The 144,179-nt window shown below is 41.4% G+C and overlaps 2 protein-coding genes across 3 annotated transcripts; both read right to left on the reverse strand.

Moving 5' to 3' along the window:
• Positions 1 to 30,538: 30,538 nt before the first annotated feature.
• EFHC2 (EF-hand domain containing 2) lies at positions 30,539 to 86,118 on the reverse strand. Of its 2 annotated transcripts, none has more exons than XM_056500583.1 (15): positions 86,027 to 86,118; positions 78,343 to 78,528; positions 73,899 to 74,049; positions 67,812 to 68,035; positions 64,585 to 64,839; positions 62,936 to 63,046; positions 62,468 to 62,606; positions 54,599 to 54,764; positions 53,435 to 53,577; positions 49,209 to 49,405; positions 45,666 to 45,799; positions 41,270 to 41,467; positions 40,589 to 40,681; positions 32,631 to 32,736; positions 30,539 to 31,034 (listed from the first exon to the last, which is right to left on the reverse strand). In XM_056500583.1, the coding sequence occupies exons 1-15, from the start codon at positions 86,066 to 86,068 to the stop codon at positions 30,939 to 30,941; spliced, it is 2,241 nt and encodes a 746-aa protein (XP_056356558.1). In that variant the 5' UTR covers positions 86,069 to 86,118; the 3' UTR covers positions 30,539 to 30,938. The 2 variants fall into 2 exon arrangements, with proteins under 2 accessions (XP_056356558.1, XP_056356566.1); XM_056500591.1 differs by lacking the exon at positions 86,027 to 86,118 and adding an exon at positions 84,481 to 84,535.
• Positions 86,119 to 111,841: 25,723 nt separating this feature from the next.
• FUNDC1 (FUN14 domain containing 1) lies at positions 111,842 to 123,781 on the reverse strand. Its single transcript, XM_056506528.1, has 5 exons — positions 123,690 to 123,781; positions 121,808 to 121,964; positions 119,989 to 120,064; positions 114,017 to 114,145; positions 111,842 to 112,478 (listed from the first exon to the last, which is right to left on the reverse strand). The coding sequence occupies exons 1-5, from the start codon at positions 123,718 to 123,720 to the stop codon at positions 112,401 to 112,403; spliced, it is 471 nt and encodes a 156-aa protein (XP_056362503.1). The 5' UTR covers positions 123,721 to 123,781; the 3' UTR covers positions 111,842 to 112,400.
• Between the last annotated feature and the right edge of the window lie 20,398 nt (positions 123,782 to 144,179).

The following is a 144,179-nucleotide window of genomic DNA, read 5'->3' on the forward strand; positions in this document are numbered from 1 at the left end:
TGTGGCTCTGAATTTACTGTCTCTCAGACCAAATATCCCACTTGGGCTACTAGTAAATTCAACGGGAAACATGTCAGATGTGTTGGATGGAAAATTTGCTATATTAGTGGTAAATGTAGGCGAGTTTAATCCTGGTTTTATGACAGTCTGCAGCAAAGCTGTTGCTGGCTTCTGAAGGGCCAAGTTTTCATTCATTGTGTTTTTTCTAATTAATAGTCGGACAGTGTCACTCACACAGGAATCTTTTCATCCTTATTCCTCTCCTAGGAAAAGTCCTACATCCCCAAAATGCCATACAGCTGGCCAGAGACAGGAAATTTGTGTTCTATTTCTTTGGACAAGGCGAAAAAAAAAAAAAAAAATTTATTGCCTCAGAATTGTGCCAGCTGCCCCAGGGTGGCAGAAGAAAAAAATCATATTGTTACCCAACACAGCAAGCCCTGCTTTGAAATGATACAGCAAGACATAGTGGCTTCTTGGAGCAGAACTGCACGTTATCATTTAGCTGGATGAATGCATGACACAGAAAAGTTGTTCCTGATTAAAAACAAATATCCAGCATGGCAAGAAAATGAGTAAGGATAAACAGTGATTAAGTGTGATATGTCTGAAGGCTTCCCACAGTATAAAAGCCATATGTGGGAGGCAAGAACCTAAAATTAAACTCCTAACAGTGTGAGTTAAGGTTTTTGAAAGAGGCACCTGACACAATCCAAGGGGGAAACTTTGAGTAATTGGCTCATCGAGGGTGGTTCTCACCATTTTCCCATGATCTGCACCTTCCTCCTTCCCCTGTGCTCATCCAAGCAGGGAAACACCATCCAGGGGTCAGCCCAGACACGCTGCCTTACTCATCCCTCCAGCCCTGCTCATCCAGAGGAGTTCCTGTGCACAGCTGAGGTGGAGAAGCAGCTGTGGGCAGCCCTGGCTCAGCCCTCCAGGGCTAAATGGGAGCCTGGGAGGCTGAAAGTGGCACAAATGCTAAAATCAAATCATCCCATTGCAGCCCAACCAGCTAAAGCCCTGCATCACCAGCTCCAGTAAGGGAGGAGGAGACACTGACTAATTGCAGCAAGCAATTCCTTGGGACAGCAATTAACACAGGCCCTTCCTTGCAAACAGGGAGCTGGGGGCTGTCTCTGGGGTGGGGGTGTTCCCTCAGTGCCCTTGAACACAAAGCCAGAGAAGCCTCTTCTCACTTGAGGCTGCCACTTTTTATTCCCTTGGTGCTGCTGCAGGTTTGGGTTCCACAAAGAGCCTGTGATGCCAACAGGAATCTCATCTGGCTTTCCTGGCTCCTGGTGCTCTCAAGGACAGGCAGAATTCTCAGGTTATTGGGAATGCAGTGTCTCCCAAGGCTTCAGGACAAACTGCACTGGCACTCACACCATGCTGTGAGGTAGCTGCACAATAAGGGTTCATGCACCTGGACCAAACTCAATTACTGCAAGTTGCTTTAGCTTGTTAGACACTCAGTATTCTGGTGTCTTCCCCATTAGTCTTCATTGTAGACCAAATCAACCACATCTCCTTTCTCCACTAAGGAAGAAAGACACCTGGTACAGTGATGTTGGATCCCAGAAATCTGGGGGTTTTTCTGTGCTTTCTGGCACTGACCCCCAGGAGAACACTGCTTCTGACCTGAGGCCTTGGAGAAGCTTCCAAATTTGAGTGATGGAGTTAAAGTCACAGGTGTAGTTAAATAAAAGTACATGCTTCCACGTGGTGAAGGGTTTTAAATTCAAGATTTTTATAATATAGTAATAGGTATGGGACAAGATGGAGGATTTTGGGTGCTGTCTCTTTCAGTGCTCATCTTCCTTCTTCATGGTTTCAGGCAGTAGTTTTTGGTTAGTGCTGCACTGCAGGTCACAGGAGTTTGGTTATTGGGTCAAGAGTATAAATAATACAGGTGTTAATTATCTGTTGGACTGTTCAGCTTTAAGAGACCTTGTAAGTAACTGGATTCACCTCCACTTTGCTCAGTTTTAGCTGGTGGCTAGAAGTGTTGCAGAATTCTCTGTACTTTAGATAAAATTTAATAAACAACCAAGCATGAACACCAGAAAATTCATCTCCTTCATGTTTTTAATCCTGGCTCTGAGTGAAGACAGAAGAAACTTCAGACAAGCCACTAATAAGTGGTGCAAATACCACCTTTACACAGTCAGGCTGCATTTGTTAGTGACTGGGAAATCCTGAGGTTTCAGGCCACAAAGCAGCCTGGAGGCTTTTCCTGAAGGCTCTTCCCCTCCCTCTGGACATGTTCAAGGAGGGAGACTGAAATCACTTCCATGAGCCCCTTTGCTGTGACCATGGCAGCAATTCCAGCTCAGGAAGAGCACAAGGAGCCTGCACATAGCATGTGTTGCAAAATAAAAGTCTAAATTTATTCTACTGGGAGAAAGTGGAGACACAAACCCTGAGGGGGCCACTATGGCTCCCAGAATATGAACAAAACTTGCCAAGTTTTTGTTACTGACCCCTTTACCAGTTAAAAGCTTTTCTCTCTCTGGTGGGAGAGGCTGTACCTAGTCAGGGTGCAGCACACTCAGAACACCCCTGGCTCTGTTTTGGCAGCCCCAGGGCCCAGCTGTGGTGCCTGGAAGGATCCTGCACAGCCCTGGGAATGGCAGGTCCACACCCTGCCCCAGGATCAGCTGCTGCAGCCTGCTCCATAAGGAAATGCAGTGACTGGAGTTGATATTGAAGCTATCACCCATCCCTAGCAGGCATGAAATTAATGAGTTATTGGGAGGGAGAGCCTTCCCTCTTCTCTGCCTCTGGAGGAGCTGTCTGCATCCAGCTCTACACTGCTCCAAGATGAAGTCATTTTGGCTTCCTGAGTTTTAGCTATTTGAGATAACAAACTCAAATTCCTTAGTCATCCTCAGGCCAAACTGTCTTTATGTTATGGCTTCATTTTCCCTCTGACCTGTGCTCTTGGATTAGCAGGACACAGAAGCTGCTCCCACACGAGGCAAGTTTCCTGAATGAGATGCTGAGGAAGGGCAAGAGGTGAAATTCAAGCATTATCAGTAAAATTTCCATGCAGTGCCCACATAACTGTTAACAGGAGAACTTAATTATTGTAAAGTACAACCAAATAAACAGATAGAAAAGCGTGCTGGGGTTTGCATTGCTGCTCACAGGCTGCCCTCTCTCAGTCATATCTGTTTATTGAGGCTGGGCACAGCAAGGGATTAAGGGAAAGATCTTCCAAAAATGTAACTGTTACTAGAAACCCAGAGCCTTAGCATGCTACAAAATCCAAAATGATCATGTTGTTTTTGCCATCTATGTTGCACATAAAATTTGTTTAGACAGGTGAGTGCACCTTTCTTTGAGTTACATCACAGCTATAGCTGGGTAAGAGATATGGTCACTAGAAATCTGATTTTTTGAGCTGCACTTCCTTAGGCAGAGAGCAGAAGTGTGAAACAATGAAACACACAACCAAGGCATTGTAAGTATCTACTATTCAATGTGGCCTGCTCTAGGCCAGGAGTAAGAAATATTTTTGAAAAGTTTTCCAGAAAATATTGTTGATTAATGAGTGTTTTCAAAATAATGAGCTCTAGAGGAAATGTATTAAAAAGGAAAAAAAATTAAATTTATCAGATTAATCTTTGCTACAAATTATTAACACAGCTTTTTCAATTAGCAGCAAAGGACTGTATGAGCTACTTTCCTGTAATTGTCCTGTAATTGCTTCTTGGATTCCAAGTTGTATAAAGAATCTTTCTCTTTGAGCTTAAAAGAATCTTCCATCAAAAAGACAAGAATTGGATTTGAGTTGGCTTGCCTTAGGATGATTAATTTCCATCTACTTCACTCAGCTTAGTCACAGTGGTCAGCCAAAATTTGGGACCCAGAAAACTGTAAAATTAAATAGATATTAAATCCAGTTGACTTATTGAAGGTATCTGTTTATTTAAAAAATTAGGCATGAATTAAAAAAACACCAAAACTATAAAGACCTGTTCTCCTGAAGGCAGAAATAATCAACATCAGGATTGGAGATCTTTGTGGGTACCTCTCACAACATTTCTGGAAAGCAGCTGTTCACAAAGTGCTTGGTCAGAGCTGTGTTACCTTTCCATCATCATCATCATCATCATCATCATCATCATGTCTCCTTCCATAGTAGTCTCTGTTTCCAATGTCACTTCTCCCCAAAAGGCCCATCTATCCATGAGGTTTACATTCTTGAGCTACTTGTGATTCCTCTGAGTGTCATAATTGATACATCATGCATCCTAAAGGAATTATATCACCTGAAATGTGCTTCCTGTTCCTCAAAAAAAAATTTTCCAGAATTAGCTTTATGGAGATACAGTAAAGGTTTAACTCAGATAAATTGAATTTGCTCAGATTTGTGTTGGCCATACAAACATGTACCAAACTCTTCATGAGTGTGTGCACAAGTCTATTTTTATATATGTATGTATATATATGTATATATGTATGTATATTCCCAAAACCAATGCACATACATGTCTTTATGATCACACAGGACTTATTTCCCTAGAGTTACACCCTTATACCCCAAACAGTTGAGTCTGACACTGTTTTATCTACTATTCTGCCATCAGACAGAAGCTTGCAGATATTAAAAAACTTCCATCCCTATAAAAGAGGAAACTGATGAGTCCTGGGCAGATTAGGGCACCCACACCTGGTGAGGAAGATGAGGGTTTGTGGGGTTGCTGCTGACAACTCAGTGTGTTTGGCAAGACAAGGGGGAGAGATCATACACACAGGTGCTCCAAAACAAGAACATTAACAAACCCTGAAAGAGAAAATTCTGCTTCTTTTTCAGGTGAAACCATCTCTTATCTCTATGATTTTAATAAAAACTATCCTCTGAGGATGATCCTTCTATTTCCCAGTCTCCTGCTATGAGCTAGATCTAAGATTTTATGAGCAGCTAATATAGTCTAGGATGGAAAATGCCCATATTCCTCACTTTCCCACCATTTCTTTTCTCTGTCCTAAGGAATCAGAGCAAGGACAAATCCCACTGAGCCAAATCCTCTGGTATAGGAAGAATGTTTGCCACCAGGCCATGCTTTGGAATGACAAATATGCAAGAATTAGCATCTATAACTCTCTATAAACATTGGGGTTAATCTCCAGGGTTTACAAGACTCTTTAAATGCGTTTTAATAGGACAATATGTTTTAGGAAGGACCCATCCAACACTTCACATATCAGCAAAGTTTACAAGAAGGTAAACTGAGCTGGGGTAGCAGTTCAGTTGTACAGCCAGGGCCCTAAGGAGAATGCCAAAGTCAAAGTAATAAATTGATTTGCAAGTCTAATGCCTTCCCAAATTGCTGAAGAGCATTTCAAATCTGGCAGGACACTTGGAAGGGAGGAGCTGTGGGAATTCCATTGTTGTCTCTCAAACTCCAAAATGTAAGAGGATCAGATCACATTTTCAGCACACAGTGATGAGCTGGCTCAGACCTGCTCTCTGCCCACCTCCCCCAGCTTGGGCAGGACTCTCTCCTGGGACAGTCCTGTTGAGGGGACCAGCACTGCCCACAGAGTTTGGGGCTGTTGAGAATAAACAATAATGGTTAATTAAAACTGAAGGCTCTGCTCTGTGTGGGCACCTCTTACAGGGAAGGAGAGCTGACATCCCTGACAGACCTGCCATTCTCCACTGATAACATAAAAGTTTCCTTGAAGCTTCCTAAAACCAGGTGAGATGAATCCTGCCCTGGGTTTATTTGCACCCTGAGTACCTACTTGCTTTGGGTAGATTCCACCTGAATCTACCTGAGCTAGCCATGAACCCCAAGTGGATTTATTCTAGAAAATTATTCTTAAGATGACTGGGCTCAGCCTCAGCACTACTATCCCACTTTTGTATGTACAAAATGCAGAATAAGCATTTGCTAATAGATGACCAATTTTCAAGTTGTGTTATTCTTTCTCTGTTTTTCATCCAACACTGACTATCAACAAGGAACTTGAGAATTTTAAGAAGTGATACATTCCCATTAAATGAACATGAAAACCAGCCAGATAATCCTAATAAATAGGATCAATGAGACACTCAGAGAAGAATGACTTCATGTTTCCCTTCTTTATCCTAATTATTGCAGAACATTGGCCTAACCTAGACTATTTTTCTACATCTTTGTAAAGACCTGAGGGCACTTTTTGGAGGGAGCCAGCCAATATTTTAGCTGTGTATTGTTTCTGTTTATCACTTGGGTGAACTTGCAATAAAAGGATGATTGCTTCATTATAATAATTCAATCTGCACTGAGACAGGCTGTCTCCTGTGTTACGTGAGAAACAGCTAGAAACTTTATCTCATGAGCAAAATCACCACTGGCCATTTTAAAATACCAAGAGCAGCTGTCATGACATTGTGGTTTGGCTGGTTTTGTTCTCTGGTGCAGGGGCTGTGGTGGGATGGGGAGCCTGTCTCAGGGACTGACTTCACTGCAGCAGAGGGGTGGCAAGCAAGAGAAGATCCAACCACTCATTTAGCATCAAATCAGAAAGTCCAGCAAAAAAACAATCTGTAATTGCTCACAGAATGAATTTGGAACTCCTTTAGAAACATAAGTTTGACTTGGTCACCATGGCTGAAATCTGGCAGGAAGATTCCCATGGCTGGAATGTTTCAATCAATCTTTATTGGGAATTTCAGGAGGATCAGCTGAGCACCATCTGAGGAGGACTTGCACTGTTGGTGAGAAGGATTTTGGCTTGCTTCCAGATTTCTAGCAACTTGGGAACATTCTGGAGTGGGTTCTCTGATGTCTAGTCAGCTGAGAACCTGTACTAAAGACCTAAGTCCAGAGAAGTCACTAATCAAAAAATTTGAGTAAATTGCTGTGTAATGATTGTGAATTACAGGCTGTAAACTATAGAATCGAGGTAAGAGAAGGACAAATGTACACATCTATGGTCAGCAGGAGTTTTAAAAGTATGTTAGCTACAAATGGGATCACTAGAAATGTACCAGACTGCTTCTAATTGAACAAAGTCTTTTGGCTAAAACTGCCAATAATAAACCCAAAGCAGTAAAAATGATGAGTAAATATTTCCCACTTCTGTTTGGGAAAAAGCCAGATAATGCACTGCATCTTATGTAAGAAAAACAAGCCTTTCTTTTATAACAATGCTTTCTAAACTTGGAAATTTTTAATTGGCAGTTCCTGAATAATTTGCAACCAAAAGGGAAAGATATTCACTGAACCCCTGCTGCTGATTTTGAATAGGTCTTGGAACACTAGAGAAGTTACAGATGTGAAGCAAAGATAAAGTTGTGCCAGCACTTAAACACAGTAACTAGGATGATGTGAATAAATATAGACTTGTCAGCCTGACACCAATCTGAACAAAATAATAGAATGGTTATTTGGGAATTCTCTTAAGAATTACAGGGGGAAAATAAAATTACATTGAAATTATCCTGAGCTTATCAAAAACAGACCCTATCAAAATATTTTACAATGTTGGAACATGAACATGTTTAATCAGTGAAGGTGATAGAGCTGATATAAATGATACTGTTGGACTATTTCACCAACTGGACTATTTCACCTCAGATAAAACTGCCTTTGGGAAATTGTCCAATTTCACAAGCAGAGTTTGTGGCTCATCACTGTTTAACTGTTCCCTGCTGATGGCAAAGAAGAGAGAGACTGGGGGACTGGTGAATGGCAGAGCCCATTTGCTCCTTAACTGTGGCACAGCACAATCAGGGAGAGCAAAGCAGGCCAGGCTTTCCAAGTGAGGAGATTGGTGATTCTGCAGAGAAGAAAGTCAGACAAACTTCAGCTCAGGGTCTGAAGGGGCCAAGACAGCTTTTGGCTGTGCAAAGCAGGGCCCACCATGGAGCAGGTATCTGCTGTTTCACAGTGGTGTGATGGCTCCTACGGTTGTTTTGGTGCTCAGAAAAAAAAAAAAAAGGAGGAGATTCAGATGAAAAACACACTAATTTGATTAAAGATAGGAAAACATGCCTTATTCTGAGGGATTCAAGAGCTCAATTTATGTGACACGTCCAAAGGAGGGCTCAGGGATGACATGGTGCTAATGAGTTACGGCTGCACAGGCAGCAGAACTTGCCCAAAGACAAAGTCCTTCACTTCTTGGACAAAGGTTTAACAAATCTCATGGTCTGATGAGGGATAGATTCATTCTAATGGAAATAATGCATTGTTCTTCAGAGGGGAAAATAATTAACTGCCAGAAGTACATGCCAGTGCTTGTTATTAATCAGTTCCTAATAAAGCCTGGAGTATTCCCTAAATTAAAACAAACAAACAACAACAATTTTTAAAAGGTACTCTAAAACATTGATACTGGGAATTTAAAGCTGACTTTGATGTAGGTCCCATGGGCTGCATTACAATAAGGATCATTCAAGAAGTCCCTAAGGTCCTTTCTAACCCCCCAAAAATCTGAGAAAATAGAGTGGCAATGGTGACACACACATTGTTTCAGTGAGCCTTTCAACCATCAAACTGTCTCTCACTGAGACAACTGGGAAGAAAGACCCTGTTCTACAACTTAAGAGTGCTCAAACATTCCCAAAGTTACTCTTTGCTTTTACCAGATGGATGCTCTTACAGACAAACAAAATGAAATGTCTTAGCTAGTGCAACCATGTTTAGTCAGTTAAGCTTTTCAGCAGTTGTTCTTTTAATTTTATCTTGACCATACAGAAATTTCCCCAAGGCAGAGGACTTAATAGGTCTTTCAAACCAGTGAACATTTAGCAGCAAGGAAGGCTGAGGTTCAAAACCATTCATCCCATTTCTTCAAATGCCTCAGCTCCTTTTGTGGCCTTGTAGGACTTCTTGCCCACTGATTTTAGGAAGAAGCTGGACATGTATTTGTGCTTAAAAATCAATCTGAGTTTGAGAGGAAGCACCTCTGTGAGCAGATCTGCTGCACTTGGTGGGGAAGTTTCCATTTCCAAGACTTGTTCTTTTATTTCTCATGGCCTCGCAGCCCATCAATTTGACCAAGTCTAAAGTTCTAAATCACAACTCAAGCAAAATCTTTGTGGTTTTCCCCTTATTCCCATTAAAAATCTGTGTAACTACCAAGTTTTCCATGGCTTTTGCCCAAAACCACAACCTGCTGCAAATTCATTGAAAAATAATTCCAACCTTAACCCAGATTAATAACGCTTCCAATTAGGAAAGCCAAGTTTTGCAGTTTAGCAGATTAAAATTTGTCAGGTTTCGTGTCTCTTTGGGAACATTGTGTTCCACTCAAACCACAATCTGACAAGAAATTATTACTGTCAAACTACAGCTATTTTTAAAAAAATCCACCTTTGCATTTTGTAAGCTCCACACTTTGGAGTTCAGTTCTGCAGTTTAATTTTGTCCTGTTGCATAAATATGGGAGGAACCTGCTTCTAGATCCAGAAGGGTTTCCAAGTCATAGCCCTACCCAGATTGGGGTATTTGGACCCATATGCTCTTATTTGGATCCTCTGCTAATCTTTTCCTTAAAATGGAGGGTGTGATCATATCATCTGCAAGTGTTTCAAGCTGACATGTTTTCAGCCATTAGCCTCCCTTCAGCTGAAAATCATTGCTCCTTGACTGAAGGGTAACTCCTAGCCACAGATTCCCACCAGTGCAATGGGAAACAGGTTTTTGCTGGCCACCCCAAGGATGAGGAAGAGATGAGAAGGGTGAACACACACAGATATGCTAATTCAAGTATTTGTGATCATGTTGCATACCCCCTACATTTTTCCAAGGTTGTTTCTTTGCCCCTGGCCTCTGCATTTTTCTCCCTAGGTATGATATTTGGAGACAGAAGCACAGGCTGATGATGACTGAAACCACACTCCCCTGAACAGGATGGCCCTTGCATTTTCTAGACCAAAGCACTCTCTGGCACTCTGCTGAAAAAAAGATTTATGGTTTTTAATCTCCTCATAAGACATGACTGAAATATGCTATCATATATAGGGCAGGAATTAATCTTGAATTTTTCTTTTTTTTTTCTTAATTCATGTGTCAGAAGAATGCCATTTCAATTATTTATTAAGAAAATTATGTTTTTCAAGGTAAATGCATTATTTCATTATCTGCTTTCAATTAGCTGGGAATTCACTATGTTCAGCCAAATGTCCATTCATCAACAAATTCCAGATTCCTGGCAGTCTGAGCAAATTCCCAATTTTCTTCTTTTATGGGTACAATAAGTGAAGATATTCATGCCTCACGCTAAATTATGGCTGGGGTTAGACTACCCTGGAGGGAGGAGAAAACAACTGTGGAAGGTCTTGAAATATATTAATAGATGTTTTTACTGAAGTAGAGCTACAATATTTCATAATATTTTTTTCTTCAGGTGCTTTGTTATTGTTAACTCGACGCCCTCTTGCCCTTCTTTGTAGGCAACAGTGATCTGAGCTGGTCACCCTCCAACATGTGTACAGTGGGCTCATGTGGACACCTCTGGCAGCTGGGACAGGCACCAAACCAAGGGAAAATACATCTTGCACCACTGCAACTCATGTCCAGTTAGAGAATTCCCATTTTCAGTGCAAGGCTGTGCTGAGTATCTCCAGCAGTGTCCCAGGCTGCTCCAGGGCCACGTGGACACCCTGGAGCATCAAGGCAGGAGTGAGCAGGAGGAAGGACAGCATCCAACATGTGCCTGGACAGAACAGGGTCTGCCTTGGGAATGCTGCAGTGCTGCTGCTCCTTTGTCCTCCTGCAGAACAGGGCCACTGAGCTGGGTGCCAGCTCACTGCTGGCACAGCCCCATGCCCGTGGAGCCCCTGCCCAGCTCCTCACCCAGCACAGGCTGTGCTGTGGAGCTGCTTCCATCCCAGCCAGATCCCTCCCCAGGCAGCTGCTCACAGGGAGAAGAGAGCCCCACTCTCCAGAGTGGGAGCTGGGCTTCTGGCAGAGGGGCTCTTTCACTCCCCAAGGGAGCATGAGCACTTTTTAAAATGCTCCATGCCCAAAGGCACTTTTACTACCTGCTTGCAGTTGGCACTTCACCCTGCCCTGAATCAAAGCCCTTTAGGAGGAGTTTCTTGGGGAAAGCAGGAGAAAGGCTCCCTCCCTGCCAGCTGTTGGGATGGAAGGCAGCCAGAAATGTTACCCCAGCCTCTGTGTATGCCCACAGCACTCTGAGCTCAGTTACTCCAGGCACTGCTTGGAGCAGCATTTCTCTGTACAGTGTGAGTGTACAGCTCATGGGGAGAGGAGTTGGATGATCTCACTGTCCCTTCTCTCTCTTTTTGTTGTGGAACTGCTGTCTCCTCTGGTTTCTTCAGCTGTTGTCAAAAATGCTGTGTCCTGTCACCTCCTACAGGTCATACAAAGGCACCTGGGTTTTCTGCTGCCTTTCTGTTTCCCAGCTCAGCCACCACTGACCCTCAAGTTATATTTGCTTGGTCACCTCCTCTTCCCTCCTTTTCACTCACAGTGGATATTTTCTGCTCCTTTTGTTCTCTCTTTCCAATGATTTGGGGTCTGCAGTGCTTTGCTTACACTGTGAGAGGAGTTTTCAGCCTTTCTCATCATATTCAGGTGTTTGTAGGCATCTCCCTCTCTGAGACAGGGTTCTCCTGTGCACTGTATTTTTCATCACGTGAATGAAGAAACAGAACCCTGCTCTGCCTCTCATTCCCCAGGTTGTGCAGAACCATCCTCACGTGGGCTGATGCCTTTCCCACCAGATGTAGGAGAGGCAGGAAAACAGGAGTTTTTCTCTTGTGTGATTTGTGTGCACCTCAGGCATTGCTCTCCAGCAGGATTAGGCTGAGTTTTGGGGTTAAAGCTGTGCCATCCTCACTTCTCAGGGATGAAGTGCTGAGAGTCACCTCACCACACAGCAGCTCTGCCAGTGGTGAGGGCTCTCCTCAGGCAAAACCATCACCATCCCCTCAACATCTGCCTAATGTCCTATAGCCCAGGCAACTGAACCCATGTGTTTATTTTACTGGTGGAATACACCTGCAACTTGAATATTGTATGATAAGCAGATGTTCACTTCTATAAATTGAGCAGCACACGAAGATTTATGGACCCCTGAGGTTCAGATTTAGTGAGTGGGAGCCAAGGTCACAACTGGACCTTCAGATTCAATAAATCTTGACATTACTGGAGCACTGGGGGAGGGGAGGAAAGCATCATTATAGACTTATAACAATTTTTAAAGTATGCCAGTGATGATCTGCAAAGCAGATGGAAGTCAGGCTGATTTTGATACGTTACACTGACCCTGCCAGGTAAGAGATGAAATAAATCAGGGTCTGATTTGGAGTCACATATGGAATACAGGAGTGGGAATGATAATAATAAACCCCTGTTTGCTTGGGAAGCAGAGGGGAAAAATGCTCCGTTAAAAAGAACAAATGTTTTGTTTTCATGCTCTACAAAGGATACTATTGGTAACATTAGTGGTGAATTTATTCTAATTAGTAATTCAATGACAAATCTGTGCTGTGTTTTCCTTTCATGCAGTGCACTAATGAAAACCACTGGTTAAATTCTGATAAAAATGAAGTCCTGGATGAGCAGAGTAGGTACCTCCTGGTGGACACCCCAAGGATGTCTCCCAGCCCAGGAGGCAGAGTCAGTGATTCAGAGGGCTGGCAAAGGAAATAGACTGCCAGAAGTTATTCAGACTTTAATGTCACTTCAGACTAGGAATTGTGAAAGTTAGGGAGAGTGAGAGGCAACAAGGAAGGTTTTGAATGGGCACCAAAACGTCCTGACATGGGTGTGTTATGAACACCTTTCTAGGGGCAACTCAGAAGCCATTCTCTTGTGATAGCTGCAGTAAAATGGTGCTAAGGGTCTAAATAGAAATGGATAAAGCCTGAAATACTGGAGGCAGCCTGAACTGACCCCTGCCAGCCCAGAGCCCAGCCTGGGCTGTGAAGCTGTCCAGAGGAGTTGCACAAGTTTGTCAACTCCAGACTCCACAGCAGACCCAGTTAGGTTAGGACAGTAAAAGCTGTCACATGTGTGACCAGCTGCAGATACAAACAAGAGAAAATAAACACCAAAATGTCATACTCATTTTTTCCTCTCACTGTGGTAGCTGTGCATGTGAAAAACTCCCCCAAATTTAAGTATGTGGAAGCAGAGCTGTCTGAAGCAGAAGCAGCCAGGAAGATGTAGCATTTGATGGCTTCTGTGGCAACTAAAATTTTTGAGCCATAGTGAAGTTGTCACTAATGGCCAGGTGAGTGTGGGCTATAACCCGTCTGCCAATTATAGTACAGATAGCTCAGGAACTATGACAGGCTGAAGCAGCTTAAGATTTTTAAAGTGCTTCCACAAGGATGGTCCAGATGTCCATGAACAAATTCCTTCATGCCCTCCTGAAAGGAAATCCAGTGTGGAAAGTTGGATTCAGGCAGGGGAGGTCAGTGTATTGCCCTTTTTAGCTCTCATTCTGGATCAATCCTCTCACTTCTGGGCACAAGGCTCATTTGACTCTCACACCCCTGCATGCCAGACATGGGTGTATTTTGCTTTGGAGGGCGTAGTGAAGCTCATGATTTGTCCAGGCTTGGAAAAGGCTGCTCTCACAACCTGGTGTGCAACAACCCTTCTGCCAACTGGTCTTGCATGATCAGTGATGTTTTCTCTGCACCCAGCTCCCAAGTGATGGGATGGAGGCACAGGGACTGATTTCCTGCCCCAGTGCCACCCAGCAGTCCCCTGCAGTGATCCCAGTCACCACCTCCCCATGCCTGGGGAATTTTTCCCAGTGACCACAATATCCAGGGTCATTAAGGAAAAGTATTTCTGTGGTTTTTCCACTGCCTTGTGAAAGTGCCAGACAAGCAAGGCAATCAGGTAGTGTTTACATTATCTGGTGTTTGTTCTTGTGTCTTTAAACACTGACTCCAAAATAATTCTGTTTTCCATACCAAACAAGCACATTGTGGCCTCTTTGCTGGTGAGACACAGGTGGTGGATTTCTCCTCCTTGGAAGTTGCAAAAGACAACTCTGGTAGCTGCAACATTTTTTAAATGAGTCCTTGATGTTCATAATGAAAAATTCACTTAGGTGGATCAATACTCAGCTTTATTGTTGTCCTGTATCAGACCAGGCTGCAGGTAACATGTTTATCCCCAGAGGATTCCTAACCCCATTTCCCAATGCTGAAAAAGGCGTTAAAAATAAAAGTAATGTCTCACTGTAAGGAAGGCTTTCCCAACAGCTGTATCCTTCAAAGGCTTTGGCCTTTTCTTTCCCCTTACCCTCTCCCTAGGTAGCCCTCTGGGACCACGGTTATGTGGGATGCCAACTGCTCACTATTCATCACAGCCCCGTTCTCCAAGGGCCCATTGACTCTCAATAATTTATCACTTGATGCTTTGTGTGCTGCTGCAGAAATAAATCAGTTGTGGGAGCACCAGATGCTCCCGCATCCCATCCCGCTGTGTTCATTTATTAAAAGGGGTTTTCTCCGCCCAGCCGGGGGGTGCAGGGATCTCCTCCACGAGGAGCAGTGAGGATGGGGGTTCAGGTCTGCTGAGCCAAGTGCAGAGAGTGTTGAGAGACAGAGACTTCAGCGTGGAAGCTGCACTTGGAAAGCCTGGCAGGGTGAGCAGGCGGTCGGCTTTCCAAGCAGAGCTCACTGGGACTGCGCTCCAAGAAAAATACATTTAGTCCTTAAGCGTGTATTTTTCCTTCTGGGCTCACGGTCCCTTTTTGTTTCTTGGACTAGGTCTTGCACCCGGATACAGCAAGTAAATATCAAGCCATAAATCACAAACTCGATGCTTGCTTTTCTTTCTTCAAGGTTGTATAATATAATGGAAAAGATCAAGCAAATGCAGAGCTATTTTACACTGCACATGCAGAGTGCAAAAGGCCCTGGGTCTCTTCCAATGACCCTGCAAGAATCATAGGCCTCCTGCTAACACAAAGATCTGTTTTTCTGAGGCATCACACAAATCCTCTCATGGATTGAAGAGTTTCTCCTGTTCTTGTTTTCTTTAATGTTCTTGCAATACAGTTAATTTAACATATAATGACCCGTCATTCAAACCTTCTGCACATATATATTATGGTTGTTTCATCAAACGTGTCTCTGGCAGAACAGGAAACACAGATTTTCTACATTCTCTCCCAGAGTCCTGAAGGCATGTCAACAGCTTTTTGGTACTTATCACCTTTGGTCATTTCTCATCTCCCCTTCAGAGGGGGAGGACCATGCCTGCTAGCACAGCCTTGCCTCTGACACTGGAGAACCAGGCTGACCCCACCTGGAAGATGGAAGAGTGCTGGGACTTCTTGAAGTTCTGGGAGTCCTTGAAATCCAGCCTTGCCAAGGTTGCACATCGTGTTCCAGCACTCCCTCATGCAGCAGGGCCTGAAATCACACCACTGTTGCTCTTCCAAAATCATCTTCCAGGAACCTGCAAGGGGAAGAGCCAAACCAATAAGGCATGGTTCATCCTACCCTCCAAAACACTGTTCAGGATAATTCCTCCTCTCCAGCACAGTGCCCACCACCCAGGAAAGGTGTAATGGAATGGGAGCATTGCCAGTTCTGCTGATGCATTGGCAGCCTCTCTGCTCATCTCTGAGCATGTAAAAATGGGATTTTAGAGGATCTAAATGACAACTAGTTTTTGTGGTGACAGCAAGAAAACTTCCCAGTTTAAAGTCACTTCCACATTTCCACAGGGACTTCATAACTTTTACAGGAACAAGCTGGCAGGTGGGTTGTAAACCCCCATTTCTGCTTCCTTTCTCTCCTCCTCCTCAGAAGTTTCCATTTGCACTGACATTTTCCCAAACTTCTAAGCTAGGGAAAGATATCCAGCGAACATAATGCTAGCCTGAAGAGGTAAAGCTTGCCAATGCTATGAGAAAGCATAAGCAAGAGATTATAATGGGAAATGTTGGGCAATCCTGTCTTTACTGAAGGCAAAATCCCCCACAGGGCCTGCCACCAAGATTAGTTCCAGATTTCCTTAGGTTCCTGTGACATGCACAGGGCCTGTCCCAGCACTGCTTAAGTGCTGTTCAGTCTAATGCTCTCCTTCAAACCTCTCCACCCTAGCACCAAGATCATTATTCTGAGGAGATTTTTCCTGAAATCTTCACGAGACAGCATTGGGAAATGCTGGTTAGTCAGTAAGAGCATTGTTTATCCTCCTGGTAAAACACAGTTTCTGCTAAACCAGAGCCCTTTTCTCCTTGAAGATAAGCAAATGTTAGTGAAATGACTGTAAATCATGAGATTTCTGGTTAAGGTTGCAGCAAAACTCCATTTGCATCTTTGCTCTGTTTTCTCTCATTTACAGTCTTCTTCAAATGTCTTCTTTGGCACTGAAAACATTTGTCTCAACCTAAAAGTGAACTTTGGAGAGGGGGAGTCTGAATAAAACCCCTACAGCTGTTTTTGAGTTATCCAGGAAGAAAAAAAATGCACATTTCCCAGTATAAACATTGTCTTGGTTTTATTTTGGGGCTTTTTGTTGTTTTGTTTTTTAAGTTCAAGGAGAACATTCCGTTTATTTAGAGTTAGACTATTTTATTTTATTTTATTCAGAAATCAGCACAGCACATCTGTACTTCTTGGTGAGACAGAGGGACACAAGAGCTGCTCTGTGAAGTCAGAACAAGGGTTGGTCCAGCCCTGGGTCCTGTTTCTGCCCATGGCTGGTAGCAGATGCTCAGAGCACAGCAAAGAGGAAACAGGTCTGGTGCCCCAGGACCTTTCCTGGTGTTCCTGCTGTGCTCCCACTCCATAGTCACTGGGATTCCTGAGTTGGAGCTGGAATGCTGAGTGTGACAGTCACCAACAGCCTGGTCCTCTCTGACTGTCTCATTTGGAGCCTCTCTGCCTCCTTGGCCTTTGCAGAATCTTGTGAGGCCACCAGCACAAGGCAGCTATGATGTGAAATCAGCAAATCCTCACCCTCTTCTTAAACCTGGTCATGTCCTTGGGGGACTCTTTGTTCTTACACTACAAGAAACACTGAATAGGCTTTTTTTTCCCTGCACAGGCCTTTTTCATAAGCTGTTCCATCACCCCTCTGTGCAAGCTTGGTCACAGCCTCCTTGTTCTTGTTTTAATTCTCTCTCTACCTCTGGCTCCCCCGTATCCATTTTAGGGTGGCTGAAGCATGGTGTGGCTTGGGCTTATGATTCATATGACAGCTTCCTCTCTTACTAGTATCCAGTACTTCATTTTACCATTTTTTCCTTCCATTGCTGCATATCAGAGCTCTCAGAGAATTTTCCATCAGTATTCCAAATCCTTTGCTAAAAGGCAGCAGAGTGCAGTGGTCATTTTATCACTTCCCCTCTGTTTCATTGCTTTGCTTTTCCCAGCCCTGGCTTTCTGCTGGCATTTGATCTCCCAGTCACTCAGCTGGGAGGGAGTGAGTGAGATCCTCCTGCAATTCCTTGCTGTTGGCAGCTCAGAAGAGTTCTGCACCATCCACAAATGTGATTAACTCACTGCTTATCCCATCCTACAGACATTTGATTAACCCATTGGAGGACACTGCACAGATCTACTGTTTTCCAGACTGGAGCAGCTCCATGAGAGAACTTCAGTCCTTTTTCACCCACAGTTTGGCTCCCCAATGTGCCTGGGGCAAAGTGCTATTTTTGGAAAGCTGGATGTGCTTTATCAGTGATGCCTTGTGTGATGCTGAGGCACATCCTCACTGACCTCTGCAAAGCCTGCCAGCAGATTTGGAAAGCCTGGATCTCCCCAATAAAAGCAACATTTCTTTCTTCCCACCACCTCTCTCATGCACACAGGATCCATCCATGTCTGCCAGTTCTAATATGTGACAGAATTTTAAATTCCCTGACTGGTAGAGAAGGTCAGCACATTGGTTTGAAGTTTTTAGGTTCATTCTTGAATTATTTCTAGTTATAGTTAATGCATCTGGAATAAAATGTTCAAATGTGAGGTTTTATTAATAATTAAAAGGACAACAAATATTCACTGTAGACAAGTTCATTTATCTGTGCTAATTTTCCTGTTAAAATTGCAGCTTCTTCCATGAACTGGGCCAAAGTATATCCACAATTAAAATACTTTAAAAGTTTTCTTTTTTTTCCTTAAATAAAGCATTGATTTGCGTGGAAAATATTCCCCTGCAAACTCCAATTTTCTATTGACAATTTTCACTCCTATGACCTCTCATGGGTCAAACACAACACAAGACACCAACTGAACATCCAGACATTGTCAAATTGTTTGGCATCTGCAATTAATGCTGTGATCTGAGTTCATAATTAGAGCCCTCCTACATTGGGAAATGCACTAGTGTTGTCTTGCCTCTAAAATTTCAGATATATTGGTGCAGTGGTTGATGCCCCAAGGCTGTCATTGTCCAAGGGACATTTGGACAATGCCCTTAACAACATCATTTAACTTTTGGTCAGCCCTGAAGTGGTCAGAGGATTTTTGTATGTCCCTTCCAACTGAAATTATTCCAGTCTAGTCCAGTCTAGTCTAGTCTAAATCAGACCTTTCCCTGTGCACACTCAATTCCTGGAATTATTGTTTATATTTATTTATATTTTAGCATATTTTCCTCAGACTGATTATTCCCTGCTTTACAAACTAGAAATTTTCATACTTTAAAATGTGGTCAGATATATAAGATTGGGTAAAAACATGAAAGTTTATATTTGATGTGTCTGTGTGTCCTGTATACCCGAGCACATGTGTGAGTATGCAAAATATTCCATGAGCTTTCATGCAGACATTGGAGAGGATAAATGTACAAACAAATGCATATGTACAGGAGTTGTGGTTTGGGGTTTTTTTCTTGAACACTGCTAAATAAAACCCAAATATGTAAAAGTTACCTATAGCAGCAAAGTGTTTAATCATGAACTCAACTAGGAATATGTGAGACTGCCTGTGAAATTAATACAATCTATCTGCTTCCTTGAAAATAAGTTCCCAGTTAAATATTTTGCCCACCCAGGGCTTCAGTGAGTATCACCATGGTACCACCCAGGTAAATAAAAGCAGATTAATGGAGGAATTGTAGGTGCTTTCCCCTCGCTCCCTCAAAATTGGCAGCACCACTGCACTGTGCAATCCCACCAGATAACACATCAGGGCTGTGCAGCTTTGCCTCTAGCCTTGAGTCAGTTCAGGGCTCTGTTTGTCTCTGGGTAATGTTAAATTTAGGGCCTGAGTTTGAGGACTACTCTTCTTCACCTCTCAGCTCTCCCAGCTGCAATATATCACTGGCAGGCCAGCCCCCAACCCATGGGGGGGTGTCCCATGTGACACACACTAATTTATAAATGAGAATGATATCTGAATGCATCACATTTCAGTGAAGAAAAACAAACCTTATGGACTCTTTTAAGGCTGTGATAAATTATAATGTGCACGATACAAATATTTATCTTGCACCCTTATTACAAGTATTTCCTTTCTGCTGGTTAATTTAATTAAGAGGTGCCCCTTTGGATTAAAACTTTGTAAGATGGATATATTTTTCTCCAAGCCATAATTCATTTTGAATGAAGAGGGGAAAACTCATAGCTCCTGAACTTATTAATAATGATGTGAATTCAGATGCATTCCTGGCCTCCTTGAACACTTACGTATGCTACAGGATAGCTGGGAGGAGAAACAAGAGGGATTATTTTTGTTTTCCTGAGGAGGACCTGATCCCAGAAACACTGTTGAACATGTATGATGAGGAGTTAGTCACAATGATTTCTTTGGCAAGGGAGAAAGAAGCAGAAACAAAAACAACACTGACCCAACTTTCCATCAGAGCGGGGGTGGGGGATGAGAGAGCTGGTAGGGGATCATTCTTCTCCCAAAGCCCAGGATCCCACCTCACCCCAAAAAAGCCTCCCTGGCCTTGGCAGCCTGTGGCTGTGCAGGATACCAAGGACAGGAGCAGAAGTGGGCAAGCCTGCCAGGAGCAGCTCGTGGCCCAGAGTTTGTCAGTCACCCTCCTGCATGGCCCTGGGCATCCTCCTCGTGTCCCCTCTCTGCACATCATCACCCAGTGCAGGACACTGGGCTGGGAAGACAAAACCACAGAAGAGCTCAGCTGGTCCTGGGGAAGAGCATCCTGCCTCTGAAGACATTACCTGAGCTGTAATCCAAAAAGAAAAAGGTGAAGACCTGGAGAAGGAGCTGTTCAGGGCTCCAGAGGGTCAGGGTTTTGCCTTGGTGTGCTGACCTCAGATGTGCCACCTCATCCCACAGCTCAGGATCCCTTCCTGGCTTTTGTTGGATGTACTTGCAGGGCAGTGCCTGGATCACAACCAAACTCCTGCAGTGTCTGTGCAGAGACAACGAGGCTCAGGGAGCAGCTTTGCTGACAAACAGGCATTACAGGGGGGTTATGACAAAAACTGTGGCTGTTTTTCCAAAATCTCTGTTTTGCCTCTGCTCACAAAGCAATTCCTAGAACTGTCCATTAGAAAATTAGTCCCCAGCTCAGTCCCCACAGAGGGATGAGTGATTTTGTGCCTGATTATCTCTTCCAGGTAGAGTTTAGAACATACAAATGTTTGGGAAATGCACCTGTTTTGAGAGGCCTCTTCTTCCACAAAGGTTTGTGTTTACAACATCCATCACCACCTCTGTGACATCTGATAAGGAGTGATTTTAATAACTTAAAGTAGACTAATTGAAAAAGGCTTGTCATTTCCTCTCCTCTTTAGAGGAGAATTTTCTGATCAGTTTTGGGTATTGTGTCAATAAATCCTGTCACATTTCCTTTCATTACAGAGCCCACCAATACACTGTTAGCAGACTCATTAACAAGACAAGGGCCATCACTGTCAGAAGAAAAGGCTACTGAAATGTAAATACAAAGTCTAGCCAAACATCTCACTCATATAAGCTTGAACTTGACTCATTGCTGCAGGCATGGTTGGAGGGGTTTCTCAACACGTTATTCAAATTCATGTTGAAGCTGTTTTGCTTCCCACACCCCTCCAGCACCTGCAGAAACCTCTCTGCTGACCTTGAGACCCTTGGTGAGATTCAAGGCAGAGTGTTTGGTCAATGCCAGCTCTTACATCAGTGACTGGCACCCCTTCATGGCTCCCACGTCCCACTTTTAAAAGAATAATTACAGCAATGCTGTGAGTTGAATGACAAAACCCAAAGAAAAATGAACTTGAAGATGTTTCCCTAGCAACTGTGTGCAGCAGTGTTTCCACCAGGCCAACATTACAGCATCATACTCACAAACTGAAAAAAAAGCCAGACTGAAATCTTTACCATTTGAATAGCAAGTGCAGCCTGGCAGAGACAGAGCCTTCCTTGGCCACACCAGCCAGTGCCCAACTCATAATGTGGCTTTCACCTTATGTTGGAAACTACTCTGGATAAGGAACACAAACAGCTGTGAACAGAAGTTCAAGGAGCACAGCAACCTCATGAAAATTTAAAAAAAACCAAACTTCATTTCAGTGTTGCTAAAATAATTGTTGATTGTCTCTGTCACTCTCCATTCCTGATCCTTCTCACCACTACATCAGTGCAATTCCAGCTCATGCTGTGTAATGAGTCACCTTTGGCCATCTGACTTTCTTGAAGCAGTGGCCATGAGTTCCCAGAGGGTGATCCAAGGCTTACTCACCCTACTGTAATCATCCCTGTGCAGCCAGTCCTTCCCAGTCCTTCTTTCTCATCACTCCTAAAACCAGCTCTTGGAAACAACACGTCCTGCTGCATCCCACCCTTGCTTTCCTGGCAGACACACAGGTCCCCATTTTCCCTGCATCACCATGGCAGATACAGTGAGTGATGCAAGCAGGAGGAGGGAAGAGGCAACAATCCCATTACTATCCTAATAAACCCACCTCTCGTCTGTTTATGACCATCATATTAACTGATGTAGCCCAGAACAAGGCAAACTTTTTATGCTGAATCTTGCATTATTACCTTTCAGAAAGACAGTGACCATTTCTCTCTAGGAGGGTTTGAACATTTAGGCACACAGATGAAAGGTTGCTATGATATCACACTTAAAAATCTATTTGCAATGGTACATTATTTATTAGTTATATTCTTGAGATAAATGCAACATTATACTGTATCATCCTGAAAATTATTTTTGTTCACCTGTGCTGAAAATCTGCTGCTCCATCAAATTGGAGTCCAGCTTTTGGACCTTAAACATTCTGAAAATGCTCCCCAGACACAGGCCAACTGATTGCTTTCTTTAGTTGATGCATGCTCAACATCACTAACGTGTATTAAATTAGCAGCATTAAATCCAAAAAATGTCTCTTGCACTATGATTTATAGCTTATCTCCTGCAAGAGGAGAGGCCTTTGGCACACTGAGCCAGAGATGCCTCAAATGCCACCAGTGGTACAATTTTATAAAAAGATTATGTGGGGAAGGAAGTGTTCATCAGAATCCACACTTCAGTGGATGCTCTTCCCCCCGCTTGCTGGGTGTTAATGCTCATGCCATTTGTGCTTTCAATAGCTCTCCATGTGCCACCAGTGCCATGTGCCAGGAGAAGCTCAGCCTGGGGCTTTGCAGGGCAGGGCTCAACAGGCCCAGAGCATCTGAAAACCTCAGCTGATGAAGCAGGAGGAAGACTGTGCACTCACCCTTACCCCCAAGAAAGGCAGTGTTGCCTCTTACCCAGGTAAAGGGGGAGGTTTGTGCCACTGAGAGAAGCAGCCCAGGAGGGAAAGGAATGATCAAAAAGATGAAACATCTCCTTGAGGAGGAGGCAATCCTACAATTGCAGGACTTGCTTTGGGAAAACAGTTCCCCCTTGGCTCCTGAGCTGCACACAGGGACCTGAGCAGCCCATGAGACCCACAGTCACCTGCAGACTTCAAATGTCAAGCTTCCAACCCTGCTCCTTCATGGCTTTTCAGAGGACAGGCTGGAGCTGGAGGAGCTCTTGGTCCAGTTATGGCTTAGGCATTTATGTCCTTTGGAGCCAACCACTAGTTTGGTTAAGGGGATGAGTGCACCTGTAACAAACCCACACCTAAGAATCTGTAATACTGAATTTTGAGTGGGATCTGCCAGGATCTGACCCTGGGACCTGGCTGTTGCAGCTGAAGCATGTGGCTATCCTGAGACAAGTCAGGGATTTTGTGTGCAAGGGTAGGAATGCAGCAAAGCAATCGCCCTTTCCCAGGGAGTAAAGGCAAACTCTGTTCCCACAGGAAACTCTGTTTCCCCATTTCACAGAAATCGATGGTGAAACTGTGGGGGCCTCAGGAGTGACAGCTCAGGTCCTTCATGATTGTTTGCCTTCAAAAAGGAATTTTGCTTCATTAGGATGCTGAGTCTTTCTAATTCACATATTTGATTTGCTTCGGGTCTTGTGTTGTCTTCATTCCCTGACAACAGGGAATCAAAAGGAGCCAACAGGGAATCAAAAGGGGCCAACAGGGAGAGTCAAAAGGGGCATCTTTGAACCTGCTGTGAGGCTGTGAAACTTTAGTGGAGAATGTTACTCGTGGGGTGAGAGGAAGTGGCAGGCACATTCCCGATGGAGTGCCCTCCCTGTTTGATACCATTGTTATGGAAACTTGAAACTTCAGGAAGGCCAGTGCAATGGAAATGCCAGGAAGCCTAAGAGAGACCATTTTCTCACTCCTTTCCAGGCCTCTGCTGAACAAAATGTCTGAGTTTCTGCCTTGTGTGAGCTTTCCTGGGCTCCTGAAAGCCGAACTCCCTCGCAGGCGTGAAGGTCAGGGATCCAGCAGCAGCGAGGTGACAGACACGAATCCCAGCAGCCACTTGAGATGCTTACTCTGGAAACAAACTCACAACAAAAGTGGCAAGAACAGAAGACTTGATGCAATGGCAAAACAGATGAAAACTGTGTGTTCCATCCCAGGGTGAGTTACCTGCTGGGAGAGGGAGTGCAGGAGCAGTGGCTCCATGTGCTGCTCCAGCTTTTCACAACCACTTGAACCCAGATGGTGAGTGAGGAAAAAAAACTTCCTGCATTTAGATGAACTTGAGCAATATGATTTTAACAACACAGGAAGAAATATCCTTCAGCAGCAAAGCAAGACACCAGATAGAGGTGGTTCCTTGCACAAGGATTTGCTAAGCAGAACAGTATCTTACCATACTGCAAAATGAAGTTCTTTTGGACAAGTAAATGTGCTCTTTTTTTTGAAAATAGTTAAATTACTCACCACCCCCAGCCCCAAATGGAAAGAGGCTTGAGCTACAAAAGCTCTGCTTGTATTAATGTCCAGGATGCACTTCCCTAAAAGTCATTTAGCTGACAAAAAAAATGCCAGCAGCAGAGAACTCAAAAGCTGTGAACTCTAGGCACTTCAGTGAGGATTTTCCTTTAAAACAATAATAAATGTAATAACAATAATAATAGAAAAGTACACTGAAACCCAACTCTAGAGAAGATTTTGTTCCTATTCCTCTCAAGGGAGAGGCAGGGTGAGGATACCACCAGGCTTTCACATGCAATCCCTTCATATAAATGATTTCCAATGGGAGCTCCTGCCCTTGCCTGTAGACAAAAGCAGAATGCATCACTGTTGCCAGACCACCTGGGACATGGGGAGGAGAGAAAATTTCCAGATGGGTTTTAAGACAATTCATTTATATTTATATAGCCAAAATAAATGTTGGTTGTTTTTTTTTCTTCTGCGATAGCAATTTCCCTTTACTCTATCCAGACCACCAAGAGAAGAGGGAGGCACAGAATTTCTATTGCATTAATAGTTCTAGTGTTTACAGTTTGGGCTTTTATGAACTTGGGGGAGCTGTTTATTGAGTCATAAACTCTACTAATGGGAATATTATCTCTAAATTATAGAAGTACTATAGTATTTGGGTTAGTTAAAAGAAAGGTTCAAAACAGTTACACACTTACAGTTTATCTCAATTACCAACATGATCCCATAATGGGAATTTAATTGCTAATTGCTAGCTTATATTGTAGAAGAACTGCAATAACAACACACAATATATAGCCTATAAATATGTCCAGACAGTTCTATATCACCTCCTTTCACTGCTACCTTTTAATATGGAGGGGGGTTATTACAGTGATTTAATTCCTAAATGACTCAAATTAGGGAATTCTCTTTGTTAGGAAAGCATTTCCAGCAGCGCTTTGTGTGACAGATTTTAGCAAGCTGCCTGCAGACACTTGGGTGGCTTAGAACAAACAGGACAGCCTTATGTATACACTTAAATACTTTGCTAGATCAGATTCTCAGAGAGCTCTAACAAAAGAAATCATAGTTCCATTTAAGTCAACCCAGATATTCCTGTTTACCCAGCTGGAGTGAAGTTTGAGCACGACTCACCAGGCAGAGTCAAGCTCAAGCACAGTCAGGTCCAGCTGATAAACACAGCGCTGAATCTGCTCATCCTGAGCTCCAGAATATCCCAGGAGAGGGATCCTGTGCACGTTCAGCACGGACTCCTGATCTCATGGACTTGTGGTCTCATGGACTCTGCCCATTCCACCCAGCTCAGCCCAGACTATCCACAGCTGGCCCATCCTACACATCAGCCTGTCCTGGTTTGAAGGACAGGTGTCTGCTAAGAAAGGCAGAAGACTCTCTTTGAAATGGAGAATGTAAACCCCCTCCTCCAAATTATCATAATTTTGAAATTAAGGAGCTCTCAGGCAAAGATATGGGAATTAGGAACAGTTCTTTACTAGGAAAAATTGAAATAGAAATACAGTATTACAAAGAACAAACCCAAAATGCTGACAGAGTCAGAATACAACCTGACACCCTGTCAGTCAGTCAGGGTGTTGGAAGCAGTCCCATTCAATGGTGGCTGCATCCTCCTGCAGTGGCAGATGTGGTTCAGCTGGAGCAGTGCTCCTGTAGAAGGTGCAGTTTCCTCTGAAGGTCCAGGGATGATGTGGGAAGGTCCAGTTTTCCTCTGGGATCCAGTGGAAAAAACTGCTTTGCTGTTCCAAATCTCAGTTTTTATCTAGGTAAGAAATGTTTGGCTCCTCCCCCTGGCTGGAGCATCTCCCAGTGGGATGATGGAATTTTATCAGTCACACAGTGGGACTCAATGGCCATTAACAGATGATATCTTCCTGGAGGAAGGATGAGCTGTGGAAAAGATAAACATGATTGCCCCATCTGGTTTTAACAGATGGACCCATTAGCAGAGGATATGTCCCACAAAGGTAAGAATCACTGCCCAGCCCAGCTTCAACAGATGGTGACAGAATACACATTTCTGGTCACATCCTGTGTTGCAACCCAAGACACAGCCGCAGCCTCCACAAGCTAGGTCACCCTGCTTGGCCTCAGAGCTCCTCTCTGGACCAAAGCCAGTGGTCCCCCCGGGTGGCACTCCTCTCCCCCAGCAGAAATGCCAACATCTACATTAACTGGTTGTTTCCAATCCCTTCAGTTGGTGCAGAAGGATTGGCAGGGATATCAGGCATCCTCTAAATATTCCTGTGGACTGGTCACTCCCTAGAGGTGCTGATAACATTTCCATCAGCAGTAAGGGATCCAGAGAGCAAGTGCAGCTGCAGACACCTGCAGTGCTGACATCTAAGAGCAGGGGACGTGTGCATGACCCAGAGACATTCTAATTTGGAGGTGGTCTTTTCCCACCTGCAGCACAACACCTCTGCAAAGGGTCTTCCTCTCATCGTCCAAGGCAATGCCATCCCGGGATTTGCTTTGGGAATGGGAGCTCTCTCAAGTGCTGTCAGGTGATACAGTGAATTTTGTGCTGTTACAGATCATCCCACCATGCTGCTTGCCAGGGATCTGCATCAGATTTCGGGTAGGTTTGTGAATCAGCTCCTTTACTTCTCTTTGTTCGTAGTTCTAAATATGAAACTATCCTGATGAAAGGGGAGAGCAGAGAGGACAGATGGCTGGGGTGAAGGGCAGATGAGGATAGCTCGTTCATTTGTGTGTAATACATACCAGAAGAAACTTCCAAATGATTCAGAAATGACCACAGAAATGTGCAGAGGAAGAGTTCATTTAATCAATCCATAACCTTAATATATTATAGCTATATTAACTTCCTAATCTTGGGTTATGCTTCCTAGTTTTAAACTTTACATTGGAGACTGGCACGGACATGGACCTTCCCCCACTCCTCTCTCTGGCTTCTTTGACCATTGCCCAAATCAGGAGTGTTGCTTTTCAGTGGGTCTGAGTTACTTCCCCAAACAAACTACAAGAAGAAATTGATTTAGAGCAAACTGTAACTTTAAAAAAAAGTCTTCTTTCCAGATAGTTTTCTCTCAAGTGTTATCTATACTGTCCTCTAAAACCTAAAAATAATTTTAAAAATCTGACTGAGCTCAGATTGTGGTACTTTTTCCCTCCTGATACTGTAAATTCTTCACAAACAAGCCACTGTTCTGTCTTTCTCATTGTACTGCAGCTTGATGGTTAAACAGCCTTGAAGAAATTCACACACAACAATAGCTCATTTACATAGGGTACAGGACATTATTGCTTAAAGAACTAATGTTTCCCTCCATGACACTGAACTATAAAATGGTAAAAACTGGAAAATTCTTCTGTTAGTTCTATGTCTCAAAGCACAGGAATATTTAAAAGGGCCCAGAAAGCACACACCTGGTGAATTGCCTCTAATGATACATGGACTGCTGTTCTCTGAATGCAGTCAAGTAACTGAAAACATCCAGTATTTTGATTATTGTAGAATTAGGATCCCTGCAGCTTTCCCACAGCAAGTTTTCTATTGGGAGGCAGTAATGTCCCCTGGGCTAAAAGGACAAAACAAAGAGAGCAGACACAAGAGCCAACTGAGCCCAAACTTTTTCCATGAAGTAGGATGAACTCACACCAGCACATGAGGAACAAATGCAGGACGACTTTCATCCTTTCATTTATGCAGATGAACATCTATCTGCCTCATGTTTGTGCAAATGGCTCTGCCTGGAAAAATGCAGTAGCTGAAGAAGTCTTCATCACCTGTATAATGAAGAAAATGTTGCCTGGTGAGGAACACCCATGTTTTGCCCACAGCAGATGTCCGTGGCTGCCCATGTCCGAGGGGACAGGTGACAGCCCAGGCACTCTGACCCAACTTGTTTGCAGCCATTTCCTTGCCAGCAGCAGCAGCTATTCCAGAGAACCTGGAGCCTCTTCTTCCCAAATGCCAGGCTGAGGAAGCAGACATTAGCACTGAGCACGCAGCAGAGCCCAGCCGTGGGACGGGAGCCGGTGTGTAACGTGAATCCCTCTGTCCTGCTGGGCAGGCACAGACACTTGTGGAAAGGAGATACCCTTGGCTGCCCTGCAGAGATCCAGAGCTGAGATTAATGCAACTGTGGGGGCTGCCTTCCCCTCTGTGCCAGGCGTGCTTTAAAGCCGTGGCCTCCTGCCATCTTGAAACATAACCCTGTGGTATTGTCTTCATTCAGGCCCCTCATCAGCAATGTGAAAAGAGAGAAGAAGCTGGTGGCAGGATTAGAGGAGAGGTTGAAATATTCTGGGCAGCATATGCTGTAAGTCACATTATACAAAGAGGATTATTGGGCTGCTCATTGGCCAGGGCTTCCCATTCTGGAACACTACTGCCTGTAGAAGAGAAAACCTGGTGAAAAGTGTTTATAGCACGTCGGAGCACAGTGTGTGACACACTGAGCACAGTGACAAGCAATGAAAATATTTTTCAGGCCCCGTCTGCCCTCTCCTAGGAGATTGTTATGTGTTTGTCAGGGTTATGCAAGATGCATGGGAAAAAGGGAGAACCAGAAGTAAGACTAATCATTCAGAATGGTATTATAAACCTCCTAAAATTACCATCATCAGATGAACCCATCTCAACCTTAAAACTGAGTTCCTCTGTCTTGGAAGGCAGTTTGAGACCCTCATTGTTTTAGAAGTGAGAAACCACCTTTTGTTGTCCAGGTTTAATTTATTCATGCCAAATTATACCCATTTTTTCCTTAAGACTACCAATGTTTTTACCTGAACCAGATAATTTTCCTCACCTGGCAACAATGTATTTACAGAGAGAAAGGATATTCATTCAATTTGGGCCTTCATTTTATTACACTAAATAAGTCATGCTCTTTCAGTCATCTTTCTTATCTCCACTCTTTTGGTCACCTTTCTTATCTCCATTCTTTTGGTCACCTTTCCAGCTCTTTTCTGCACTGATCCAGTTTACAGTCCCTTTCTTGACCATGACCAGACAAGACCAGGTCATAACTGAATAGATTTATGCACATGGTTCCATATGAAATTACAAAATATTATATTTCTTGAACTAATTTTTCTTTTAAAAAATGCTTCTTTTGTCTCATACACATAAAGAGAAACAAACTAAAGTGAATTTATCATTTCTAGAAGCTACTTGAGAGGTTCTCAATGTTCAGAGTCCCCTTTCCTTGTAAATCCTCATCTGCACAAGATTTCCACAACTGAAACAAATCCTTCTGAAGTCTTGGTAACACTAAAATGTATGAGGAAAACTGCATTCATTTAGCATCAATCTCAGTCTTGGTGGCATGTTATAAAAACATCCAGCTGTCACCAAATTGGCTTTAAACACAAATTGTTGGTTTGGATCCTGACACTGTCCCTGTGGTCAGATATTCCTTAGTCATATAAGGAACCATTTTCTTCTTTTGGATCAAAGAGCAATTCATGGTCTTGTCTACAGCTTGGAGCAGTTTAGGCTTTTGCCTTTTTCATTTTGAGCCTCTGGGCACACACACTCCTGTCCCATTTTACTGCTACTCCTCCTCAGCAGCAACAACATAATTATGCCTTGTCTGAAGACCCTTTTTTGCTGCAAAAAAGGCAAAGAGCTGTCAAAAGCTTCATATTTTGCAATATGGTACACAAAGAATAACGATGTCATTTAATAAGGATGACATTATCATGCAAAAATGTAGGAAGGTATTTCTATATAGAATTATAAGGGGGATCTCCAAGTTTCCAAAAAATTACTATTGTCTTTCCTTCAGTTTGGGGATTTAGATACCTTGAATTCTCATGTTTCTAAATCAAACAATTCCTCCCCAAAACTGCAATTTCAGATTAAAGAAAAAACAGGGTTCTAAGTCTTTCCAGGCACCAGAAGAGGTGTACTGGCTCACACCTCTTCCCCAGTGGAATCTCATGGATGAATCAGCTCCACCTCAGCTCTTCCATTCTTCAGAGTGGGTAGTTACTCTTTTCACAAAACACAAAAAAAAACCAGATCTAATCATGGCTTTGAGCTTAAAAAGATACAAAAATGCTAACAGGAACTCCATTAAGCCATGGAGAGAGAGAAGTGCATCAATGAATTTTCAAAAGGCAAGAATGCTGCACACTGAAATTGAATTGAAACCCCTTCTCTTTAGACATGTCTCACCCAAGTAACGGGGGGTAGGACTAACCTGAGTCACATCTAAAACAAAAAGCAAGAACTGGCAGCTTCTCTGCTGTGCCTGCAAAAGATTTGCTTGCACTTTGGAAGGCTATAATTATCTCTGATACCAGAGCAGTTTCATAGTGTGCAAAACCCTTGCTGGCATTTCCTCCACAAAATAACCAACTTTGACACGAACAGCACTTGAGCATCACCACGGGGATAGAGCAAAACCACAGACAAGAGCTGAAGAGCAAGGGAGGAAATGTGAATGGAATGGCATTATTGTGCTAATGCAGCCCGACCCAATTTTAAGAGGTCATCCAACAGCGTTTGTTTGCAGAACAAAGCAGGGTCAGTCAGATTTTGCTCTGTTTGACTCAAAGATTTCTCAATACTCGCAAATTCTCCATGAAACTAGACAGAGATTAGAGGATCTACTTTTAATTATGCTTGTATAAGTATGACAGAGTGCTGTTGATTTAGAAAGAGTTCCAAAAACACACAAGTATACATCTCTGTTGGAATAAGAAATGAAATGCAATAAAACCTATATCTGATGTTTTCTGTATCTCTCTAAGTAATCTTCAGAGCCGAAGCACCAATCTTAAATCAGTGCATTGCACAGATGAGATTATTCTTCCTTGCCAAACAGATCATCCAAAAGAGGAGGGTATCTGATCCCAGTCACAGGAGGGGATCGTGGTAGTTGGTTCCAGATATCTTCCCTCTGAAATTAGTAACCCAGAGAATATCTTAATATATATTAATGAAAACAAGAATTATTACAAGCTGGTCAGCATAAGATTGAATGAGCTGCTTCAGTTCCACAGAAAAATCTGTGAAAGATTGGGTCTTTATGTAGCACATCTTCTTAAAATATTACAATATGCTCATACTTATGAATGTTGCAAAATATTTTATTTAAAATATTTTCTAACATTATCCCTTTTGCAGACATTTTAAAATTAAATAATGCCACATTTTCTTTATTAAAATGCTTGTACTTCAAATCCTTGAAGTCATCTGTGTCTCAACATCAAAAATTATACAAAATAATGAGATAAAGAGAAGGAATAAAAAAGAAAGCCAGCTAAACAAGCACAGCTCTGCTGCTGAAATCTATCTGCCAAATACAGGTACTGTAGCCTCAAAATACTGCTATTAATTTGTGGTAAGTCACACACAGAATGATAATTGAATTCTAAAGCTAAACAAGATTTAAAGCTTTTTCTGTCTCTGATTTTTTTCCATTTTGTAGTCACCTCTCTTAAAATATCAAATATTAAATATTAAATTATTACTTAAGCACAGAATTCATCTGTAATAACAAAGAATCCCCCTCAATGAAGCTTAATATACACTATGATCCTCAGGATCACTGTATAAAACACGTGGAAGGGTTTTGATTTTATCTGTAGAAGACAGAAAAATTCTTCACTAAGATAAAGCAAAAATAATCAACCATGTAAAGCAGAGCAAACCAACAGCCCTGGGCCCTCATTAGACACCACTAACAGTCTGAGATGCTACAGAAGAAAGTCTTGGTAAGTCAGGCAGGAGTGAGGAGTCAGGAGCACAGTGCCTGAGGAATACTGGTTTAAACTGTGCCATGAGTGAACTGCAATTTAAAGGAATGCTGTGTTTCTAAACAGTCTGAACACAATTAAACACATTCTGAACAATACACTGGCCAAGCCAGAACAGCAAAATGATGTGTTGGCAGAAGGCCTTTGGATTTATCTGCAACCAAGTATTTAAAATTCAGCATAATTGTCCTTCTATTTTAAAATGTTTCACTCAGCACAAGATGGGAAGATGAGATTAGTCTCTGCAGTTTGTTGATACTGCATTTTTATTTACCCTAAGTAGCAGGCTGAAGATATACAAAGTTGATCCATCAGTTCTTTGCTCTGTGCACGCCTACCAGAGGTGGGTGTGTTATGTACAGGTTTCTGAGGAGTTACACAAAATGCAGATGTGTCAGTGGAGTTTATTTTCTGGTTACCTCAGCAAGTGAACAGATCATTTGACATGTGACAATGTTATTTCTGGGGGAAGCAGTACTCATGACCATTGTGGATGGATAAACACACCTGCTTCCCCTTCTCATTTTCTTTTTTCTTCTATAAAATGTCCCAGAGATGTGATACCTATTAGGCACCTCCTTGTCCCTGTTTGACTTGTCTGCCTCATCCTAAACCTCCCCTATTATACCTATTAAAAATAATTACTTGAAGAAAACAGGTAAAAATACACAAATATGAAAAAAATGTTGTAGTGGGTGTTAAAACAGTCATGTTAAAATTGGAGACACTGGTTTTACCTTGGGTGGCTTCTTTGTCTTCTCAAAAACATGGACTTGATTCTCTCTCCAGTTCAGTGCATGAAGAAACTTTCTATAGTCTACTTGCTTTTGGTTATTTTCAAACCTGAGCAGAATATCCATAAGATGACTCAAGGTTAAAGGGAATTTTTAACAAAAAAATGTCATGTTATCTACAGCACACTAATAATTGCCTTTGGGATAATAATTTTATACTACTTTATTCCCAAACACTGGCAGGAGTGAAAAAACAGTACAAAATGTCAGGAGCTCCTATATTATACATTATTTTCCATATTCTTATACCTTATTATTGTGTCTTATAGTAGAATTCAACTTCTTCAAGTTTTACCTCATTTCAACTATTTTCATGTTAGTTTTGAAGCACTTTGCTCAACTTTTTCCAACACTGATCTCACAGCTTTTGACAAACTTAGAGTTGGGATGACCAGTATATGATTCCTTTGTGTAGAAAAGAAACAGAATTATACAGGAGACCTGTGCTGTGACACAACTGACCTGCTCTATTTTGACTTCTACAATCATCTCCTGAAAATAAGTAATCCTTCAAAAATGTTCTTTGCTCACACCTTGGGATCAATTTGCAATAGACAAACACACAGCTAGCTATCATATCAAATAATAGCCAGATTTTAAAACCATTTTCTAACAGGTTTATTGTAATGAGTTAATTGTACCACTTAATTAGTGGCTTGTCTTTATTTTTATATTTTTTGTCTTTACTTAGAGCCAGGAGACATGTATTTTGTTCGGACCTGGTTGTTTATTAAATATTATTTAAAGTGCAGAGAGTTCTGCAACACTTTTAGCCACCAGCTAAATTGGAGTAAAATGGAGGCAAATTTAGCTAGTTATAAGGTCTTTTAAAGCTAAACAGTTCAATTAAAAGCTAACACCCATATTATTTATACTTTTGACTTAATATCCAAACACTTCTAACCTGCACTGCGAGATTTTCTTTCTAACCAAAAACTATTACCTGAAACCATGAAGAAGGAGGAAGGAGGAAAGAGACAATGCCTAAGAACTTCCATCTTGTCTCATACCTATTACTATATTCTAAAATCCCAAATTCAAAACTCTTTACGATGTGAAATTACACAGCATTCTAACTACACACCTGTGATTTTACCTCTATCACTCAAATTTGGAAGCCTTCTCCAAGGCCTCAAGTCAAAAGCAGTTCTCCTGGGGGTCAGTGTCAGAAAGCACAGAAAGTTCAAAACTCCCAGGCTTCTGGGTTTCAACAGTTTATGGCATTGTTCTTTATTTCTAAGGATAAATGTATCAGTTGTGACTGTCCCCTAAATGCATGAAGATATATATGCTGCCAGCTAAGGTGTACAGGTACATGTGGAAAATGCTATTTTCCTCCTTCAGATTTCTAAAATTCTTACCCTGCATTAATAAGCCCATGGAAACATACTTAGTTTAAGTCACTTCATCCTTCTGCCATTGATTTGCAGAATGATTTGCATTGATTTGCAGAATTTGCAGGATGAAGCAGCTTCAGAAATTAAAGTCCTCAATTCAGCAGGACACTGAGGTGATCCAGGCCCTTGGGAACCACTGTTCTTCCAGTGTCACCAGCCAAATGTTGAAAGATACCTTTGGGCTGAAGCTTGAGAAGAACAGCTGGAATGCTCTGTGATAGATACAGCACTGGCAGCTCCTGAAGGACACCTGTCTCACCCAACACCACCCACCTGCAAAAGGGACCCAGTTTGGGCACAAAAACATAGCCTGGAAGTGTCTGTGCTTCACTGGGGTCCATGGTGAGACACAGACACTCAGCAGGACTCAATATCTCTCATCTGGTGGGAGACACCAGGTTAAACAATTCTGCCCTGCCATCTGGTGAGACAAAAACTACTGCACAGGAAACAAGTATTTCAGAAAATCATTTTGCCTTGTCCTTAATGAAATAGCAGTGCATAAAACACAGGCCTCAAAACCCTTCAGTTACTGCAGAGGGTTTTAACTAAAATTGAGCATGAAGGCACTTTAAGGAAGAATTTACAGCACAAACTTGGAAAACAATACTAGAGAAATAGATCTGGTGACAAAAATAAACCGCAATAAACTGCAACTCATCCTTTCCTTCTCCTCCCCCCATACCTTTCATTTACTAGTCAGCAGGAAAGATAATCATAAAATATATTGAGAGCCATAAACAGAGATGGAAGTGATAAACTGGAATGTTAAGTACAGTGAGTTATGCTGAAGATGAAAGCAAAGTCAGAAAAGAATGCTACTGCTACCAGAATTAAATGGAACCTGAAACACTGCCATGAGAAACCCTCCTATGACAGCCTGCTTCCTTACCATAGTTCACACACAAGTTAACAAATCCAGAAAGCCTTTCTTTTGAGGAATATATCCAATATAGCAGAAAATTGCCATTCCCATTTGCAGTGGGTTCCTAGTTTCAGAATTGTTGGGTTTTTTGGGTTTTTTTGCAGGTGGCAATAGGGAAAAGAAACAAGTTTTTCATGAGATGTAATAAGACAATGAAAAAGCTTATACCTCTTAGAAAAATAATGGCACACAGATTGGAATTTCAGAACTATCAGGACAAATTACTTTTCCTTCTACCATTATGTAGTTATCTTTTGCTCATTGTGAAAAGTCAAAAGATTAATTCTACCACCAAGATGATGAGCTGTATAAGCAGGACTTTTAAACAAAGAACAAGTGAAGGTGTGTAAATACTTAAACTTTCTGTTGAGGAAAGCATTGCTTCTGCTTTTGACAAACATTTACAAGGAGATGTGACAGCACTAGTGAGCTGAGATGACAATATGGGTTTGAAATTCTCTATAACCAAGAATTTTAACATGAGCAGAGGAAATGAGATAACTAAATCCCATAATTAAATAGCTACAGAAAGCATCTTAAAATACAACTCTAAAATAACCCAGAAAAAAAAAAAATCTACTCATTAGATCTTTTTAGTGCTGTGACTTATTGTATCAAGCTACTAAAAGCACACACTAGAGATTTGGCACAGAGCACCCAGATGGACTGAGGAGATGTTATCAATTTGTGCATTATTAGGACAGAGATGTCATGCATTTCAGTGGCTGGAGTTAATAATGCTGAGACAGACAGTGCTCTTCAGAAAAGGAAATTAGATTTGTCTTATCAAGAAGATGCACCAAAGATAGCTTTAAACTCTTCAGTTTTGCCCTGTTACTTCACCAATGCATGGGATTTCAGACTATGAAGTCACTCCTCCATCCCTATCACAGTTTGCAGAGCTTTTTATTTTCTTTATCGTTACTGAAAGAATTGCACATTTCTGCTTCTAAAAATACATTCATAATCAAATACTCCAGATAGATGAAAAATCTGGTCAAGTTTATGATCATTCCTGAGGATGCTTTGGTGAGTAAATATTACTCACTGATACGTTTTTCTTTCCCATCAAGAAATCTATACCCCAAAGATTTATGTGAAAGTTTAATATACATGCAGAGTTTTTCTAAATTCCTTTGTTTCAGACAACATTTGTTAATCTGATAATAACAGAGCAGAAGCATCTTCTGCTTTTACCTTCAAGAAAATGTTGAGATTCTTCAGACTGATACTCTCTGTGCAACACAGTTCTACAGGGACTAAATTATCACAGGTGTGCACCTAAATTGTTAAAAACTGCTCACATTAAAGGACTTTAACCCCTAAGCACAAGAAGTCATGTTTAAATAATAATGGCTACCACCTTCTTTTTAAAATTTATATTTATATTACATTTACTTATGTCTTGAACAACCATGAATTGAACCATCAGCTCCTCAGCACACTGAGCAACAGGAAGAATTTGTCTTAAGAGATTCAAATATGAATTCTGGAGAGCCTTTTAATCACAAATGTCTCAGGGACCAAAGGTAACAAGAAGGCAGCAGGAGAAAAATCTTGTGATCATTTCCACTGCTGGTCCTGCTACTGGACACTTGCTGTAGCAGGAAAAGCTTCTGGAAAGAAAAGGGTCAGCCCTAAAAAAACCATTACAGGTAGGAAACCAGGTAAAAAATTATTATCCAGCCACAATCCTGGGAAAAACTGAGCAGGTAGGCGTGGTCTGGCCTGACTTGAAAGTGATTTGAGATAACCATGCAGGAGGCCCTTTGGCATCAGGCACTGCTACCTAAGGGACTGGAGATTCACCTCTTCAAAACAAGCACCCTTCAAACAGACTCACCCCATAAGCGTAGAGAGGTGAAAAACTACACAGCTGATTGTAACAGAAATTTAAATCATAATTTAAAAAACCAGGAACCTACAATTAACAACTAAACACAGAATAATCAAGATGCAATTCTTCTAAACATGCCATTCATTCTTTCTTATCTCAATTTTTCCTTTTTTATGTACCAGCTGTTTATAAATCCTCCAGGGAAGGATGCCTTTTTAGCATTGCAGTAAACAACAATAACAGAAAAATCCTAAACTCATTACTTAAGCACTTTGCAAAATTTATTTATTAAACAAACTGTAATTGTTAATTATGCCTGCATAAATTTAAAGATGTTTATAATGACTACTGTAGTTTTCTGGAAGAAACAATTGTGCACTGTCTGCATTGCTTAATACAATGTGATTAAATTCTATATTTTTCTGTGATAATAAAAAAGAGAGTAAGAAAATGCTGATGGAGAAAGCAAATACTTTTTAACCTGTCAGCTCAGGTAAATTGGAAAAACATCCACATTCTTGGGTAACTAAATCTTACTATTTCAACATCCCACTTATATAAAAAATATAAATTTACACTAGATGGACAATATGAAAAGGTCTTCTGTAACCCAAATTTTTGTGCTAACTCTCCCTTCACTCTATGGCAACTGAATGGTCTCTGGGTACAGTAAACAAAGTCTTGGGTCATTTGGAGGTGACCACAAAATTAGACAGTAATTTCTAGTCCCATCCCATGCTTCTAATAAGTGACAGATCATTGCACTATAATTTACAAATGTAAATAATAAATACTTTAAGAGTACTACCTTTCAAAATGAAAAAATAGAGACATTAAGTCCTGGAGAAAGTCTTTGCCACCTAATCTCAGATAGCAAAGCTGAATAAACACAGAGCTGCAGTCTTCAACTATTATCTGATCACACTGTCCAGCATCATTTTATAGCTGAATAGGGTCCAGCTAGTGCATTAGCTATATATACTGATTTTGTGGGAATCAGTCCAGCAACTTTTATTGTACCCCTTTCTTCCATCATAAATACAGATACACAGAGTAGGACAAACCACCACCACTTATTTTAGAAATATCAGCTGACACACAACTTCATGGTTTCTCATGAAAAGAAAGGAAGGCAGGAAGAAGGCAAGAAAGAAGGCAGAGAAGGCAGGAAGGCAGAGAAGGCAGGCAGAAAGAAAAGAAAGAAAGAAAAGAAAGAAAGAAAAGAAAGAAGAGAGAAAGAGAAAGAAAGAAAGAAAAGAAAGAAAAGAAAGAAAGAAAGAAAGAAAGAAAGAAAGAAAGAAAGAAAGAAAGAAAGAAAGAAAGAAAGAAAGAAAGAAAGAAAGAAAGAAAGAAAGAAAGGAAGGAAGGAAGGAAGGAAGGAAGGAAGGAAGGAAGGAAGGAAGGAAGGAAGGAAGGAAGGAAGGAAGGAAGGAAGGAAGGAAGGAAGGAAGGAAGGAAGGAAGGAAGGAAGGAAGGAAGGAAGGAAGAAAGAAAGAAAGAAAGAAAGAAAGAAAGAAAGAAAGAAAGAAAGAAAGAAAGAAAGAAAGAAAGAAAGAAAGAAAGAAAGAAAGAAAGAAAGAAAGAAAGAAAGAAAGAAAGAAAGAAAGAAAGAAAGAAAGAAAGAAAGAAAGAAAGAAAGAAAAGAAAGAAAGGAAAGAAAGAAAGAAAGAAAATACTGCTAACAAATTTGGCCCATGCTGAATTGCAAACTCTCCAGGGCTGAAATTGTTCTTCATTAATAATAAACCTGCCTCTTTCCTGATTCTTCAGTGTTGAAGAAAACTACAGGAAACAGAAAGAAAGGAAAAGTTTAAATCTCATTACGATGCCTCAACTCTTCGATTTACAGACTACTGGAAATTAAGTCCTATTAAATAGAGTTTTAAAAAATATTTCCCTGGCTCTGCACCCTCATAAAACACCCTCATAAAACAACAAACTTCCCAAGCAGTGCCAAGTGCATACATGATGAAGAATGTGACAGTTCTCCTCATTTCCTGCAGTGCTGTGACACCTCTAAACTGGCACCTTTGAAGCACTGATGCTGTGACTTAGAAGTGCCTTACACAAGGCTCTCTGTCAAATGTAGCACTTCTCCCACTGATTTCTGAGGCCCAGATTCACACCATTCTCATTTACCTTTCTCATACAGAAATCTCTAACACAGGCTGGCCTCAGCCCCTTTAGAAACTAAGGAAAATGGATGGGAATTTAGAAATGCAGCTCTGATGCAGGCTGAGGAGAAAACTCTCTCCTCCAACACCTACAGAAAGAACCTACAACAGCTGAAACCTCATCCAGCTGTCATGGGTACCTTGCTAAAGTTGGGTGAAATCCAGCCCTTGATCTCCTCCCTGTGTTGTAAGCTTATCTCTAATTTTTATTATAGTGTACTGGGCTTTTTCTTTTTAACTGCCCACACTCACTCCTTAGGAAAGCAGAGGTTCAGGGCTCAAAATCTTTCCCTGGTATAAATTCACAAACAATAAACCTGTCTCTAGAACTCAGGATGTGTCAGGCTTGTCTGCTTCTTATCAGAACAAGTTAGTACATAAAGGAAAGTTTCCAGTGCCTTGTTTTGCATCTATTTAAGCTCAGCCCTTAAGAAGTGGAATCTGTAAGAGCCCCTTGTCTAATGTGAGATGCCAATTGTCCTTCAACAATTGTGTTGGGCAGCTTGGTGGGAGTTCTAAACTATCAGTTGTAGATTACAGTTAAAATTCAGACATTTCTGAAGAATAATGCTTATAACACAGTGTCAGGATGAAGCTTTATCAAAATGGATTCCACATTTCTGCCTGCCAAGAGTCTTTTCATTATTTACTAAACCCAGATAATTAATTTGCAACTCCTCCCAAAATCAAGGCAGATATTTACCTGAAAGCATCTAAACATGACAGAAGACAAGACCTGTTCCTGTTTTTAATGCAGTATGAAAGCACAGACAAAACATGTGATTTAAAGATTTCCCTCAAGGAAGAGAAGAAACCAGCAAGTATGCTTTTAAACCTATTACCAGAAAATTTGGCCAGGAAAACCAAACTCAACAAGACATGACTCTTCAGAGCACCACAGCTTGCTCTGAACTCTGGTCTATAATACAAGTGCACTAAATAATAGTTCTTTTCAGTTCTATTCCCATTAAAACAGCTAGCAAAGCTGTATTTTGTCTCAAAAAAACTACATGTGCTATGGAAAAGTACCAAAGCCATGCCAACACTCCTTTTCCTTTTTCAAAATGGCAATAAAATATGTTTCAGGTGAGATTAATAGAAATAGCAAACCAATTTTGTTTACTACTGATGCTGTGTACTTGATAAAGACACTTCATTGTGTTCAAGTTAGTATGTTCCTTGGAACTCACACAATGTGCTTTCATAAGATTATTGTTTTTACTTCACATCTATACACAGAAACAACTAAAGCAACAAAAAGTGAATCTCATTGAAATGATAAGTATCAGTAACTGACTCTGGAAAGATTAATTCTATAGAATTCTGCCAAACACCAGATGATTTACCCTGCCAGGCAAAATGAAGAGAAGTTGCTAAGATGGTTGCATCTCAGTTGATTATAAATATTCTATAAATAGGAAAGTCTGTGTGTATGTAGGTACATAATCTGCATGATGAAATTATTTATATTAGATAAATGACAGATTCTGAAGATTTGTGTCTGCAGTAGATATTTAGCATTAATTTGCACCCATGCATGCAGGTCACACTATCTGCCCTTAAGTTACCTGGTCAGTAAAGTTTCTAGAAGATCATCAGGAAGTGGCAACTTAAAGGATTTGAAAATAGTCCTGCAGGTCTCATAGGGCAACAATCCACATCTGCACATCAGAAAGAGAAGGGTAGAAATATACATTAGGTATTTTCCAGTTTTACTTCAAGTAAATGTTTCTGTGCATAGGAAAACACATGAGGAATATCAAGATAGAGAAAAAGACAGCAAAGTTTTATGAAATTTTGTTATTACAAAGCTGAGAAACTTGAAGGTCACACTGTAGCCTTTCTCATACTGAGATCCTCTGTGATTCTCTGTGATTCTTTATCTGTGACATCAGAGAACAAAAAGGGAAAATTAGTCACATAAAGAATCAAAATTCTTTCCCTTCCCCCCCCTTAAATCACGATTTCTCCCCTTTGATTTAAAATCCTCTGTTTTGCCCATGAAACTGGTATCTGATGTCACAGAATGTTCAGTACAGCATCTACAATAAAAAATCCACACACAAAATGCAAAATAGACAAAGTCACTGTCCTCTTCCTGTCTATTGCCAAGTGCTGAGAGAGGCTTAACATTACACATAATATTCTTTGGCCACAATATGCCATTTGCTCAGCAACAAACACAAAGCAGGTGGGTTTACAAGAGGAGCTTCTCAAATAGCAGCTTGGGATAAAGTGAGCAAACTTACTTTTCTCGGTCGTTGTACAAAAACACTGCAATCAGTTGTTCAAAATTTTCAAAGGCATTTTTCTTTAGTTTTTCTTGAGCCACTGAGAGGAGGTGGTACAGATCTGTTTGGCTCTCATCTCTCATGCCATAGTGACGCCCAAGAGTCATAATTTCGTGTTCTGAAAATCCTCCAGCAGCAACACTGACTACCCAGCTTCTGTTCACAAAAACAACAGCCTATGTTAGTTTTAAGTAAATAAGCCAAAACCAATTAATAATCACTAATTTTGGGGGAGGATGTTCAAATTTCCTCAGTAGCTGTCTATACATACAAAAATACATCCACAACCACAACTCAAGTGTTTTACAAGAAGTGTCATACAGAGAATTACAGCAAATCACAAGATCCCCTGCAAGAATGTAAGACAGGAGGCAGCAGCAAGAGCAGCTCACACTTGGATGCTGCAAGTGAAAAATCAGACCTCATGCAGGGATGAGCCTGGGATGTGCTTTTCCAAGCCTGTGTGTACTGCTCAGACAAATCAGCCCAGCAAAAGGAAGAGGAAATTTTCCTGAGATCCATTTGATGGGCCAGTGTCAGCTCCCTCAGCTGTTACAAGGCCTCTTGTCAAATCTGGATTAGTGTAACTACATTGGCTCCATGATCCCAAACATCTGCCTCTGGTACACTCACATTCAGCCAGGCTTTTTAACAAGCAAGCATCAGCATAGGTCTCTGTGTCTCAGTCAAAATTAGATTAATTACATGTAATACTTCTGGATAAACTGCACTAAGAATAAACTTCACCATAATTGCTGGTGCAATTAGTGCTGTACCTTGTGATACCCATGAGGACACTGAATCACTGTGATTAAACACCAGTCCTTGAAAACAAATGGAAGAAATTAGTAGTGATGCACAAAGTTCTGACACAAGACCTAAATGGCTGCCTGGAGAATACTTGAATTGTTGAATTAATCTGATGAGGGGAACTCTTTAACATCTACATGTGAACTGAAAACACAGAAACTTAGGACCCTTCCAAACTTGCAAACTTTCAGCAAGAAATAAAGTTCTCCACTTGCGTCCTCTCAGAGGCTTGTGTGGTCCTGTTCAAATGAAGAGATCACTTCATGTAATATGGTTACACTTATACAACTATTAAAGAAAGGTTAAATATTGCAAAGTGTCTACTTTGATTCAATGGCTTCTTTTTTCATATTAAATAAATCAGAATGATCTTTCATTTGCAGTGGAGGAAATAAATACAAGGAAGTGACAAGTTGTTGACAGTAGCAAACCTTATTTGAGATCGCACAAAATTAATGACCAAAACCTGGTCCATCTACTAATATTATCATTAATTATCTTGTCAGTATTATTTTTCAACTTGCTGGATATTATTATTTCTATTGCAGCAGCATTCAGAGATCCAGTCAAAGCTGGAGCCTCCTTCCTGCAGGCTGCAATAAACACCACTGCACACAAAAGAGGACAGTGCTGCCTGCAAAGCTGGCACTCCAGTGCTTGGGCTGGCAGAGCTGGGGGCTGTAGATAACATCAGCCATTTCCACAGACTGGATTTCCATACATAGCACAGATTTTTCCAGTGTCAGGATTTTAAAAGTCTTTTATTTTCTCAATCCAGTCAGTGACAATCAAAAATGACCAAAAGCCACAGATAAAATTATTTCACATGGTAATTAAGGAATATTTTAGTGATTGTGAGGGACTAATGAGTAGACCCAAGACTCACAAACAGAATGACATCTAAGCTCTCCCTGACAAAAAAAAAAACCAAGCTTCAATAATTGTTCCCACAGCTTAGCTATCTCTTGTTTTACTTCTTTTTTTTTTTTATTTTATTTTGTTTTAGAAGAATAAGACATTGCAATCTGAATTTATTACAGAAAGAAGTCATAATTAATTGCTCAAGAGAGCTACTGCTCAAGCTGAATTGAAGACAGGCATCTTTGTTAGTCCCACATGGTTCTTTGTCTCTAACAGCAAACAGTCTTGCCAGTAGCCTATGAGAAAAGACTGGAAAGGGCTGTGTGATGCACAGGCATCTAAATTCTAGTTATTTTTTAACTCTCTTTTAAACAAAGCTTTCAGTAGTTCTAATGATAGCTTAGGGGATAGTTTCAGTGTACATCACACATTTATTTCCTGGATGAAGTACTGAAGATTTGGATTCTGAAAGCAGTTAAATAGTATAATTACAATTGTCTTCACTACATCATACTTATGGATGTGGTTTTGCATGCAGATTATATAAAATTAGATAGGTAGAAAGGAAGAAATCCGAACAGCCAAATTCAGAGCTCAGCTGTAAAGCCTCAGCTGTATTTAAGATAAGGAAAGAGAATTATTATTGAAGCTGTCAGACAGATAATTGCCTGTACTAAAAATTATAATTTGTTGTTAGTTATAGTCATCAAATGTCATGGCAGATTAAAAATAAACAAAGATGTACACAATAAGAAACTGAAAGAAAAAACATTCTATTCACATGAAAGTATCTTGGAATTTTCATAGATGTGAAGAAGTGCTCTTGATTTTGTCATTAAAAATGTTTCTTTCATTCTAAAAGAAGATACACAGATAATAATAATAATGAGAGCCCTTAGATTACTGGATGTAATACAAACCAACAGAAACAAAACCTACTATCACTACTGAGCACAAATGCTCAAGGTTCCCTAGAGACAAATTCTTCCTCTGAAATTGTGAATATCCTCTGTTAGACCCCAGGCCTTCCCCCATAGGAGGGATGGGAACCATTAAAGGATGTTGAGACTGGCCCAGGTGAGCTCTGAGGCTCAGAAAGCCCTGATCATTTGGGTTCCCCCAATTTTCTGCTCATGGAGAGGGTTCCTGCATTTTTTGTAGCTGAAACCAAGTTCTTCAACGCCACATGATCAGACATATCTCTCTCCATGTCACAGAATAGCACCAACCTAAATTAAACAGTTGAGCTGTTCACAGCTGCACAGATTATGTTCATGATTAAATTTACACCCAACTGAGCCTCTTCTGGATAAAATAAAACCTTTCCCTGCCATTTAGAAGCACAATCATCCCTTCTAAAAGTTTGCTTCCTTAATTCTATCATACAAATATTCCAAACCCTTGAGTTGTTCTTAGTGCATGCACAAAGTTTTGCAGATAATTATTTCATAATTTGAACTAAAACCATTTTTTAAAAAAATAGTTACCTTGTACATATATTAAAAACCTTTTCCAGGTGCCAGAAACTTTCTCCCACTAAACATGAACTTTTAATTTTCTCTCCTCTTATTCAAGTAATAACATCTTCCCTCTTAATGCAATTAGCAATTCAAAATCTTGCTTCTGCTGAGTAAAATATCTGAGTTCAGAAATATTTTGACCAAAACCTGCCAAAATCTGTGACCTCTTTTAGTTTAAATCCTACTATTAAATCACTTATTTTTCAGTTCTGAATACCAGCTTGTTTTAATTCCTCACTACTTTTACTTTGACTTGCTGAAAGAACTTTCTGCTGATCTATTTCTCGTCTGAGGTATTTCAGAAGCAATTCCTGCCTTAGCATTCCTATGGAGATGACATTCCATGCAATATCCATCTACTTACATGCCTTAGTTATTATGACAGTTCCTAAATAGACAGTGTATTACTTCTGTGAAAACCAAATGCTTCTAAGTAAAGTTTTCTCCTCTGTTTCACATCATTAACTTTACCAGTACTGTGCCCAACACAGTTCATGTACTCAAGTATTCTGGCTGTGGGATAAACTGAAATCAGTTTGTATTTGAACATGATTTCCTCTTTCAAGTACCTCTTCATCTGCCCATTGCCATATCTGGATCATTGCCAGAATCCAGATTCCTGCTCCCTTTATCTATGCTTAAATTACTATCCAAGTATTAATTATTGTTCTCACTACAGCTTTCCAAACTTTTTTAAACATGCCTAGCACTGCCTTCTATAATTTCAACACACATTAATTCTGTAAAGACTCTCTTCTTTACCAATGGTTCAAAATCCAAACATGATTTTCAGAAGGCAACTTGAACATTCCTACTTGAATTTCAAAACTACTGTTTGACCCTCAGGATGGACTTTTCTTTATCTTTCAGCATATATATTACTGCTGACTTGTGCCCTTCTTTGTGTCAGTTCCATAAAAAGTAGACAGATTTCTGTTGTTTTTTTCAGCTTACTTGAAACTATCACTTCTTTTTTTTTTTTTTTTTTTTTTTTTTCTGGAGCATGGAGTTACTTTCTTTTTCACACACAATCTCCAAGTAAATGCAAAACAAACCCACACCACTTGTCAGCTACTGGGCAGAAAACATCAAAACCCAGTCATGCTTTATAGATTTTGGGGGAATGTGCCTTTATTAAATACTAAAACCCCAAACTGTCTTACCTGAAAGTGTCATACCCAATCACATTGGTATGCTCAGGGTCAGTAGTAGCAAATGTCTTTCTGATTTCTTTGGCTCGAGATTCAGTCATGCTCTTCAGTTTGTTGAGGATGACACAAAAATCAGCCATGGGGAACTTAAAAGAGGAAAGGAAGCTATAGTTTATAATGACCTGAAAGACAGGATGCCATCCAAAGGGACCTGTCCAGGCTGGAGAAATGGGCCCACTGAAATATCAGTAAGACTATCAAGAATATAAACAATTAAACAAAAATCATCAGACCATGCATTCTCAGAAAGTTTAGTGCAGCTACATAAAAGAACACCCACTTTTGCATGAAACACTGCATTTTTAGAACAGAAGTAGGAATATTTCAAGTACAGTTCTAATAACTTGGTCCTCATTTTATGTTAGTGCACTTCACTGGATTCTCAGGTCATAAATTTCAAAGCAAATTTTTCACCATTGGCTCCAGTGAAATGTTCCAACAAATAGTCTCATTCATTTTGGACTACATTGTCTTACATACTCAGAAATAGCACATTGGAAATTTTTTAGTTTTACCCGCTGTGTATAAAAATGTTTAAATGTTTATTTCTTCCTAAATAGACCATTAAAATAAGTTTGAACTCAGATTAAAGAGAACTGAAGCACTAAGGCTTACAATCTATATTCAGATTGTTGTGTTATTGCTCTACCAAAGATTTATTCCCTACACTTATTTTTAATTTAAAACATAGAAGTATTTAGTGATTAAATTGAGGGTGACTTCAAGTGTGATTATCTGCTATGTCTTTATATCTGTCATGCTCTATCTAGCTTAAAAAGCACAATGAACTGCCTGAAAATACTTTACTCCCATTTCTTCCAATCGCAATTATTTGAAATTTGGTATGACTGGTATTAAGGACTAGGACATAAAAATCAGGCCTCAGTCCCAACTGTGCTGAAGTGTGTCCACAGCTTTATATCACTTCAAAGTGATATAGAAAGTCTCTATGGCACTGCCAGAGCAGTACAAATTCATCCAAGTTCAATCAATGCATCAGCTCCTGCAGGTTTTTCTCAGAATTGGAGAAGACAGTTTCTGCCAATGCCAAAACCCCAGGTGCAGCCCTGGCAGGCAGTGCCCTACAAGGCAGTGGCTTGGAGCAGCTGGACCAGCAATCAAAGGGTTTTGGAGGCAGCAGCTTTTCCAGGCCCCTCTCCAAGATATCACTGTTTGAGGCATAAGCACACAGCCTTCTGCTGATCAAGGAACAGGGAGAAAAGACAGCAGAAGGATTCAGAGAGCAGAGTATTTCAGGATGGACAAAGTGTTCTGAATATTTAAGAGCCTGTCTTCTCTACATTATCAAAACAGCTATTTTTACATCTTTTTTCCTAAACTATGTATTCCAAACACCTACATAGGCATTGAGTATCTCAGCAGCATGGCAATAATTTCACCAGCTTTCCCCCTTTTCATGTAACTTCTGACATGTTTCTAGTCACAGTCTAGTTTGTTTTGATTGTCTTGCTCAGAGATTATTGTGCTGAATTCAATGGAAGTGAAATTCTTTTCCATATTTGTGCTGCAGTAAAGTTAGAACAATTGATACAGTTCAGAGATGCTGAATTCCCTTGAAGTGATGCCTTCTTAGAAACAGTCCTCTCCAAACCTGGGTAATACCATAGGACTGTACACAACACACCTGTTCTGTTTTGCAAGCAAATCTACACTTGCCAAATAAACTTTTTCCCCTCAAATTGAAAAAGAAACCAGAAGTGCTGAAAAGTTTTGAACTAGATACTTGATGTAAAGGTGGCAATCAAAATTACAAGACTGTGATTTTTCACTCCCTTTAACATAAAAAATATAATAAGTATAATTTTGAAACAGAAAATTAAAACTTTCCAGCTATCTTAGATGGTGTCAAAAATTTTTCAATAGTCACCTGCACTATGATTACCAATCAAAACTTCATCTAGATCACCACATGCCTATAGAACTGTGGTCAAAATGGCAATTTCCATGAAAAAACATTCCATGCAGATTTCTTTCACCACTTTTCAGAAAACATACTAATATATTCTGCTGGAAGGAAATTTATTCGGAAAGAAAATTATTTGTTTTCTAATTTTAGAAACAACAAACAAATAGCCATCTTTATATTGTTTCCCCTTTTTCCAAACAATCTTCCATCTCTGATCTTCTCCAGTAATTGCTGAAGTTGTGATTTGAGTATATGATCCCTGATGAATTGAGGCAAACTTCTGGAGCCCTAGTCAAAGGATGTGAGTGAAGCACCAACTTCTGGGAGAATCAATTCTTTTTCTACCAGCTGCATTAAAACCTTAATTGTGTGAAGAACCTTTCCAAATTCACTTTAAGGATGTATTTTCAATGTTGCCTCTCCCCATTTTGCAGATTTTATTTTGATACAATGCAATCATTCAGTCTGGAGAACTAAAATCTCATCCATTTGATCCAGGACAATCAATGCAAACAACATTCCAAAGAACTTTTACAATCTAAAGATGAGCCCTGCATTTTGGAGAAAAGGTTTGGTTTTGATTCTCCCAGAAGGAGAAATCATCCAGCAGGGAGGAAACACACTGGATTGTATTTTTGAGGTCTCAGCTTTGTATTTTACTGCTTTAAGCATTTAACAGCCTTAGCATTTTACATCCACAAGAATCTTGCAGATCTTCCTCATTGTTCCAGGCAAGGCAGATGGTGCTAATCCACACTAATTTACAAAAAATTGCATCATTCTACTAAAAGTATAAAGCAGCAGAGGCACCCCAGCTTGCAAGTTATTGTTGCTCTCACCTCTGAAGGCAACAAGAAAAGACAGTAAAGCTCAATAAACACTGTAAGCTTGAATTCCTGACTGTGATATGAATTTCTAATATTACAAGGGAAATGTTTTAGTAGAAAAATGTGTATGAACCCAAAAAATCAAATCAGGACATAAAATAGCCTTATCAGTAAGACTAAATTGGATGTGTCCATATCCACATCTCACAGTTACTTTGCAAGGACAGATTAAAAAGGGTGAGACTTATCTGCACAGGATTAGGCTGAGGGGAAAGAATGTCTTAGATTACCAAAATTATGAAGGTTGTGCATAAGGTGAATGGGATCTTCCCCAAACTTCAGAACAGTAGAACTGGTCTTGAAACTAGTGGGAGACTGGTTTAAAACAGATAAAAGATACTTCTTTCATCAGATATTTGTTTTTCATAGCAGGCAGTGAATTTTCAGCCTACTGCCACAGAAAGTTGTGGAGGTTGACAATATCTGTAGGTTCAGCAAGAGTTAAATCAACTCAGGGACAAGAGGTTCATGAACAACCCCTGAGTGGATTCTGAGAAAGGAAAGGGAATGGACAGTAAAGAGTGGCCAGACTTGCATGCACTCCCAGCTGGCATCTCCCAAATCCATTGCTACACAGAGAGCACTGGGCTGTGAGCTTTTGGGTGAGTATAAATAATTCTGAAAGATATATGGATAAACTAGTCCTGAGAGATAACAGAAATTAACACGAGCCTGCTTCACCTCATTTGCATTCTTCTCCATGTAGTTGAACGTGTACTCATCAGCATCCACCAAAAGAAAGTTGTGACCATGGAAACAAACTCTGGCTCCAACAAACAGATCCTGAGCCCTGTAGTATTCAGATGGCTCACTCTTAAAGAGTTCCTGCCCAGGCTTTTTAATGCGACTTCTTTCCAGGAACTTCCCACCAGCTATCCCTATGGGAATAATAAAAATAGCAATTAATTACAGCTTTACTTGGAAAAAACCACACACACACACGAAAAACCTCCAAGTCATCAACAAAAAGACACCCCAAACCAGAGTATTTGTGTTTAAATACCACATTTTGTGTTCCAGTTTGCTGTCTCAGAACACTCTCTTCCCCTCCCTCTCACTGCTAAAAGGACCGTCTCTGCCAGTGTCCACAGCAACAGTGACACTGTTGTGCACATTCTGTGACAAGTCTCATTTGAATGCTTGCCAAACACCTTCCCTACTTTGCTTTTCTTTAAAACTGGATAGAAATGTGCCTCTTCAAATCGTTCCCATAACCCTGCTGCCAGCCTTGGAACTGGCCCCTGAGAAACCTAAGATGCAGGCAATTCCCTTAAACTCTTAAAAGCAGAAAAAGGAAAATAAAAATCACAGCTTAAGAGAGCACTGTCCTATGAAGATTGTGAATTCTGATGCACTGCAATTCTAACTTCTTTTAAAGGGCTTTTGAAATTTTTTAAAAATGTAGGAGTGACATGATACTGTCTTCCACACATTGTTCTGCCAATGCAGTTTAACTGTGATCTGCTCTTTGCTTTGTCAGCTGGGTTTGTCACATGGTCCCTTTTCACAGTATAATGATTTTATTTGTGTCACTAGAAACTGCACAGGTAGGTAAGATGCTAAAGGGAACATTTCACTTTCCTGTATTAACTTCTGGTGTACCACAGGACTGCATTACATGTACCAAGCTTTCTGGAAAACCTTCTGTCACATATTTAGTTGGGATTAGTTGTTTCATTGGGATATGTGCCCTTCAACAGCTCTCAGGTTTGCTTCCTGTTGATATTTCAGCTTCCAAGCCAAAAGCCAAAAGCTTACTTTAGTAACATTTAATGATGCCTTAATATCAGGTACTGATGCAAGTCCAATAAAAGGCTGATAAACAGTGTAATCAAATGCCTTTTATAGTCAAAATTATAAATGAATGTGAAACCCAAACTACTTATTAAACCAGAATTTGGAGCAGATGTCTCTTAATTGCTTTATTAGCACCATAAAAGACCAAAAAAACCCTCCACTATGGTAATCATCAGACCTTGCTTGAATTCAAAAAACAATTCAAATCATTAATGTGACTCTAATGTTAACATATTCCTTTTCACCCAGCTATAAAAACAAATAAGAAATTTTTTAGGTTATATAATCCTGGCAACTGTTTTTAATATTTAATATGTCTCTGTAAGATTGGAAATTCACTCTTGCCTCTCTATTTCCCTGCAATTGTGAACTTGCATTGGAAACCTTCTTCTGTCCCATAATGGTTTTTTAAATGTTACAGGTTAATACATTACAAGTGGTATAAAGGAAAATGACTGAAAATACCTCATTAAGTTAGAGATTTTACACTGAAACCTGATAAGGAGTTTTGATGGAAATCTACAAAACCCAGGCTCAAAGCACAAAACAAACACCACCACGAAAGACCCTCTTCCATTAATATCAGATCAGAGTTTGCAGGTGTTTGTACAGCTGTTGGCTGGGTCTTACACTGAGAAAAAAAGGGGTTGTGATCTTCTTCATGGGGAGCCAAAGTCCTCATGCTTTGATCTCCATCTCAAGAAGTGCTTCACTATGCCCAGCCCTGAGAATTTCATAGAGTTTCAGTGTTACTAATATTAGAGTGAAGTATTTCTCTGAAACCTTCAGGTTGCTGAACTGAGAAAACTAAGAGACACTTATTACTTCCATTTTTGGATTGGGATTTGAAGCATTACTTGCCAATTTGTACCAGTTCATGTAAATAAAAAGCTAAAATTAGCCCTCTGAACCTGTGCACAAAAGGGATGGCCAGGTTGTTATTTTGGATGCCTTACTCCTTTTCCTTAGTCACAATTATCTGACCTCTACAAAGCCTTCTCATTCTTAATATTTAAGAAATTCATTCACTTTTCCTTCAGACATGACTAAAATGAGGGAGGAATAGTGAAAGAAAAGAAGTAGAAATAAAAGGTGGGAACAAACAAACTTGTGCAGACCCAGGCCTCTCTACTTCCTCCACCACATTCCTTGCCTCTTCAATGGTGTTCTCACTAAACACTCCCATAGGCAGTTCTCAGCCACATCCTTCCATTTCACCTTTCTACCACCTCTAAAAGTCAGCTACTCCATCCATTTTAACAATCCAGGGAAGTTAAAAGTCCACTTACAAACACATGCCTTTCCTATGTGCCTTGAAGCATTTTCTATTAATGGGCAAATTTTCCCATTTATTGTTTCACATTTTATTTGATCAGCAGTGTTCAGTGGGCTCCCAGATAAAATCCCAGCACATATTCTCATTCCAAAAAAAGAGGAAGGCAGGCAGCAATCTCTGGCCTGCCTCTCATGCTGCTGATGGCTTGGCCAGCTGACCACATCTTCTCTGCACTGTGTGGCATTGCCTCTTCTCTGGGAGCTGATAAATCTGGAGTCTCAGGTCACAGCTATTATTACTGTGTGTTCAAGGCTCTCTGGGGCCTTGTCTAGTTGAAATGATGCAAAGGAGAACTAGAAGTGACTGAACAAGCAGTACACATGCTTGGAGTCCAAGATTCAAACTGTTACCTGGACTTCTTCAGTTTAACAGTGCAGCTGTACCTTTAGCACCCTTTATGTTTTTGGACATAAAAAATATCAATCAAATATGTCAAACAGTGGTGGAGAACTGAGCTGCTCTTAAGCCTCACAGCAGCATTACATATTAAATATATACAGAAATGTGTGTGTGTGTATTTAGCTGCAACAAAAGAAGTTGCATAAATTTCAGGCCACTGGATGCCAGGAAGAGAGTAAAATATTGATAACAAGATACTGCTGACACAAAAGTGCTAAATCTTGATACTGTACTGGAGCAGGATTAACTGGGAATGCTCACTGAAGTCCTAAGTAGGTGCTCTACACTTATTAAAACACTTCTCAGAGAATTGCTGGTATTCTAGCTGAGGTCCCTATTTATGCACTCATAATATAGTTGGATACAAGCAGAGATGCCATCATAGATTCTCTATGATGATTGAAAAGGCACTTCTGGATGTTAACAGCTCTGAAACTGTTGCTGAAGATGTTCAGTGGGCTTCACAGAAAGACACTAATCTCTCCATCAGTGTCATGCTTGGCCAAAGCTCCCCCATCTCTCTGAACTACAGAATAACTTTCTGATATCCTTTCCACTGCTATGTCCTACCATCCATGAAAAAGATATTTCAGGAAAATAAAAAGGTGCTTGAAAATCACAAAACCTTTCATATCCTCAGCTGGAGGCAGCCTAAAACGGAGAACAGAGGCCAGCAGAATTTAAACATGACAACAGTTGGTGACCATGCTCCAGCAAGAGGACAAATGTGGTCAAGAAACTGAGAAGTAACAAAGCATTTACCTGTCACTTAGACACTGACTCTTGGAATCAGTATTGTATACACATCCAGACTCTAGCATAAGGCAATCTTCCCTCTTTAAATGCTCAGCACTCCATGATTAATGGTAAAGTATGTTAGAAAGTGTTACAGCTGTTTGACTTTCATGAGCTGCTTCTATACAATGGATGCTGTATAGGTTTCATAACACAATTTTGCAAAACAAAGGATTTAGTCTTTCATTCTTGATGTCTTATATTTCCTGTCCCTATTTATCATCAGTTACAATACTATTCTTGTATGATATCCATAATAAAAGCAAATGTTTAAAGGTCAGATTTTCAAATTAAAATGTAATAGAAGTTCTAAGGCATTACACTTGCAGTATCCCACAAAGGATATTGTGAAGTACCATCATGTAATGAACAATGTAATTCTGAGTGAGGAAGATCATTAATTACTATGACATCCAGCTATGCAAGACAATGCAGCAGGCCTGCTGATGTAACTCCCATTGCATTTCAAAATCCACATCCCTGCTTCTGCTGCTGCTGAGTCTGGCCACAGTGTTTACTGGAAAGCCCAACCAAATGAGCAGGGGAACTGGGGCTGATTAGAGATGTTGCTAGATCTTACCTGAGTTTCTCTCTGCATATTCAAAGACAGAAATGGTGTCATCACTGAGGAAGAAGGAAATGATGAATTTCCGACCCTTGTCGATGGGACTGTCCGTGACGAGTTTCGCCGCATAGCGCAGGATGTTACTGTCCATGCCATACCTGGAAAGGAACAGGGGAGAAATCAGAGTGTGAGGAAAGTTTTCATCCCTAAGAGATGCCTTTTCCTGAGTTTTGTAACATACATTAATTATGTTATTACTGCACCAAGCAGGAAAATGGTGTAAGATTCACTACTTTGTCAAAATCAAAAATCATTTTCAGCTTAAATTAACAGAACCAGATAGAGTCGGCCAGATAGAAAGGAATAATTTTCAAGGGAAAATTACTTCTCTGACAAAGGTCTGGAATTAATTTTTATTCAGGTTGAGTTGTAAATCAATCCCCAAGTTTCTTTTCAGAAAATTTGTTAAGAAAGAACACATTCAGGTATGTGTATTTTCAAACCAAATTCTGAATAACCATTCATACTAGGATTATCTCCCACAAATTCAGGTCCACCAGATGATCTTACTAGCTAGATATTTATTAAGTGATTGTGTTTTAAGTAATTTGCAGGGTCCATACATACACTATCAATACATTCCCAAGCCTTTTTTAACAACCTTCTTGTTTTACAGGGGAATCTTTAACAGGAGACTTTGCCTTTCTGCTTTGGCTTCAACAACTGCTGCCTAATAAACCTTTCATAACAAAAAGTAAAGTGTTAAGGCTTTAGTAGTGCTACAGTAAACTACATGAAATTCATCAGACAAAAGGAAAAAAAATAATTATTAGAAAGTTAAACAAAAACAAATCTGTGTTGGTCTGCTGGATCATCCAAAATTCCTGACTAATGCCTGGACTAAGATTTCTGTCAAATTTCCACTGAAAACAGCAGAGGGAATGAGGTAGAAGATAGAAGGGTAATAATATTTGCTGTTACCAAAGAGAAATTTCACAGAGTTTGCAGAAAACTGGAGTACCATGTCACTGACCCAGGCCTCATGCACCTGTCCCTTAAAAGTCTGATGAGCTGTATATTTTGGTAAAAAAAAAAAAAAAGGATGTTCCCTCATAACATTTATCTCCTTCACAAAAATACATCATTTTAAAAATTGAAATTATTTTTCACACAAAATACCTGTCTTTCATCAGGAATTGCCTGTAATCCTTATGGGGAGTCTTGACAACCACACTCCTACAGGAGTTCAAAGAATCTTCTTCAGAACCAAATCCATTATAAGGTGGAACAATTTTTTCTGGTTTTGGAGGTGGTGGAGTCTTATACTGAATTGGGGTGAAATCCACTGCAGCAAAGAGAGCAAGACTTATTTGTTACTGCTGTGATGAAGGCATTTCACCAAGGATTTAAACTTCTAATATGAATAGTTATTAGCCTACTTCTGTAACAGACCACTGATCAAAGTCAAACCAGGATCCCTCCTACTGTTACAGGGTAGAAAAAGATTCCATAGAGCCAACAGCAAAATTATTTCTTTAAGGGTTTCAGGATTTCCTCTATAATCTTAAAATGTTTGAAAAATATCATTAAGATACATAGGCAAAAGGAAAGACAAATACAGTTTCAAAATGGGATAAAATAGTATATTAAAAATTCTAAATTAATTTTTCAGTTTCATCCTTGAGACAACATGATTAAGTAAATAACTGTCTTATGAGTTTCCTGCCCTGTGCTTTTGGCCAGAGGAAAAAAATACATAAATAAATAAAATTTTATTCATTATTTAAAACACATATATAAAAAGTCTTTGGTACACTAAAGCAAATAACTTCAGCCTCACTAGAGTTTTGGGAAGCTTCATTTTTCCTTATTTTCCCCAGACTCAAGTCTTGTCTTGCAGTGATCAGTGGTCCAGGTACACAGCAGGAGCTGTCCTGACTCAGCAGAGGCACATCTGGTCAGAAACCTGCACTCAATTCTCACAGAGGTACCTCCCAAAACTGCTGCTTCCCTGATTCTCATTGCTCCTCTCTTGGTGAAAATCTTGTCCCCTCTGGCCCCTTGTTGCACTCCTGCACTGTCCTTCTGCTGCAGGACAGCTTCCAGTGCATTCACACAAAACTCAACAGAGGAGCTCAGCCTGCTGCTTAAGTGAGGTTAATGGACAATGGAAAGGGTGAGAGGAAAACAAGGAACTTGCATGTGGGAGAAAGCAAATGGGCAGATCTGAGGCAAATGAAGACATGAGCACAGGAAAACTCAGGTTGGAGAGGACCTTGGGTCTCCTGCTTAGCACAGAGTCAGTCTCTTTCAGTGTGAAGCCTTTCCGCTTTGCCCTGTCACTCCAGGCCCTTGTATAGCCTCTCTCCATTTTTCTTGTCCGTTCTCTTTGGGTACTGGAAGGCCACATTTAGGTCACACCAAAGCCTTCTCCTCTCCAGGCTGAACTGCCCAATTCTGCAAGCCATTGCCCATAGGAGAGGTGTTTTCCTTCCCTCTGATCAGCTTGGTGCCTCCTCTAGTCTCTCTCCAACAGGTCCATGCTCTGGGACCCCATGGCTGGATACAGCACTGCAGGTGGGTCTCAGAGGAGTGGAGCAGAGAGGCAGAATCCTCCTTTCCCTCACCTGCTGCCCACGGTGCTTTGGATACAGCCCAGCACACCCTTAACCTCTGGGCTGAGAGGGCACATGGGCATGTCCTGCCCCTCATCCACCAGCACCTCAAGTCCTTCTCTGCCTGGATACTCTGGATCTGCTCATCCCCCAGCCTGGATTGATACTGGGGGCTGCTCCAAGGTGCAGCACCTTGAACTTGTTCTTATTAAACCTCATGAGATTCCCGTTCAACTTTATGAGATCCCTTATTTCCTAAACACTGTTTGTGACCAAAACACCGCATTTCCACAGCTCCACAGCGTGTGCTTGATACAGGCAATTCCTGATCCATAAACACGGAGCCTGTCACTCAGCACAGACAGAGCAGGGAAGGAAACCCTGATGCCTACAGGTGCCAAGCACCACAGGTAGCACACAGGATCCCCCGGAGAGATTCCCGCTGGATTCCCCGCTGGATTCCCACTGGATTCCCGGCTGGATTCCCGCTGGATTCCCCGCTGGATTCCCACTGGATTCCCAGCTGGATTCCCGGCTGGATTCCCGTCTTGATTCCCGCTGGATCCCCGGTTGGATTCCCACTGAATTCTAGGCTAGATTCTCGCTGGATTCCCAGTTAATGCCAGCTGATTCCTACTGAATTCTCAGCTGGATTCCCACTGAATTCCCGGCTAGATTCCCGGCTGGATTCTCCGCTGGACTCCCACTGAATTCCCGGCTCGATTCCCCGCTAGATTCCCAGCTGGATTCTCTGCTGGATTCCCCGCTGGATTCCCACTGAATTCCCCGCTGGATTCCCGCTGGATTCCCACTGAATTCCCGGCTGGATTCCCGGCTAGATTCTCCGCTGGATTCCCGCTGAATTCCCACTGAATTCCCCGCTGGATTCCCCGCAGGATTCCCCGCTGGATTCCCACTGAATTCCCGGCTGAATTCCCCGCTGGATTCCCAATGTATTCACCGCTGGATTCCCGCTGGATTCCCAATGTATTCCCCGCTGGGTTCCCCGCTGGATTCCCACTGAATTCCCGGCTGAATTCCCCGCTGGATTCCCAATGTATTCACCGCTGGATTCCCGCTGGATTCCCACTGAATTCCCACTGAATTCCCCGCAGGATTCCCGCAGGATTCCCGCTGGATTCCCCGCTGGGTTCCCGACTCCCGCGCCGGGAGCAGCACCGGCAGCGGCAGCTCCGCGCTCCCACAGCGCCACCCGGTGGCGGCGCGGGGCTGATGTTGCTCATCCACCCGAGCACTAATTTTCGATTAAGCAATTAATTAGGAACAGCGTATTCTGGCAGACACAAGCCCCGTGTCTTTGCTCAGGTGTCCCAGGTCCTGCCAGAAGCGCTCGGGGCACCAGGAAACTCTGGCCGCACAGGACAAGAAGCTCCTGTGTTTTCCCGCTGGTCACAGTCGGCACATTCACACCCACACATAAGGCATTCATTAAGAGACGCTAAAGCATTTCCCATCTGTAAACTTTAGCACATGTGGATGAAAATTAGATTTAGAAAGTAGAAGGAAATTATAAATTAAGAGGAATAATGTTTTATCCCTGGGGACGTGTTGAATCCCTCACAAGTGAAGGTCAGTGTAAGTGAAATCCAAAGAGAAGTTCAGTGCTTTGGTTCATCCTTGAAGTAAAATGATCTTGTGTAACTCATAGAATCACAGAATCACTAATTTTAGAAAATGTTTCTGAGATCACTAAGTCCAGCCATTAACCCAGCACTGTCAGGCCTACCACTAAACCATGTCCTTAAGTGACATCTACACGTTTTTTGAACACATCCAGAAATCATGACTCCACTCCTGGACAGTCTATTCTAGCCTGACAAACCTTTAAGTCAATAAATGGTTCCTAATATCCAATATAAACCTCCTCTGGGGCTGTTCCATCTTGTCCTGAGACAAGAGACCAACCCTCACTTGGTTCACTAAAGAGAAAAAAATGCACACATCCAAAATTGTGTCACTCATATTTTCCAGGATTTTAAATAATTATAAATTCATATTCTCTCCTGTGAATGAGGAAATTCAGAAAGAAATTGCCATGGAGAAATACAGGTTACAAAACTGGTCAAAAACTCATTTCTGGAACTTGTGAAGAGCCAGTTACCTGAGCTCAAAACTCATTTCATCTTTGCTCTGCCACACAGCATTAGGGCAGAATCAGACAGAAGCTGGCACTTACATACAAAATGCACTCTTCTCAAGGTGATCACTGGTGTTTAAGAAAATTACCTCTGTACAGTCTGGAAAAAGTATCAATTTTTGCTTCTCCCAGGCTGTAACATTTACAGTGGGTAGAGAGTAAAGTGAAAGACTGGGATTACAAATTTCTACTTCCAGAAAGAGTAGCACAGGTATTTTTGCCATGTATAGTTTCATCCCTTGTTACTGCAGGAACTTGGGGGGTTATTTCACCTTGTTTATCAAACATGGACCACATACTCGTAGATATCTCACATCAAAACCTGAGTGAGATTGGAGCAAGCACTGAGAACAGCAAGAAACAAAACAGCTCCAGCTACATCTTTAGCATATCAACAATTTGAAGATAGCAAAGCTTTCTTAGCAAGAAAAACTATATTCCTCAAGAAGAATTTGTTGCCAGAGAAGCAGCATTAAGCCAGGTAGAAGAGCTTGTCAGCTTTCAGTTTCAATATACATTCTGAGATTTTGGTATAGACTGTGAGATTACCTTCTGCTCTCATTGAAGAACTGCAGGAAAACCCTCAGGTATTAGATAAGATCATATTTCAAAGAAAAGCCAAGTGCTACATACTTTGAATTAGAATGATAATTGTACTGAATATCAGGGAATAGAAGCAGGAAAGAAATTCTACCTTCAGAGGAAGAGGACAGGCACCTCTGAGCATTAAAGCCAGGAGGAGGAAAGAGAAATCCCACTAGACTTGGACAACATAAAGAAGTGGTGATAAACTGGAGAGATGGCAATTAGCATGGTGTTCTCCATACATCAGAGGAGATGTATGGCAAACAGCTGAGACCTTCTAGTGAAAGTCTGCTTCACAACTGAGGTAAGAAGTAAAATAAGAAGGCAAAAAAATTCATGTCCACAACTTTTACAGGCAGGAATAAAGAAAACCTAATGTTCACAGAATTCCATGCAGCTGAAACATGACACTGTTTGTCCTGATTCAGAGAAAATCTCCATTTACAGTCTTACTTCTTAATGATTATTACAGCTACCTGGGCAAATAAAGCATCTGTATATGCACAAGTATATTTAGAAGCTGCTGCTCAGTCTCCACCACGTGTAGTGGAGAGGTTAAAACCAGAGACACTGACCTCTGACGAGCCAAGTGAAATTTGGCAGCAGGTTTTAGTGCCCCGCTGAGGGGAAAGCAAGGAGTCAGCTGTTCTCCCTGTTCTCCAGGAGCAGCTGCCTGGCCAGCAGCACACAGCCCTGCCCCGGCAGAGGGTCAGGGCTGGAGCCTGAGAAATGAGGGGGTGGGAGGGGTGGAGAGCCGGCACAGGACAGGGATTGCAGGGTGCTGTGAAAAGCCTCAACAGCCAGGCTTGGGAGGTGCTGGGACAGGGAAGAAAAAGCAGTAGGAAACCAGATTTTCCTGGTTTTGTTCCATCTTGAGTAATTTGTTATTTAAGAAAGAATACTTTATACTCTGTGCTAAGATACTGTATTAAGTGAGAAGGACAAGTACCAGCTTCCCCCCACTGCACATCAGCCTATTTCCCATTTCAGCAGGGTGACTACAACACCTACATGGCTACAGAGTCTTCTTCTCTGAGGCTGCACTAGCAAGTCTGGACAGGTAACTTCACACATTAATGCATTTTCTCTTGCATTCATAGTACTTCTAGGTGACAGTAATGCCATCAACTTCCTACTGAAGAGTATTAGCTATGTCCATCCATGGAAAAACTCTGCTTTTCAAAAACATATTAAAATAGGCAAACCCCACATTAGGAATATATCACATTCTTCAAGAGAAATCTAAACTACTCTACTTTCTCCTAAAAGTCAAATTCTGCGGGCAAGCAACTTATGCTGAAACTGCAGACTCAAAAATAAATGTCAGCTTCTTTAATGGCTTTGGCAAAAGAGCATAAATTGAAGGGGAGTAATGTAAAAACACAATAACGAAACAGCTGGATTGATGCCATGAGGTGCTGAGGACTGTGCCTTGATGTAAGAACTAATTTATCCACTTGCTTACTCTTGCTCAAGTAAATGGTCTCCCTGGACTAGAAATGCAATTAAGTCCGTTCCAGTGTTTAATTGGATCGGAGTGAAATTCTGAGCACTTTGTGGGACTGTGCCCACTGAGAGCACCTTGTGCATCCACAGACACACACAAAATGTGTAAATCACTAAGAGTAAAAGGTGAACACTCACTAGTTCTCTCTAAATACCTGCTTTTAAGCCAAAACCTACATTGATTCCACTTCTGGTCCCTTCCAGCTAAAAAGTCATACCTACATTTTTTTTTAATCCTTGTGGAGAAAGCAGAAAAGAATTTTACAGCAAAGTGTGTGAATCCCTTAGCTCTGAGAAAGTATTGTCTGTGAACAAGACAGGTTGCATCAAGATGGATGGTCTTCCATGTCAGCCAGGGTCTCTGCCATCATATATCCTTAAAGGTATGTGTAAAACACTTCCCACTTTCCCAAAGGTCTCAGCTAGAGCACATCTTTGTGTGTTTGGTGTCAACAAGGCAGAGAAACTGCAGAAAGCACTGAGAAAAATTATCCAAGATAGAAAAGAATGGACTATGGAGAAAGACTGAAAGGTTTTCCCTTAGCAGCAAATGGCCTGGGATGGGGGCAGGGGAATAAGGTTTTGTATTGGAATAGTGTTCAGATACGTACAAGGTTGTTATTAAAAGAGGATACTGAGCAGTTGTTCCCCAAGTCCAACAGATAAAAGAATAAATTTACTCTCTCAGTTTACACAAACCAGCTTCAGAGTAGCTTTTAAGCAGCATTTTTAACTCTGAGGTTAGGACAAGATACCTCAGGAGGCAAAGAAATCTCCTTTACTGCAGAACAGGAACAGACTAGACCACCTACAGTCCCAGTTTTCTAGAATTCTGCACATCAGCAACTTCTGAATTCCCCTAACTTGCAAACCACCTAACTTTTAACATCCAGAGACATAAACAGTAATTACTGAGCCAGCATTAGAGGAGAGGAAGGGCCTTTGCATTTGTGTATCACTTGGTTGCACTGCTTGTTTGACTCAGGATGGTCAGCTGTATTCATTTATTGCTTGTCCTGAGTAAGAAATCCCCATTCTCTGTTCAGGATAATTTGCTCAAAGGATATTGCTGCCAAAAACCAGCAGTGGTCTTGGCTGAAGAAATTCCCAGAGCAGAGCCCCCTATTTTCCATCTCTACAGTTAAATTTACTATTATTACAGGTAATACCATGATTATAGAACATGGCTTCCTCACACACTGGCAAGATCAAGTTTACTTTGGTACAGACATGCCAAGGTATTATTGAAAAAGTCCTAATGAGAAATATTTTGCCAAACAAGAAATTTAGTTTTTGAATGGTAATGCTGCACCATTTAATTCCCTCAATGCAGCAGACAGGCTCTGATACACACACACACTACCAGACCACAAGGTAACAGAAATAATCTGCTCAGGTGTTTTATTTCACAGTGGCAGGGAAAGGCCATAGTAGGATTCTTCCAACCATCTCTGAATAGTCAGATGCTCAGCTATATTTATTTAATGAATAAACTGCCAGAAAATAGCTAAGTCATTTTTGCAGGAAGATGTCCATGATAGAACCATTAACAAGTCTGACTGGGGACATTCAAAGGCCCCTGTTGTTATTCATTTCCAAAATGCTTTTCCATAATGGATAGAGTTGTTAAATGTTTCCAGAATTTAGTACTGAAACTTCACAACATACACACTCTAATGGTCCAGAATACACAAAACTGCATTGTAAAAACCAAATATGTGGTAAACTAAAACTGTCATGTAGGAAAATCTTATTTTGATTCTGTCATCCACATAAAATGAAATATAGTGTAAGGGGAAAAAATTGAGCTCATTCTACTTACCCACTCACTACATGCTCTTTATTATTTTCTGACTGCAAACACAGCTATTGGAAGGGGAGGGGGAAGGAGAGAAGAAGAAATGGAAGTCTATCCTTATGACTATTTTGTCACTGTAGTTTTCAAATAGAGGCATTAGGAGCAGAACACATACGTTATATGCAAGTTTTCAATGGAGCAATGTATAAGAAAGCCCTTCTGGATTACCTGCTAAATTACTGCTTTGCTGCTAACAGCCTACAACAGATTGTTATTGCTAAAGGTTTTAATGAACATGTTTTGTCAGTAATAAAATTTGAAGACAGCTCTGTTAAATTCAGAAGTATAAAAATGCTCATAAGGAAAGGATAATTATCACTACTTACCAATTCCATACTTTTTCCTGTAATGTTCTTTAGTGAATTCATCACAATCACAGAGTAATATTTGCCTTCCCCAAACATTAATTACTGCCCCTATTTTCAAGTCACTGTCTTTGTAAAATTCCCGATGCACTGCTCCTGTCTAATAAAAGAAGGAACATTTATACAGCAGTTCCATAAATCTCAGAATCACACAACCTTTCTTAAAACCCAGGTCATTTAGTGTGTGTGATTCAACACTTAACCTTCAAAGTCCATTGGCAAGTATATATCACCTCATGTTAAGCTCCTTCACTTTTACAAATGTGGGATTTACATACAGTAAATCTCAGTAGTTCTCATTTGAGCTATTTTCCAGTGGCAGCACAATTCTATAAATAACTCTCTTTGTTGCAGAGGATAATGACCATAGAAATTACAGAAACTAAGATAAAGATATTCAACAGCTGGAGGTACTCAATAATTTCTGACCTGCAAAACGTCCCGAATGTAATAGCCTTTGTTTCTTCCTGGCTTTCCCAACACATTGAGCAGAGTGTAATTGGTGATGGTGCCTGGATGATATGGAGGAACAGGAGCATTCTGCAAGGAAAGAGACCAGCTCTTCAGAAATATGAGTGACAGTGAAGAAAGAGAACTCTGCTACCTTAGAACCAGCAGGGTTTTTGTACACTGGTTGTTATTGTAGTATTTTTTGTGAGAATTTTTATTAAATTCTAAGATTCTACCACCAAACCTAAAAGCCAAAAGTGTATATTCCAAAAGCCTGTACATATGCCAGAAGCAGTATTCAGAATCTTACTCTCTCTCCAAGGGTAAAGTCTCCTTTCTCTTGGAAGCAAACTGAAAGCAAAGGTCAGCATACCCAAAGTACCACATTGTTGTCAACATCTGCTCTGAAGGCTATTATTTAGATTAGTAATAATTATAAAAACATGCAAAGAACCATCCAGGGTTGGTCCTATCCACTGCACAAACACAAGAGATTCAAGTCATCATGATTCTGTTGGCAAAGATGTGGTTTTGTTTCTACTGTGAGTTTTAAAATTACAGTAGTAATTTATCCCAGTAATATAAAAATTAGTATCTATTTATGTTACATTTTTTAAAATTATTAATAAATTGCTGACGCAGGATAATCAAAATGAATTATTTTGTCTCTCCTGAGCCTTCAGCTTTGGATTCCTCTGCTGCCATTCTCAAAATTTCCAGAGGAAAAAGCCAGTGCTTAAAATTGCAACATGCACCTCAGTGGTCAAAGGGGTCCAGTATTATGGAGCCACTGCTAAATCAGCATGTCAGAACACAGGACTTACAAGGTGAGAAAAGTGTAATATTTTACTGGTAGGTTTTTATTGTAAAATCTCATGTACATCTATGGAATCACAAATAGATTATCAATGTTAGAAGAAAAGGAGGCAATGACCCCCAGGATTTTATTCTGTATGTTGGCTGATGTTATTCTATCATCAGGATCTGTCTGGAGTGATACAGAATTGTATCCAGATCAGTAATTTTATAATCATAACAGGTTACAGAGGATACAAAGCCTTTGAAGATTTCTCTGAGTGAAGCCTTTCTCATGATTAATGCCCAACAAAGCTTATTGATGAATTCCTATTGATTTTAATTGGCTTTGCTTAAGATCCCAAATTCAGAAACTCAATTTTAAGAAATCACACAAGATTTTCTACAAAGAGATAATTTTACAGAATACTAAAACTGACTTTTCCAAAGGCTGAAAATATAAGTCATAAATCAAATCTGAATTCACCTCAGTTTTACATAAGCTTATCAATATTAATTAATTTTATTTTCTTCCATTATTGCATAGTTCTATTAATACAGTTACCTTAATACATTAATATAGGAGAAAGAAAACCACAGAACACCTCTGTGACTAAATTCTCCTTTTAGTTTAAGCATGACAAACCTAAAGATAATTTTCCATCACATATTAGTTTATTACATGACTATGTGTGCAAAGTGCAATCCTGCAATTATGATTAATACTCTGAAAACACTTTCTAAATATCATTATGATCCTAATACAGGATTTTCAAAACAAAGCATTCAATATTTCTTAATTAGTGGAAGAATCTGAAATTTCCATTCCTCACCTTTGGAAGCTTATCTCTTTTGAGGAAAAATGGAACTACGTCTCGTCCTGAGTTTTGTGGTAAAACTTCTCTTATATCAATAGTATCATCAGACAAATAATATCGAAGAATAAGTTCCCGTGGGTCAGTGAGCTGTGATTCTGGGTCATTCCACACACAAGAAAACCCTAAAACTTGTCCATCAAACTCCAGAAATTGTTTCAAAGTGTCAAAGCGCTCATAAGGGTGAAAAGGATTCGTGCTCGCCAGATGTCTCTGGTAAAGGGGAAATTAAGAGAAACTTATTTTTAATTATTTACTCCTAAAAACAGGATCACAACGGCATGGTGCTGTCTAACCTTAGAACATGGGTTTAGGATCTTCCAATGAAAGCCATACCATTATAATACATGAAACATGATTTATGCCATTAGCAGAGAAGTATTTACAGGGTTGCTGTGCCCTCAGAAAAAATATAAAAAGAATTTTGGATTGGTTTTAATCCTTGTTTTTCTTGAAACAAGGTCCTCTAGATCAGACAATTGTTAAATTATTTGCAGTACATCTCATATTTTCAAGAAACTGCCTGTGGTAATCAGATGACTAAAATGCCAAATAGCTCACTCTTCCTGATTTACTTCCTTAAAAATTACTTCTTATAGATAATGTGTGTTAAGAATCAACTCATTCTTTTCCCTTTAGTATTTTGTGCCATTCAATTTTAAAATATAGATTTTTAACTTTTGATTCATGTTACACAGTTGATAGGCACTGGGTATGTTTGTTCATCTCTCAAAATACACCCATAGGTCTGATAAGGAACAGCAAATGTTTAACTAGAGGTACTTTCCAGCTGATGTGACTATGACAAGGTGCTTCCTGCAGTCATGAGTGCTGCAAAACCAGTAGCACTGGATTAAACTGGGTCCCAGGATGATGATGCAGTCCAAGGACTGCATTTCTATGCTGTTAGTTCACATATATAAACAGTGATCTGAACAGTGTTTTTCCTAAATCAAAATGCACAGGTCCAAAGTGCATTAAAAAGGACAGGATTATCCTTCTCATCTACAAAATTGATTCCAAAGAGGAATGGTGACAGACATTGATGAAACAATGTAACTGAACTGTCTGAACAGAAAACAATGACTGTAGACAGTTTATATCATTGTCTAAATTTCTCTTTGTCCATTAACACACTTCTGGCCTTAAAAATCTGAGAGGGAAAAGGCCCATTCTTTCAGAGCATCATATCTTAAAATAAGGAGAGCAGAACCAGGTTATTTTCCTTCCCAGTGCTCTCTTTCCTCCTTCCTGACCCTTGAAGATGTAACAGACAACCAAACACAGCCACAGAACCAGGTAACACCACTGTCATCCATGGAATACCATCTCCAACGATACAGGAAGAATTTCTTCATGGAAAGGAATCTTGAGCATTGGAAGGGGATGCCCAGGGAAGTGGTGAAGGCCCCATTCCTGGAGGTGCTCAAAAAACACCTGGATGTGACACTCAGTGCTCTGGTCTGGGTGACAAGGTAGGGATCGGTCACAGGTTGGACTTGATGGTCTCAGGAGTCTTTTCTAATCTAAATGATTCTGTAATTCTGTGAAATATGAGTCTAAATGGTTTACTGCACTTTCCATTGGCCTCATTTTCTATCCCATCCCATTCCCTACCCTCCTTCATACCTTCATTTTCTGGCCATGTACTGGGAGTCCAGTGAAAACCAATTTAATTTTGCTCAAAGTAGTCCAGAGCAATAAAAAAAAATTACCTTCCACAAATTAGGCACAGAAAAGTGAAAGTGTAAGGCAGACAGAATCTGCTAAATAACTTTTCTGGAATTCCTCAATAACTGAAAACATGAAGACATTGATTTTAGTAATTTTTTGTACTCTGAAGCTCTTATTTCTCAAATCTTTTTCCCCTCTCCATTCTCTTTAGGGACCGAAATGCCCAATTTTTGAATGTTTTGCTTGCTGTTAAAAAAAAAATTAAAACAATAGTGGGTTATGCAGTACCATCCATAATGTTGACACAGTCTGACAGTATCAAGACAACTCAGCATGTGTTTATATACACAGCTGTTACCTACAGGGGCTGAGTAAGGGAAAGGAAACCCATGGCCAGGCTGAGTCACCACAACACAGAACCAGATGTATTACAAATGCTGCTTTTCACTGGGGACTGCACAAGCCTGGCAGCATGAATGAAGAGAAACCAACTCATTGGCCTGAGAGTGCCTCAGAGACATGGAAATTGTCCTACACAACTCAGTCACAGTCACCTTCCATTACTGCTGCTGAGACCTGCAGCAGTTCTCTCCCTGGGAGCACTAAGGATGCCACAGACACAGGGAGTATTTGCTGCTTTCAGAGCACCAGGCTGGATCTGTCACAACAGCCTGCAGATTGTGGGCCAACAGTCCTAAGAGTCATGTCAAGTGTCATTTGCACTCATATTAATCAAGAAAAACAGAACTGAAAGAAACTTGTCATTATTCCTAACAGAAAACATCACTCCCATTACTACTTTCAGAGGAAAAAAAAAAAACACAACAAAAAAAACCAAACAACAAATCCTGCAAAGAGGAATCCACACAGAATCTAGGAGTTGTGTGTGAGACTCCTGAAGGTGTGTTCACACACACAAAAGAGTGAGGCAAATAAAACCTTGAAAGTCTTAAAACTGCAGAACACTGGGTTCTGTATGGCAGAAGAATTTGCTTTACACATGCAAAGAGCTGTTAAAAACATGTAGGGGTAGAGATGAGAGATAACATATTAACAGAATAAAGGAGTCTGCAGGAAGCCATGGATGGCCTGGAACCACAATTTCAATTAGATCTTTCTTTAAACACTTTAAAGGTGTTTATTATCACTAGATAATCTCAAGCAAAATCATAAGCAGAGCATGTAAATTTCAGTAGAACATTGACATGTACACCTTTTTTTTCAGTTTAATGCTGAAAGGTTATTTATTATTTTGCCTCATTAATTTTATTCTGTTTTAAAAGGTGTGTGAACAGAAAATTATTATATCTGTTAACAGAAAATTATTTATATAGTACAATGAGCCACATATCAAAATGTTTAAATTCAAGTTTTCTCTTGGAATTTACTAAGTTGAAATAGATACTTTCTATTTAATATTAAATAAATAATGTATGTAATTCATATAACTAATATGCATTCAAATCAAACTTTATTCAAATCAAGTTTCCACTAGTGCTGCCTCTCCTGACCTGCTGCCGCTCTGTGGTGTACGGGTCGTCTGGTCGGCTTGCAGGAGGATTTAGTCTGATTCCTATCTTCCTCAGGAAATTTTTGGTATACTCATCACAATCTATAATCTTGTATTTTCGGCCATAAAGGGTTATTTCTGTGTTGATATTGAAATCATACATAGTATAGAACCGATCCTCATGAGGAGGTGGAAGCGGAATCTGGTGCCGTCGAACAAGAGTTCCTGTAAAACAGAATAAATTTGTGGAGTAAATAATATTTGCTCTAAGGATCCCAACAGAACTAAGTTTAGAGAAGATAAACCTGCCTTAGCAGAGAAAAAAGTATGACTTATCAAGCATGGAGGCAGAGACATTGAAATAAGCTTCCTTAAGGAGCACATGGTAAGCAGATACAGGAGAGGTGAGTTGGGCTGAGTGCTGGTCTGAAGCAAAAATACAGAGCCAGGACCTCACAATCCACAGGAATAGTCTAACAGGAACATTATCCAAAAGAGAAAGAAATGGGAGAATGAGAGAAGAGAAAATATAGAGGTATTCTAATTTTGGCAAAGTAATCACATACTTAAATTTTCTTATTCATAGTGTTCAAATGAAAGGACTGTTATCTTGATAGCATTGAATTTTATTACCTTTTGAAGATTAAAAGACATTAAAAGACAAGGAAACTGCTATTGGCCTATCAGCTGAAAACTCTCAAATCCATTGATGAATTAGGTGATGCTTCAAAAGTACTCACTGCATGTGAGCAAGAGACTGGAACATCTTCCACATGAGGAAAGGTTGAGAGAGCTGGGTCTGTTCAGTCTGGAACAGAGATGATTCAAGGTGGGGAAAACCTATCAAAGTTTATAGATACCTGATGGGAGGGAATGAAGAAGATGGAGCCAGGCTCTTCTCCATGTGCCCATTGAGATATAAAAGATATAAAGAAGATATAAAATTCCAGCTGAGCACACAAAGCCACTTTTTTACTGTGAGGGTGATCAAATACTGGAACAGGCTCTCCAAAAGGGTTGCAGAGTCACCATTCTCAGAGATACTTGAAACTCAAAAGGACATGGCCCTGGGCATCTGGCTCCAGCTGATTCTGCCTGGGGCAGGGGCCTGGAGTAGAAAATCTACAGGTATCCCTTCCAACCTCAGTGATTTAGGGAGACCACAAATCATTTAGAAATAACTTACAGGAATTTTAGAACCAGGTTAAGGGGGCCTGGGGAGAGAGGGGATAAAGAGAGGCAGAGCAAAAGGGAGAAAGAAACCACTGTGTGCTTTAGTGTTTGAAGGGCCTTGTTCCTTGGTTAGTCCATGGAAATTCTTTACTCTTCACTTTATTTCCCTATGGACTAATTTGTATGAAATACCTTTCTTTGCTACATTATCAAAGTTTGTTAAGTTCTAATTCCTGCAATGAAAACATATCCTTAATTTTTCAGGGGAGTAAAGCAACAAAGCAGATTTACTTTATGTTTCCATTAAAATAATTATTTAAGACCCATTCATCAACCTGATATTGCACCTGCACCAAATCAAACATTCTGGTTACTGACCTTTGACCATACACCTATTTAGGATGTATCCTCATGAAAGATGTTTGAAAATACAGGAAGTAGCACATTTTAATGGGATGTAAAACTGCATTGCATTAGCTTTAACAAAACTATACACTTTAAAATATTTTAAAGTATATAAATTTTGGCTAATTCTTAGGTCAATCAACAGATAATGAGGTAAGTCAGACCATGCAATTCCTGTTGAATCATCACTTTAATTAAAATATAATGGTTGATGATTTTCTAATATGAGGTGTTTTTGGAGATTATATTCACCTCTGATTTGGTGAATAAGCCTCAGCTTGTTTTTCATATCACTTTTAAGGGTGAAACACACATAGGCATTTTGTTCTGAGAGAGAATAATTTCTTTCCTAATGGAAAATGTCTTGTAAAGATAATATCTCTGGCAATCCTTTGCTTTTATGAGGTATCACTGTGCCCGATGTACACATGTGGAGGGTACATTTCATAACGTTGAATTTGAAATTTAATAAAACCTGATCAGCTGGGGTTAGGTCTCATCATTTTAAAATTGCTCTTCCTTCTGGAAAATAATACATTTAATCTAGAAATTTGTTGCAAGCTGTTAAAGGAGCATCTGAATGTGCAGTTTTCAGATTGCTCAGGATGGATTGCTCTTCCTGATGGTTCTTTAGTCATCAATTTATTGAGCAGAACATTCTACTACACTATCAAGCATTGATTTAAATATTCAGACATTGATTTAAATATTTTCATCTGGTCAGATTAAAGCTCTGCTCTACTGTGCTGTTGGAAAGGGAGTTGAGGTACTTTTCTCTAATAGTGGTGGTGGTACTGAGCTCCCACACCATAATTTGCAGCATATCTTCTTTTCTCTTGGGGCTTTGGATTATTTGGCAACCCCAGCAGCTGCTTAAGGAGATCTCACTAGTAGTGAAGGACTTTTGACAACAAAGCTGGGCAGCAAATGATTCGGTCTCTGCTGCTTCTCTTCTCTGCAGAAAAAGTTAAATGGTACCCAGAGTTTCCTCAGCACAGCTCTCTGACTCTGCACAGCTCAGGAGTGCTTTAGAGAGAGAGGAGGAATGAGTAATACCTGGAGTTTGTACACACTTTACTTGCACAGAAAGGAGGAGAAGCTACCACTGTTATTCCTGCAACACAAAGAGTTCATCCCAATAAACAAGGAGGCTTCTTATATTCACTTATTCACCCTTCCAGAACATAGCAAGGTCATGATTTGGCCACCATCAAATATGGCAAAATCACAATTATTTCAAGGCCTTGGGGAAGGCTTAAACTCTTAGATAATCTGTTTTATTGGAGGAGCTGATGCAACTTCACTTTCCCACTTGTACTTTCCTCTTCAGCCAGCTAGCCTTGGGAAGCCAGCCAGGAGGCAGCTCCACTCTCTTTTTCAGCTGGCTGACCTTGGGGAAAGCAGCCAGCTGCTCCACTCTGCCCTGGCTTGCACGGTCTGGATTACACTGGAAGCTACAGTCAACCCCATGGGAACAGAAATGACCTTTTGATAAGACAGTATCAGCCAGCCACAGTCCTGTTAACTGGGAATTATATGTACAAAACACTTGTAACTGCCATAGCTAGCCTGGCTCTCTATGGGATAATTTTTTTTATACTGAAAGAAAATTATCATTCTGGCTGTGGAAGAAGCATTTGGAGTTTGTCATGTGGTCAAGTTTACCATCCTTTTCTCCTTATCTTGACTTGGGCCTTGAGCACTGTGATTGTCCTGCTGTTTCTTCCTTTTATTCTGGTTTCTCAAGTTCAAGGTTTCTGCATTCCTTCCTCTGCACAGATTTCTTCAAATATTCCTAATATTTGCCAAATACCAAGGCAGTACCCAAAATTAAATTATGTTTAAATTTCAGTTATTTAGTAGCAACTTTGTAAGTCCAAATTCATGTTCAAGTATAGCAGCCAGTTTCATAAAGCAGTTTTTAAAGTCGCTGAAACATTTCCCACAGATCATTTACTTCATTGCTTTGGGATTTTGATCAATGGTAAAAGCACATTTTCTGGCTTTTTTTCTCTGAAGACAATTTGTTTTAGTCTTATAAAATCATAATTGAACTTAGAAATTCTTCTAACTTTTTTGACCACTGTTCCTTCATCAGATCTTCCTGTAAGCCTCTCCAAATTTTTTTCCACAAAACCACAAACACTACAGGAGTACAGTGGGAAACTACTGAATTTCTCCAATCCCACCATTCCTGAACACTCATTCACACCATCAAAGTTTCATTTGTGGGTTATGGCACAAACATTGGTAATCCTATGGCATCAAGGCACTAACCAGCTACGATAAGATCCACCTTTGATCAACCCTGTCACAGCTCTACCTTCTCTCCAAGAAGCATCCTGTAAACAGTCATCCCAGCTGTCTGGTTTACATTTTCTTTGAGAGGGCAAACATCCAAGTTAAGGTGACCAACACCCTCTGCCTTCAACAGTTGAATTCTACTTTATCCATAACTGGTTTTTGCTGTTCCTCTTTTACACAACCCCTTTCCTGCCACTGCAACTCTCCAATTCTTCACACAGACTGAGCCCATCCTCCTCCTGATGTCCCCACACCTTTTTCTTCATGCACCTGTGCTCTTTTGTTCAGTGCAGTTTGCCTTTTAGCAAACCAAGTTCTCCTACAGCTGAACTCTCCTCTACAAATCTCTGGATTTTTAATTAACTGAAAAGTTGTATTTCAGCAGATGTGCAGAGAGCAGCATCATGGTCAAGATCCTGAACTTCAGTTCAGCTCTTCACCCTGTTATGACCTTTTCTGTCTGATCATGGGTAAGATTTTCATTCCTTTGTGCTTCAGTTTACCAGCTTCACAATCCAGACAGTTAAACTCCTCTTGCTCTTGGGCTTAAAAATTCCCAGTCACAATAAAAAATATTTATCCCACATAAAGTACTCAGACAATCTCATAAAGACTTTCAAAACATCCTTGTATGGAAGACTGAGAAAATTCTTGTTTCTCTCTAATATAATTCAGTTAATTTTAGGCCCAGTATCAAAAGTGACTCCAACAATCATTAACACAAGATACAACCAAAGAAACAGGAGGAAATTGTAGCCTTCCTGTCACCAAAGGAACAGGACTAGACTGCCAGGAACATTAAGGATGAAGAGGCAGCCTGCACATCCCATAGTACAAAGACAATGAAAATAACTCCTTCAAAAGAATCAGCTTTGAATTTGCTTTATCCTGCTCTAAAGAATCTGGCTTCCACCTTCCCTCTCAAATGCATCACCTCTGACTCTCTGTACTTCCTTTGTCAGTGGACATTTCCTCCAAGCCAAAAATCCCAGAAGCAGCTGTTCCCACTCTTGGAGCACACAAGTCAAGGAAAACTTAACCTGATGGTGTCTCCCACATATGTCTTACATATGGGTGCAGGGTGGGGTTAAGAGCCCCAAACATGCTTTTCTTCACATGAAAAACCACTTGCCAGGTAGGATTAGGATGAGGTTACACTGCATTCAAAATCAAACCCTGTTGATGAGCCTACAAAACTTCTGGCAAGAACTATTAAACAAAGGGACAGCAGCACCTGAAGTACCAGTTTAAGAGATTCACATGCAATTTCATGCCAATCCTAACAGTAATGATGCACATAATACCTTTAAATATTATCTCACTTTGCAGACAGAGGAACTGACAGCATCTGCTGATCTGGGAAAAGAATAGGGTTGTTAAATGGTTAACTTAATTTTGAAAATTGCTGTGCTATGTATAAAATGTACAAAACATCTTTGGGGACTGGGAGGTGCAGTCATCCCAAGACATTCTGCTTCTCTGGATTATGTCCCTTGAAAACTTTTAATTCTGGCAGTGACCCATAAACACCAAGAAGCAGCAGCTGTGTTCCCCCTCTGCAACAGGATGTTGACTGCTAGATCACATTTTCTTAATATAAACCAAGTCAAATAATACCCCAGTAAACCAGCACAGTAAACCCTCCTCCTGAAGCCCTCAGGCTGGTCCCAGTGCAGGGATGTGACACGGAGGCAAGGCAGCTTCTCAACTTAAGGAAGAATTACTGTGCCAAGGGCTCTTTAATCAGAACAGAACCAAAAGCCAGATGCACAAAAGACTCTTGTCTTCAATAATGGCAGAGACACTGCAGTAGCTCATGAACAATCACAGAGCTGCTGCCACAGAACACCCTGTCAGTGCCAAGAAGGGAGGAGCCAGGCTCAGGAATGGAGATCTAGAACACAAATTGTTTTTGCAGGAGTGACAAAGACCTTACCACCATATGATTTCAAACTACTATATTAGAGAAAAAATTGTATGTTTGAGTAGGGGAGAGGATTCAGCCTTACAAAATCCACATCTTGAGAAATTAAGACAATAAAAAGGTTCACATCATGATCTGTAACAAGAAAAGACAATTAAACCTGTGCATTTACACCCAATTTTAGCTATAAGAACTCACATTATTTATCCTTTGGAATGGACCAAGACTGTACTGAAAAGAGATATAAAGGGGAGAAAAAAGGGTGCCAATAAAAACAGATACCTTGATTTATGCCACTATTTTTCACTACAGGCTCAGTCACTTGCATTGTATCATCTTCAAGGTAGAAATATATTTTACAGTGTCTGATTCTATACAGCTCTTGATTTTTTTCAGGCACTTCTTCTTCAAAATAGGCATCAAAACACAACACCTATTAAAAACAATAAATAAATATAAAGCAGCAAAATCCCCAATACTTTTGAAAAAGATGTCAAATAAACTTGTGCAGGTTATAAGTAACTAAATGTATGGACTTCAGGATGTAGATTTATTTCTCAGAAATATAAGAACAGAAATCCACATTAAAGCACATCAATTTAAAATTCTTTGCTTGGCGTTTTTATTATCACAACATCTAAGCAGAGATGGACCTCTAAAGCAAAGAAATAAATCAAATACAAAACTATCAGCAGGTTGCTTGGAAAATCTTCCAAACAAAGCATTTCTGATAACACAATGAGCTGCCTAGGTACTGAAGCAAATTTTAGACTGCTATTCTATGAATTACTAGAAAATACAGTGCATGATGACAGCAATGGCTTTACCATCAAGGTAAGTGGAAAGATTTCTTTTTAAGCAGATCTTGCAAGTGTTCAAATGAATGGGACTGAAGAGTACCAGAGAGAAATGACATTTTTCAGGAGGCATTTATAGCTCTGTGATATTGGCATTTCAAAACTTCCCTGGTTCTGCAGTTCAGTGAGAAATCTCACTGTGCAGCAACTTCTCTCCACAGTCTCCTGTAACAGCAATAATATAAAAAAAAAAAAAAAAAAAACAAAACCAAAAAAACAAACACCTTCACAGAGTGGGTGCTCACTGGCCTTCATACCTGGAGATCCCAGCTCCCAGTCAAACTCAGACACCATCACACAAATTTTGCACTTCTTGGTATCAGTTTTTAACCACCAACACCAATGTTAAAGGGACATGAGAGATGTATCTACTTCCTAGTGCATTATCTAGCATGATGCTTGCTTTGGTAAGTGTGTGCAGGAAGATATTAATTAATGCAGGTTTCCATCCTGTCCCCCCAACACATTTGGGTCAAATCACTGTTAATTTATACTTTATTTTCCACACTGGTTATATCTAGTAAATGCAATTACCTTTACTCTTGATTCATCAGACAACCTGAGACATTGAAAAAAAGACAATTTAGCTGCTCCCTATGTTTTAACAAGCAAATGCTTGAAATCTAACAAGCTGGCTGAGTTCCCTGTATGACAGAACACACTGGTTAATAGTCTGCACTCCTTCTGCACGTGCCTTTGGGAATCTCAAAGTATCTCCATGAGTGCTGATGACAGAGATTTTACAACACCTCACAGGCAAGAACAACCTCCTTTTCTACATCTGGGAAGAGAGAAGTAGCAGCTTGCCCTGGAGTACACAACAACAGCCACCCTGTGTCCTGCTCAGACTTCTCAGTCACATTCCCTTCTCTCAAGCAGGTTAAGTGCAAGATGGGAATAATTTTGTTTCCAGAAATTATTTCAAAGCCTCAGATCCTATTGGTTTTCAGCAACCATTGAACAGTATGACAAGCACATTTTTGGCATCATGTCTCCTGCACTGTAATCCTCCACTACTAGAGAAATAAAATTTAAATTATAACCAAATGACATAACCATTACCTGTTAAAGCTGATGGCATTAGATCTTCACACAAAGGAATCTAAAAAACTCAGTTATAGTTTGTTTAATTAGTACAACATACATGTTTCTGAACAATGACTTGAAAATAAATTTTAAAATTAATACTTGTCCACATTTTTTAAACTGTGGATTTAAATGTTTCATGTATCAGACACAAAAACACCGGACAAAACACCTGACATACAACAGAGGCAACACAAACTATCCACCTTGAATGTCTCTTCCTCCTTCCTATTATCTAAACTCTAGTGTAAGAGTGCCACTTTTGGTGACCAAATGATCCTTGCTGGCCTCCAGCCCCTGTTTGGAATGACCAGGAGCCCTGTACAAATCTCTTGAACACTCCAGGGGACTTCAAAGGTCCTGTGGTGGAACCACTGTATCCCAGTCTGAACATCCTGGGCTTCAGCTGACAAGGATCAGAATTTCATTCCTCACTCAGCTGCTGCTAAGCCATGAAATCACTGGAAACATGGGAATTTCTGCAGCCTCTTGGCCCTGTTCTGCCAGCCCCACTAGAATAGGGACAGTTGGTGAACATACTGTTCAAGAGCTCTATTTCATTACTAATTGTTCTTAATTTTGTCAATGATCTCTTCTGAGAACAGTTGTCTCATGAGACACCAGCAGGCAAAGCAGTCTGTTTGCACAGAACTCCAAGCTCTATCACATCCTTAATACACTGGATTTATTTTTTTTCTCTGATTTATCCCATTTGAGGAGCTTGTGCAGGTTCTTTTGCACTCACACTTTATTCTCTTTATAACCTTATCAACATGCTAGTGTGTGACTGAAATGTATGCAGCAACCAACTGTAATTTTGAAGATCAAAGCAGATAATTTGGAAAGCATGAGGAGGGGAAGAAATGAAGATGACTTACTTTTCATTTTGGAGAAAAGTTAGTCTTAAAAATACTCAAAACATAACACTACCTAACTTGAGTCTCATCTGTAGTACAGAACTACAAAGTTCCCATCCCACTCCTTAAAAAGTTAAATGTTACCTATGAAAATCAAAAATAACAAATATTGAATAAACTCTATAGCACTTGGCAAAGTGCCACAAAGTTTTCCTGGCACCTGTGGTAGTCAAATTATAAACATCATTTCAAGCCCAGGATGCATTGTGTGTGTACTTAATCCTAGAAGAACTTAAATTTACACCTGCTTCCTATTAGGCAAGTGAAATTACAAAGACTGCTTCTCAGCCTACTTAATGAAGTTTTATGCCTGTCCTTCCTCCAATTGCTATAGCACTATGGAAAGTTAGCAGCCAAAGTGGTAAGAAAGCAGCTTACATTTCAAAAGATAAACACCTACTCAAACCATTTTTCATTAAGTGCTTTCTGCTGAGTCCCAAACTGCAGCACTGCAGGACAGAGCTGCATTCCAGGCTTTTAACTGGGGAAGCTAAATTAGTTGGATAGTAAGTACCCTGTAACCATCTGCCATTAATACAAACACATGAGCCCTCCAGAGGCCAATTCTGAACCTGCAAACTCCTGTCCTGGACTGCCCTGTGGGTGCACACATGGATTAGATCAGGAATGGCCAAAGGCCAGCAAGCTCCTCTCACCAGCCAAGGCCAGGACCTGCTCACTGGAGGGTCCTTCTGCCTCCTACTGAACCCCTTGATTCCACAGACTTGGATCCAAGGCACTACATCCCTCCTTGTTCCAGGAAGGGAATAGGAAAAGCAAGTCCAGGTCTGGCTGAAGCCTTTACATCTGGTCACACTGGACCAGGTCATACCCAAATATGTTGCTCTGTGAGCAATCCAGGATCTCAGAGGCAAAGCCAACCAAAGGCACATGAGCTGTTCAAACCTCACATTTTCTTGTTGTAGTTCTGCTCTGCCAAAGATGAACATGTAATTATACTCCAATTACCTTCATGGCTTATCTTTTAAAGAAAAAATTATGAGATTTGCCTTTCTTCCCAATATTTAAATACCATAATCATTTAGTCATGCAATATTTCTGTGATCTACTGAATGATTCCCTTTTCTGGATCATTTTCCTTCCCTGATTGCAGGTTTTTTGCTTTAGAAATAAAACATCTCTAAGTAGAATTTAATGTGAATTTAAACATGGCAAGTAACAACAATGTGCTATAAAATTCCTGTCATCACAAGTTACAGTTACTTGGTAACTCTCTAACTTTAAAGGTGTCACTACATTCTTGGTAAAAAAAACAAAACAAAACAAAAACAAAACAACACACAAAATCCAAACAAAAACAAACACACCCTGATTCAAAATTCCTGTGTCTGTATCAGATGTGCTCAATTACTCAATAATAAATCATACAGAAGTCCAAAAACCAACAGGACTTGGAGCATACAAGTATGATGGCATACTTTTTGAGTGAATCCCAAAGCTCTGAGCTTAATGATTCCCAAGTGTCCATGCACACTTCCTCCCAGACTGAGGTTTACCTCACATTCATTCTTACCAGGCTGCCAAAAAATTCCCTTACTGTCATAATTCTCACTAAACAGGAATATGCTGCCCACTCCCTTATTTTTGCTAAATCCTGTAGGAGATGTATCCCAATACAGAAACATTGCTGTATGGCATGATATATGTTTATATTTATTGTCCAATACATTAACATAATGAAAAAAATACCCACTACCACCCTTTTTGTCTATATAGGAGCTTTTTTTTGCATGCACAAAAAAATCTTCTGAAAGATCTGATTAATGGAATTTCATTTTTACACTCTGTCATATCATAGCTATTAATTAAAAAATATTAAAAACTTTAAAAAATATTTCTACATACCTGCTTGTCAAAAGCAATCCAAGAAGGAGGACCACTTCCTATTCCTTCAGGAAATACACTGTTGGTAATTTTTAGGGTCTGACCAGGCAACAGTTCACCTCCTATTCCAGGTTTATCATCAAACACCATAGGAACATTATTTGAGTAATTGCAGATCTGTGATCTATGGAACTTCTCTTCCCCAATCTGTCAAAAGTGCAGGAGAAAAAGAGAAAAAATTTTCTGTGTTTATTTTTAAATCTATTCTAGCTGACCATCCAGGCAAGGAGGATTAATCATGCAAAAGTTTCTTTATATTTACTTTTAATACAGATTCTAAAAGCCTATAACAACTGGAATACTGCAAGTGAAGTGACATTTTTCAGTGGTCAATCTGCCAGTCTTATAGACAAAAATGGAATAATATTCCAGTAATTTACCCAGGCTGAGAGACTGGATGGTACCAGATGTTTATCCCCCACACTCCTTCCCTGCCATAAGGACTGAGGTATGTGGCAGAGAAAGAATCAAGTCACCCCCAAGAACTGCTGTAAAAGGTAAAGGGGAAAGGCCTTTGCTACAGCTCTCCAGAGGGCAAATGGAAACAGTTCAGCAGCACTCAGAGAACAGCCTGCTCTTGTTATTCATGTCAAAGATCTTATTTACACTTGCATCCCTGAGTGCAAAATAAATTCCTCTGTCCTAGTGAATACACTTGAATTTTGGGAGGCTGGACCTGAATCAAGAGGCAGACATTCATTCCATCTGGGAGTATTTCAGAAGGTCTCTGTAGTAATTCCTCTATATTATTATTAATTTTTCAGGCAATTAAAAATGGAGTGCTTAAAAATATAGGAACAACCAACAGCAAAGGAAACTAAAAGCTTCTGGGCTCACAGAAATATCACTCCTGTCTCTGGGAATGTCCCTCCTAATAAGCTGCCTGCTTTGCTGGCCAGTTCCCTCCAATGGATGCAGCTGGTGTGAGCTGGGCTTGGGCAGCAATCCCCTAATGATCCCACACATCAGTCCCATAGGAGGAGACACAGAAATAGGAAATGCCAACAGAAAACTCATCTTCCTCCCATGAGCAGCACTCCTGACTTGTTAGCTCCTCTCACTCTAATATTCTTCCCTTTCTTGCCCTCTCAAATCCTCACAATATTTTATCTGGGAAAGGAGAGAGAGGCCACTGCACCCTGGCACATCCATTAAGGGGAGAGAGAGGCAATCAGAGCTGTGTCCTCCCTTGGCCTCAGACTGGGGGAACATGAGGGAAGATGAGGCTGAAGTGGAAGGAACTGATATTATGGGTGAGAAAAGTAATGGTAGAGAAAAAGGCTGGACAACAAAATTTTTCACAGCAGCACCAGAGCAGGATGTCAGTAAAGTAGCAGGGGGACAAAACTGCCTCTCCACTCCATTGGGAAGACTGGCCATCACTGATTATCACATGCATATGTGTAAACCACTACTCTCCCAAAAGCTGTAGACAGTTCTAAGTTAATATCATAAATAAAAAAATTGTACAACTTATCCTTTTTCATGATGGCAACATTCAAGTGCTCCAAGATAAAGTAACACATGCCCAGCAGAGCAGCTCTGGGAACAAGTGCAAGCAGTGAAGCTGCTAAAACCTGGAAGTACTCAAGCAGTTATTTCATTCTGCCAGTGTGAAAGAGTCAGGAATCTGAAAGGCAGGGAACCAGCCTCACAGCACAGAACTATCAGCACCAGTCTGTAGGAACTCCTGCACTTTGGGGGTCACAGTTTGAACTGTTCACCTGCCCCCAGGTGCTCCAAATCCAATGGCACAAGACAGAGAGCTGCTGACACAAACAGCCCAATCACTGCTTTAACTTAACCTTGCTTAAAATCCTTTTGCACACCACTTTTGCAAGGACAGCAGTATGAAAAAGAATACTTACTATTTTTTCAAATCATTATTTTTAATACCATGATAATCAATGGCTATACCCTTGCTTAGGTTAAAAAAAGCTGAGCTAGCCAGTACTCTTTGAAACAGTTATTGCAAAGGAATAAGGTTCACATACTGGGTCAGAAACAATCAGAGCTATGGAAGAACATCCCCAGAAAAGATACTTTAAAGGTAAGCAGTGTTTTGAACAAAGGTGGATAAAAGAGCATGCAGAAAGTATCATAATTTAAAGAATAATACAAAGGAAAGAGAAATTACTCTTCAAGATATAACTAAAGAACAAGAGTTACTGAATAAAAGAGAAAATAAATAAAAGGAAATGCTTGTATGCAGACTGGGAGCTCATGGGTCCCCTACCACAGAGCATTGCTCATGCCAGAAATTAAACCAGACACATTTGCAGGAATGATGCCCAAAATTAAATATCTAATATCAGCACAGCTTTGTGAGCTGTGATATAAAATGTCATGCTTCAGTATGAGCACTGACATTTAGGCATCAGGAGCAGAGCTTCATGTGGTCATCCCACCTTTCCAAGAAGTGAGGAGAGGTGCTCTCCAGGAATCTGGAACAGCCAGGCACTGACAGGGGCTGGCACCTGCTTTGTAACACATCTGCACTTGGGATGGTTTGTTCTCTCTCCTTTGGGTGCTACTGAACTTCCCTTTCTTCTCTGTTTCTTTTTAAAATAATTTTATTGCTCTGTTAGCTGAGAAAGAGCTGGGGAGAAGTCAGAAAGGAAGGGAGCTTTCTGCATTTATCAGTTCAAATGTACAATAACTACAGTCAAGCTGAATTTTAAAAGGAGATTTTCTAGGAGAAACATCTGATTTATACTGAAGGTGCTACAGAACAGATCCACTTTCTGGCACAGCAAGTATTTAACTATTTTCCCTCTATTACCAAAGCATGTGTTAGGGAGAAAGGCACAGTTAGCAAAGCACAGTGAGGGTGGCAGTTTTCCTGAGCAAAGGAAAGCTTTTCATGTCCTCAAAACTTCTTCTAGAAGAATTTGCTATTCATATATTTTTGGGGTTTAGCAGCAAAAGTATGGCAAAGTGTTCATCAAAGTAATCCAGGTCTGACCCTGCTGGAATTTCCAAAATTTAGGGCTAAAATCACAACATCCTTAAAATTTGATATAAAAAAAACCTGACAGAACAGCTTTAATTCCGTTAAGAATCTTTTGTGTCATTCCTGTAACTTTTTAGGGTTTGACAAAATGACTATTTTAGATTCCTAATCACATAATTACTTAATATCTTCTTCCAAAAAGTGCCTAAACCCATAGACAAAACAATCTCTTCTCAAAATCTGTACAGTCATTACTTTAAAAAATACCTAGAACAACAACAAAAATAGAAAGTTTAAGAAAAAGAACAGTTATAATTGAGGATCACAAAAGAGAAAAAATCACATTTGGGAAACTTCAGCTAATGAACTCAGACCACATCCAGCCTAAAATAGTGACAGAACATCATGCTACCTCCACATGGAGTGACTTCTAACAGAAATCTTTTAGAGAGCAGGGAAAGAGCTTCAATGTGTCTGCTGTGCTAATGCAGCTCAACTGAACAGGCTGGGGATCTGCTGAACAAAGCTGCACATTTTCTGTGCTGTGAGCCTGAAAAATATTGAGTATCCACTCAATAGTGACTAATAGAGAGGTCACGGATCTCTGACTGCAGCTCTGGGCTTTGCAAACTCAGCCCCTGCAGTCCCTGGGGAACGCTGCCTCGTGCTCCACCTTGCTCTGTAATAGAGTCAAAACAAATTCCCAAGGGAGCTGCACATTCCAGCTGATCCAAACACAGCTGGAAGTCTCCCAGCACAGCAGCTGGAGTGATGGGAGAGCCCTCAGTGGGCTCTCAGAAGCCACGTTTTTAACTCAGTCCCACAGGGAGCTCTGGCAGGAGTGGCAGCAGAGCTCTGCACCCAGCATCTATCTGTAATTCCCACCCTGCACCATTGATGTCCTGCTCAAACCCTGTATCTGAGTGAACTGTGGCATTTCTGAACTATTCTAAGCTGCTGATAAAGTCTCCTGCCTGCTTCAGCTAAGTGATAGAAATAAATGCAAATGCTACACACCATGCCAGTCAAATTAATGTGACTGATTTCCAACTCTTTTATCACTCCCTGCTTGCTGCAGAGGTCTCAGGAAGTTCAGGGGTTAAGTGGTACTGCCAAAGGAGGAACACCCTAAGACATTGTTGCCAGCAACTCTAAAAACATCACAAAACAAGGTGCATCAACAGCAATAGTGTGGATCAGTACAGGAAAGGCATGGATCTATTGCAGCAGGCCAGAGGAGGGCCAGAAAAACTAGCAGGGCTGGAGCACCTCTCATTTAAGGACAGACTGACAAAGTTGGGGTTATTCAGCCCAGAGAAGAGAAGAATCCAGGGTGGACCTTATCATGGCCTTTCTTTAAGGGAGAGTATAATAATAACAGGGACAGACCTTTTAGCAGAGCCTGTTGCAACAGGACAAGGAGTTATAGTTTTAAGTGAAAAGAGAGCTGATGCAGGCTAGGTATAAGGAGGAAACTTTTTACAATGAGGGTGGTGAAACACTGAGACAGGCTGCCCAGAGAGGTGGTGGATGCCCATTCCTAGAAACATTCAAGGCCCTGAGTAACCTGTTCTAGCAGAAGGAGTTCTGCTCATGGCAGGGGGACTGGCCTTCAAAGGTCTCTTCCAGCCCAAACCATTCTGTGATTCTGGCCTGCTCTCACTGCCTGGGAGAAGACAACTGATGGATAAAGGGTCCAAAATGCAGCCACAAGGGGGCAGCTACAGGAAGATTTGGGTTTGGGGGTTATGAGCAGAGATCTGAGGGAGCAGGAGTGAGGGGCAGGAGGTAGTGGAAGGGGTTCAGGGAAAGATGGCCAGGGAAAGAAGAAAGGACAGCAGGTACAATTACTTAGAAACAGGTTGGCAAATATTCTTGGTCAAGAAAAACCAATGTCCTGTTTTTTACTCTGTAGAGCAGCAGAAAATATTTCCGGCAGAAAACACAGAGACAGTAGCACAGCTGAGGGCAATTCCCAGCTTCTGCATGAACAAGGAAGGTGTGGAATTCCTGCTGTGCCACTAAAGTTTGCAACAGGATTTTTTGCAGTTTTTCAAGGATGTAGTTTCCCCATGAGATCTATAAACCCATTGCCCTATTCTCTAAGAAATGCCATGGAGAATTTTTGCACAGAATTTTCTCTCTGAGGGATTTCAAACATCAGGCAGGAAAATACACTGGTCAGTCAGCACTTGGCAAACCTGACCCATGTGAATACATGTTTCTCACCCTCCTCCATTGCTACTGACGTAGGCAAGGACATCAATCCAGTATCAGAAGGAGCAGCTGCTTTTGAGAACAGGAGGCAGATGAGGAATACTAATAAAGGGAGTTCTTGTATTGTAACCAGTGCCATCTCTGACACAGTCCAAGCTCCAAATGCACAAACTTTTTCATGCAGTAATAAAGGAAACCTTTTATATGCTGTGTTTCCACCACATGCTCAAAATACCTGTATTGTTAGATCTCCTCATCACCCACAAACAAAAAACACAGGAACTGCTAATGAGCAGCTGATCTTTGGACTTCTGTTTTAAAAGAGGTGGAGGGGTTTTTTTTGAGCAATGGACTTCTATGTACACAAACTACTGTAATTTTGATTTTGAACACTACCTCAAAGCACTGTTCTGGAGGCAGACCAGCCACCTCATTAAACACATCCAAGGTAGACAGAACACACATGTACTCCCCTTCCATGCCTTTTGTGGGTCTAGAGGTGGAAGCATTAGGAGCAGAGACAAGAGAATTTCACTAGGAGCTTGAACAATAATGACTGGAATTAATATCCATAATTATAAACCAAGAGCTGATAGGGACAACAATCCCCTGTCCCCTGTGCATCCTTCTTCAGGGAATGCTTTGCCACTGTTGTTTCTGTGCAGTAAGAGGCATTGATGGTGATGCTCACAGTCCTGACAGGTGGAAACACTTATTTTTCAACTTATCTGTAGCAGTGACACCTTTTTTCCCCTTTAAATATGTTATTCTCAGCCTCTCATTTGTGTCACAAAGTGCCACAAGACAACATTGTCATTATTAACTCCACTGTCTCAAGGACTGACAAAAAGAGCAATCTGGAGCCCTAACTAGGGTCTAACCATGATTTTATAATGTTGTCTTGTGGCACTTTGTGACAGCTTTCTCACCTTCAATTCTCATGACATGTATGCACTGTATGCACTTCAGCATGGGTTGTTCAACACTTTCTGTTAGTAACTCTTCCCAAGCATGTGAAGTTAAATTAAATCAATTAAAGTTTGGAAACTAATAAAGCCACAGATACCCCTGAGCTGAGCTATTCTGCTTCCACCCAGCAGGTACCAACAGCACACATCTATTCCAGTGCTTCTGAGACACCCTCCCAGCAGCCACCTCAAGTGTTACACACACAACCAATCCTTAACAAAACAAATCTCAATTCAGCAAGAGACTGAGTCTTCACCACCAGACTGATTTTTATACTCCTTCCAGAACAACAGCATCCAGCTGTTTCCAGGGAAGAAGATGCCTGAAAGATCCTCACTCTAGGCTGGGCTTGGAAGAGGTCCCGTGTTTGCACACACCTATGCAGTGCACACACAGAGTGAGGCTGGGAGCCCACATATTTCTACACAATTTCATTTTCATTCAATTTCACAATTTTCTTTCCCTGTACTTGGGCAGCTTTGTGTCTACCTGTCTTGTGTCTGTCATGGAATCATAGAATGGCCTGAGTTTTAAGAGATCTTAAAGATCATTCAGTTCCAACCCCTTTTTCATGGGCAGGGACACCTTCCCCTAGACCAGGTTGCTCAGAGCTGCACCCAACCCAGCCTTGAACGCTTCAGCAATGAGGTGCTGACATGTTCTGGGGGCAACCTTGTTTATAGCGTGAAAACGACAGATTCTCTTCACTGTTTCATTTGCCTCCTGAAGGCACCAGCTAGAGGGCTCTGCAGGAAATCTGCCTTACCCTCCACACTGCCTCACAATACAGAGTGTACTCAGAGAATTTCTAGCTATCCTTGATGAAAAATTTGGAAGTAGAGATGGCTGCGTTCTCTTCTGTGTGCTAAAATTACTATTTTGTCTATTTAGCCTGCATTAATAGTATTGGCAACCCTGGAACAGCACATCAGCATCCCTGTCATTGCCATTTCTGAAAAAGCCTTTTTGGTTTATGTAGAGGGCATCAGGCTCTCCCTGTTTTCTGTTAGAGCTGCAACAACAGCTCAAACTGCCCCAAAGCAGCTGCCAGATCACAGAATGCTGGAAAAGATCTCTGGGATCATCGAGTCCAATCTGTGAGCGACCACCACCGTGTCACCCAGAACATGGCACTGAGTGCCACGTCCAGCTTTTCCTTAAAAAAGGAAACGGTCACCAGGGACGGGACGGTGCCTGCACCTCCCTGCGCAGCCCATTCCGCTGTCTCATCACCCTTTCTGTGAAAAAAACCTCCTGGGGTGCAGCCTAAACCTCCCCGGCGCAGCTGCAGCCTCACTCCTCCCGTCCTGCCGCACCGCACCCGCACAGTGCCTCAGGCCGGGGAGCTCAGCGAGCAGAGGGCGCCAGGCCCGCCCGCCCGGGACCCCCCGGCTCGGCCCCGGGGCAGGGCAGGGCAGGGCAGGGCAGGATCCGGGCAGGGCAGGGCAGGGATCCGGGCAGGGCTCCGGGCAGCGCAGGGCAGAGGCGGCCCGGGCGGGCACTCACGTTGCGGCGGCGGGAGTAGCCGGGCAGCAGCGGCAGCGCCATGGCCGCCCCTCAACCGCTGCCGCTGCTGCCCGGAGACCGCGCGGCGTGACGTCATGTCGCCGTGACGTCACGGGGCGGGCAGAGGCGCGGGGGGACCGCGGGGGCTCGTCCCGAACTGCGCATCCCGAACCGATCCATCCCGAACCGATCCATTCCGGACCGATCCATCCCGAACCGATCCATTCCGGACCGATCCATTCCGGACCGATCCATTCCGGACCGATCCATTCCGGACCGATCCATTCCGGACCGATCATCCCGAACCGATCCATCCCGAACCGATCCATCCCGAACCGATCCATTCCGGACCGATCCATCCCGAACCGATCCATCCCGAACCGATCCATCCCGAACCTCTCATTCCGAACCGATCCATCCCGAACCGATCCATTCCGAACCGATCCATTCCGGACCGATCCATTCCGGACCGATCATCCCGAACCGATCCATTCCGAACCGATCCATCCCGAACCTCTCATTCCGAACCGATCCATCCCGAACCGATCCATTCCGAACCGATCCATTCCGGACCGATCCATTCCGGACCGATCATCCCGAACCGATCCATTCCGAACCGATCCATCCCGAACCTCTCATTCCGAACCGATCCATCCCGAACCGATCCATTCCGAACCGATCCATTCCGGACCGATCCATTCCGGACCGATCATCCCGAACCGATCCATTCCCAACCGATCATCCCGAACCGATCCATTCCGAACCGATCCATTCCGGACCGATCCATTCCGGACCGATCATCCCGAACCGATCCATCCCGAACCGATCCATCCCGAACCGATCCATCCCGAACCGATCCATTCCGGACCGATCCATCCCGAACCGATCCATCCCGAACCGATCCATCCCGAACCTCTCATTCCGAACCGATCCATCCCGAACCGATCCATTCCGAACCGATCCATTCCGGACCGATCCATTCCGGACCGATCATCCCGAACCGATCCATTCCGAACCGATCCATCCCGAACCTCTCATTCCGAACCGATCCATCCCGAACCGATCCATTCCGAACCGATCCATTCCGGACCGATCCATTCCGGACCGATCATCCCGAACCGATCCATTCCGAACCGATCCATCCCGAACCTCTCATTCCGAACCGATCCATCCCGAACCGATCCATTCCGAACCGATCCATTCCGGACCGATCCATTCCGGACCGATCATCCCGAACCGATCCATTCCCAACCGATCATCCCGAACCGATCCATTCCGAACCGATCCATTCCGGACCGATCCATTCCGGACCGATCCATTCCGGACCGATCCATTCCGGACCGATCATCCCGAACCGATCCATTCCGAACCGATCCATCCCGAACCTCTCATTCCGAACCGATCCATCCCGAACCGATCCATTCCGAACCGATCCATTCCGGACCGATCCATTCCGGACCGATCATCCCGAACCGATCCATTCCCAACCGATCATCCCGAACCGATCCATTCCGAACCGATCCATTCCGGACCGATCCATTCCGGACCGATCATCCCGAACCGATCCATCCCGAACCGATCCATCCCGAACCGATCCATCCCGAACCGATCCATTCCGGACCGATCCATCCCGAACCGATCCATCCCGAACCGATCCATCCCGAACCTCTCATTCCGAACCGATCCATCCCGAACCGATCCATTCCGAACCGATCCATTCCGGACCGATCCATTCCGGACCGATCATCCCGAACCGATCCATTCCGAACCGATCCATCCCGAACCTCTCATTCCGAACCGATCCATCCCGAACCGATCCATTCCGAACCGATCCATTCCGGACCGATCCATTCCGGACCGATCATCCCGAACCGATCCATTCCGAACCGATCCATCCCGAACCTCTCATTCCGAACCGATCCATCCCGAACCGATCCATTCCGAACCGATCCATTCCGGACCGATCCATTCCGGACCGATCATCCCGAACCGATCCATTCCCAACCGATCATCCCGAACCGATCCATTCCGAACCGATCCATTCCGGACCGATCCATTCCGGACCGATCCATCCCGAACCGATCCATTCCGGACCGATCCATCTCGAACCGATCCATTCCGAACCGATCCATCCCGAACCGATCATCCCGAATCGATCCATCCCGAACCGATCCATTCCGGACCGATCCATCCCAAACCGATCCATCCCGAACCGATCCATCCCGAACCGATCCATTCCGGACCGATCCATCCCGAACCGATCCATTCCGAACCGATCCATCCCGAACCGATCCATTCCGGACCGATCATCCCTAACCGATCCATCCCGAACCGATCCATCCCGAACCGATCCATTCCGAACCGATCCATTCCAAACCGATCCATTCCGGACCGAGCAATTCCGAACCGCTCGTCCCGAATCGATCCATTCCGGACCGATCATCCCTAACCTCTCATCCCAAACTGCTCATCCCGAACCGATCCCGCTCCATCCCGGACCGCTCATCCCGAACCCCTCCATCCCAAACTGCTCCATCCTGCTCATCCTGAACCACTCCATCCCGACCCCCTCATCCCAACCCGCTCACCACAAACAGCTCCATCCCACTCATCCCGAGCTGCTCCATCCCGAACAGCTCTCCCCAAACGGCTCATCCCGGACAGCTCCATCCCGAATGGCTCCATCCCAGAGTCAGCAGTAGCAATGTAATAATAAATCCCTTCTTATATTTATATATAATTAATTAATATGTATAACTATAGAAGTATATCTAATTACTATAGGTGTATATAATTTATATAGGTTTATTATTATAATATATTAAAATATATAACATATATTTATATAATATTTATAACGGATCATTATTTACTGAATGCTAAATATACATTAAATCCAACACTAGCACACACTAAATCGATTTCTTCAATTTTTCACAATGAATGGCCATTTTAATCACTACTCTCTCAAAATTTAAAGAAAAGGACTCTCAAGGGTGACCTTATGGCTCCCTATAATTCCCTGACAGGAGGATGTGCCAGGTGGGGGTCAGGTTCCTCTCCCAGGGAACAAGTGGCAGGAGGAGGGGACATGGTCTAAAGCAATGCCGTGGGAGGTTTAGGCTGGACATCAGAAGGAATTTTTTCACAGAAAGAGTGATTAGACATTGGAATGGGCTGCCCAGGGAGGTGCAGTCACTGTCCCTGCAGGTGTTTCAGACTGGAGGTGGCACTCAGTGCCATGGTCTGGGTCAGAAGTCAGACTCGATGATCTCAGAGGTCTTTTCCAACCTAAAGGATTCTGTGAAAATTTACCTCAGGCCCAAAGCTTTGCCTTGTCCCCTTGCTCTCTCCCAGCTGGTGAGGAGCAGTGACCTCACTGGACATGCTGCCCCCCAAATACCTCTGGAATTGGGGTCACAGATGGGGTAAATCCCTCTGCATTTGCCATTTTCTGCACCAATTAATTTTTAATGTTTTTCGTTTTGTGACTTTTACAGAGCACATTTTACTCTGGGGCCCCACCAGGCTTGGGGGAGGGGGATGTGGGATGCTTTTACAGCTTTTTTGTTTGGTTTTTTTGCATTTTAGTCCATTGGGAAGGGGAAACTGGGTCAGTGGGTTCTCACCTTCTGGTTTCCCAGCGCTGTACTACACATCTGCATTTGCATTTCGTGTGGAAAGGTAAACATTTAAAATATATTTTAATTGAAAATTAGAGAAACCATCATTTTAATCACATTCATTTTGTACAGTGGGTGGTATTACGCAAAAATTTAAATTTCAAACAAAAAATACAGTGAGAGTTTCTCACGGATGGCTGGTGGGGGAAGGGTTATTTCTTTCTTTAATGGAAGTAACATTTTCCTTGTTAACAAGGAAGGATGCATTCCAGATCACTTCCAAAGCCAGTTCCAGAGAACAGCAACCATGCAATGTAATGTTCCTCCATTTTATGTAAAGCTGATCATTAATATGTTTGGGGTTTTTTTGTAAATTAGACTGCTTTTTACAGAAAAATTAGTTTATGGATAAGACAGGTTAAACTGAAACACTCCAGTTCTGATCTGCCATCACCCTGTCTCAGAGGAGCTGTACTTCAGCTGCTCAATGTCCTTATTCTCATGGATGGAGTGGATCTCCCCTGCCATATTTTATACTCTATGATGCATCAGACCATGAAATTCCCATAATGTGTCATCCCTCCTCCCCCAAACAGAGGCTCGTGGAACAGCATGGGAGATGTGTTCAGTCTGAGCAAGCCTGGGAGAGACTCCCTGTCCAGTCCTCAGGAAGCATGTGTGCAAAATTCACTCTCTGAATTGGAATTTTGCCAAAATGTTCCAATTTCCCAAACTGAAAACTGTCATTTGTGGGGAAATTATTTTGGGGTTGTTTTGTTGTTGTTTTGGGGTTTTTTTGGCCAGATGTTTGAGAAGGAAGGAAGGAAGGAAGGAAGGAAGGAAGGAAGGAAGGAAGGAAGGAAGGAAGGAAGGAAGGAAGGAAGGAAGGAAGGAAGGAAGATTTTGTGGCTCATTGCATAACTGGGTGGTTGAAATATCCTAATATCCCCTCTGATATCAATAATAAACTGTTGCTCCAAGGTTTCAGGCAGTATGGGCAGAGGCTGCATGTGAAAAACATGCAAAGGAAACAGCAGCCCTGCTGGAGGAAGGTCAGTGAAATGCAGAGTATCAGTAGAGTTCAGTGCATTTCCAGCAGAAAATCCTGTGAACTGTCTCTAAACCCTCAGGTCAAATGTTTCTGCACTTCTGCTTCCCCCAGTAAAGAATTTGCAGGGGGCTGTGGGGAAGGGGAGCATCTTCCTTGTGCACCAAACCACCATTGCAAGTTCATATTTTCTACCAGTCTTCAATCATTTTGTTTTCTTTCAAATGAAGAATAAAAAAAATATATATAATCTACTTTAGAACGCAATTGCTTCTTTCTACATTACCTTCTCTTTGGGGTTTCTCTCACATGTTTATCTTTTTTGTTCCTTGCTGGTATTCACCCAGTAGTACAGACTGAGTGAAAACAAATTAATTTTAATGCCTTTTCTGGGAAAAATGAAAGTACTCCAGGAAAACCAATTTTGATAAAAGCTTTTTATTAAATGAAGATTGTTAATGACAACAACAGTAAGCAGTTGGCTGTAGTAAATTAACTGTGTGTTCTGACTACTCTGCAGATGATAGTGGTGGATGTACATAGGACTGCATTAGTTGTACAGTTCAAAGGAAGGAGAAAGCAGGAGGGAAGCTAAAGCTGGGGGAAACGTGGAAAATGCTGTTTTTGTGATAAAAAGACAGCTATTCTAATCTCTTTCTGTTGGGATTGACTTTTACTGGCAAACTTGAAATGAGCAGGGAAGTACAAATTGTAAAGTGAGCCACTCAAAACTTTCCAAAGAGGCTTAATTTAAAAAAAAACAAAACAAAAACAAAAACAAACCTGGCTTTCACTCTGACCAAATGCTGCAGGCTCCAGGCTCAGTTCATTTGTCTGAGTGGAAGGCCAGGTCTGACCAAGTTCTGTCAGTTTAGAATAGGAAAATTTAGAAAGGAGAGGAGACCAGGAAGGTTTGACTAAAATCAGCATAATTTAGTGCTGCTTGTCTGTGAAGACATGTCTCTGCTTCTGTCACATGTGTGACTTATCCTCTTCCTGGGACTGGTTTTACAGGCATGTTAAGCCTGGGCTGCCCAAAATCAGATTGTTCCCAGGCTTTTCAGTTTAAAGTGAATTATGACCCTATATGGAGCATCATACAGCACACTAAAACCAAAACTGAACTGTAGCATACACTTAATTAGGTACCAGAAATTAACAATGGAAAATTACTACCTATTAATACTCTCTTCCTTAGGCCTGTCTTAGAAAAATATTGAATGCTGTAAGAGGCATTGCAGAAGTCACAGAAGGGATTGGATTAGGGGAATCAAACCCTGCCTGTGGCCAGCTCATGTGGGGGAAGGAGGGAAACCCCAGTGTGGCTGTTCATTGTGCACTGTGGGTCAGCTGCTACCTTCAGTAACACTCCTAGAAATGTTGATGCTTTATGTGTCTTTTATTACCTCATTCATTTTGTTTTACCAGTTAATGAACATGTAGCCCACGAAGATAATTCTTCTGTGGCCAGCAAACAATGCTGAGATATTGGGTGCAGCTGTGGAGTGCTCCAGACAACCCACACAGGGAAAATCTGTCACCTTTGTGGCCATGGGTCTGTGCTGGCCATGTACCACATGGATTCTTGGTGCATCATTCCTGCAGCTGCCTCCTGCCCCACCAGGAAGACAAAGTGGAAGGAGTGAATTTCCACATCTCATGGCCTGTAACCTTTTCCTCCTGGTGATGCCATGGGTGAGAGGAGAACAGAAAAACAGTTACAGCCATTTGGGACTCACTGGAAGGTTTCCTTAGCTGGAATGACCTTTCCATGGCCAATTGCTCCAAGTCAGCCTGCTCCACCAAGGCACATTTGCACATGAGCCACTCGACGAGGTGTGCCATGCCCTTGGGACAGAGCTAGCAGGCAGGGGTGAGGGATGGAGGCACAGCATCCCCACAGGTGCTGCCTGCCTGGCACAGGCTGTGGGTGAGGTTTCCTGTCCTCGTGTCCCCACCCCACAAGCTCCTCAGCCTCTGAAACTCGACAGAAGTGCTGTGTCTCACAGAACAAACTCGGTGGGCAAGTTTCACTTTGCTGCGCCTGTTTGAAGTGTTTTGAAGTTTCTACTCATCTGATACCCAGCTCTTTTACATAAGGTGTGAGCTTCTCAGGGGATAATTGCAATCAGCCTGATTTCCGTGTCATGGAAGTCAGGGAGATTCAAGGGGCCGCTTCCCTAAGTCCCCCACACTTCTGAAAGTACATGAAAAGAGAAATATTCTGGGCTGGTAGATAACTCTGAGTTATCTACCCCCGCTGCATATATTCAGTGAGATCTGCATCAGGGAGTAGCTGTTCAGTTCCTCTTCAGCCTCCTTATGTGGGCTGATTTGAGATGCAGGCACATGGGTAAAATGAACCTGACAGAAAAGCCTCTAATTTAATTCAGAGAGGAATGCAGATTTTTTTTTTTTTCTCAATTAAGCTATAGGCATGCATTTAATACAGCATGCAGCAGTTGCTGGGAAGAGTTGGAAAAACTTTAAGGCACCTAACAGTGATGGGAATGAAGAATGAACATGGAGCTTGGCAGAAATGTAAGCACAGTCGAAGTGCAGCTGAGACCTCCCAGTTGTGTCACCTCTGCAAGAGCCAAGCACGCCTTCCTCCCTGCAGATAACATCACTTTTGGGGTGAGGACAAATCACTTGGGAGCACAAAGCCCCCGAGGCAGGGAGGCACAGTGGCTCTCACAGCCCAGACAGCCCCAGGGACATGCTGCTGTCACTCAGGTGCAGCACCCAGACCCTGTCAGACCCTGCAGAACAAATGGGGAGCTGCTCTCCTGGGGACAGCAAAGGAGGCAGGCAGCTATTACCCTCCTGACTGTACTTATTTTCCTTCCTTCACTCCTGACCTGTTTGGGATGTCAATGGGACTGAACTTATGCAGGTCAAACATTTTCTGACTTTCCTCTCATGCTGCCTTTCTGACAAAAATGAGGGGTTTGGCTCAGCAGAACTGTTAATACTCCTTTCCACCAGGGCTGTAACTTGCCAGTAGCCTGACTCTCCATGCCCATTATAAAAGGTCTCTCTGCCAGCCAAGGAGGCACTACAAGCCCCTAAGAAACCTCAGCCCTGGCTCTGTTCAGCCAGACTTACCAGTCTGCTCCCTTCTGCCTAGGAAAATTCTGTCTGCACTTCCCCAAGTCTTGCAAGTTGCCTTGAGGGTATGCCATCAGCTGAGGCTGCGTGACTGATCAATTCCTCCCTCTTCTCCCATCCTCCATTTTCAAGCTTCGTCTTTGTAGCTGATGGATAGAACAACAAAAAACCCCCACCAACCATATTTTAAATTCCCATGGCAATAAATAGATAGATGGATTACAGTCAATTACCAGAAACTGCTATTGATCAAGGCTGGTTTAGAATTATACTTGCTCTCACGATCAAGCTTACAGTGCAATTTGCCCTGCATTCATCATCTATTTCAATCAAAATGAGAGGAAAGGAAATGACACTTATTTTAAATAAAAAGCTTTCAAGCTATTCTTGCAGGCTGCTTTGAGGATCTAGGACAGATCAAAGCTGCTTTGAGAATTCATCCATTCTGCTTCAAATATGATAGCTCATTGTCCATAGGGAAAAAAATTAAGGCAGTGTAAGTTATCAAAGCAACAAGTGGATTTTGGGTTTCCAAGAAGTGGTCTCAAAATTGGTGAAGCCTGCCAGGATAATAGCAGAACAGGATTGACAGTAATCCCCTCTGTCACAGAGACCAAGACATTGGCACCACACCAGAAATCGTTTCTTAATCAAGCTCTGTCTTAATGATAACTGGGTTATCTGTTTGGATCAAAAGTCTTGGTCAATAGCAGCTTCTCAAAAGTGGCTGACATTGGTCAATTATGAATAGGTTAGGAATTGAAGTTTACCCAAACCTAATTCCTTTGCTGATTAGGACTTTATTCTAACTTCCAGCCTAAGGGCACTCTTGGGAAACAGATCCTTTTGATCCTTGTTTTGGCATTGTCCTTTGAATAATGTATCCTTTTTTTTTTGCCATCCAATGCCTTCTCCTTACATAATGGTAGATAGCAATCACATCTCCCTTCAGCTTTGGCCAAGTTTAGTGAACCAGACTTTTTGGCACACTGCCTGTGTGATAGTTCATGTTTCTCCTGAACTCCCAGCTCTGCTTTTTTCTCTGCCTGTTCCAGTCTGAGTGCATCTTCTTTGAATAAAGAGCAGCAATGCACAGTAACCTAAAAGAATTCTCTCTCACCAATGTGCTGCACTGTTCCAGTTACTCTCATCTCTGCTTTCCTCTGCTATGTTTTCTCAATATTTCTTTTCAATATTTCTTTCCCCTGCCTTCCTGCTTTCTTAGGTTTCTGCTTCCTCCTGGCCCTTCTCATTCCCACTTTTTCTGCTTCTTTTCTTCAGTTCTGCTTTTCTCATAGAAGGCCAAAATAAGTGAGGAAAGTGTCAGGTCCTCCTTTCCAAACCTGTTGATTGAAGGTGCTGAAGAATAAGTGATCTGCAGGGAATAGGATTTATTGGGCTGTTAGCTTGAATGGAGACGTCTGGCTCAGCCTGAGTCTCTGAGCACAATTTCTCTCTGCACGGCTCCACTGCTGCCCTTCCTCTCTCTAAATGCACTTTGAAGGGCTTTGCTTTTGTATCAGTGTGAGGAGTATGGGTAAGACCTAATTTCAGGGATGGGAGAAGCAGACTTCACTATATATCAGAGATGGTTTCATGCCCTTATAATACATTTTTCAAGGCAACTGATCCTGATGCTTCATGGCTAACTTGGCTTCCATGAAATCAGAGCTGCTGCCCTAGTGGGGTTTTGTCTCTTTGTTTGGAGGCAACCTGTGATAGCACAGAAAGAAATGTCTTCACCTGGAGTTCATTTCGAGCTTGTGATTAATATCAGTTCTTTTTATGAACGAGGCACCTATTTTGCTATGTTTCTCCTTTAAGATGGGGCAAACTCCAGATCTTGTCAATGAAAGGATAAAGAAGGTTTAAATGAGAGAAGAAACCCTTCTGCCATGCCAGACATTTGGTGACATCCTGGTCACTAGCACATTGCCCATTCCACACCACAGCAAGACCATATTTATTTTCGTGTGCTAAATGCTGTAGCAAAGTTAGCACACAAATAAATAAATGAGTTGAGGTTCAATATTTAAGGAAATTTCAACTGGAACAAAAGCTACCATGAAAATTGAGACTGTAACAACCTCGACAGTGTCCCTTTAAATTTCACTTAATAAATACCAGGGAGCTGAAGTGTTCTGTGGTTGTGCATATATTTGTAACAAATGGTTGCACAAATATTTGGCTCCTAACGATGAACTAACTGGTATGACATTTGCCAGGGAAAATTAATTACTTTAACGTGTGTTGTATAAAATATGAGATAATCATGTAATGTATGTGTGTGCTGTAGTGTTGCTGAGTGACTAAGTTATTACCAAAGGAAATTTATGAGAAACAAACAAGAAACACTCAGAGATGCTGTAAATGTCATGCTATGCTCAAGGGCCTTTTGCGGCTGAATAATTTTTATGTGGATGAGGAGGACAGGATCATGCTGTGAAAAATCAAGTTAGAATGAGTTAATCTTTGTATTTGCACATAATTTTATTGGTATTTAATGTAGCTGTGATGTTTCTGTTTCAAATTGTAGGGACAGTTCATAGTGAAGATGACAAGATCGAATCAGACTGAACTGAGTGATCTCAGCATCAAATTTTAAGCTGTCTGTGTTCAGGAAGAAAAGCTGCCTATTAAAAAAAATGGAAAATAAGCGGTCCTGATAGTCAAGTCATGGCTGCTGGTTTGGGAAAAATTTTACAGCCTAATTTATGTGACTTTTTGGAAGGGTGAAGCTATCTCCCTTTGAGGTTTTGCCTGTGAAGAGGCACGCACTGCTCTGTGCAACTCTAGAGGGGGAAGGGTCAGGGCTCTGCCCTCCCCTCCCACCAGGATGCTCTGCAGGGTCTGCATGAGGCTGTGGGCAGCAGGGAGGAAAGGAAAGCAGTGAAATGAACTGGAGGAATAGGAACTGGCAAGGGAAAAGCAGACACACACATCCCTTCTCAGACAGAGCGTGGAGCGAGGCAAACCTGATCTCTAAATGGAAAAAATGCAGCAAAAAATCACATCCATCACATTCTGCCTCCTACCCCTAACTAAGAAATTCAGAGAGGGGAGACTCACTCTTGAGGATATAACAGAGTAATTTAGAAAAAAAAAAAACCTCAACAAAGAAGCAGAGCTAATTGGTTTGAGGGGTCTTTAACCACCCTCATAGTTCTGAGACATGATAAAGTAGGGCACAGCCCTTGGTGAGTGTCCCCAGCATTTTTCTGGCAGCAGTACAGAAAGCAACTTCCCAGGTGGGAGTCCTGGAGTCCTGGAGTTCCTACCACGGGAGAGGAATAACTCAGGAATGTGAAAGTGGAGGACAGTGCTGGTGAGAGAGTTACAGGATTTGAAAGCTTCAGGGAGTGCAGGGAGGATAACACAGACCTCAAGGCAAAGGACTTGAAGGCAGCAGACTTAATACAGAGGATAAATCCCTTTGGGAATCAAATTAATGAAGAAAGGAGTTCCAGAATAAGTTGATGGTACCTTAAAAATAAATAAATAAACAAACAAAAGACTGTAGCAGCAGAATCACAAAATATCCCAGTGTGTAGAAAGAATAGGAAATGCAGTAGGAGATATCTGTGAAATCACAAGCTCCTCTATGATCTCAAGTGCAAGAAGGGAGAGTACAGAACATAGAAACTAGGTCAAATATCTAAAAATGAGTGTAAAAAAAAAAAAAAAAAGCTCAGCATGAGCACGGAGAGACAAAATCAGAAAGTCTGAAGCACAAAATAACATACTTTTCCTATTCTTTGCTTATACTAATAAGGCATTTTAAGGGTTTTTTTTTTAGAAACAAAAAACCAAAGAAAACAAGGGAAGAATTACTCCATGGGTAGGAAAATCGGCAGATGATGCTGAGAAGCTCAGAAAGCTTAGTGCCTTTTTTAAAAAGACTAGAAGGGGACAAATATAGTGCTTCAGTTAAAAGCCAAGGCAGGGAATTGTGAAGCCAGGGAATTAGAAACAATAGGGTCAGTGGGATGTTGTAAATGAGTGTGGGCTCTGTTCCTCACCCAGGATATCTTGGTGTGTCTCTGCAGTTATGGCCTGGCAGAAACCTGGAAAGGTGAGGGGATGAATGCCTTTCACTCCTGGCAATCTGGCTTATCATTTGCTCCAAGGTGCACATTCAGGCTTATCCCCATGGCCCCTTTCCTTCTGTACAGCTGGCAGCTGTGTTATCATTCAGAAATGGCTGGGGAGATCACTGGGACCAATCCAGAGTGTGGGATTTTGTCTCTGGAGGTAGCTGGGCCAGACATGGAAAAAAACCACAGAAGCTGTGTGAGAGGGTAACCAGTGATTAAACTGTTTGTTGGTGTAAGAAGGGTAAATAAGAGAATCCAGCTTCAACATTAAGTGAAGATGTAATCTGACATGCAGCAATCCAAGCCCTGGGGCTGCTTGTTTCAGCCCTTCCAGCACAGATGCTGGTTGTCCCATCAGCTGAGGAGAGGGTGATATTTTCTTTAATCCTGCAAGGCTGTCAAGGCAGTGAAGCTTCATCCCCTCATTGTGTGGAACAGCCTTCCTCTCTTCTCATCCCCTGCCTCTCTGTGTCACTGGGGGGTTTTGCTGTCTTACTATTAAAAAGTCAGAAGTCACTACCAGGTCTACTGCTCTTGGTTTTCTTAGTTTTTCAGTTCTGATTGCTCCCTGTGTTAATCAGCTTTCTCAGTTTTCATTTGGGTTTTTTCCCAGCTTCTCTCAGAATTTTCATGAATCGTGCCTTACATTTCTGTGTCTTGATAGAGAAAGGGCTGCCTCTGTTTTAAGGGAGGAAACCTGGCTGTTCTGAAGGGTGCTGGAGAACAGTCACCTACAATGAGATTCTTGAAATATATCCTGGGAGAGAACCACAACTCAATCCTGTCTGCAGAGAGATCTGAGTAAGCTCCTTGAGTTAAATCATCTCTTCTGAGCAGGTCTCTGCAGAGCATTAGGCTGACCAGAACCAGATCCAGTCTTCCAGGGGAATCACTAAACCTTAAAGGCACTGAAATGTCAGAATATTGAACCTATTTTCTATTCCACTCCAAATATCCCCCAACATCCTGTTTGTGATTTGACCCCTGGTTTCACATTGAGCTTCCAGGTGAATTTCCCAGTCTTTCCCTGACTTTGCTGTCTGTGATTTAGGACCTGTGCAGAGGGCTTCAGGTCACTCCATCTGCTGGACATGATTTTGCAGAGATGAGAACCAGCACAGCTTTATTGTCCCTCTGCCTTCATGCTCAGACTGGACAAAACTTCTGGGAATTCTCTCCATTGGCTTAGCCTAACATAGATAACTTTGTGCCACCTTCAAATTTTGCTTCCCCACCTCTTCTCTAGATCACAGCGAGATACTGCAAATGCCACTCATCGTTTTATACAATTCATTGGTGTATTAATACAGGTTTAAAAAAAAAAAAAACAAAAAAAAACCAAACTGAAAAAACATTCCAGTTACAAATATAGCAGATGCCAGGATTAAAGGTTCTTATGTCATTGTGATTTAGTGATTTAAATCCCTGTGTGCAACAATACAGATTTTAGTCATGGCTATATAAGGACATTCCTGGGTTATGTCTTCCAGTGCTGCGTGATTCCCATCATCAGGAAGTTTTCTGTATTCCCTGTCCTAAATCTTCTTTACTTCAAAGCTGATTTGTTCTTGTTTTGATGGACATGATGAGCGGGTGATGATAATCCTCTTTATAACAACCCTGTACCTACTGGAAGACTGGGAGACAGATTTTCTGAGAACCTGATTTCAGCTTTAAAATAACTGTTCTAAATTATTTTTTCTTTTGTGCCACTTGGCCACAAAATAGGCAGTTTTCATAAAAGAAAGAGACAGGAAGGACCATTTGAAAACTGTCTCTATCCCTCTGCACCACAGGTTTAGTTCTTTGGGAGATGATCTGTCAGACATTAAATTGATACTATTATTTACCAGTGTGCAATCTGTAAATTCTTTTTGTGAAGTTTGCAATTTTGTTCCAATAAAAATGTTTGGAGACTTTAACTGACTGGTGACTCTGATTGAACTTGCAATGGCCTAAGTCTCTGATTGCTGAGCCAAGGAAAGCTACATCAGATATTCTAGGTAATAACACAATAGACTTCCTACTTCTTGCAAAGCTGGAAATGAGGAAAAGAGGTGCAGATACAACAACAAAACCAAAATACACTGATTTTGGAAGTCACTCAGGAATGTTTTCTCATTGGGTGGAACTGATGCTGATGTTGTCTGTGTCTGGCTCTGGATGTGTCTTCTCTCTTCAGAAAGAAACTTCTTGCACAAAACACCTTTTGCCTTCTCCAAAAAATGGAGCCTGTTTTTCAAGGAACAGGGGCCCTCTCTGAAATCCAGAATCAGTCAGCAAACAACACCTGTGGATGCCTCACACCACCATTCCAGTTAGGATAATGGCTCTGGGGAGGTCAAATCCATCACTGATCATTGTCTTAAAGGGGATCAAGAAAGAAGCAAGGAGAAAACAAGATTGTGTGTGTCTCCTTATGCTGAGCAGGCTGGAAAAAGCCCAAATCCAAAACTGAGAATACAATACAGGAATGGTATCACTTTTAGCAATTTGAAGAAATATTTGTGCTCAAATTTCACTCAGCAAACACCAGTTTTGAACGTCATATAACTTCTCAGGAGCAGCAAAAATGATGGGTAAGAGCTGTGGGCATTGCCTTGTCACCCTCAAGTCAATAAGAACTGGGGCAGTGCCCACCTGTGAGACCTGAGGAGCAAAGCATGGTTTTATAGGCTTGGTTGTCTTTCCCAAAATCCCCACACCACAGCACAGGCAGTGCAGTGCTGCTCTCCCAGTCTCTGCAGCCTCCCCAGCTCAGCTGCCTGTGCACCAAGAAGCCAAAGCCCAGCTCTGGCACAGCACAGCTGTGTGACCTCAGTCAGGCTCTGGGGGAGTCCCCAGAAAATCTCTGCACAGATTAGAGAGGTACAATTGCAGCCAGAGGTGAGAAAGCTGAGAACAGTTTGGGGTAGAGCTCAAGAATTCAAGAGGGAAAACACCTGCAGGGAAACACATTGAATCCTTTGAAATAATTACAAGAAAAAGGTGAGGCAGTTTGAGGACTGGTCAGAAATTAGGGATGGTCAGGTCATGTTTTTGGTGTTACCTATCACTGCACAGGCATCCCAGCTTTTTTGGGATGCCTGCTGTCCCTTGAGGTAAAGCTGCTTTGAGCTCCTGATGCCCTGTCAGCCTCAGGGGTTCTGTCCCACACATGGAGAGGAGGTGCTGCAAAACACCAGAGGTATGGCTGTGTCCTGCCCATGTTCCATGGCATGGAAAAGCAGGAACTGGCTTTGACACCTCAAGGTGAAGCAAGGACTCAGGTGTGTCCCAGTGCACAAACCCCAGGGGATGGTGCCTGCATGGACACACACATGGGCACACACAGCCTCTGCTGGCTCCCCACCAGACTTTCTGTCCCTCAGCAGGTTAATTCCAGCTGGATTCAGCTGTGCCTTATTTTTCCTGAGTGCTGAAATTCAACTAAAGATGAGCTTGGACATCCAAACCATGCAGCAGATGCTGAGCAGAGCAGAGGTGTTGGAGGATGAGCTGGAACCAGAGGAGAACTGCAGGACCTGTGAGGGTCTTTCAGCCACCCTGCAGTGATGCTCATGTCCCTCTGACCCCTCTCTGGGATCTGCACCTGCACAAGCCCTGGAGAAGAAGCCCCTCAAGCAGCTGCTGTCAGTGCAATGGGCAGGGTGGCTGCTGTGGGTAGGGTTGGAGCCCTGAAGCCTGGGAGTTTTTAATTTTCTGTGCTTTCTGACAATGACCCTCAAAAGAACATTGCTTTTGACTTAAGGCCTTGGAGAAGGCTTCCAAATTTGGGTGATGGAGCTGGAATCATTGGTGTGTAGTTTGAATAGAAGTGTGTTATTTCACATGGTGAAGGGTTTGGAATTTGGGGTTTTAGAATATAGTAATAGGTATGAGGCAAGATGGACGTTCTTAGGTGGTGGCTTTTCTTCCTTCTTGTTCCTTTTTCTTCTTGGTTTTAAGTAGTAGTTTTTGGTTCAATAGAAAGCACTGTGGGTCACAGGTGTTTGGTCATTGAGTCAAAAATATAAATAATATAAATGTTAGTTTTTAATTGGATAGGTAGACCTTAAAAGACCTTCTAACAAGCAAGACACAGCTCCATTTTGTCTTTTCTAGCTTGTTAGCTAAAAGTGCTGTAGCACTCACTGTGCTATAGATAAGAATTAATAAACAACTGAGTCCAAACACGAAAATCCATCTCTCATGCTTCAATCCCAGCTCTGACTGAATACAAAAGAAAGAAGAAAAAAACCACTAATAGGTGGAGAAGACCTTTGTGTCCCTGAATGCTCCCCTCATTTTCCCAGTGGTGATTATTCCACACAGGCTGTTGCTCCCACAGCTCGTGCCCCACTGGTTTCCTCCAGCCAGCCCAGTCAGGGCTGTGCAGCTGGTGCTGGGCACTCTGGAAGCTCTCTGGGAAGCATCTTTTCCACCCTTTTGTTGGCATCTTCTGGCAGCTGATTCCTCCAGCCAGCTGGAGAGGGACTGGTTTATCCAAACACTTTCTGCAGAGGCTGTTCCCCTCAAGAAGTTCAGATTTTTCCCTCCCATTTCCTAATTTCCTTATTTTTCCCTTGAACAGAGGTCCCTGTGGTGCTCCCCAAGGAAGGAACTGAATGCAGCTGTAGGAGAAGGTAAATGAAACACCCTCTGCAGCTTGTGACCTTCCCCTGCCTGGTCTCATTCCTTCATCTCTTTTCATCTCAGGCTGCTCCAGGCTGGGAGTAGGGTGAGCCTGGTCTGTCAGTCCATGCCCTGTCACCCTCACCACAGGCAGCCCCCACAGCTCAAATCTCCATGGGATGGATGGGGATAACAAGATCCTGCTCCTCTGGGCAACACAGGATTCAACCAGCCCACAATATCAAGCAGAGGAATTTGCCTGCTTTTTTTTTTATTTTTATTTTTTATTATTATTGGCAGCAGTTAAACCATATTATAAAGGAATAGTTTCTTTCTAAAATGCATCAAGCAATTGAGACCAAAAGAAGGTGTGTGTAGGTATAGCATATGAAGGATTTGTATTCCTCTCCCTTTTTATTCAACCTGTGGATGAGAAACTGCATACTTCACATATTTACAGAGCTTTGCAAAAAGTTACCAGTTACTTCCTCTCTAATATCCCTGATGTAGGGAAAAAACACCATTTGAAATTGTAGAAACATCAGAAACCCTTTGCAAAAGTAAATCATAATTAAACCATTGCTCTTCTATGGAAAAGAAAGGATTTGCACTGAGAAATCCTATTAATAGATATTATTTGCATAAATCCTTTGTGCAGCAGACTCCAAATAATTTGTATGATATACTTCTCCCGTGGCATGTATGTTAAAATGGTGTATTTTTAATAATAATTCATGATGCCATTTACAAATCTACATAGCCATGACTCACCACTGTCTAGTTTCTCCTGAGGTCAAGTGCAGTCAAGCTTAGAGATCTGTAAATGCCCAGACTTCACTAAACGCTCACCAGTGCTCAGTAATTCCCAGTCTAGTAAGTTATCACAAATGTCCCACAAAAGCTTCCCAGCATCTCCCACTCCCTTTACAATCCTAGAATGTGATTTATTACTCCAGTCTGGGTGCTCTGAGAAGTTTTTAATAGGACTAATTGCCTTATTATCCACTCCAGTGCGAGAGTAAAACCTTTTGACATTTCCCTTCCTTCCCTGAGGAAAACAAATCCCAGTTCCTGGGATATTGCCTTCTGCTCCCTTTGTGATTACTGGGGCGAGGAATTCCTTTAGGCCCTTTGCCTTATCAGCCTCATCTGTCACCAGCTTTCCATTCCCATCTCTCTTGGTGCTCCCTAATCACTTTGCATCTTCCGTTTTTCTGTGGTTTTTTTTCCCTTTTCCTTTCTTACTTACGGTGTCAATCTTCATCACATAGTCTATTCCTTATTTTCTATTTTTTTTTTCATCAGGCTCTCTGATACTTACCTTGCCCCAGTTTACTATTTTTAAATTAGTGTAGGAGTGCCTATTAAAAAAAAAAAAAAAAGGAAAGAAATGCATTTTTCCTGGCTGTTCCATATTTAAGAATTTGCTGCAACAGCTCCAAGTAAACCAAACACATACACAAATTCCTGTGTGTCATCTATCACAGGATCTTAATTTTCTAAAAACAAACCTAATATCACCAAAAGAAACCTGGCAGATCTCTAACCTTTCCAATGCTGATAAAATATATAAATTTGCTTTTTTCTCTTTTTTTTTAGGTGAAAACCTGGAATTAATTGCAGTGCCACAACCCCTCAGGATCTATATTTCCTGCTCTGTGTGAACAGTAAGAAGAAAGCATTTCTGTCTTTCTGTTGCATGTTCAGATGTGGAGGAGAACAAGGCTAATCCCAGAAGGATGGAGGGGCTGAGTGGGATAATAACACCTGATGTTCACTGGAGGAGAGCACTGGAGTTATCTGTTCACAGCAGGATGGTTGGGCAGCAGCCAGTGCTTTGTCAGGTCAGCTTTGTCCAGCCAAATCCTGTAAATTCCTGAGGAGGGAGCACCCACAGCCACCCTGGGCGAGCTGTCCTGCTGGAAGACCTTTTCCTAATGCCCAGGGTGACTTTCCACAGGTCTTGTGGCTGCTGCCCCTTGCTGGGAAGGTGTGCTGGTTTCACGCGCTAGGGCGGAGGGGTGGATTCCCCTCAGGGAAAGCACCACCAGGCCGGGGAACGGAGGGGCTGTCCCGCCTCTGGGAGCTTCCCCTGTGAGCTGCTGGCACCAATCAGAGAGCTGGTCTGGTGATGGACAGCTCGGGAAACCAATTGAAAGTTATTTCACGAATTATATTGGATTAAGTTAACTGCGCTCGCTTCCGGCTCCCGGGAGGTGCGGTGGTCTCTGGCCGGGGGCCCCGGCCCAGCTCCGGGCTCTGAATGGGGTCCAGCCCGGCACCCCGGCCCCGGCTCGGTGGGGCCCGGCCCGGCCCCGGCTCAGTGGGGCCCCGGCCTGGCCACATGGTCCCGGCCCCCGCCCCGACCGCAAAGCTCCGGGCGGCCCCGGCTCGGTGGAGCTCGGCCCTGTGGGGCTCGGCTCGGCTCTCCACGTGGCGTGGCCGAGCCGAGGGATCAGGGAGCCACCAAAGGCTCTCCCTTCCCCCTCCCCTCCGCGTTCTGAGAGAAGAGGCCTCCAGCTCCCCAGGTGGCTTCTTCACGATCTGGATGCAATTTTAATTCGTTTCATTCCTGGATAAGATTCTCGATCTCCTGAGCTCCCCTAAATGAGAAGAAATAAAGCATGGAGTCCACAGAAATCAGCGGAATGAAGATAAAGTTCCTGATGGGAAGAGATTGAAAAGATGCAACTGATAAGTAGCTGAAAACATTTTTTGTTGGCTAAGGGGACTGTGACTACACTAAAATTCCTTTAAACTGTGAAATGCACTTGGAGATGTTTGGGGTGCTTGAGAAGACTTTTTACCCCGTTTTTCAGCAGCCTGCCTTTAAAAGTGGTACCCCATGTGTGCATCATAACCCATAACACGGCTCTGGAAGGACTGTGAAAATGGGAGAAAGTCATAGTCTGCAGTATTTCCTGGTCAGATGTAGATTGTGAAGGTGAAGACACCCCCTAAGCCTAAATCAAAAAAGGAACTTTCTCTCTAAAGCAAACTGAAATTATTATTTAAGTAGATAACTGACTCAAGTGTTCTCTGTATTTTGTTGTTAAGGAATGTGGAATGAAGGGAGGAGGGAACAATCTAGAAATCTTATTCTGAATTCTTTTTGTGTTATTAATAAATCTCTTCTTATATCCTTTTATGTTTTCAGCTTGCGTTGTCTTTACTCCTAAATTCTATCTCTAAAAGAAATTAAATATATTAAAATTGGCAAAACCCAAGTCACACCGTGACAGAAGGGTTTGGCTCCATCACCTTTGTGACTTTCCTTTCAGGTGGCTGTAGCTGCCTTAGGTTCACCTCAACCTTCTCTTTAGACCCCTCATCTAGGGGTCTAAAGCATCTAGGGTATTTTTCTATGGATCTTTCTTCTTTCTCAACACCTCCCTTGAACTGGAGGACTCAAAATCAGTCATGGTATTCCAGGTGAGGTCCCCCAGGGCCGAGTACAGACAGGCAGATAACAAATTTCCATAACTGCTGACCATGCTCCTCCTGAGGCACCTCAGCCCGTATTTTCTGCCATGTGCAGTGACTCCAGGGTTCCTTCAAATTCCACCATAACACCCAGGCCTTCCTCAGCAGAGCTGCTACTCCTGAAAACACCAAGGAAAAATTGGGATTGTTCAGCTTGGAAAAGAGAAGGCTTTGGGGTGACCTAATTGTGGCCAATGGAAAAGTTTGAGAGAGACTGTTTGCAAGGGCATGGAGTGGCAGGACAAGGGGGAATGGTTTCAAAGTGACAGAGAGAAGGTTTAGATCAGATCTTAGGAGGATTTTTCCCTGTGAGGGTGGTGAGGCCCTGGCACAGTTTGCCCATAGAAGTTGTGGATGTCCCATCCCTGGAAGCGTCCAAGGCCAGGTTGGGTGAGGCTCTGAGCAATTTGGTTGGGTGCAAGGTCTCCCTGCCCATGGCAGGAGGCTGGAATGAGATGATCTTTGAGATCCCCTCCACCCCAAACCATTCTGTGAGTCTGTGATTTCCAGTAAGGCAGGTTTGCCACAGAACATTGACATAAGCAGGATACAGGGTACCCAGATTGACACCCACGTTCAGACAAATTCCTCTTCTTGTGCCTTACCCTAACTCCCCCACAGCAAGCACTCCCTGGTTTCCTGATTCTGTGCAGACTACCCAAGGGTCTCAAAGCCTAATCAGAGATTCCTGTAATAACATAAAAAGAGGAAAAACCTGTGCATCCCTTCCTTGGTTCGTTCTACCTTTGTTTTCACAAACAAACTGTGAGTCACTGAAGCACGTGCTTGGCTGTACTTGCACACACAGCCTCAAAACTAATCTCCTATTTTAAGTTTGAAAACTAGATATCATATGTCATATATATATTTATACTCTATATAAATAGAAAAATTATTAATGTAGAAAGGCATTTTCTCAATGTTTTTTAAGAATCATACATTAAGAGCATTAAGAATATAGACTCCCTGATTGCTGTTAATTTTCCTTCCTCTTCTTTATTAGCCCAAGTGGATTTTGAGATAATATTTGACAACTCTTGATTTTCAAACATTCCTTTCACGCATCTGTAGGGTTTTCTTACATTTACAGATCAATTCAGATGTATTTTGGCTTAGATTTCTGTCTCAGCAACATGTAGGCTATCAAGGCATTTTGACTGCCCCACTGGAGAGGATTTGAGATCTGTAAATAAAAATCTGTAATTTGGCTGCATTATGAGTTTGGTGTCTGCTAAGCACACAAGAAAACAGAATAACCTCTACTTTGCCATTAATACTTCAAGAAAATAAAATGTTAAATTTCAAATCATGCTAGATATATTTGCCCTAATTCTTCAGGTCCCATGAGTGTGTATGGCAAGTGTTTGAGAGCCTCTTGTTGTGACAAAAGTTCAAATTATCTATATTAAATGGGAATAATCATCTAGCTCAATACTCAATTCTCTTTGTGCATTAACATTTTCTATTAAGTTGTTGTGGTTTTTTTTAAATATACAGCCCACATGTGCAGAAATGGGGTTTTTTTTAGAGATTAGGGCTATGAGGATTTGATTTTGTGTGGTTTTGTGTGGTTTGATAGTGAAACCCCACACCACCCCTTATCCAGGACTGAATGTATAACAATATACAATACAATAAAATAGAATATTCCAGTTCCCAGGTAAGTATCCTACCAAATGGGCAGCAAAATATCCTGGGTGTAACCTGCTTTCATTTCTTCCTGGTGGAGCATTCCCACCTCAAGCAGCTCATTCAACTGCTAACAAATGACTCCAGTTAAACCTTGAGGTGATCAGACCCAAGTTCCTGTCCATGGTCCATGAACACTGAGATACATCCACATCCTGGAATGGGGCAGCAGCAGAGACCAAGATTACTCATACTAGAATACCTTCTGGTTTGGAAGGTAGGGCACTGGTCTAGAAAGCAGGAGAAGTTTCCCAGGAAAAGTAACAGAATGTGGCCTCCAGCTTCCCTGAGGTAAGCCAGAGGCATTAGCTGTTGGGAAGTCCCACAGCTGAGCTGACTTGTGGGATTTATTCCCAACTGCACCTCATTTTGAAGCACTGCATTTCCTCTTTTTCACAGCTCAGTGTATGATGTGGTGCTGTGTTCCAGGGAGTCATGAAAACAACAGAAGGCAGGCAAAACTATAGCAGGGAGGCAGGAACACAGACTGCTCTGAGGAACTGGGAACAGGGAAGAGGGTGAGGGAGGCAGAAAACCTCTGAGTGGGGAATCCATGAACTATGCAAATTTGTACCACTGCACTGGTTTACCCAAGCTATGAAATGGAGTCAGGCTAGGTCCAGCAAGATTTCCTAGTCCAAGCCTGGCACCAGTTGTGCTGGAGTTGGCTGTGCTGTGTCCAGCCCAGGCTGTGACCACAAAATCCTTATTACTGTGCCATGTCCCACAGCACTCCCAAGATTTAGATGCCTCCAAGCTTGAATGGGGGACCAAACACCACCAAAGGTTCAGGTTGTGCTGTATCAGCACCAGATATTTTGTGCACACTCACTCCACAATTATCTTAATTAAAATTGGCTTCCAGTCTTACAGGTCCTGGTGAATGTCAGCTGACTCACTTCCCATGCTACCCCAAAATAAGAACCACCAGCTCTTCCACATGTCCCAGCAGTGGGTTATCACCACACTGCTTCAGACCTGCTTCCCAATCCAACAAGGGAGGATGGCACCTCCTTCTCCTGGTAGATTTGACTCTTGTTCTCAACTACCACTCATCCAGACCATGCACAGTCCTAGGGTGAACACAACTTTTTTTCCTTTTTTTTGGTGCCAAATCTCCCTTCCAAAATGTCATGTTGTTCTAGTTTGGGTGAACATTATGTTTTTCCACTATCACCTACAGACCCCAGGGAGCTGCATACCATAAAAGTTTGATCTTTAAAGTAATTCCTTGAGATTTCCAACGATTTCCAAAAGGCTAGGGGAAGGTATTACTGATGCTTTTTCACATTACTGAATTCACTGTAATTTATGGAGTCTGCACAGACAGAATTACTAAATTATGGTCCTGACTCCTACATTTTACTCTGTTTGCCTCTCGCCCTCTTAAGCCCTCATGACAAATGCACTTGAACCTGGGAGGCAGCTCTGTCTTTTAACTACAACATTTTAATTCTGTCTGGCTGCTGAAGCAGAAACAGCCTTCAAAATTTTAGCCAAATTCTGGCCTCTTAAAATTCAGTAATAAGATCACACTGGCATCTCACTTTAAATTAAAATGTACTGCCCAATGCTTCTTTAACTAAAAAGAAATAATTTCAGGAAACAGATTATCCCATTAAGATAACAGAAAACAAATAGATGACTTATTAGCAATCTCTCCCCAAATGCACTAGTTAATAAGCTTTCAAAAGCTGTTCACTAGAGGGATATATGCCATGCCTTCCTCAATCATTATCTTAGCACTCAACTTTGAAAAGTAGCTGCTAACAACTACTTGAGGGGAAAAATTTACACAAGCCTGTACAGGGAAAAGGTAGGATCAGCTGGAATTTTATGATGAACTGCACCAAACAATATTAACTATAGCCAGAGAAACCTGAAGTGTTTTTTCTCCCACCTTTAGACATAACTGAGACTCTGGCAATGTTGCCCCATCTTTCCCTGAATGAAGGGCTCTTCCTTGGTCTCAGCAGCATATAGCAGAAATTAATTCCATAGACACACTGGCCATTAATTTGAGTATTTCTAACACCTTCCTTCGTAACCAGCTTTCTAAAACTGATTTCCACCACCCCCTCCGAAAATGCTCTTCAAAAAATTTTATTCCATGATTTTTCTTTAGAATTATGGAATCATAGAATGGTTTAGGTTGGATGAGACCTTAAAGATAATTCAGTTTCAACTCCCTTGGCATAAGCAGGGCAACTTTCCACTATCCCAGGCTGCTCTAAGCCCTGTCCAACCTGGCCTTGGACACTTCCAGGGATAGGGCAGCCACAGCTGCTCTGGGCAAACTGTGCCAGGGCCTCAACAGCCTTTCTGCTCTGAATCTTCTCAGCCTGGATTATTTTTTGTCAGAGAGGGCAACAGTAACTCTGAAATCATCCCAGATTTACCCCCAGAAACCCAGTATTACTGTTACACTCCATTCTGTTCCCAACCCCTTTTTGGCTGCACCTTTACAGAGCAGTCCCTCACATAGCTGAGAGTGGTCTGAGCTGGCACATACAAAAATCTCAGGTATTTGCAAGAAAAGATGCACTTATCTTGGTCCTTTACCACAGCTGCCACTCCATCACCACCTCACCCTGCCAGCTGTACCTGGAGCTGGTGGCAGCATTCCCTCTGCCTCACCAGCCCAAGGAACTGCATCAGCAAGGCCTGCTGTGCCAGCAGCCATTCTCCTTTTCCAGTCAGGAGTCCAGGACATGAAGCCAATCCACCACCAGTGTTCACCTTTTCAATAACACCACTTCTCCTTGCCTTTTTAGTTCCTCAGACAGTTTTACATGTACAACATTATGTCTCTTATTCCAAGGGCTTAAAAAAATAAAATCAAACTTAAAATAAAAAAAACAACCAATAGAAGCTTCAAATGTATTTCAACTGATTCTTGATCCCTTGACTGAAAATCTCAATGATGGCAACAGAATAGCAGAACAACTTTCCTCTGCAGAAATCAGTCTTGCATCCTACCAATACTTTTAGTTTTAATTCTACTTCTAACAGTGAAGTAAATTCCTTGGCCACATTAGCAGCCTTTTTAACAAGCTCACTAAAGGATACTCCTTTGAAATCCTTTCACCAAGTACACCAAAAATGCACATTTATAGGTTCATGGTACTGAGGTGGTCATTTAATCCCCAAAGCCCCTCAGGATACCCAGTTCATTCCAGTCATCCAGGGTAGATGACTCATGTCAGTTGGCTTCACTGCCCTTTGAACGTGCCAAAAGCCCATGAGCTTCATCAGCAGAAAAAAGCTGACTGGTTGGCTACCTTCCCATTATTCTTTGGGCTGAACATCACAGCAAAGGCTTTCACATTTTAACATTTTCATCTTTCTTTGTTTTACTCTAAGTCCCAAATAACCCAGCAGACACATTCCTCCTTCGGCTTCCCATTTCCAATAAACTGCAACTGTGCTTATGTAACTTCAGATACTCACTTTAAAACATTTAGGATCCACGGCCGTTCACGTACTTCGGGTTTGGGGGTTTGGTTTGGGGGTGTGTGTTTTAAGATTTATTTTCCAAAGTCTTAACCAGGCTTGGTGAAACCCTTAAAGCTCAGAGATATGCAGGACATGCTTCCTACCTTACCCACCCTGGCCACAAGCACACCACAAACATAAGGTCAACATGCAACACAAACCTCCAGAGCCCAGGGATGCACAAATCTAAATATTTAGAAGATTAATATGCCCAACATCCCATTTCCTGTGCATACCAAGCTCACACTCATCCATCCATCCATCCATCTCCATCCATCCATCCATCTCCATCCATCCATCCATCCATCCATCCATCCAATACTACTGAACTACTACTGCTGTTCAGAGAAGGGAACAGAAACCCAGGGGAAGCTTGGTGGGAGAAGAGATTCCAGTTCACATTCATCTGCTGCTACAGCAAAAACCAGAGAAATCGGGGCAGAGCAAGCTCTTCCTTGTGTAGAAATTTTTGAAAGGTTCAGAAGTTTGAAATGCAGAAAAATGCATTGAGTGTTTGTTTCGATTCTCAGCTTCTTTAGAATAACTTGGTAACCAAACACTAAAACCACCTTAAAAACTTGTCTGGGCAAACACTGGCATCAGGTCCCTGCAGGCTATAATTGAGAGACTTATTTTTTTATGTACACAAAGGCCAGTCTAAGTTAATTTTCACCTTTAATAAGCCCATGATTCTCTGTTATTTAATACTCTGTAAAAAGGTATTACAGATTATTGCAGTGACTTCTTAAGAGGATGGCCAGCCAGGAGGCTGAAACTACAACATCATATACAGTATGTAGTCATTGATACTACCTACTATAGCATGAAGAAAAATACTTTTTAAATAAACAGTATTTAACTGAAAACATAGAAATGGAGTTTTCATTCTTATAGTATGGCTACATAGCTATATTCCAAGAATAACATTTTAAAAAATGCTAGCTCTTGAAAGGCCAGAGATACAAAGGGTCATGATGATGATGAACCAGTTTTGCCCAGAAATGCTATAAAATGAGCACACTGCACAGTTTTTCAGCAAATCCTAGTTTTGCCAAGCTTCAAGAGGCAAAAGCCTGAAATGTAAAAGCTTCCAAGTTGTCTAGCTAGTCCACCTGTGTTCTCTGGCAGGCCCAGTGACCCACACTGCTTGCAGACAGTGTGTCACCACTACTGATCTTGGCTGACGTGGATCCCATCAGGAAGAGACGTTCGGGTCCTTACGATGCCAGACCCAACAAAAAGCCTCCAACAAACCCACTGGACACCACGATGTTCTGCTTGATAAATTCTGTGGACTGAGAAGAAAAATTATATGCATGAAGTTAATTGTGTCTGACTTCATTATTTAACAGTTATCACAACTTCCTGGAAACAATGACACTAAACTTGTGGAGAAGGGTGCAGGGGGAAGCGATTGTCTAAAACCATATAAAAATAGGTGGCACCAATGTAGTGCAGACTCACAGCTGTCTTTAACAATATATTTAAAATACAGTGAACCTTTTAAAAGTCAAAATACAGAGGAATTGTTATAGCAATCTCATGCCAATACCACTCTTGTTTTGATTAAAACAAGACAGATGTTTTACAAACTATCTTGTCAAAAAAAGCGTAAGTACCACCATGACTTCAATTGCAATCACATGACAATTGTTTAAAGAAAAGTACTGCTTTTTGGAAGATCACTGCAAAAGAAATACACTCCATTATGAGCCAGTTTCCTAACAACTTAATCCTAGAAAAAAACACTTATGTATGATGACAAGGGTGTAGAGTATTTAATGAAGTAGCAGCACAGAGTATAATGCCTTTTATCAAATGTGCCATTTCATAAATCCTCTGCTTCAAACACTTCAGATTATGTATAGCTAACACACAGTTACAAGAGACTCATATAATCTGAGAGGAAAAATACCAAAGCAAAAGCAAAAACCCCCTCCTATCCCACCCATTTCTAAATGGCAATGGAGAAGGAGAGGTTAAGCTATCTGAAGTATAGAAAAAGCAAGAAAAGCCTCAGTCTTGAACTTTCAATTCATAGTCACATTAAAACTTAAGGTAATTTTTATCAATCTATATGCAACTCTATACAGGTTAAACCTGAGATGTCAAAATTCATTAATTACAGAACACCAGTGTGGCTGATGTTTCACTGTCTGCAGCACATTCCCAATCAGGATTCTCAGTTATTCAGAATGAAACTTAGATTGCATGTATGGAATCTGAAAATATGTGAAAACAGGCTTTAAAAAACCCCAAAATAACCACAAAATTAATTAAATGGAAGTCTTCAAATGACAGGGTGAAACAGCCCCAGTGACTGATCAGTATCACAGCTACCTCTACTCAACATAGTAGGCAACTGGCAGATTCTGCAGACAGATATTCCCCAAAACGTATAAAAATGAGATAGAATCACAATTCCTGTTACAAAGTAGCTACAGCTTTTCTGCAGAAAAGTCATTCTTGTCTAGACAAGTAGTTTTATTATCAGCAGTCTAAGAAGATTTGGGTTTTGTCTTGTGAGTTACCATGTTTTAACCACACCATCCTGAACTTTTTACCATGTCATGACCTTATTGGCTTTTCACCTGCCAAGAACAAGTTCATGTGTCATTTTTAACAGTGACCAAACCAGAAAGCTGAACAAATAAAAGACAGCACAGTCTGATAACCTTTAGTAAATTGTTATTACTATTTAAATATACTATTACTAAGCCAAACTATTTTTGAAGCATTCCAGTTTTGCATCTGCATTTTCAACTCATTATTACCTGCAGTGGAAGGTAAGAAAACCTGACTGGTGAAAAGGAGTTTAGCACCTCAGACTCACCTCTTCAATCAGAGTGTTGATTTCAGGAGCTGCCTTATTTGCACGCTTTTTTAACTGCTTTTTTGCTTTGTTTACATCTTTTTCAACTCTCTTCCAGTCAACTTGTACATATCCACTATGACTAGCAATCTAGGGAAATAAAGACAGTTAGTACCACTGCAATTCACATTTCATGAGTCAAAATGCATTGTATTGGTGCCTATAAAACAGTTTTTTCTTATTTTTACTTATTACATATACAGGAAAAGACATTGTTCCAATTTCAGCAGGTTCTCTGCTTCAAATATTTCCTTAGTGACAGCAGTTCAAATCAGAACGAGCAATGGCAAAGTTCAGTAGACTCTTGATAATTTTACCAGTTCTCTGTTTCTTAGTTATATAAGCTTTGCAATGTTTTTCCTTCAGCATTTACTGTAACTTTACTTGTAAGAAAAACACATTGATAGGACAACAATGTAAAAACTCTTTTGTTTCAGCTTCTTTCAGAATTGTAGAATTCTGATTTGTGACAGAGTATCCAGGGCTAATCAAAAGCATCATTAGAAATACTGAAAACTCTTTATTTTATCCTACACAATTTAAACTGTCCAATAACAGGAAAAAAAAAAAAAAAAAAAAAAAAAAAAAAAAAAAAAAAAAAGGTACTCATTACAAGAGAATTCTCACACTTCTTACAAAAAAAAAAACCATTAAGCAGAAAAATAACAGCCTGAAAACAGCAGAAAAATAAAACCTTTGCCTTACTTCTGTTACTAATATTTGATTGCTGCATGTTCTAGAGAACCATTAAACAACTGCTTGTTTGGGGGGAAAAAAGAGAAAAAGATCAAAATTAAGGATTACTGCTTATTTTAACTGCTGAGACAAATAGATATAAACCACTAAACTTACATGTAAATGATTGTTATACAAAAACTTGGTAAAGAGTGAGATTTCTCAGGTACTTCTCAAGGTCACATGTGGGTGGGAAATTTACCCAATTTATCTAACAGCCTTCTAAGCAAGCTGTCCAACTGGTAAACACAAGTCACAGATATTGAACTTTTGTGGAAGAGGTATTTAAATATACAATTTATTAGGTGTAGCCTAAATACACAGTTTATTAGGTTTAGTTTCACATTACTTGCAGGCTCTGAAGTTTGACTTTCACATGGATCTTTCTACCAAATAACTGAAATTAGACCATCTAGCTTCTACTACAACTGCCACAGTAACTAAGCAACCTATTTCACCACAAACTGAGGATTTCATAATCTGGAAAAAAAAATTAAATAAGTGTCAGACAGATTTTGTCTGAATTCAAAGCTTCTAGAAGATCACCTTTGCAACTTCAGTTTCCATCTTTGCATAATTTAAAAAAGTAATTCACTGGACAAATGCAAAATGAATTTACTGTATTTTAAAGTCTCTTTTACTTCATGCCTCAGAACGTAATTAATAACAAATTAATTGACTTTGCCTGTCTACTCATTTATTCACAGGGGCACTAGTGCCAGGCAGGGACAGCTCATTAAGGGCTGTCTGTACAGAATCAGAGCAGGGAACCAGTTTGAAAGCTGTACTGGTTGTGCATCCAATCACTGGATGTCATACCAGGAAAAGAAAATAGCTGCACATTGTGGCAATTGTTATTTTATGAATTTAACATAACCACAAGAATTTCAAAAAGACCCCAGCATTGAATTGGTGCCTTCTCACTCATACAACTGAAAATTAAATGTGACTGATCTACTCAGTCCAACACAATGTAAGAAATGCTAATGTATCTGCTTGCTTGTAAAATGTAAATGGATCTTGGAAGAAACATTTCATTAAGACAACTTTAATTAGCTCAGTTATCCAGACAGCACAAAGACGAGGCAGAAGTTTTTAATTAAGATCTGCTTGTAACTACTGCAGAGCTTACACTTGTATCAAAACCAGATATCTTGTCTCTGTGAACTTTGTAGCCTTGAAATAAGAGATTCCAAATTCTACTGAGTGTTTATAGAATAAGCAACAGAAGATAATGTTTTGAACATAAAATTTTTAACTGAGAAGAAAAAAACCCTGTACTTTGGCAGTGACAGAGCCTGTGTCGTATCTACTTTGGCTGCAACCCCACTAATTACATAATTTCATATATAAGTGCAGAAATAATAACCCTGAACTCAAATGCTGGAAAAACATTAGACTCCAATGTATCATAAAAAAACTATTTGCTTATAACAGTAAATTTACATAAAAGCAAAATCTCAAACTTTACTAGTATTTTTCAAGTCAGGCCCTACGATAACCAAGTAAAATAACAGTATCCTATTACCATATCCATGCCTGGATATATTAAAGTGTAATATAGCTCTATATATATTAAGTGCATATATTATTAAAGAGATCCATGAGGGCTGGGTTTTGGGTTATACAGGAATCTTTCTGTATATAATAATGGAATATTATCTACATATCTCATAGCTCATTATTTGTTCAAGACCTTCCAAAAGTGTTGAAAAAACATGAGAATTTTTAAAAAAGGCAATTGAAGAAATGCATCAGTGCAGAACACTAAAAATGTGTTATCTTTTTTGATATTAATCAAGGAAAACTGAGAATCTTCAAGGGCAGACCTCATTTCGGGGGTGATACTAGAAAGGCACACAGGTACTTTGTTATTGTGAAAATGTATCACAAATAATGAGCAGAAAAATGTTTTGGAGCAAAAAAATCTGTACAGCAAGATGGGACAAAAGTTTAATTTCCTCAAGGCAAAATCTCACACTAAAAGAGCCCAAGCAAGGCCAGAGGGCACAGGAGAGCTGAGCTGCAGTGCACAGAACCCACAGGCACTTTGAGGTATTTTCTGCTGTTCAGGAAGGGAACAACCCCCAGTTTCTGACAGATCTGACAAGTCTAAGCTCAGCACTGACAAGGAGGGACTGACTGAGGAGTGACACCACACTCTGTGTAAGAGCTGAACTGCAGAGGTTGTACCCTCAGCCCCCACCTGCAGGCACACCTCTGCTGTCCCCACTGCAGGTTACAGAGGCTCAGAAGCTCTGTCCCTCCACTTCATGTCAGAACCTGCCACAAACTTGGTATTTCCTTATCAGGCCAACTTCCTACTGCAATTTGCTTTGGCTGTTCCACTGAATATTCCCTTTAAGTGTGCACACATCAACTGTGAAAACTGAATCCAACTCTTCCTCACAAAGCCCCCAGAAGCAGGTTGGGAACATCACTGGGATGCCATTACATGGTCCTTAGATCCCTTCCAACCCAAGCCATGCTATGATTCCATGATCATCATGGTGCACCATCAACAAACCCCTGTAAAAGATAAAGCCAAGGATATCTCAGGGTTTGTTTTGTTTCTTGTGGTTTTCACATATTTACCTTTCCTAAATTAGAACAAAATTTAATGAAGAATTCAATTTAATTCATCAGTGGCATATTAATGGACAGAGGAAAAATGTATTACTGAAAGCACAAATAACTGAAGAAAAATCCAATTTAATTATTAAATGATAGAACAGAAAAACCTGTAACTTGTATGCTCACTGCAGAGCAAAAAAAAACAATTAAACTGCTCTTGAGGATATAGGATTTTAAAAATAAAGCGATATTAGGTACTCATTAAGAACAAAATTTTTTAACCAATTAATTACAGAACCAAGAGTGCAAGAGTTCGTACTTCTCTACTCCTCAGGATTTTACCAAACAGTGCTGTATAAATGAGAAGTTACACAAGGAAAATATCTTTTTTTTGTGGAATTCTTAAAATTACTTGTTAAGAGAAATGCCTTATATTTTCCTTAATATAGGCTCTTATACTGCTCTTATACCAGCATGTTTGAAGAACTACATATATTTCACCAAAAAACAGCACACTTAATAATCAAATAATAATTAATCAAATTAAGGTGTGGAAATATTCATGGCAAAGATGTGGTAACAGATCACAATTTTGAAAATCTGTGCAAATTTCACATATTTTTTATTCTTTTTCTCCAACTACTTTTCATATAATCTGTATTAAGACTGAAGTTCTAGATCAATTATAAAAACATGAAAAATCTTTTTTGCTTCCTGTACAGACACTGAAAAATGTATTGCTTCCAGTTTCCTACTACATTTCTTGAGATGAAGGCATCACCCACTGAAGAAAAAGAGTATTTTTTTTATTTTAAGACTGAAATGTTTCATTGAATGGGCTTTAGCCAAGAATCTTGCTTTCTGTAGTTATTATTCTTGTTCTAGCATGTAATTATAATGTCAATATTGCAATCAGCAATTGAAATGAAATCTGCAACTTCAGAGAAATTTACAGATAAAAAGGAACTTTCTAGTAATGTGCTGAAATACTCTTCTGCCCACTCAGGCGAAGCACTGAACACGTGTTCATAGAATCAGGATGTGTGATCTTTAAATGAAAAAATTAAAGACTACAGAAATGTAATTACACCATAGAATTTATGACTCAGTCTTAAAATGCAAAATGTTTTGAATTAAAAGAGAGACCAAGGTATTTACTTCATTTCCTTTCAAGAGAATCTGATCTTACCTAAGATACAGACAATCCAATCAAAATACTTAACTCATATTTCCTCTTGGAAAATATCCCTTTTTGGATTCAGTGTAAATGAGATCAACCAAGAAACCAGACACTCAACCACGTGGCAAATCTACTGCATGTACAGGAAAGCTCCCCAAACTTCACAGCTCAACAAGCAAAAATCCTGTACAAGTGATGTATTTTATTCAATTTCCATTCTCTTTTGTCCACAGGTCTGAGCTTTAACTTTTCAGTTTCCTGTAGTCAGGAGCACTGAGGAAGGCACCTGCAGCAATTTGCTGCCTCCACTCCAGGTGCCTCCGTTCTGGCAGCTCTTCAGTCATGTTGATAAAAGAATTATCAGTAAAAGAATTAAGACCAATGGCATACAAAACATGGCAAGAGAAAAAAAACAAACCTAGCACCCAAACCAGTAGGGACCATGATTATGAAGGAAGTGAGTACTTCACACAACAGCAACATTTCAATGTATTACACAGCAGCAGTTACTGTCCCACCCTTCCTGATCAGTGCTTGACTGCACCAGCCACTACCATCAAAAGAAATAAAAGCAGCATATGTCTTTCAGAAATCCTCCAGGGTGATGCTGGAAAGAATAAATATATCTTTAAGCTCCCCTCTCAAGAAATTGTGTATCATTAAGCCTAAGTAGGCATCAATCTATATCCCCTAGAACAATCTGAGGAAAAGTGAGAAGCTCACAGATATTAAGACATGAAAAATGCCAGTAAAATCTTGGCATCTTACAGAAAGACACATGAAATTCTCCTTCACTTAAAGTTTCATCTAATTTAAAGGTTTTTCGGATATATATCCTCACCTAATCACAGTATCTGATGAAAAATGCAAATGATCATGCCAGATAACATAATTAAAAACTTCTGAACCTGAAAGCCAGCAGAGAAGGAATGCAATGAAGCTGTCAAAATTCAGCCAGGCTTTAGAGGTTCAAGAGATAAAACACGGCAAGGGGAGAAAACAGAAAAACACAGCTCATGCTGGGACCAGAACAAGCCTTCCAGGCAACTGCCAAAGCAGCCTAAAGCTCTGATAAAACTCTCAAACCAATATAAAACAAACACGTTTTAAATTTTCCCTAACCAGAGGTTTACAGGCGGTTCCTCTCATCTGGCAACATCGAATCATGCACAGTACCTCAGCTTCTGCACAGAAGTCCTCTTATCTTGCCAACAAACAATTTTACAGGACAGAGTAGATTCTGATTTACCACTGATTTTTAGAAATGTCTCTTTTGTACATTTGTACCCAATATTCCAGCTCAAATGTAAGGTTTTGACTGCTAAGACTAAAAAGATGAAGTAGATAAGAAGCCTTCCTAATTAAATGTTACCCAACAGCTGTGTTTTTCCTATTGTTCAGTAAATAACATTTGCCAACTTATAAAGCATGAAATGCTACATACTTGAAGCAGAAGAAAGCCACCACCTACTGCAGTTGCTGCAAGCTTTCCGACTTTCTGGAACAAAAATCCCGCACACCTTAGGGGAATAAAACAACAAAAAAAAAACCCAGTCCAATGAAGTTTTCTGCTGAACAATGCCACACTACATAATTCCTGACTGCAACTATTACTATTATTTCATTTAAAAAAGCGAATGTATCATTTCATATTTACAAATTTAAAAACCAAGGCTATTTAATGCATGCAGTATTAAATTAACAATGACTAAAACAAGACCATTTGAGTAATGGTTGCTTGTTCCTGGCTGTCTGATGGCCCCTTTAAAGTAAGCTTGAGATCTGTAGATCTTACAGCTATTAAACGTAGGATGTTAATAAAGCACAACATCATTATATAACAGTGCTGCTATAACTGTTCCCAAGTGGAATGTAAATACATTATACCGTAATTTGTATTAACTACACAACTCATAACTGAAAGATCTCAGTAAAAACAGCACATCCCTACCACAGGAGTTAAACTCAGCAAGGCCACTCTGCTGGGATATGGTGTTAAGTCTATTTTTTGATAAGACAGGAAGGGGCCTCTGGAGATCACCTGGGCCTGTCACCTTCCCAAAACTGCTGCAGAGCCCAGTCCAACCTCAAAGCTCAGTCAGGCTGCCAAGTGCCCTGACTCAGCCAAGAGTTTGCAAGGCTGATGGTTCCACAGCTTCCCTGGGCAATTCCAGTGTATCTAAACACTGGCCCACACACAGAGGGGAATTTTTCCCCCTGCACATGAATATGAATTCTTATTTATATACATCAATAGGCACCACGAGAGATGTGCATCTACAGATACCAAAATGTGCATTTTCCAGATCATTCAATAAGCCAGTTTTTATGGATGCCAGATGAACTATTCCCTAGAAACTTCTGAGTTTACAGTACACATATAACTTTTAAAAATAATTTTAAGGCTACAGAAGCAAATAAAAAACTCATACTGAAAGCTAAACCCCACTCCACAAAGCTGTACTGGGTACAACAATTTTATTTTTAGTCTATTTCATCTTCCAATTCTTGCATAATCCCTGTTTAAAAGTCACTGTGCTACCATAATGGTGTTTTTCAATGAATTTACAGTTTTTCTGTGTACTGGAATAGACAAATACCACTCAAATACCTCTGAGAAATAACAAATACCTTGACACAGCTGCTCAGGCTGTGACCACATTTTCCAGTGTAAGTTCTCATCTTTACTGTCTAGCTTTCACCATGAATTATTCTAGTACAACTAGGCTATGCTATCTCCCTTCAGATAACATCAGAGCAAACTGTGAATTCGCTCAAAATGGCTACAGCTCAATTTAGAGGAAAAACCAGTCTCCATGACATGGGGCTCTTTTTTAAAAGTATATTTTGCCATCCTTTTTTTTTCCCCCTTAATTTCTTTTACCTGTAAAATGTGTCCTAGCCATAATACAACTAAGTTTCTAAATCTAGACTAAAAAAGAAATAAGCTTTCCCATACAAAAGAAAAGCTATATGCAGTAATTTTCTATTTATTTCTCATAATTTTAGAACTCTGACATTTCCCCAAATCCTTTCCAGAGTAACTAGCACAAGTTCCCTTGGATAACTGGTGTTTCACCAATATTAAAAAACACTTCATAATGATGAGTCAGAGTAACAAACTAAAATAGTTCACACATGAATAATCTCAATCAATGCTAAAGGAAATCCCATTAAAGATATATTTATCTGCTTCAAATGGAAATGGATCTTCTAACAGAGTAAAAGGTCTATGTCAGTTACGGAAAGGGAAGCTCCCTCACCAGCCAGTCACACCTCCCATCACAATTTGTGTGGCTACAGAGTATTTTTCAACAATTGGTCCTGAATTCCGGCCAAACAGGCGATTCCACCAATGGTGACGTCGAGCATATTCTGTTAAATCCAGCACTTCGTAGGAATCATCGTCACTGTCATGGTCTGAAAAAGAAAAAGCAATTTTAAAAAAGTTATTTTCTCAGTTATAGAGGAAATTAACAACGTATGTGAAAACCCCAGACCCAGTTTGGGCATTAACTGGGTAATCCAATGGTTTAAATTGTAGTGTACAAGCTACCTATGGTCCAGCAATTCACAGAACAAAGGATTTTGGGATTCTATGCTACCATCAAGGTAAGGTGTAGAAGGCTATAGAGGTGGTATAATCTATAAAATCCATGATTGGCCCAACAAAGGTGAAGAAGAATCCCCTACCTGTTCAAGTACAGGAACCAAGAGGCATCAGATGAAATTACCAGCTTGTTCAACACAAAAAAACCCAAAAAACCCCCCCAAAAACAAAACAACAACAACAACAATAAACAAACAAACAAACAAAAAAACCCTATCACAAACAAAAACCAAGGGGACAGACCAACACTTGGAAAGATTAGGAACTTCTGGCCCTCCTCAGAGCACCAGACAACAGCATTTGCCCCAAGGCCAGGAAGCGACTTCTGCTCCTTTTCCACAGCAAATTAAACAGATGATGCTGAGACTTCAGTTCAGCTCCATGTTCTCAGGACAATTCTGTCAATGTTTTTAAAACAGGCATCTTACAACTTCAAATTAAGAGATCCTCAATACCATGTACAGTCAAACATCAGAGGAAAGAGATGGGTCTAGATTTTTAAAGAGAAATATTTTAAAAGTGTATCACATTCTGTGACATACTCACATGAATTGAAGTACACCTTGTTAAAATATACTTGAGGTTAAATCTAAATTCAGCAATACGGGTGGGACATTGCAGAAAAGAGCACTTAAATTATTACCTAGAATTATTATCTAGAATTGAAGTATGACTATAGATATAAACATTTTATTAGAATTTTGACAGCTTTTTAACTTGTACTACCAGGGGTAAAATCTTCAAAGACTCTAAGAAGTACGCATGTAGGTGTGCATTATTTCCCTTTATTACCACATAAGTGTTCTTGAGTACTAAAAATAAATAGCAAGATCCATAATGCCAAAAAGTTGTCACTGAATGGTTTTTTTTTTTGAGGTATTGAGGACAATCTGTTTATCTTTTTTAGAAGGAGAATATTAAAACACTGTCATAAACAGTTATGCTAATTCTGCCCTTAAATTATTACCATTTAAACCAAAACTCGTGTACACAAGTATAACAAGTTCTGTGGCAAATAACACTGCCGGAGCATTTTCTACTGATGAAAAATACTCCCTGCATGCGGCAGATGATGTTGTGGACATTTGCCAAGCACCTCGGACTGTGCCATTGCCGAAAGGCGCCGCACGACGAGGCCACAGCGATGCCCCGGGAGCCCCAACGGCGCAGGATGCGGCGGCCATGGGGGCTGGAGGCTCCGGGCTCCCGCCCCGCATCCCCCCGGCACCGGGCTCCGTGAGGGCTCGGCCGGCACTCCTTCTGCCTGCGGGCCTGGCCAGAACGGGTTTCGGGTTACATCCCGGCAAGGAGCTTTAGCCCGGGTGATGCCGGCGGTGCCGGGGCCGATGCGCCGGGCCGCGCGATGGAGGGGGTACACGAACGGACTGGGGAGGCGCGGAGCCGGGGCCATCCCTCCCCGCCCCCGGGACGCAGAGCGGGCAGCGGGAGGGGGCTGCCCGCCGGCCCCGAGAGGAGGAAGGGCGCCCGCCGCGCCGCCTCCTCCCCGCTCCCGTCAGGAAGGGGCGAGCACTGACCTGAGGCGGAGCGGGGCCGCCGCGCCGCCATGTTGGCCGGTGGTGAGGCGGCGCGCGGCCTCCCCGCTGCGCCCCCAGCGGCCGCCGCGCCCCGCCCCGCCCCGCCCGCCGCGGTGCCGCCCCCTCGCGGCCGCTCCGCGCATGCGCCTCCCGCCCCCACAGGGTGTCCCTGCGGGGATGGAGAGCAGCCTCCGCGTTTGGGAAACGCGGAGTGTCCTGGGCTGGAAGGGACCCGCAAGGATCATCGAATGCAGCTCCCTGCCCTGCGCAGGGTACCGCAGGAATCGCATCGTATGCCTGAGAGTTATCCAAACGCTTCTTGAGCTCTGTCAGGCTGATGCTGTGACCCCTGTCCTGGGGAGCCTGTTCAGTGCCCAACCACCCTCTGGGTGAAGAACCTTTTCCTAATATCCGACCTAAACCTGCGCTGACACAACTTCAGGCCATTCCCTCAGTCCTGTCACTGTCACCACAGAGCAGAGAGCAGTGCCTGCCCCTTTTCCCCTCACAAGGAAGTTGTGACTGCACTGAGGTCTCCCCTCAGTCTCCTCCAGGCTGAACAGACCAGGTGCCCTCAGCCCCTCCTCACACGGGGCTCCTTCCCCTCAAGGCCCTTCTCCATCTTCGTTGCCCTCTTTTGGGCTCTCTCCAGTAGTTCAATGTCTTTCTTGTATTGTGCTTCCCAAAACCACACAATATTGAGGCCTGTGCCGTGAGGGGCTCGTTGATCCCAGTGATGGAGGTAAGAACCTCAAAACCTTCCCAATATCTCCAGCTGTGCCTGAGGAGCAGAGCAGTGGCTGCAGGCATGGCTGGACAGCAGCTGCGTGCCATGAGCCACATAAAAATTAATAACCAGAAAAAAACAAACACAAGGCCCCTCAAAGTACAAAGGTTAAAGCGAATGTGAGCTCTGAAACATTGGAAAAAATTAAATTTGAGCCCTGGTGTGCTCCCTCTTTCAATGTATTGGTGGGGTTTCAATGGGCTAAAAGCCACATTATTATTATTATTATTATTATTATTATTATTATTATTATTATTATTATTATTATTATTATTATTATTGCTATTATTGCTATTATTGCTATTATTATTATGGCTATTATTATTACTATTATTACTTTTATTACTTTTTTTTTAATTGTATGCAGCCATAACATAGAGGTGGCTGACACAATAAGTGCAACTTCAGGAGTGTTGTTGCAATATGAATTAAGAAAGCATCAATGAACATAATTTATAAATAATAAAATTGAAAACAAGTTATTTAAAAGTGTTTTCAGCCTCTCACTTGGACTCTTACAGTGCCAATACATGACAGGCAATTATAATAGGAAAAAAAATCTACTTTCCCCCACGTCATAAAGCTATTTTTATGGAGTAAGCATTTAGGATTTTAATTAAAACCCCTTAATTACACCAGCCTTTACAGACATACCAAAAAAGGGGAAAACGTATATTCCACAAGAAGATCCTTCTTTAGTCCACTGTGCAACTGAAATTAGCATATAAAACTAGAAGTAACATATAAAGTAGTTGTTTGCTTATTAAATTATTTTTATTCCAAACATTTGCCATAGTGATAAGCAGGTGACAGCATGCCAGACAGAATTAGTAATATATTGCTTTCTTTAAGATTTTCAACAGATACGTTGCTGTATGGAACACAGATTTGTCTCTTTATGATTTGTTTTGACAAACACTGTGCATCTTGGGAGTTTGCTTGTTTAAGCATAAAATTGGTGGGTTTGGTATTCACTTTCCAATCAGTAACAAAGTGTTGACTTTTCCCAGTCAGATGCCAGTAAGGTAAGGGAGGTGACCAGAAAGTTTGGCTCAGCCTTTGTGAGCCTGGCTGGTTTTGTACCTTTTGTTGCTCGAATTCTTAATATTTGGCTTCCCTATTTTTAACTATGATCAGTTAAAAATAGCAGCACTTCTCATATGACTTTCCCCATGTCTGTCCAAACAATTATATTAATTTCCTTTCAGAACAGGGAGGTTTATATAATTAGCACTTCTAAAAAATTAACATTAGAAGCTGCATTGTGTTCTACATGCAACTTCTATTTGCCTCCTTTTGCACCCCTCCTGCCAAGTCAGGGTGATGTGACAAGTGGCAAGGAAGGAGTTTAGGAAAGGCCCTTTTGGCAGGTTTTGGGCTTGTGGTCTCTCTGTTCTGGGATCAGGATGCACCCCTTGCCCAACACAAGACATTTCCTAGTGGGTTCCAGTTGTTAGGATGCAGTGGTGCTCAGCCCTGGGTGCTGTGAATGAGCCCAGTGCCTGCCCAGGATCTGCAGGCACTGCCTGGGGGATTGGCTCCATGCCTGCATAGAAAATGCCATCAGGATTGTTCTTGCTTCCAGCAAAATCCATACCCTGTGCAGAGACAGCAAACCTCATGGCTCCAGAGACTGAGAATAACTGGGAGAGCTTTTATCAGCCCCATTGTGATGTATAAAATTCCCCAAGCCCATTCAAATCTCATGCACACTGGTGCCTCCTTCAAGCTATTCGTTGCAGACTCTGACAGATTTTCCAAGGAAAGGTGACAATTTAAACTCAGGCCATATTTTGGCTTCACCCTTAAAGGTTCTTCAAGAACAAAATGATTCTCTGTAATATCAGGAGGACTGCAGAGAAAAATTGTTCCCTTTGCTCCATAAGCCCTGGCTACAATTTCAGGCTGTGCAGCCACCCTTTGTCCTTGTACCTGTGATAAGCAGCTTGGCTGTCACAGCTTGCAAGGGAACATACATTGCACACCCATACCTTACAAATACTAAAAAACTCCACAATAAGCAACCAAAAACCCCCAAAACCCCAAAAATCAGAAGAGAGCCCCCCAGTCTTCAAATGCCTGCATGATTAATCCTAGCAGCTTTGTGCTGCTGACCAGAATTCCAAACTGGGACACATGTCCTTTAATTTTTTACCATCTTGAATGATTAATTCTAAAAACTGAAGACAACACACACTGCCAGCCATCTCCACTAGGCCTTACTTGTGGGTGAGACTTATCTTCTCTGGAGGTTTAACCTAGGAAATGCAGTGGGAATAACCTGCAATAAAGGTATTGGAGTTAATGGATGATCCTTTTTTAAAAACCTGACTGGACATGCTGTTATTCAAAGCTCAGTTGGCTGGAAAATGACAGAGAAATGTCCAGGAAGGAATTTGGGTTCTAAGTTTGTCAAGATCCTGGGCAAGGGCTGTTGTGGGGCCACAACCTGAACTGTTAATGCAGTAGGAAGTTCCATGAGTTGCTGACAAAGAGAAGTGCAGGGGCAGGCACTGCTCTCTGATCTGTGGTGACAGTGACAGGACCCGAGGGAATGCCAAGAAGTTGTGTCAGGGGAGGTTTAGTTTGGATATCAGGAAAAGGTTCTTCTCCCAGGGGATGGTTGGGCACTGGCACAGCTCCCCAGGGCTGTGGTCACAGCTCCAAGCCTGACAGAGCTCAAGGAGCATTTGAACAGTGCTCTCAGGACATAGCTGGATTCTTGTGGATGGGCCAGGAGCTGGACTTCCACAGGAATCCAGGAGCTGGGTCCCTTCCAACTCAGGATATTCCATATATCATGTTAAAATGAAGATAATCCTCTCTGTAATTATGATGTTAACAAATACACATCCTTGTGTCTCCTGCCATCTCCATGTGAGATTTTGGATGGCTTGCTTGCATGTCTTGTCTTCAACCTTCCTTTATCACTTTTCTTTGTAAAGTGTTTATTGTGAGTTTTAAAAAATTATTTATGAGAATTCTTTTCTTATTTTTGAACATCATTAAATTCTGCTTTTCAGTTTTGTAGTACTCTAACTTGATAACAGCCTCCTTTATCTTAGAATCACAGAATAATTTTGGTTGGAAGAGAGCTTTAACATGATTGAGCCAAACCATAAATCTTAATTAATTTATCCTAATGAAATTTAAGTTATAAATTCCCACCACAATCCATCTATGAGTGGAGGAGAAAGGGGCAGAGAAAGATATATCTGTTGTCTCCATTAACTAACAGTAGTTTAAATTGTCTCCTGATGAAGAACTCAACTGATACAAAAAGAAAAAACAAGTTTAGTGTGCTGTGAAGGGTGTTTGAACAGGTATCAACCAAAGACATCACCCAGGTAGGATGCACTGGATCCACAGCTCCTGCATTTTACTTATTAAACAAAACTGATGGTTAGTGTCAGGTCAGGCTGCAGCAGGGCACATTCCCATGACCCTAGCCTGCAAAATAAGGAAATTTAAAAATAAAAAGTTAAGGGGGGGATTGATCTTTCCTGTTCGTTTTGTTTACTATATTGTTAATAATGCAAGCTGATTATCCATTAATCTTTTGATCTCAGCTCTGATGAGTTACTGGGCTTGGACTGCAGCACAGACTGTGACCTGCTGCTATTGTACGAATGCCATGCATGCGTTGGGATGTCTGTGTGCCGTGCCTCTGGAAAAACGCTGGGATCGCGGCCAGAGGGGAGCCAGGGGAGCCAAGCTTGGGGCAGAGCGCTCCTGGGGTGGAGCCGAGCTCATCATTCCTTTAGGATCACCCCTGGAGGCAGCCAGGGCTTCAGCGCTGGGGGCAGAATGCAGGAGGAGGTGACTGCAGTGACTCAGGTAGGTTCATCTTGCACAGTCAAAATGCTTAATAAAAACTGGAGTGTTCAGCTAAATGGAGGCTTCGTGTATTGACCAGGCAAATAAAGGGCAGTGAGAGGAACTGAATCTTAGAAAGTCTTGCAAGGTTCTGGAAGGTTATGTTTTTGTTTAAAACTTTTCTCATATGCAAAGGGTTTTTTTTTTGTTGTTTTTGTTTTTGTTTTTTTTTTAATGAAAGGGTTCTGCCAAGTTTTTGTTCTTAATTTTCTGTTTTCTTGTAAGTAAAATAGAAAAGATTTTTAGTTACTTGGAGGCAACCTTTTGTTTACTGTATGTCCATATTATAAAATTTCAGAATAGTTGTGCTGACTGTAGTACTGCATTATTTTAGAGAAGTTCTTGAAGCAGCTTTTAGCTGAGATCATGAATGTAAAGATGTATTTTGGGTTTAACTTGTCCTTCAGAGATAAATATTCAATTCCCTTGGTAAGTCCTGTAGGTATTCTGGAGTTCCCTGCTACTGTCACTCAAGTACTCAGACAAACCAACGGAGAGAGTGAGAACAGACTGACAGTCTGGCAGTCTGTCTTGTCAAGCAAATGTAAGGAATTACTTTTTAGAGGAGCTGCAATGATGAATCAATCATACACACAACTTCCACAGCCAACAGATGTTCCTATTTTCTGTAGCATAAGTGCACGTAAACAATGAAAAATAAAACTTTGCATGGCTTTTGACAAAGTTATGGGTAACAGGGTAATAACTGGGCAGGGAAGATTTAGAAAAAATCCTGAAAAAGTTTTAAGACCCTCTAGAAATACCATCTAAGAGGTGAAGAGCCCAAAGAATTTCAGATTTTTCTGTTTGTAAAGCCCTGCACCAAGAAAAGGTTAAAAATCCTAAACTGAAGGGAAACATGGTAATAATGTTTTTCATTTTCTTGCAAGAAACAAAAACTGATACAGAACTATAATGAGTAATGTTGTAATTCAGTATCAGCAGAGTAAACACTAGACAAAAAAACTACACAAAGAGAAAGGATAATTACTGTGAGTCATCACTGCTGCCAAGCAAAACCTTTGATCAGATGCTGCTGTGCTGGTCACAGGTAGCCTTCACTGAAACACCTGGCTGCTCTCAGGTCACCTCAAGCTTATGAAGAGCCCTCCTACAGCTTCTTCTTCCGTGCTGCCTGGTTTTGGCTGGAATAAAACTAAACACATTTCCCCCAGATAACTGAAAACATGCCAAGACAGTCAAACATGAGACTCCCGGAGTACAGGGCTGCCTCCCACTGCCCCTTTCCCCACAGCTGTATCCCCTTCCTAGATGGAGATCTTGAAATAACATCTCTCTGGCCCAAGGACTAGCTTGCTTTAGTGACCCTGAGATCAGGGGAACTGGATTTGTTTCCAAGGGCATTTTCCCTGCAAGGATTGAGGCCCCTGGCAGCTGGGGAGACAGCCTGACAAGCTAGAGACATTCCTTATTGTATTTGTGTGCAGTAACTGTGCTTCATCAGACTTTCCCTAGCTTTACAAAATGCCAAATAAAATTTAAATAATTTCTTTATAACAAGGTTTGTCTTGAAAGATTGCCCCTCTCATTCAGTTGCATTTCAAAGCTCAATAATAATGAAATAACTGTATCATAGCATTGTTTCTAGTAGCACTGTTAGTTTTTCCAGGTTTCAAATACTCAAATCTTGATTTCTCATAAAATCCTGATGCAATTTGAGAAAAACTGAAAACAGCCATTTCCACTGATAAAACTGTTCAAAGACAGAGATGTTCACTCCTGGTTTTCTCCAATATTTGTTTCTGTGGAAGCATTGTACCCACTGTACCCACTCATCACCACTATCTACCCTCAGCATTTACAATCTCAAAAAGATTTGATAATGGTTTTTGCAGAGTGAAGACCAAGCCCTTAGTTTGTGTCCCTGTTGCTGACTCAATGAGCAAGACATACAGGCTGTATCTACAGAAGTTTTTGTGCCATACATTTCCTGGCACTGACACCATCTGCCCAATCCCACAGGCTGCAGTGACAGAGAGGTAGCAGTGGCTCCAGTCCAGCCATTGGTGTTTGAATGCTGTTCTCATTGAGTCTCCTCCAGAATTCCTCAGAGGAGGAGGAGAAGTGGATGATATTTGCTTGGTCCACTGTCCAGCTGGAATCTATGCAAGCACTAAGAGTTCTCTCATCTGCTCTTGTAGTCACAAACCACAGACTCACTCTGAAGAGGGCAAGCAAAACCAACAGACCTAAGTGCAGCCAGGATGACTTCTTGAAGGAATCTCCCCATGTGCGTTTTTTAAATTGTTTCATACTGAGGGCTCTTTCTGGGTATTTGTCACATGGAACATCAGAAATTTTAGTGATAGGACAAGGACTAATGGGTTCTAATTGAAACAGACAAAATTTGGGTTAGATATGCAGAATAAATTCTTTACTGTAAGGCTGGTGAGGCACTGGTACAGGTTTCCCCAGAGAAGCTGTGGATGCCCCGTCCCCGGGAGTGCTCAAGACCAGCTCTGAGCTCTGAGCAACCTGGTCTAGTGGAAGGTGTCCCTGCCCATGGCAGTGGTTTGGAACTAGGTCATCTTTAAGGTCTCTTCCAACCCAAGCCATTCTGTGAATGGCAAGCCCCATTTTGAACATGGAACTTGTTTGCTCCCTTTTTATAGCACACCAAGGTTTGCCTGGTGTTTTCCAGGGAGTTGTGTGGAGGCTGCACCAGCAGCTGCTGACAGCCAACTGCTGACAGCTTCCAGTGCTCAGCCACACGTGAGCTGCACAGGCACAGGTCAGGCAGGACTGACCTACATGGCAGAGGAGGAGGTTGTGAAGTAGTTCTAGACAGAATCTCCAGCACCTGCATAAAAATATGCAGGAAGCAGAGGGATGGACATCCTGATCGAATGGAGAAGGGGAGTCCTGTTCATGTCCATTTCTATATGTTATACGGGGTAAGATCAGGAATGACACAGCTCAAAACCTTTTTTGCCATGGATTTCAGGGCTGCCACATGATGAGAAAGCATGGATATTTTTGTTGCCAAGGTCTTTTCTGTGTCAGCGTTAAGCTCCAGAGTCCTAGACTGGAGTGCTTTGGGACTCTGCCTCTCTGAGGTGGTGCTAACTCATCAGAGCGCCCACAGAGCTACACCAAGAAAGGAGCAGTGGTCCCTGAATCTCAAAATTGTTCACATTCATGTGGTCATCACTCACAGCATCCTCCAGAGGGAACTGCAGCAGAGATGCACATCAGGGGAACAGGAGGAATTTCTGCTCTGAAAGGGTTGGAATGGGCTGCCCAGGGAGGTGGTGGAGTCCTCATCCCTGCAGGTGTTCAAGAAACAACTGGATGTGGGACCAAGGTTGGGCTGGGTGCCAAGGTGGTGATTGGTCAAAGGTTGGACTCGATGATCTCAGAGGTGTTTTCCAATCTCACTGATTCTGTGATCCACAGGAGCCTCACCCTGGAGTTACCAGGAGGGTGGTGAAACCAGGAAGGATGTTCTGATAATGATCACTAGTGTAGATGTACTTTATCTCTTTCTTGCTTACACATGACATATCACTGAAGTTAAAAAGTAAACTAGTGAGATGATCATAAAGCTGGGCATCAGCAGCTCAATATTTGTGAAAAACAACTTCACAGCACATTGTCTATAAACTTTGTTTTGCAGTGTTTGTTTTATGGTTTTGCTTATTTATATTTTGCATATTTTATGTGCGTTCTTTATCCCATAGGCAATTTCTGCATTCAGTTCAGCTTTTTTTTCCTTTCTGATTGATCAGGACCAGTAAGTAACCTTTAGAAAATTTGTTTGTTCTATTTGTTCCTGTCTTCTTCCTAAATGTTTGATGAGTGGGTGATTTGTTTGTGCTGTCATTACGAAAACCATATGTTGATGTGGTCTTATGGGGGAGTGTTTTTATTATTTTAAGAGTTCAGCTAAGGATGTTTCCAAAGGAGTCATAATTGCTCTTCTAAGTACAAAGGCTGAACAATGACTGGCTTACAAATAATGCCAAAAATCTGTTCAGCTCAGTCTAATTATTTCAAAGACTAAAATCTGTTTCTCAGAAATGTCTTCTTTCTTTCTGAACTTTTTAACATACTAAGAAAGTTATATTTCTGGAAGTTCTTTAGTGTTCATAGTCCCTTGGAGCAAGGGAAAGTATCCAATTTTTCATGTACATCTCAATGTATGCAAAAATTTTAAGGCTGTCTGTGTCTTGATGTGAAATTTATTGTGCCCCAGCATAACCAGTGCTGGTGGTTGTCCTTTTCATGGGTGTGATCAAAACTGGAGGGAATTTTCTGCTGGGAGACTGGTGCCTGTGCTGATGCCATCTGGCCAGTGCTCCTGGAAACACCTTGTGAGGCTGTTTGGTGTCACTGATGAGCAGGACACAAGGTCCTATTATGGGTGGTGTCAATGTTCTCCATAAATATGAGATTCCCACTGACACCTGGGGGACTACATGAAGTACAAGGAATGCATGGGCCTAATTGCAGTAAAAATGATTCCTAAATTGACTGGTCTGTAAGGGACTCAGTACTGTCCTGGCAAAAGGAGAATCTCTGGAAGTGCCTCAGTGCCCAGTAAAGGCTGCTAAAGAGGGAACTATATGATAGAGATTCACCTGTAAATTTTATGTCTAAAATATTAAATAACAACTATTATTCAGTGCTGCAGGAGTAAAGTAAGTGAAGAGAGGAAAATAGTTGTGCAACTGGCCAAGACTTTGAAAAGGACAGACTCTTCAAAACAGTTTTCAGAAAAACAATTTCAATCCTCCCTGCTGCAGAGCCTCCTACACAGCCCTTGCAGAGAACCTTTTAGAGGAGAACTTTAAACAAAGCAGCACAGTCGTGTGGCCATGTTTTGAGAGCAGCAATATGGCAAATAAATGCTACTTAGTTATAGGTGCCAAAATCAGGTATTGGTGAAGCTGATTTCTTGTGGGTTGCAAGGAAAAATTAACAAGAGGAGAAAGTATAAAATACTAATTATGTAGTGAGGGACAACATGTCGTGCTAAGTGTCATGCTAAAGCACTTTGAAAACATATGTGTGTATATGAAATTTAAATGTTGCATAAACCATGCATGTATTATTATATAAATTCCATTAGATTATAAATATTACCTGAGATAAACGTGCATGGACTTCAATTTTTTGGCTGTCTGTGTACCTATATCTATATCTATATCTATATCTATATCTATATCTATATCTCTAGCTAGATAGATAGCTAATGTAAAATCTGCATTATTAGATTATTGGCAAAATGAACTGTTTATTTTTCTCCATTATCCATCAAAATTACAGAGGAAGTTGGCCCAGTGGTCAGAGCTGTTCAGGTGTTATTTTGTCTCAGACCTCCTACATTGTGTTAGGTGGGGTCTCCATGACTTACATGCTTAGACACCAATGGTTTCAGAGGATAAATAATATATGACCTCTATATGGATATCTTAGATGGACTAACTGGCAAGGGGTTAGAATCAGATGGTTTTTAAGGTCCCTTTTGACCCAGATCATTCTATAGTTTTATGAAAATAGTAATAGGTAGATTTTTTGTGAAGGATTCCTTTATGGAAATTCCTGTTCCCTGATTCCTGGCTTCCAGAAATATCTTGTGCTGATCATTGACTTTTAGGGTATCATGATCAGGAGATCCTGGGGGTCTGGAAGGTGATGTGAATGAAAACTGTCACAGTTCTTGACTGAGGGATAGGAAATTGTGCTGCTGGCTTTCCTTTGCTTTTGATCTGGGTTCATCATGGTAAAGTGCAGTAGCCTTTAAGAGATGAATCAGGCCAGGTCAGGGTATTCTCACCTCACCTCAGGCCACTGCAGACATCTGATGGGAAACCTCTGTCTCCAGAGGAGCAGAGCCACAGGTCTCTGTGCTGCCAGGGGATGGGATTCATCTTGCTGAGGTGCACCCTATGCAGTGCCTGAACCTCTGGAGCTTGCTTCTAACACTTCTCTGGAACCACCTGGCCCTTCCTCATGCCAGAACTGCCTCTTGCATTGCCACTCTGCTAGCCAAAAGCCATTCTGCCCTCAAACCATCTGTAGTGCAGGGGAACACATCAGGAAAAGACACAGCCCCATTCCTGTGCCTTAGATTTGATTTTCTGGAATTTCTCAGACCCCTCAGCCAGTGGAGTGAGCAAGAACAGCCCAACACTGCCTCTGCACAATGGGCTGCAACCAACACACTCACAGCCTGGATTCTTCCAACATATTTTCCCTGGTCACAATTCAGAACCATCCCACATAATTATTTTGCTTTGAAAATTATGGTAAAAATGATTCCCTTTTTTAGAGTTAAATGAAAAATGGATTAACTCAAACTTACCTTGAATTTATGGGAACAAATGCCTATCATTCCCTAGGTTACAAGCACGGGGACAGGCAGAGCAGGGAGATTGACAGGAGGACTGAGAACCAGGTTTTTCTCTTTTTTCCCCACCAGGCATATCTTAAAGTCCTTCCTTGCTCAGCTTGGTATGGGTACACTGACATTTCTAGCTCCAGCTGCCAGCTCTAGTGGTGTTACTCATATTTGTCAAACAAACCAAAGAGCAGAAACCTCTCCCTTAACTGGCTGTGCCATAGCACAAAGACAAGCATCTTTGAGGGGGGGAAACCCCATGATGTTGAGCTTATTGCAGGATATTTTCTTGTTGGATATTCCTTGTGTTTCCTTTGGGGTTGTAGTAGCCAGACCAGCCAACCTGGGATACTGCTGAGCATTGTTAATCTAAAGCAGTGGATCATTCCTTATGAAAATACAGTGTTTTCAAAAAGGAAAATACTCTTTTCTGTTTGCTGTGTTTGTCCCATGACTGGTGGGAAAGTAGCATTGTAGCAACTTTGGTATCACACTACCCCTGAGTTTGCTCCACATCCCCATTGTGGGTGGAAGCCAACAAGATGGATGGAATGATGGCTTCCCCAAAGCTGAACTGCAGCAAAACCCTAGGGCCAACTTCTGTTTTAGCTCCTAGACAGAAACCCACCCACCAGTTTTCTTTGGGAAGGACAGGAATTCAAATGTTGGTTTGGCCTGAAAATTGTTCTGGCTACCCTGAAGGCAAAGGGAAGGTGATTCTGCAAAGCCACAAGAAGCAAGTATTTTAATTCACAAATCATTTCCCTGATTTAAAATGCTAATTTTTATCTAACATTTTCCTTACTCCAAAACCACATTGGGTTTCAGTTACATTTCCTTTGAATCCAGAAAGTGATCATGCCGAAAGGCAATAAAAGGAACTCAAATTACATTTTTCTTCCCTCCTTGTGCCTTTCCCTGCCTCCCCAAATGTTAGAGGAGGAAAACTGGATCCTGCTATTGCACAAATTTGGAGGCAGGAGCAAATGGTGCAAGATGCCATCAGGGAATCAGTATATTTAGCACAGGAGGGGTATTTCTGAAGAACCTAGCTAGAGCTCCTTGCAGATGGTTGAGGCTGGGTGGAAGGGCTGACAGGCACTCCTGAGTTTAACTGAGCTCACTGAACACGTGGCAGAGAGAGCCCTCTGACTGTGCCTGCTCTGTGCAGGTGCAGTCTGTGCCCTGAAATGCAGGGCTGACAAAGGGAAATGTGCCCAGTGGCAGCGAGAAGGCAGCAGCTGCTCAGGGCTCCTGGGCAAAGCAGGGCTGGGACTGCCAGGAGACCGAGCGATGGTTTCACAACCGATTTGTCAAGAGGGATAATTCGGAGCTAATCCGTATCTGGGATGCTGCCTTTGTGCCACTAGCAGGGAGATAACATCCCTCTGCTCCTGTAGTGTCTGCTATGAAGGAAAGGAGAGAAAACCAAGTTCCTCTTTGTCTCGGGAGCAGAAGACATGCCATTATCCTCCATGGAGGCAGGGGTGCACACAGGAGCTGAAAGGTCTGCTGGTGTTGTGATGCTGGATGTTCCCACAGCTTGCACTGTCACTTTCACTATTCAACAAATATGAAATATTGCCACATTGTCCTGGTAGTGTTTGCCCCTGCTTTGTGAAATTGTGTGTGGCTACGGATTACACAGAACAGAGGGAATATGGGCCTGCTCCTGGCAGGATTCATTCATTGCCCTTTAATGGGATTTTATTGGTTTGTAATGAAATGTGAGGAATTAATCACAGCTCAATTATACTTACAAATACATTGCTGTATTTTAACGTGTGCATGCATGCTGGTCTGCTTTTAATTACCCAGAAAAATGTGAAGTTGGCATAGTAAGATCAAAGAATTCAAATTTGTCCCTCAGTGAACAAGTCACTGCCTCCCCACACAAAGCCAGGCTGGGAACGAGCATAAAGAGGCAGGGAACAGGGGACTTCCCGTCTTGGCAAGGATGAGGACTGGCAAATGCAAGAGGCCAGACAATCTGATGAAAAACTGATCCTTATTCTCCCTTCTTGTTTTTCACTCCCACATTTCCCTTTTTCAGCCTGAAATTCACTCTGCTTGTTTCCAGTGAGTCCCTGCCTTGCCACTCTGTCACATTTTGGGGTGGGGTAGAGGATGCTGGGCTTTATCTTCACTTGCTGGGGAGTCCTGCTTTGTGTTCAGGCACCTCTCTGTCCTTTCAGCTGGTTCAGATTTATCCCAGGGTTCTCTTTCTTTTTTTTAATGCATCTGTATTGGTACTACTGGATAGCCCAGTTTGCTTTTGGTCTTGCCTACTGGGAATGTCAAGTGAGGATAAAGTCAAACTGTGGGTAGATAAAACATAAGGAGGTTTCTACAGTGAAATATGATATGTATTAAAATCAACTCATTCATTAGTGCTTGCATTGTGAATTTATTAAACACTCTTAGTTAACAAACAGGGTTCCTAGTTCAGTGTCTCGTGATGCAAACAGCTGCTTTCTGTTTACAGAATAAATTGCATCTCCTACTGAATAAAGAAATAATTATATATGGATTTTTTTATTTCTTTCCAGCTAAGTCTACAAAAAAGTCCTCTGGTGCTTTACCTTACCCATAGAGCAGCCACAGTCTGCTCTGAGTAGCTGTGTTCACTGAAGGGCCTCATACAAACTCTGTTTAACATATAATATCACCATTTTTACTTTTGCATAGTAATTTATGCTGACATTAGAAGAATCAGAATATCATTTCACAGAGCTTCCTTAAATTCTTTACTCACACTGAGATTCCTGGACAGTGTCTGTGTCTAGCACTTGGCTGTGGTTAAAGTTGCTTAAGCAATAATAATACTGGGAGAATGAATGGGAATGCTCCATTGGGCTTGACCCTACATCCAGCTCCTCTGACCAGGCCAAAATATCTTCTAGCCTGGGCTCAAATGAACATTTAGAAAAACTCAACCATAAAGAGTAAAAGGAGGAATTATTTAAGAAATTAGTGAAATTAGCCAAAATGTTTCTGCTCTTCAGGTGAAAAAAATTCAAGCAGGCAGCAAAGTCCAGTAGAGGAGCAGGAAAGGGATGGAATGGGAATGTGATGAGATCCAGGGAGGCAGGAGCACCCAAGGGCTTCAGCTGGACCTCAGGATGGTGGGTGCTGGAAGGGGACTCGGCCTCTGAGCACACTGGCACCCTGTAAATCAGCAGGGAAAAAAAAACCTGCAAGCACCTGCTCTGAGCTGGAAGATTTCTGCAGTTTCTTACTCATTATTATAAGAGACACAGAGTTGTTTTTCTAAATATAGAAAAACATACAGTAGAAATTACTACAAAGCACTCTGAATTACTTGGGTATAAATAAAGCAAGTCATGTTCCACTTTTTAGCGCAAATGCTATTTACAGCATCAGACCCTGTGCTAATTTTCACAGTTACACAACATGCTACTGTTCCATCGAGTCAATAGGACTTTGGAAGTGTAAATGAAGAAAGATCTCAATCACAGCAAAATACTAAATGGCCACAGGCAACTATTGTTGAAATCAGAAAAAGTATATTTATCTACACATAAAACTGATTTTTGTTATGATGAGAGTCAAAGAAAATAAATGCAAATAGATCCTTTGGAAGGCAGGAGTAATAATTAATATTTACACTGTAGTTAGGCTGTCTCTGTCTAAAGTATTAAGTACAATTCTTCAATGTCTTAGGCCAGCATTTGATTGGTCTTGCTACTGTAACATTCTGGTTTCTAAGCTACCAAACCCCTTTTGTTGTTGCTGTTATTGTTGTTGTTATTGTTTTGGTTTTGGGGGTTTTTTGTTAACTTCCATTTATTTTTATTTGGGAAAGAAACATATTTTGCAGCACTCTGGGCATTATATCAATTTCTTTTATAGTGATCCTAGAGCAAGCTCTATTCTAATGACATTTGAATTAAAAACAACAGAGCAAGAGATTTTTCACTCGTAACCTCCCAGCAGATGAATAGATCAATAATCCAGAATTACTTGTCTCTTTCATAATTCCCTATATAAAATAACTACTTTATGCTTGATGTAAGAGTAAGATGACAAATCCTGGCTGTTGTGGAAAGCAGCTGTTTGCTAAATCCATCTTCAACTCACTGCAAATGAAAATGTCATCTGTAAAGGTCTCTCATTTTTTTAGGATAATTCATCACAGTGATTAGGCACCTCCTGAAGCAAGACGTTATCGACTCCTGGTTTGGAAGAGTTAATTCACTGTGCTGCAAACTGATGTGAAATTAAAGAGTTGCTGGGAAAGAAAGTTTGGCTTTGATATGAAAAATGAGCAGAATCAAACTGAGACATCAAAAGGAGCTTTTTATAGAAAAGACTCTGTAAAGCTGAATCAGAATCACAGAATCAATTAGGTTGGAAAAGGCCTTTGAGATCATCGAGTCCAGCCTGTGACCGATCACCACCGTGTCACCCAGAGCAGGGCACTGAGTGGCACGTCCAGCCTTTCCATAAACAGCTGCAGGGATGGTGACTCCACTGCCTCCCTGGGCAGCCCATTCCAATGTCTAGTCACCCTTTCTGTGAAAAAGTTCCTCCTAATGTCCAACCTAAACCTTTCCTGGCACAACTTTAGGCTGTGTCCTCTCATCCTGTTGCTGGGAGAAGAGACCAAGCCCCACCTGGCTACCCCCTCCAGTCAGGGAGTTGTAGAGAGGGATGAAGTCCCTGCTGAGCCTCCTTTCCTTGTGCTCCAGGCCCTTTTCCAGCTCTAGTCCCATTCTCTGCACATGCTCCAGCACCTCAATGTCCTTCCTGCATTGAGGGGCCCAGAACTGGACACAGGATTGGAGGTGTGGCCTCACCAGTGCTCTGTGCAGAGGGCAATCACTGCCCTGCTCTGCTGGCCACACTGCTGGTGGCACAGGCCAGGTGCCCTTGGCATCTTTGGCCACCTGGGCACACAGGCAGAAGTTCTGTCTGTGTCCCTGGTCCCTCCCAGCACTCTGGTCAGCAGGAGCACTCACTGATGTCCTGCTTGGGCACTTCTTGCACCTGCTCTGAGCTACCACCTCTGCAGCATCAAAAACTACCAAATGTTACTACTGAGCTCTGTTATTTGCCTTCCTTCTAGTAAATCCTCAACACACATCTTTATACACAGGCAGGGCTGTATGCCACAGGCCTGGGGGAACAAACAGAATGTGCCTCTGATTGGGAACAATGACTGATTAAAAGTGCTGCCCTTCCTCCCGGAGGTAAAGGGGTAAGCTCGGCCTCCAGACATTTTTTCCTGGCACATTTGGATTTCCAGAGACTGAAAATCGTGTAGTCAATCTCCCCATATGTACAGCCTTTAAAGTGAACTGAAATAGATAGCAGAACTGAAAAAAGAGACTGACACAATAAATCAAAATGATTTATGAGCATTTAGGTATATGGGGAAATTTACTCATTCCCATTTATTTAAAAATAAATACATTACTTATTTATAGTCTTCATTCTCATGCAGCAGAGAGTGCTTTGGGGTTGTCTTGACAAATTGAAGTCATTGGATTTTACCAGTTACAGGGTCAAATTCCTCTATCCGTTGCATGCCTGTATATGCAGTTTCAGAAGGATGAAGTACAGATTTTAGATATTGAAGCCTGATTTTATTAGTCATCCTAATACATCCAACCAATACAAAATTAATCTCTGATTTTTCCATGTCTCTTCCTATCTAGTTTAAATGTTCAAAGGAATGCTTTATGCTGCCATGTAGACATCAGTAACTAAATGTTTGCTAATAATTAGCCTGAATCTTATATTTTAAAATTTCATATATCCTTTCATTTTATTTAATGAGTTGCCCTCTAGATCCCTTCCTGATGCAGTAAGGCTTGCTTAGCTTATATATTTCAATTGTACATCAGTCTGGAATGTTTAAAGCAGCAGAAGCATGTGGCACACAGAAGCATGTGGCAAGTTCTGGGAATGGGATAACCAGGAAGTACAATAAACATATCAATATTCCCTTCTTTTGCTGACAATTTTAGTCCCTGAAACTGTATCCACATAATGTCAAACCTTGGGATCCAAACATTAGGGAGCTTACTAACTCCATGAGATGACTAATTAGGATAATCAGTAACAATTTCATGTTTGGGTGATTTCTTAAACATCTTTCTGATTAAATCATGACTTTTAACCTCCCTACCAGTTTTCTGATCTTTTGTAAATCCCCTAGTTATTTTTCTGCTAACAAGATAAAACTGAAATTTGTATTTCAAATGTGATCACAAAAGTGAAAACAAGGCAATACAGGCTGGTCTCATGTGTCATCTCTGCTGCTTTTTTTTTTTTTTTTTTTTTTTTTTTTTTTGCTGCTGCTTCCAGGTTTCATCCAGTGTTTCTGTCATCCAGGATTGTCCCTCTCCTGGAGCAGCTCTGTCCTTGATCACATCACCCTGGCAGGACCCAGTCACACCTGGCCAGGAGTGCTGCAATTCCTTGTTTGCAGTCTGCATTTGCATTATTGGATTCCTCTGGTGTTTGCATGTCAGAATTCGTGTTAACTCTGGTAATTCATGGTAATAATCAGCTTCCTTCCTTATTTCCTAAATGATTTATCAGTTTCCTCCTTTTGAAATAATTACAGAAGTAGCTGGGCAAAGGGTGCATGGCTGGGAATACAAATTCTATGCAAAAGTATTTATCAATTAAATAAGTCTGAACTACAAAAATCCACAGAAAGTCTGCAGGCAGACAGTCAAGCTTAATAAAGCAGCAAAAGACCATTTCAACTGCCAAAACTCCTCCACAAACCTTGGATGGAAATATAATTTGGAATTACAGACATGTACTATAAAGAGAAAATACCACAGAGTGTGTTAATATAATAGGAAGGAAACAATAAAGAATGTATTAAAATTCTTGAAATAAAGAAATTTCAGAGTCAGAACGCCAATTCTGGCCTTCACCTTACAAAGTCTGTTTTGTATTACTTAGGTGAGAATGGAGGATGAATTTACTCTGTTTTAATTAAATAATCTACAGGCATTTAGAACCATTATTAATTTATGTTTGGCTGAAAGTAACAGTGAGATTTTGAAACCTATGAAAACAAATTAAGGATATAAGGTTCATATATTTGCATCATTAATTTGATTTATGTGGATAAAACCAGCATTTTCACCCCCTGGTCACAACAGTAGGAAGCTACTTACCTTTGCACAGTTCATTAGTTTTTTTTATTATTGTTAGGTATTTGATTTTGCAAATTTGGATGTGGCAACAGAAAATAACACAGGGAAAGGCCAGAACCATTTTACTAGACATAGCAGCAAAAGAACAGCAAATCATTTCATAGTGGATCCTATAAATGTTTATTTGCAGGCTTGACAACAATTAATACATGGATAAAATGTTAAAAGAATCTGCATGGTTGACTGAATAACAATAAAAATGCTTGGGGGTTTGGGGCCTGTTGATGATCCCCAGCCTTCCCTGAAACCTTCTGCACTGCCAGTGCTCCCAAGAGCAGCCAGTCAGGTGACAGCTACTTCAAGTTCATCCTCCTCTTCCTCCTAATTCTGCTCAAGCTTTCATGCTTTAAGCACAATTTGCTTTAGCCTTTTCCAGCCACATTTCTATCAAGAAGATGTAATAATATGCCTATACATCTTCTCCACAAGACTTGGCCTGTTTTGGTTTTCAAGGAATAAAATACCTCAGCATACCTTTTGTGTCCATATTGAATGGAAATCCCAGGGATGCTGATTCACACCTTGAGCCTGCACTTTGTGAACAGCAGCTGACACTGTTTGCCCTGCTAATTATCATAACTATTGTTTCTCTCCTGTGATACTCTACAGGTGGATCAGCAAACTGATCTTGCTTTCTGCACAACCCCATTATAGAACCATGGTTTGGGTTGGAAGGGACCTTAAAGACCATCCAGTTCCAAATAAATGCCATGAGCAGGGTCACCTTCCGCTATCCCAGGCGGCTCAGAGCTCTGTCCAACCTGGCCTTGAACATTCCCAGGGATGGGGCAGCCTCAGCTTCCCTGTGCCAGTGCCTTACCAGCCTCACAGTAAAGAATTTCTTCCTAAATCTACTCTTTTTTCAGTTTGAAAGTGGTCCCCCCTGTCCTGTCACTCCAGGCCCTTGGAAAAGCCCCTCTCCAGCTCTCTCACAAGCTCTCTTCAGGCACTGGAAGGGCTCTAAGGTCCAGGGAGACCTTAGACCTTCTCCAGGCTGAACAGCCCCTGCTCTCTCAGCCCCTTTCACAGCAGAGGTGCTCCAGCCTCATGACCCCCCTCTGGACTCATCCCAACGAGTCCATGTCTTTCTTGTGCTGGAGACCCAGACCTGGATCACTAAGCCTGCATGAAAGATGCAACCAGAAACATGGCCATGGGTGGAAGCAACACCAGGACTTCCCCTTTTGGCAAGGGCCAGGTTTTAGATCACCCTGAGCAGGCTTCCCCTGCTGCTCTGACAGCAGATTCATGATTTGACATTAAGTGAAAGTGCTTGCAGAACAATCAGAATTTGTCTCTGACCAAAACAAAGGGAAAAAAAAATTCCAAACAACTTAAAGACAAATGTACAAAACACCATATCAGTTTTGACATATCACTTTGATGCACAGGTAGGTCACTAATAAAATATTTAACCTCTCAGAACTCCTATTTGAAAAAACACCACTACCACCTGAATTTGGAAAGTTCTACCTGCTGAACTGTGATACAGCAGTGCAAACATGATTTATCATCTTATTAGCAATGTAGAGGAACAGAGTATTTTCCTGTAACTGCTGTTTACACATGACATTACATGGCATGTCATAAATGCGCAGTCCCCAAATATTTCTGTTTACAAGCTGCCACATGGAGAAGCCAACTGGCATCTTGTTTAAATACTGATTTCTGACACGTGCTTTGTGTACAGAAAAACCTGATTTATGAAATGTGAGATGGAAACTTGACAGGTTTTTTCAATACACACAAAAATAATTGACAGCACATAAATCACAGCAACATCCAGAATGCACTTCTAAAAGCTTAATCTGCTTCTTTTTAAAATTTGCTATGATTTTGCAAAAACGTTGCATTTTTTCAGCTGAATTTGGCTCAATTTTCTTATTATTATAATTTATACAAAAGGATCTAATAGGCTGGATGGTTTTATTGACAAAAGAGAGCTGATAATCCAAGTCTGAGGAAGTAAGACTGAGCAAAATATGACAGTGAGGAGATGGAGGGGAAGGCTAAATGCTACAGCTCTTCAATCCCTAACTTAGACACCATATCTTGGATGAAGTATTTTTAAACATATTAAGTATGAGCTAATACAATGGCTGAAGTTTGTGTAGCTTGTCCTCGACTGACCTGGGTGGAGCTGTGCTAATTTACATTAGAAATGGTAGAAAATTTTTTTAGAAAGACAAAACTACTGTTATTCTGTATGGGATAACTGTAAACCCTTTAAATAGGATATTTTCTCAAGTTAAAAGTTCTGA

This window comes from Oenanthe melanoleuca, chromosome 1 (genome assembly GCF_029582105.1).
Source record: "Oenanthe melanoleuca isolate GR-GAL-2019-014 chromosome 1, OMel1.0, whole genome shotgun sequence".
NCBI lineage: Eukaryota > Metazoa > Chordata > Aves > Passeriformes > Muscicapidae > Oenanthe > Oenanthe melanoleuca.

Excerpts from the sequence above, each read along its gene's own strand:
- EFHC2 (XM_056500583.1), bottom strand. The coding sequence starts at position 86,068 with ATGGCGCTGCCGCTGCTGCCCGGCTACTCCCGCCGCCGCAAC. Across the intron at positions 74,050-78,342 it reads GGATTGCTTTTGACAAGCAG|GTGTTGTGTTTTGATGCCTA; the intron begins GTATGTAGAAAT and ends TGTTTTTAATAG. Across the intron at positions 54,765-62,467 it reads CAGGAAAAAGTATGGAATTG|TGGATTTCACCCCAATTCAG; the intron begins GTAAGTAGTGAT and ends TCTTTGCTGCAG.
- FUNDC1 (XM_056506528.1), bottom strand. The coding sequence starts at position 123,720 with ATGGCGGCGCGGCGGCCCCGCTCCGCCTCAG. Across the intron at positions 120,065-121,807 it reads ATGGGAGGTGTGACTGGCTG|GTGTGCGGGATTTTTGTTCC; the intron begins GTGAGGGAGCTT and ends TATTCCCCTAAG. Across the intron at positions 114,146-119,988 it reads GTGGCTTTCTTCTGCTTCAA|ATTGCTAGTCATAGTGGATA; the intron begins GTATGTAGCATT and ends TTATTTCCCTAG.